Source organism: Taudactylus pleione, unplaced genomic scaffold, assembly GCF_031769625.1.
Source record: "Taudactylus pleione unplaced genomic scaffold, aTauple2 ptg000053l, whole genome shotgun sequence".
Taxonomy (NCBI): Eukaryota; Metazoa; Chordata; class Amphibia; order Anura; family Myobatrachidae; genus Taudactylus; species Taudactylus pleione.
This window is the reverse complement of record NW_028284455.1, coordinates 47,080,621-47,207,522: the sequence shown is the minus strand read 5'-3', so window position 1 is coordinate 47,207,522 and position 126,902 is coordinate 47,080,621. Positions and strand designations below refer to the sequence as shown.

The following is a 126,902-nucleotide window of genomic DNA, read 5'->3' as shown; positions in this document are numbered from 1 at the left end:
CGAACCCTACCATCAGCCTGAAACAACTGGAACAGTGACTCATTGACCCACAAAACACGTGGCACATCCTCCAGTGTCCAATTAATGATGTCACAAGCCCAGGTGAGTAGCTGTGTCCGTTGTCAGTGTTAACAGGGGCACTCTGGTGGGTCTTCTGCTCCCATACCCTATGGAAGCTGAAGAATGTTGCACTGACCTACTGGCACCTCCTGCATTGAATGTGAAAGTGATTTGAGCCAGTGTAGCTGGTCTATTACCACCAACAATTCTGGCCAGAACCTGCTGGTCATGATCATTAAGCACCAGTAGTTGGCCACTGCTCTTTCCATGATGGGTGGTAATGCCTTTCTGTTACACACATGTGACACTTTAGGTTTGAGGAGTGTTGAATGTCCACAAAACTTCAGAAATTAAATGTCCCATACTTTGGGCACCCACTATCATGCCCCATTCAGACTCTGATAATTGCCATGAGCAGCCTAGCCGGTGTTCAAACTGACTCACGAGATGCAGATTATTACAACTGATGCAAGTCTGGGCATTTCCAAGATATCACAGTACGGTGACCAACCTACCATTACACCCGGCTATCCCATGACAAGCAGCTTCCCTAACAACTGAGATAAGCAACAAGAGGCTGGATTATCAGTGATAAAAGAACAGTACACTGATAACAAACCACAATAAATCAGCTCCTTAAAAAAAAAAAAAAAAGTAGGGAAGCCATTAAGCTGTAACCTAGAATCTATTTATTCATCATTGGCAGCAGTCCTAAGAAGGAAAGCCCATGCAGGGTGAACTCCATTAGAGGGAAGGGAATTCTCCGTACATATGGTCTGGGAGAACATTTCTGCAGTAGCAATGTCGTCCACTGGACCCATTCATTCATACAACAGTGTCCAGTATACTCACTATAGGCGATGATGCAGTGTCAGTTTGGCGAGCTTTCTCCTGTATGGTCATGAAGATTATAACCTGTTAAAGCAGGGGTTGGCGCACTGCCTTCTCACTTATTGCTTAACTAAATAAGTGAGTAGACGAGAGCTTGGGTGAAATGTAGTAGCCAGTGATTTGCAGGATCTGTTGTGACAGTCACTGAATTTAAAGCACCAATTAGTTCAAGGGCAAAAACAGGTTGGTTTTGCCTTTAAACTAATTTCATCCTTAAAGCAAATGACTTGCAGTAATTGTGCCAGGTCCCACATATTGCGAGCTATTACAACAATTACTACATTTTACAATTGGCCAAGGGATGGCCATCAATTATTAACAACCATCAATGGCAGAGATCCGATTGTTCACCACCATCGATGGCAGAGAACAGAGCTTTATATATTTTTTCTTTCTTCTCCCCTAGTGCTGGGGTCATGATGCTCAGGCTTTGCCCCCCCCCCCCCCCCAATGCACCCCACCACGTCCAACCATAAATGGTTCTCTGCCATACTTGAATGAGGTGAACAAGCTCTCAGCCGGGTGAAACGCGCATCCTCCACTTACTGCAGATACCTTGGAGAATCAGTCTGTTGCCGGACCGGACTCCAGACCACTGTAACATTGGTATTGTATGAACCTCACAAACTAGCTGATGAACCTCCGTGTCCAATCAGCAATTTAGCCACACGCTTGGTAGGCATCGTGTAAATGCTGTGCATAGGTATCAAAGTCCATGTCTGACTGAAACGCCCTAATTGCATGCAATGTGCTATGACAAACGTGGATACTTAATACTGGTGTCTGTATATACCTTTTTATTGCACTCTAATGAGGAAGTGCTCATTTTTTGTGAAGTTTACAGCAGTGATATTTAAACACTGATGCCTATGTACATCTTTTTCATGGCACTCTAACAAGGAAGTGCTTATTATTTACTTTTTGGTTCGATGTGCTATTTACAACAAGGATAGAATATGACCATATGAGTGGAGGCATAACATTGGATACACTACTTAGTGATTTTTATTTGATGGAACTCTGATACTTTATTTACGTGTTATAAGCATTGATGATATTGGAGCATTGAGATAGGTAAAATTGATATCTTTATTATGATACGCTGATAAGATCAATATTGAGTGATCTATGTGATATCTGGGGTGGTAATACCACCTTATATATTTACACCTATTCTTTCAGTCTGGTTACACAGGCATTATCTATGATGAAATATGAACTAAACTGATTGCATTTATGTGTAACAAATAAAGTATGCTCATGCATAACTTGTTTTGAACATCATGTTTTATTAATAAAATGGACTATGCATTTGTGACCGTCCTACATTTATTTTTGCTCTGACTGTGTGCGCCGGTGTGGAACACCATTTCTCGATTATTTTAAAACCTACAGCCATACATTACTTGATTTGCCCAATCTCGTCCCATCTTGGAAGCTATACAGTAATAGCCCTGGTTAATACCTGGATGGGAGACCACCTGGGAATACCAGGTGCTGTAGGTTAAAAGAGGTTACTTGGGAATAAGAGGCACATGGTTGAACAACTATTGGAGCGACAAGTTTTCTTGTGATGTGTCATTTGCTCTATAAAATTTTAAAATGATAAATTAGTCTTTCAAATGAACAAAAATTATGTACAGGGGATTATAGCTTTAAAAAAATATATATTTCACCATATAAACATATGAATTATACAATTCTCAACATAAGTTTGTTGGCTGCAGGTTAATAATATACTGTACCTATGAGCATTAATGATTATGTCATATATAGGTACCTTTTAATTTTACTGACATATATTACATTTTATCAGTTTTTTGAACTATCATAAAAGAGTGCCCCAGCAACCAGCCCTACTTTCTTTCTTCTCACCAGGGCCGGACTGGGACTAAAATTAGGCCCTGGCATTTAAAGAACACACAGACCCACCTTGGCGTCAGCATCTGGCTCCTGGCATAGACTCCTCCCATTACTATTCCTGACTCCTCCCACATCTTAGACTATGCTCTTACATATATAATTCATATTAGAACAACATACAAATGTACATCATTCTCTGTATTAAAATACACACAACAGAGCTCTTCCTGCAGGGGATTCAAACGTGTCATAGTCAGACATTTGGTATTTGGCTGGTTCTGTTAGCTATATGTGGTACTTCATTGGTGTAGGTCACACACAAAGAAAAGGGAAGGCATTTTTCCAATTGACCAAGCCCTATCTTAGCAGTTGTAGAGGATTAGATAGCGTTCACTGTAGGAATTTTTAGGGCAGTGGTGCTAAACCCTACCTCTGTACACATCAAAGCAGAGCCATAACTACACATTGTGGTGCTGTTTACATAAAGTGCATTGGTGCCCCCTCCACATCCCAAGGTGGGGAAGAGCGTGTTTTAGGCACGCTTCGAAAAAAACAGGGTGTAGTCTCGCTGGCAAAGGGTGTGACCACACAACAGTACCACCAATTCAAATTATGCCACACATTAATGCCCCTTAGTCACATTACAGCGCACAGTAGTGTCCCTTACACATTATGCCACACACCTTAATGGCCCTTACAGATTATGCCATACACCATAATGGCCATTACACACATAGGCAAAACTAGACATTTGGTAATGGGTGGTCCCAGCAGGGCTGCCAAGACTATGGGCAGGCCCAGGTATGGTGGAATTGCATGACCACATGGGAGGACATAGCAACTCCCTCTCATTTACAGCATGATTATAGTGTGAGCTGCTCTGAAGGTGTGAGTTGAGTTGTGTGTGGTTGCTGCATATTGGAGACATTGGTTACACCTCTCCTGTACTCCCATGCACCTAAAGATATTTGGGTACAATAATATTTGGCTCAATAAAATTTGGGGGGCAAATCTATTTTTGATACCCTGAAATAGCATATTTTCCTGCACACCTCAGGGGGAAAACTGGAACACACACACACATATATATATACACACACACACATATATATATATATATATGCACATACATACATACATATCTACTGTATATACACACTTTTATACATACAACTAAGAACTGAAAGGGGGTTACAGCCTCACCACCTACCTGCAAGTTGGTGCTGCTGTGATCATCAGGTGGTGGGTGATCTTGCGATCGCGGGGGTGCTCTTGTGATATGGGAGGGGGGGGTGCACCTGTGATGTGCTGCACCCAGGGGAAGCAAAAGCTCCGCCTCCAGCCAAGGATGGGCTGATTTACAGACACTAGAGCCCATCTGTCCCTCTGGTAATTGCATTGGATTACACTGTGGCGGCGGCCATTTTGGGAAGGATTTTTATCACACAGACGGCTCTGCTTCTCACTTATATTTCCTGCCATCCATGTCAACCACCGATGGTCATGCCTATATAGGGCATTCTTCTTGATTGGCCGCATATCTCCTGATTTGATGGGCACTATAAAAAGCTGCTTGTCAACTGATGAAGTGCTCTGATGAGAGCTCAGTACAAAGGAGAGCAAGATGTATCTTTTGAAGGAAAATTTTTAAGTTTTTTGAATTTGGGCAAAGGCCTTCTGCTCTGCTGCAATATGTCAGTTACAGAAGTAATGTCTCTAGCCCACCACAGAGAGATTTATATCTGGAAATCAACTTGGCTAGTGCTGTCTGAGATACATTGCTAGAAAAGCAACAATTACATCACATATGTAATATCTGAACTTAGTGTAATAAGTAATATGGGCCTCATTCAGAAATGTACACAACCCAATGGTTTGCGTACATCTCTGATTAAGAACGTGTCCTGCGTCATTGCACGCAATGCCCCCAGGGGCCGCAGCCTCATTGACAGACTGCAGTCGCTTGGGGGGGTAGTGTCTGCCTCAGTTCCAGAGAAAGGGGCGATGCCCCAGTTTCCTGGGAGTGCCGAAGCCAGCGTGCGAGTCCTCCAACACAGACTGCCTGGCCTCAGCTGCAGAGCTGCGAGGACCAATCTGAGTAACTTCAGGGTTACTCAGATGGCGATAGTATCGCAGAAGATCCGAAAGCTGCGTCTTAGGATGCAGCACTCGGATCTTCAATGCTGTCAGGAGTTGTCTTTTCTCCTCAGACGCCTCCTGCTGCATTAGCAATTGTTAGTATCTCAGCTGCATCTAAAGCCAATAGCGTCCATCTCTGAATCAGGCCCTACAGTATATCAATTATTGAAATACATATTAAACATACAAAACCCTTCTGAAAACCTAACACTGTAAAGATAATGTAGCAGGCTGAGTCATTGCGCGCAGGAAACTAACTTTATAGGAATCTCAATGTTTTCCAAAACTTGGCGCTCATAGCGATACAGCAGCCAATAATGACACCACTCTCCACTACAGCTTCTGCTGCGCTTAAAGCAGAATTCGCTTATTTTCTATAAAATAAACACTAACAATATACATTTCAGATAATAAAATACGTGTTACCATGTAGTCATTTTAACTAGTTCTTAGAAAACAAAAAACTAAACATAGAACAATTCATAATTGAGAAATACAGAACAGTAAAGCAAAAGAAAACGGATTTCCTGTCACAATTTTAAAAGATATAACATCTATAGCACATCCCGAGTAAAAATATAAATTCAGTGATTTGCATAATATTTTTGAAATATTTTACAAGTTTGGACCATTATTTGGGCCAGGTGAAGTGCGTGGTCCTAGCAAGTTACTCCTGGGAGGAAAACCACTAATTTGTGGTGCTATGCCTGGTTTTACCTTATTGAATGTCAGTGCAATGTATAAATTGTTAACATTTTTCTTGGAGATTACACTATTGTGGCGATTGTATTTCTGATTGCTTTCAAGTACTATATGTCATTAGAATGGCTATGAAACATTCTGGATATGAACATCTCGGTAAATAAGGAGTCCATGCAGTATTGAGTATACACCAGAGAAGGAGGAAAAGAATATAGCCTTTTTACTTGAAAGAGTAAGAATTTATCGGACATTCTGAATGTGGCGATTTGTTTTTTAGACCTATACACATTTAAGAACAAATATATGCAGTTAACAATAGCGCCATCGTGGTGTGATTTATACCTGTATATGCACTTCATTGGGGAGAGCGGTGAAGGCTCCTTGTATTCACAGGCTGCTATTGGGGGTTATTGCGCAAGTATTATAGGTCAATTGTCATTTCTTGTAAAGTCTCAAAAGGGATCAGATTTTAGAGTTTCTACAAGGTCTAATTCTTTCCTGCGTGAAAAATAATCTAGAAATTAAATAGTTAACCAGATGCTAGCCTAATGTACAGAAAAAACAAATTCACACACCTTACCTTTCATGGTAAAAAATCTGTAGAATGGGAGCAAATACTTTAAATTTGCACAAGAGAAAGTAAATAGGGGTAGAAATTTGTTTTCTGGTTTGAAGTACTCATCACATTGCATCTTAGACTCAATGACTGCTGATTCTTCATGTCCTAAAAGACAGACCATTTGGGCTGGGATGTAGAAGATCTGACTAAGATGAACAGGCCAAGACTATTCCAGAAGCTTTTCCTAAAGCCAATGCAAACCATGAGAGGCTAGAACAAAACAGCTTTGGTATGACCTCTACTGCTGCTTTCCTGATTTTCTGTAGAGAGTGTGGGCAACATGATCAAAAACCGGAAAACACATACTAATTAAAAGTTCCATGGAATCAAGAGCATCTACTCCCTTGAACATATGTCCCTGTGATGGGAATAAAATTTAGTTATCTTGGCGCTTGAGGATGTCCAAGGTTCCTTAATATAAAAGTTGAAAATCCCCTTTACAAAGGCCCATTCTCCTGGATGGACTGGATATTGACAGAGGGAATTTGCATTGTATGAAGCAGACAAAGAGTGGGATATCAACATTCTATTAGTGCGGTGACATAATTGTTGACACTTCAATCATCACGGCTCTACTACTTATGCCATTTTGGTACTCATGTACTACTACTGTTCTCCTTTCCAGAATGTATGTGAGCATACATTCCGCTCTAGATGCATGCTTCTTAGCTTCTGGAAGTGTAAGGAAAACAAACATTGGAGCTGGAATCTGTGGTGATTACAATACATTCTGGTTTTCAGAGATACACTCCACGATGTCATCCAGGATCCTGCAACACTTCCTTGTGATATTTTTTAAGATATTTTTTTTTAAGACTGAGTACTTAATTTTATAGAAGCTGAACTGCAATTGCTCTTAATGAAAGCATTCCAGGCAGACAGACGATACCTAAAGCTAGGTATACACTGGGCGATGTGTACCGGGACAATATGTTGGCCCGTCAATACATTAGCGATGTTATGAACGATGGCACGACCACTCGTTCCGTCCTTTATTAACATGAATGGGGCCACTTGTGATATTGTTAGGTTTGAGGTGCAGCACATCAAACCTGACTGTCGCAAGCGACCGTGTGAGCGTGCATATTGTGCATACACTGCACAATATGTCGTTACGATTTGGCCAAATCGTAACAACATCGCTCCAGTGTCTACCTAGCATTACTGGTACCATATTCTTAAACTAAAGTAGATCTGCTAGATGCTGAATTTTGGCTGGGCAACATGCTGCCTGGCAGGAGCTTTACAGAAAGGCACCAGACTAAGACATAGGGAATAAAGCCAAAAGCTTTGAACACCCAACCACAGGAAAGTACAAGTTTTACGATGAAGACACTGGGCCAAATGTAATAGCTTTTGATTTGGCAATAGTGATGATTTTTGTTTGGCTATTTTGTAGCTGTATGTAAAGATAAATCCAGGTAGAAGAGTTAAATACATTAACTACTGTAGTGATGGGTCCACTATAAGTTTTAAAAAGGTGCGATAATGGTTAAGAGGAAGTTCATTTTTCTAACAACATTTTATGTCAAAAATACTATCCATCCTCACACATCACTAATAAACCACAAATCACTAAGAAATCAAATCACTAACATCTTATTACTTAGCCCTCTAGTAGGTTTTCATCTAAATAACTGAAACTCACATAACTCGTGTGACTGGTGCCAACAACACACATTGTGCTATAAAAAATTTCCTGGCCAATGAAGAGAAAATTCAAAGATATGCAACTTACTAAATTAGCTCCATTATAATAGTTCCACTAGATGTAAAACAGAATGTACCAATAGCTCAGGAATTTATATTTAAAGGAAAATATGTTTTCAACTTCTATTATAGACATATGTCTTTAGGTTAATTCTAATAAATTATACATGAAGCCTGGAAAACCTGTCCCCCCTCTAAGTGTCGTGATACTACAAGCTCCAGCATGCTCTGCCAGATTGCCGATAGCTGGCAGGGTGTTTCACAACAATTGGAGACCCACAGTTTGTACAGTCCTGTTATTCACCATCCCTAAAGGTTACCCAAGGTTGGGAATTCACAAGATCTGGCAGGACTTTTTTTGATGGATCCCATTAAAAGAGTGTTGCTGAAAAAATAATGACTTATAAAGATGACTCTGTCGGCAAGTGGCTACCACATTCTCCATCCCACGTTTCTTTATTTATATAGCGCTTACATATTCCACAGTGCTTTCTGGAGAATATTTAGCCATTCACATTAGTCCCTGCCCCAATGAAACTTACAATTTACATTCCTTAAATAATGTACACACACACACACACACACACACACACACACAGAAAACGAAACCATAGACATGCTTGTGTTTAATATACTTGCCAGTCTTTATTGCTTAGTTGAATTTCTCTAGAATGCAATCTCCTTTGTGTTAAGACTATACAACAGTTGAAAGGAGTCCAATGCTTCATATTAACATACATGTACAAACAGAAAGCAAATGTTAAACAAGTACATGTGCACAGCACCTACGGATGTGGCAGACTGAAGACTGCAGTATTCCCCTTAACACACCACAGCTACAAGTATAATCTAATGCAAGCATGAATGCAAATTTTAAAACAACTTTTATAAACATAATTAGACAGCAAATGTAGGGGTTGTACTGACAGGCACTTTCCCTGCACTTGTACCTCATATGTATTCACTACATGTTGAAAGCAGCATAAACTGTACTGCTAGGAATCAGACTCCTATGAGGACACCCACTGTACACACAGAGTACGTAAATGCTAGACTAAAGATACAAAACAAGAAGATGTTCTCTATAGTCTGTATTCATTATGAACTTTTTTATGTGCACTGTTTACAGGATCCTCATAGTGATGAATAACCCTTCAGCCAAGTACACACTGGAGCGACATCAGGCTGATATGCCATTTAGTAATGACATATCGTTTACATCGTTTATTGTGTACCGGTGATTGCGCGCTCCCATGGTCGCCAGATTTGATGTGCTGCACATCAAACCTAGCAATATCACTAGCGGCCAGTGCATTGTTAATGAATGACATAACGGTGATCCTTCCGTCGTTCATTAAAGTTGTCCAGTGTGGACGCGCAACCACTGTTCACTGGCATTTGTTCCGATGTCGCTCCAGTCTGTACCCAGCCTAAGTATAAAAACAGTTTATGCGGATGTCACCATGAAGTAACAGGACAGACATAATGGACACATTGAAGATCATTCTAATGCCTTATGCATACAGATATTTCAAGGAAAAGAAACATTAATAAAAATAAAGCAAAAAAGTATGTAGTATGTAAAAAATAATTGTTGCTTTTACATAACAAAAACATTTACAAAAGATCACCTCAAGAAGCCAATTTTTTGTCTTTTCTTGCCTAAACTTTCTTCTTGGTTTAATACACTTTGTAAGGACACGTGTAAGGACTTTGCAACTCGCTTCCCTGTCTGGAGAGAAACAAAAGATAATTTCAAAATTCCAAGCTACAAAACTCAATGTGTGATACCTGGAAGGAAGAAATGTGTTGAGTACAAATCCTGCACACAAACCATATGTAGAAGTTGGATATAGACATTATGGATTAAACTTGACATGGGGATCAAGCCTATACCATTTCCCCCAATATGTCAAGATGCCGACATAAGCGACAGGGGTTTGTTTCTGAGGGAATTAACGTTATGTCATAATTAGGACTTTCAATTTATGTTTTCATAAAAATACATGAAAACTCAAAAGTCAAAGGGTGCGAGATTAAGTAAACCGTATACTAAAGTGGTCTATAAATATTACAATATCAGGCAGTTAGCTTGAAATTGATCAACTTATGGCGACAAATCAAGTCTGGTGGTAATGTGATGGAAATGGGTATGATGGAATGGGTATTAAATACCGGCGGCCGGTTCAGGACAAGATGCCGACTAGCGCTGGTAAGTACCCTATCCCTAAGTCCCACCCCCCCTCCCTCTTTTAAAGGTGCCTAGCCCTAAGTCCCCCCCCCCATTTAGTCCGCCGGTCTATTAACTACAGCCTGGTATGATTATACAGCATTACCCATAAATAGGCTCTGGCAGAGCTTCGCATCACTGAGCTAGCATATTCTTATTTGGCTGCTAGAAGACAGACTCTTCCTAACCTTAATGACTTCTTTGTATGGGTATACTACAAGGCCTATCCTGAAGAAGCCACATTTTGTACTGGGGATATATTATAAGATGTGATATGCAAGCAGGATATAGAGCTCTGCATGTATCTGTCCTTAAGTGAGGATTACATCCTTAATTTGTAAGGTAATGTTATTTTATACAAATGTTCATACGTTTTACTGTATTTACATTGACTTGCCTTTGGCACCTTTAATGTATATAATAAATCATAATTCTTATTTTGTATTATAAATACATTCCTAAATAAAAATAACAACTGCAAAAGATCAGTTTTGAATATTCACATAAGCACCTATAAATTATAAAGATAAGTTCGAAGTTACTGCAGAATTCACCCAAGTATAAAAACACTTTGCCTGCAGCATTATAGCCATGTATGGAAAAATTTAAACTCCTGAGTTACTTACACAGTGGATAAATTGAACATTTATATAAATCTATTTTACCAATGGTGAAATGTAACATGTAATGCACACACAAAGGAGTAAGAGCATGAACCCATGGCCAGGACAAAAAATTGCATAAACAAATTGACATGCATCCAAAGCATTGTATTTTCAGAGCCACATAACTTATAGCAAAAATCCCATATAGGAATTGTTTATTAAACAGCATGTAAGGATGTTTTAAGCGTGCATCGGACATTCAATTTCTTAGCTATTCCGCTACAAATCAAGATCTCCACTTCAAGTACCTCTCTGGATCTGGAGGGCAACTAAATATGGCAACCACAGTGTCACCGTTCTCAGCATTATGTTATGGCAGAGCAGGGGGAGAATACACAGGAGCAGACACAATACACTCAGGCTCACACCATTTCATGTGATGGCAGAGGAAGGAGAGGAAGTCAATGTGCACAAAGCAGACATTGTCTGGCCACCAAACACAGGCAGTTTGCTACACAATTACAGGCTCACAGCCTGCAGGGAATGTAAAGGGAGTCACAGTGAAAGCACATGCTCACTGACTATGGTAGCCATAATAGTCACATAACAATGAGGCATTATCTATGATTAATAGTAGTATGGTGTAACAAACCAAGGAAAAACAGCAATAACCAAGATTGGTCTGGGATTCTTATGGGGTTTTTGCTTTCATTTGCATCCAGTGTATTAAATAATATGAAATGTACTGCATAGGCTAATTTGAAAAAAATATGGAGCTTATTGTAGAGAGGTCATTAAAACCTGGGACTGTCTGGAAAGAAGGGACAGTTGACAACTATGATACACATGCAAACACATTTACATGGACTGCACACATAATTGTACCTATGCGCTTAAATACATGTACAATAGCAAATTTACACTTGCAACACGCATGTCCAGGCAAATATATTTGTTAACGTTTTTAAATAAACATTTCCACGCTGGAAATGCACTTGAACAAAGGTAAATTATCAACATATTAAGCAGTACCATAATATGCGTACATAAAAGTAGGAAACAAATCAAAAGATAGAACTAAACCATAGGACGGGCACAGGAATTACCTATACTCCTGTCATTTAGATTTCTTAAATATAGAAAGATTTCTAAACTAATGTCAGTCCTACTATGTCTGTACTAAGGACTGTCAATCGTACTACTACATCTCTGCCTATGTTAAGGACTACCAATCATACTGATACTACTACATCTCTGCCTATACTAAGGACTCTCAATCATACTGCTAGTACTACATCTCTGCCTATACTAAGGACTGCCAATCATACTGCTACTACATCTCTGCCTATACTAAGGACTGCCAATCATATTGCTACTACATATCTGCCTATACTAAGGACTACCAATCATATTACTACCATTACATCTCTGCCTATACTAAGGACTGCCAATCATACTACTACTACATCTCTGCCTATACTAAGGACTGCCAATCATACTACTACTGCTACTACATATCTGCCTATACTAAGGACTACCAATCATACTGCTACTACTACATCTCTGCCTATACTAAGGACTGCCAATCATACTACTACTATATCTCTGCCTATACTAAGGAAGTTGGCCTGGTGGCTTACCATGTATTTGCAAACAGACCCGGCGACAGGGAGGGGACTAAGGGTACACCCGTACCGGACCCTGAGGCCCAGACGGGCATAAAGCGGGGCCGCGGCAGCAGAGTGCCACACACTCAGGACGGGCCGGGAAGCAGCAGCTGGCATGCGGTGTATAAGACACTGAGCCGCTGCTCCTCCGTCACTGTCCCACTAACCAGCTCTTCTCTCCACCTATGGGCATCCGCCTGTCCCCGCTTGGAATCGAGGTGTTCTGCCTGCTCGGGCTCTCTGTGCTCTATTATGTGTACTCTGGGTTCCTGAGTTGACAGGTTCCCTCCTTCTTGCTGGGTGAGCAGCACCATGGACTTGCGTGAGCTGCTGGCGGTGTCGGTGCAGGCCGCAGAGCTGGGCATCATAGAGGTGAATACCGTGTGGGAGAGCAACAAGCTGAACGAGAACCTGAAGGGGAAGACCAAAGAGGGAGCGGAAGACAAGATAACTCGAGGGGATCTGCTCTCCAACAAGAAGATAGCCAATCTCCTCAAGAACACCTTCCCTGAGGTCCAAGTGAGTGTACATACATGTAATATGTCCATTCAGTGTGTGTACAAACAATCTGTAGCTGTGCATTGAGTGTGCACATACATGTAATATGTCCATGTTGTGTGCATATTCACTTCATATATATCCCTGCGGTGAGTGTGTACATATACAGCATATAAATCTCTGCTGTGAAAGTGTACATGTGTCACATATATCCCTGCTGTGTGTATACATAGATGCCATATACATCATTGCAGTGAGTACCTACACATCATATTCAGCCCTGCGGTGAGTGTGTACCTACACAGTGGACTGTGGTGGCGGGAGGCTGGGTGCAGAGGAAGGGGCTGAGGAAGATGAAGGATGTGGGGGGCTGAGGAAGGTGATGGGACTAAGGGTTAAGGAAAGTGATCTGAGGAAGGTGATGAGGGGCTGAGGATTAAAGATGGATGGCTACAGACACCATCCCTCCTTACCCCTGAGGCATACACAGCACTGTCATCAAGGAAGACCTTGGAAGAGATGGCAGACAAGAAATATAGACTGCATAATCAGTGTGAGTGTGGTAAGTCAGTGTATTTTTACTTTACTAAAGTCTGGCGTAATTTTCAGTTAACATATCATGCTTCACATATCACACATGCAGGGGGAGGTATGTGTTGGTGCAGGATCGCAGCTGGTGGTGAGAAGGTGGGGCCCCCAGAGACATCAGTGTACCGGGCCCCGAGATTTCTGCTGCCGGCCCTGTTTGCAAATGCATGCAACAAATATCTCTGAATTTCTATTACCATATAGTTTTCAATTATTGTTGCAGGTACAATTTAGAGTGCTGGGGGACACTCCCTTTTCTGTATTTTTGTTTAGCATGACCCCTCCATTTCATGAACCTGAAGAGTATTGCCAATTTGATATGCGCAGCTTCCACTTTGTTATATTTGCTGGGAATGGGTATGAATAGCCACTAGTTCATATCCCAACGCCGTAAGCCCAAAGGGAGAAGATCCCCACAGGGAAGGTAAGTACTCTATCTCTACCCCTCTCCTCCCTTAGTGATGCCTAACCCTAACCTCCCCTCGATGGAGCCTAATCCTAGCCCCCACCCTCTACCGCACCCTAAACCTAACCATCCCAGGGGGGTGCGCCTAATCCTAACCTCCCACCCAAAACCTAATCCCACTATGCTCAATATAGCTAACCCTCCCCCCCCCACGGATAACAATAAGGTCGTCCGGACTTACCTCGTTTGGTCCAGCGTTAGGATTAAGATAGGAGTCGGTATTTCGGTGCCTATCTTAAATCACTTGTCGGGATTCGGATGTCGGTATTGAGACTAAATCCCGTTTGCTGTTTTGAGAGGCATAGATGGAACCAGCATTTGGAGGGCATGTTAACTCCAATAGTGCTAATTGGAGGTCCCAGGGGTGACATCCAGGTAAGCTGGCTCTCAATTTGGATGTATTTCTGTATGTACCTTTACCATGAGGTCTTACAATAGACAATTACATGGCCCAGAGTGGGTACTGTTATCATGCAGTGTAGGGACCACCAGTTATCAGAGAAGCCGTGAAGTTGGCCTAGTGGCTTACCATGTATTTGCAAATGCATGCAACAAATATCTCTGAATTTCTTTTACCATATAGTTTTCAAGTATTGTTGCAGGTACAATTTAGTGTGCTGGGGGAAATCTGGGGGACACTCCCCTTTCTGTTTTTTTTGTATACTAAGTCGAAATTCCGCTGCCAGAATCCCTCCGCCCGGCATAATGCTGACGCTGATAATAGGATGGACTTCAGGATACCGGCGTCGGCATCCCGACCACCGAAGCCCGAAACGTCCGGATGGTGGTAAGTATGCAAGCTTAGCCAGGGATGGGGGGTTAGGATTAGACATCCCCGGGGGGGATTTAGGGTTAGGCACCCCCCTGGGAGGGTTACAGTTAGGCTACAGGGAGGGGGTATAGGGTTATGCACCCCCTGGGAGAGTTAGGTTTAGGGTGCGGGAAGGGGGCGTTAGGGTTAGGCACCAACGGGGGGGGGTTAGGGTTTGGTGGGGGAGAGGGGAGGCTTAGGGCACTTACCAGCAGTAGTCGGGATCTTCAGCCTTCGGGCTTTCACTGTCGATATTTGAACCGTAGTATAGGCAGAGATGTAGTAATAGCAGTATGATTGACAGTCCTTAGTATAGGCAGAGATGTAGTGGTAATATGATTGGCAGTCCTTAGTATAGGCAATTTTGGATAACGGAATATTCCGTATTTTGGAATATTTGCATATCATAATGAAATATCTTGGGAATCGGACCCCAATATACACACAGAAAGCATTTATGTGTTATAAACACCTTATACACACAGCCTGCAGGTAATTTTATACAATATTTTCAATATTTTTGTGGCTCAAGCAAAGTTTGTGTACATACATGAAATTCATTTATGTTTCATATACACCCTATACACACAGCCTGAAGGTAATTTTATACAATATTTTTAATAATTTGTGCCTTATACAAAGTTTATGTACATTGAACCATCAAAAATCAAAGGTTTCAATAACTCAGTCATGGCAAAATTATTCCGTATTTCAGAATATTCTGTATTTCGGAATATTTGGATATGGGAGACTCAACCTGTAGTAGTAGTAGTAGTAGTAGTAGTATGATTGGGAGTCCTTAGCATAGGCAGAGATATAGTAATAGTATGAATGGGAGTCCTTAGTATAGGCAGAGATGTAGTAGTAGTATGATTGGCAGTACTTAGTATAAGCAGAGATGTAATGGTAGTAGTAATATGATTGGCAGTCCATAGTATAGGCAGATATGTAGTACAGTAGTACTGTAGTGTAATAACAAAGTAAAATTGCGCACTGGACTGTAGTTGATGGGCTGGGGGACCTGCACTTACCATCCCTAAATCATTGATTACCCACAGGAGGTTAGACACCCTTCATTGTAAGTGCGCTCAAATGACCCCCTTCTATAATGAATGAATGTTGATTCAGTATCAATTTTGTATTTAGGTAGTTTATTGGCAACATAAATAAAATAATAGTGTCACGGTGCAGAGGACCTGTGAAACCCAGTTCGTAGGATAAAATGGAATGATTATTCAGAATTGTGAGTGTCACAATGAGCACATGGTGATGAATAATAGTCTTATAGATATATTGGGAGTGTGTGACCAGGGTAGGAGGGAGCAATGTATCTCAGTCAATAGGTGAGTAATGATGCTGACTGTGGCGTCCCGCTAGTCAGTATGACAGTGCCTGCTGAAAATAGGTAAAGATGGCGGTGTCCGGGATGAGATGTTCTGAGGGGTGACCGATCGGGTGCCGTAGTAGTAGTATGATTGGCAGTCCTTAGTATAGGCAGAGATATAGTAGTAGTATGATTGGCAGTACTTAGTATAGGCAGAGATGTAGTAGTAATAATACGATTGGCGGGGCGTGGCCTGGCAGCCTTCGAGAACGGACGTGTCTGTCTTTTCTCCTGGCAAATCCCATTGTGGAGAGATCCTGACCCATCTGGACCCTATTGGTGGCCACTCACTGCCTGCCCCTTGTCAGCTGCTAGCGGGGGACGCTGCGGCGGAATCGGGAGACAGCTCCTCTGTCTCTGCGGATTGCGGCATGCTCACCTCCTAGGATTCCCGGACTCCAGTACCGCCACGACCCGGAGAGGAAACGCGCGACGGGCTCTCTCCTGCCGGCCCGGTTTGACTTTGGGAACCCTCCTCGCAGCTCCTGTTCCCGCCCGCTGCTGGATCCCACTCACCTCACCCCTCTCCTGCCGGAAAGTCCCGTCGCGGCCGTGATTTGGATGCGCGACGTGGGCGTCCTCCAGCTCCGGCCTGACAGTGGGAAGACTGCTCCGTTTGCGGCTGCGGTGCGCGCAGTCGCGCGCAGCCCATCTTCCCTCTCTGCCTATCTATTCCCGCTTGCCAGACCTGCCACCCCAGCATAAGTAAAGGGCAACTACCTGGCACATACCCAGTTCCTTCCTCCTGCCTCCATCTTGGGCCTCACAGACGCTGTGCTACAGCATAAACTCCAGCACTGAAGCCCCAGGGGGTAGTGAATCTAATAGCCTGCTCTCTCTTGTACACACGAAGAGGTTCAATCTATTGAGCTCCCTTTGAAGCTAATATTTGAAGTTAATAACCACCATATTCATCTCTAAGTGCATGAATCATATATCTCCCTATTAATGGCAAGAAATCTCCACCTGGTGGCTAGAGCATGTAACTTCCATTCACTACTGGAATTAATTTTGATATATACATAGGGCACGATTCTATTCAGCGCGATGTAAATAGCGCCGGGAGTGAGCTCCCGGAGCTATTCAATACACCGCGCTGCCAAGTCCGACAAATGATTTCTTCTCTCATCCCTCCGGGGATGAGAGAAGAAATCCGACAAAAGTCCCGGCTGTTTTCTGCACTTGGCGCCTGGAAAACAGCCTCGCGCCGGGAAGTTAGGTCGGGGAATGCCCGTTATCGCGCCTAAAAACCCTGTTTAAGGAGCGAGAACGAGTCTTCCCCTACCGAGCATCGCGATGAATTGAATAGCTCCGGGAGCTATCTCCCGGCGCTATTTACATCGCGTAGAATTGAATCGTGCCCATAGTGTTTTTTCACTTTAATTCATATCACCAGTGTGTCTACTTAAAAGCCGCAAGATGACTGACACCCTTCCATTTTAGATGGGACGGTTCTTTCTTTGATGGCTGCCTAACTATAGGCTTCTGGGGGTCTGTGCTCGCATGTGGTTCACTTACATGACACACCTACGCTAATTTACTCTCTTTGCCCAACTCATTTATTGCCTCCATATATCTCACATTCTCTCAAAATGGGCAAAGGCAAGAAAACTACAAACAAAAGAGAAGAATCTCGTCCTAGAAACGAAACACCTCAATCAGACCTGAGACCTTTCCTCCTGCCAACACCTTCCAAGTCCGGCTCCACTCAAAATAATTTAGAATCTTCTTCGGCCCAGTCTAACACTTCAAGGCCCTCCTCAATGAAGACCCTTCTCTTCTATCCTCATCTAAAGTCGTCAATGAGATCAAAGAAATACTGGCTTACATTACAACCTTACCAACTAAACAAGACCTCCAAAATTACCATAAGGCAAGAAATGGCATCGGTCAAACACGATTTATCTCTACTTTCAGACCATCTTACTTCCTTAGAAGAGTGTCAAGAATCAACAGATACTACGCTCTCCAAATTTAAGGATGTTATATCTTCCCAATCAACTGAACTCCAAGCTTTAAAGTCTAAAATAGACGATCTGGACAACAGGGGTAGACGGAATAACATTCGTATTAGGGGCTTATCGGAAGATGTCCAACCCTCCAACCTGATAGATGCCTTGACGAAGATCTTTAACGAAATCCTCGGCAAAGACCCGAATGATAAAATAGTTTTTGACAGGGCCCATCGAGCTTTACGCCCTCGAAGCTCTTCCTCGGACAGACCAAGAGATGCCATCTGCCGACTTCACTATTTTACCCAAAAGGAAGATATCATGCGCAAAGTCAGACAATTGGATGGAGTGGACTTTAACGGTGACACTATACACATCTTCCAAGACTTATCTTGGCACACCCTACAATTACGGAGAGCGCTACGACCTTTGACAGAAGAACTCCACCAACGCCAGCTCAAATACCGCTGGGGTTTCCCATTTCACCTTCAGGTGACGTTCTCCGGCAAAATTCTATCCCTTCACACCCAGTCTGAACTCCCCTCATTCTGTGCTACCCTGGGCCTCCCTACAATCGAGACACCTGAGTGGAAAGACCCTTTGATCCATTTAGACCTGCCACCTCATCCAGAAAAACACACTTCGTGGCAGACAGTTCAACAGTCACAACACAGACCAAAGATCACCTCTGTCCATCATGAAGTGGAAGGCACTTGAAAAATGGATATCCGCCTGGTCTTATTGTTCCAGTTTGCTTCTCTTTATTCTAGGTTTTTGCCCAGACTAAGTGAAGTAAACGTTCAACTTGAAAGGATTTCAGTCCTTCATTACCTGAGAAATTTTGTTTCTATTAGGGATTACAATTTAACGATATTTCTGTATGTCTTGATCCGGTTTACGCTATTATATTCATTGTTGGCTTATGTTGGGATCTCTACACTTTCTCTTATATAGATGTGATGTCAATGTTTTCTTATTATTGTTAATATAGTTAACAGGGCCGTGTTTAGGCATAGACCCCCCTGTGCCCCCTTACCCCACACTCCATGTTTTCACCTACTGAGATCTTGGATAAGGTGCTATATTCCATGATCTCAGTCGCGGGATTCTCATTGTTACTGATAGTATTGTATTGTTTACTATTTGTGTGTGTTCTTTTTTTTCTTTTTACCCCTTCTAATTTATTTTTTTTTTTTTCTCATTGGGATCCTTATTGCTCTTTATATCTAGGTTTTCCTAATGTCTATAGACACTAAACTACATATCTCCTCTATTAATTCCCGGGGCCTAAACATCCTGGAAAAAAGGTCCAAGCTTCTACGATCGCCATTTCCCTACCTCCTTTTTTAACAATAACCCTGAGTTAAAGTCAAAGGGAGTTGCCATCCTTTTTTCTCAGAGGCTTCCCATTACCGATATAACTGTCCATAGACTAATCCCAGGTAGAGTCCTCTTGTTAAATTGTCAACTTTTTAATCAAACCTTCTCATTCATTAACATATGCGCTCCCAATCAAGTCCAACATACTTTCCTCAAATCAGTTCTAGATCAGACAGACCCCCTGATGAAGGGTATAACAATAATTGGAGGTGACCTCAATTGGGACTATGGATCCTACTCTAGATACTTCTAATAGCTCCCCTAGTTTCTCAAATGCTAAATACCGCCATGTTAGGAAAGCATTTCATGACTACCAGTTGGCCGACTCATGGAGAGTCTTACACCCCTCAACCCATGACTATTCTTTTTACTCCCACCCTCATAAAGCATATTCCCGCCTTGACTATCTGTTTTTGAGCCATAGACATCTTCATCTGCTCGCTGATGCCTCTATTGGCTCTATTACATGGTCGGACCATGCTCCAGTCTCGCTGAAGCTGGCTTTACCCCATTTCTAACCCAGACAGTGGACTTAACGACTCAATGAGTCTCTATTACAAGATGCACACTGCAGGGCTGAGATTGCTGCGACTCTAGCTGACTATCTTGTTCATAACGATACTCCGGAAGTCTCCCAGATTACTCTCTGGGAGGCACATAAATGTGAAGCTCATATTTCAGTTATCCCTAAACCAGGCAAGGACCCCTCCCTGTGCCCAAGTTACAGACCCATCACGCTCCTTAATGTTGACATGAAACTATACACCAAACTCATAGCTAACAGGATTCATCCCCTACTCCCTCAATTGGTCCATAGTGATCAGGTTGGTTTCGTTAGAGGCCGGGAAGCACGTGATAATACTACAAAAGTACTCAATCTTATGCATCTAGCATCCCAGAAGAATACTCCTGTAATTCTCTCTGTCAACTGACGTTGAAAAAGCGTTCGACAGGATCAGTTGGACGTTTATGAGGTCTGTGCTTGTCCACGTGAGACTGGGTCCTCTTGCTTTACATAGGATTTTAGCTCTCTACAAGACTCCTTATGCACGAGTCAGAGTTAACGGCACCTAATCAGAGGTCTTTCCCATTACGAATGGCACTAGACAGAGTTGCCCGTTATCTCCGTTAATCTTTATACTATGTATGGAAGCCTTAGCGCGATCCATACGGGCCAATCCTAACATTTCAGGTATATCTGCAGGTGGGACGGAACATAAACTTGCTTTAATTTGCAGATGACCTGCTAGCTACCATATCTCATCCAACTATATTACTACCCCACCTAATGGATGAATTTGCAAAATTTGGAGATTTATCTAATTTTAAAATTAATTTCACCAAATCCAGAGCCCTTAACAGCTCCTCCCCCTCAACAGTGGCTGGCCTACAATCTGCCTTCCCGTTCTCATAGCACCCCAGCCATATCACTTACCTAGGGGTTAAACTCACTAAAGATATGTCACAACTATTCCGTGCCAACTTCTACCCTCTCATCATCATTTCGTTTAGATTATAACCACTGGCATCTAAAGCTGCTTTCTTGGTTGGGGAAGATTAATGTGGTCAAGATGACCACACTCCCCAAATTGCTTTACGTTCTCCAGACTATTCCGATAAAAGTACCGGAGTCTTGGTTCTGTTCTATCAATTGTCTAATCCGTCAGTTTATTTGGTCTCGAAAACGCCCCAGAATTAGACGAGACTTATTATCGCGGTCAAAACAATCAGGTGGCTTTCAACTTCCAGACATTAAGTCTTATTATCATGCCATCCACCTGAACAGAGTACTTGAGTGGACTAAGAACAGAGACATTAAGCAATGGTTGCTCTAGAAGGCTGATTCAAGGTTATGTTTTTTTTTATGAGAAATGTTTGTATTTCTTTATTTTTGTTAAATACTAATAAAAATAGAATACATAAAAAAAATAAAAAAATAATAATAATAGGATTGGCAGTCCTTAGTATAGGCAGATATGTAGTAGCAGTATGATTAGCAGTCATTAGTATAGGCAGAGATGTAGTAGCAGTAGTAGCAGTATGATTGGGAGTCCTTAGTATAGGCAGAGCTGTAGTAGTAGTATGATTGGCAGTATAGGCAGAGATGTAGTAGTAGTAGTAGTAGTAGTAGTAGTAGTATGATGATTGGCAGTCCTTAGTATAGGCAGAGATGTAGTAGTAGTATGATTGGCAGAGATGTAGTAGTAGTATGATTGGCAGTCCTTAGTATAGGCAGAGATGTAGTAGTAGTATGATTGGCAGTCCTTAGTATAAGCAGAGATGTAGTAGTAGTATGATTGGCAGTCCTTAGTATTGGCAGATATGTAGTAGTAGTATGATTGGTAGTCCTTAGTATAGGCAGATATGTAGTAGTAGTATGATGATTGGGAGTCCTTAGTATAGGCAGATATGTAGTAGCAGTAGTAGTAGTATGATTGGCAGTCCTTAGTATAGGCAGAGATGTAGCAGTAGTAGTATGATTGGCAGTCCTTAGTATAGGCAGATATGTAGTAGTAGTATGATTGGCAGTCCTTAGTATAGGCAGATATGTAGTAGTAGTATGATCGGTAGTCCTTAGTATAGGCAAAGATGTAGTAGCATTATGTTTGGCAGTCCTTAGTATAGGCAGAGATGTAGTAGTAGTATGATTGGCAGTCCTTAGTATAGGCAGAGATGTAGTAGCAGTAGTAGCAGTATGATTGGGAGTCCTTAGTATAGGCAGAGCTGTAGTAGTAGTATGATTGGCAGTATAGGCAGAGATGTAGTAGTAGTATGATTGGGAGTCCTTAGTATAGGCAGAGATGTAGTAGTAGTAGTAGTAGTAGTATGATGATTGGCAGTCCTTAGTATAGGCAGAGATGTAGTAGTAGTATGATTGGCAGAGATGTAGTAGTAGTATGATTGGCAGAGATGTAGTAGTAGTATGATTGGTAGTCCTTAGTATAGGCAGAGATGTAGTAGCAGTATGATTGGCAGTCATTAGTATAGGCAGAGATGTAGTAGTAGTAGTAGTATGATGATTGGCAGTCCTTAGTATAGGCAGAGATGTAGTAGTAGTATGTTTGGCAGTCCTTAGGATAGGCAGAGATGTAGTAGTAGTATGATTGGCAGTCCTTAGTATAGGCAGAGATGTAGTAGTAGTATGATTGGCAGTCCTTAGTATAGGCAGAGATGTAGTAGTAGTATGATTGGTAGTCCTTAGTATAGGCAGAGATGTAGTAGTAGTATGATTGGCAATCCTTAGTATAGGCAGAGATGTAGTAGTAGTATGATTGGCAGTCCTTAGTATAGGCAGAGATGTAGTAGTAGCATGATTGGCAGTCCTTAGTATTGGCAGATATGTAGTAGTAGTATGATTGGCAGTCCTTAGTATAGGCAGATATGTAGTAGCAGTATGATTGGGAGTCCTTAGTATAGGCAGATATGTAGTAGTAGTATGATTGGCAGTCCTTAGTATAGGCAGAGATGTAGTAGTAGTATGATTGGGAGTCCTTAGTATAGGCAGATATGTAGTAGCAGTATGATTGGCAGTACTTCGTATAGGCAGATATGTAGTAGCAGTAGTAGTAGTATGATTGGCAGTCCTTCGTATAAGCAGAGATATAGTAGTACAGGTTGAGTCTTCCATATCCAAAATGCTTGGGACCAGGGGTATTTTGGATATCGGAATATTCCGTATTTTGGAAAATTTCGTGGAATCGGTATGAGATGCCGGTGGCTACTACATCTCTGCTTATATACCACCACCACATACTACTACATCTCTGCTCTTATTAGGATTGCTGGTCGTATCAGGGTGCGCAAAATAGGCGCTATAGCGCTTTTTTATGCGCTACAGGAAGTTGGGGACCCAGTTTTTAAAACTCAGCGGGTCCTACAGGACCCGCTGTGTGTGTAGTGTGCAGTGCCACATCAGCCAATCACCACCACCGGCAGCGTCTCCTCAACCAATCGCCGCCGGCAGATTCTCATTAGCCTATTGCTACTGGAAGAGTCTCCTCCCCCGCTGGACACAGACCAGCTGGCTGGAGACGTGAGAACTACAGTTCCCAGAATCCCTGCGTCCGCTGGCGCCTTCTGCAGCTTCCACTCCCTGCTCCCTCGGACTCTCCCTGTGCCTCTTCTTTACTGAACCTCCCACCTCTGCTCCGTGGCTCCCCCTCCTCCCCGCGGGCTTTCACCTCCTGCAGACTGGCATCACATCCTGTAGGTGCAGGTGAGTAATGATGCATAGCATACACACTGATACATTAGTAACACAGTGTTCGCAAATACGCGCTATAGCGCGTATTTTACCCCATATCGGGGACTGGGGACCCACTTTTTTAAAGTCCCCGTTTCCCCGGGGACGCGCTGCGCTGTGGCCAATCCCTGACAGCTGGCTGCAGCACAGTGCGTCCCCCTGCAGTAACAGACACAACGCTGTCTGTTATAGCAGCCAATGAGAGTCAGATAGACTCACTGGCTGCTGCTGTAGAAAGCCGTACTGGGATCAAGGCACAGCGTCCGTGCCCGGCGCTGGGACAGTGTTTGTTCCCAGCGCCGGGTAAGCCACCGCGGCGGGTACCTGGTGGAAGGGACCGCCTGGTACCTTCCACCAGTGGCGGCGGGAGAAGCTCTGCTCCGGGCGCGAGCTGAGCGGTGCCCATGACGGGCCAGCGGCAGAAGACTGAAGCTGAGGACCGAAGAGGACTGCGGGGGAGGAAAGCGAAAGAGCTAACGAAGCTCCCCCCCGCAGCCTCTTCCACCGTACCGGCAGACGGCCTTGGGCCACCGGTCTCCTAGACCACCAGGCTTGTCGGGCACTAGGCCCGTGGGATGAATTCAGGCAATAGGCCTGTGGGTCTCTAGGCGGGCACAAGGCCCGGGCAATATAGGGGGCATTAGGCCCAATTGAAGGTATATGCCCCCCAAATAGGTGTGTGACTTGGGCATTAGGCCCAGGTCACTAGAGGGCCCACGTATTTGCCCTTTAGTGGCTTGAGCCTAATGCCCAGGTCACTCACACCTATTAGGGGGGCAGATACCTTCATTGAACTGCGCACTGCACAGGGGAAGCGCTCCTGGGGGCACTGCACAGGGGGAGCGCTCCTGGGGGCACTGCACAGGGGGAGCGCTCCTGGGGGCACTGCACAGGGGGAGCGCTCCTGGGGGCACTGCACAGGGGGAGCGCTCCTGGGGGCACTGCACAGGGGGAGCGCTCCTGGGGGCACTGCACAGGGGGAGCGCTCCTGGGGGCACTGCACAGGGGGAGCGCTCCTGGGGGCACTGCACAGGGGGAGCGCTCCTGGGGGCACTGCACAGGGGGAGCGCTCCTGGGGGCACTGCACAGGGGGAGCGCTCCTGGGGGCACTGCACAGGGGGAGCGCTCCTGGGGGCACTGCACAGGGGGAAAGTCATTACCCGAAAGATCATGGAGGCATTAAAACATGCATTTAAGAGGCTTGTGGGGATATCTGTGCATTTTAGGGGCATGTGGGGATGTGTGGTGGCATGTGGGGAGCTCTAAAGCATAAATTATGATGGGACCCAGAAATGGTCAGGTAGGACCCCATTTTTTTAAAGTGGTGGGTCCCTGGGACCCACAAATTTTGTCGCTCACCGCGATCACTGGTAACAGTGCTGGTAGTAAAGTGCTGCTGCGCATGTGAGGAGAGCTGGGGGACAGGACACTTACATACTGCGCAGGCACTGATCACAAGAACTGGCAATCTACCTCCCTGTGCCAACTCTTGTGATCAGTGCCTGCGCAGTATGTACGTGTCCTGTGTATGTGCGCAGGAAGTTGCTCTGTACAGTGCGGGGGATCATGCTCTGGTGCCCCCGAGCGTATGGAAGAGGGGTGATGGGGCTCTAGGCAGGGTGGGTAAGATGGAGGGGATGCACCCCGTGTTCTACTCCTCCCCTCCCCCCCCCCCACGTATGTATGTAGGTGACAGCGCTCAGTGATTGCAGAGTGTGCACAGTGCTGACCCCTAGGGGTTCTTTCTCGTTACTGCAGTAGGGGGGCATTAGTCCTGTGCCCTTGGCACTTATTCTGGGCAGAGTATTAAAAATTATATGGGCTATATTTATCGCAGGGTAATAATCCCACCATAGGGCATCTGTATTATTCATATAAAGCATTTTTTTCAGAGCAATAAATATGATGCTAACATTCCTCTGAGACACCTATACGGATGTGTGTAAGGTAAAGTGAGCTACAGTCCTACAGAGCTAGCACTCCATTCTCCGGCTGCCACTGCATTTAGTGTTCTTAGTAAGTGCTCACTACACAGCTGTCCTGGTCCAGAGTGACCATCTAATACTAATCAAAACCCCAGACAATCTTTGAAATCGCCCCACAGGCCATAGGTTACCCCCATACTGTGTTTATTTCCATACTAAATACACATTACTATAGGCTGGGTTACTGGATTTTCCTTTACTGTAAACTACCTTAGTGGTAGTGTGCAGCTGTCAGGGCGGATACTGAAAATTACTTGCCGTTCCACAGCACCAACACCTCACCCCCAGCACTGCCTGTCCCTAACCTCCACTTTGCCTCCAACGCTATCCCAGCTATCTACCCTTGTCCCCTCTCTACCCTTAGTACTGCCTGCCTCTAACCTCTTCTTTGCCCCCAGTACTGCCGCAGCTGCTATCCACCCTTCACCCCTTCCTACCCCCAGCACTATCTGACCCTAGCCCCCTCCTTGCCCCCACCACTGTCGCAACTGCTGGTTGTACTTACCCCTCCCTACCCCCAGCACTGCCTGCCCTAACTCCCCTCTTGTCCCAGCTCTATCCCAACTGCTGCTTGTCCTTAACCCCCTGTACCCCAACTGCTATTTGCCCCCAGCACTGTCCAAACTGCTTCCTGTCCTCAACCCCCATAATGTGTGATGGGACCCAAAAACAGTGGAGTAGGACCCCAATTTTTCCAAGTGAGGGGTCCCTGGGACCCACAATTTTTTTCGCTCAGCGCGATCACTGCATACTATTACTGGAAAATCTGTGTACTGAGGGCCTAATTCACTAAAGAAAGCAACTGCGAATGTAATAGCGATTACGCATGCAGTTCAACTGCGATAGTATGCTAATCCACTGCGATCGCAATGCCACCGCTGCACAACATAAGGACGCCGACTTTACCTTACACACATCCGTAATGATTTGTAAGACTGCAAAACCATCAGTAAAATAGAGTACCATCACAGCCTCACGCACACTTGCACAAGCCCTGACCTTACTCAGAAATTGCTAACTTCCACGTACGCTATCAGGCCTTAGGCTGCGTAGGGCATCGCAGTGGATAATTTATGCACACCACTGCAATGGCGATCAAACGCACTGGCACGCCTGCGTTACGCCGACCAGTCCCGATCGCAATGGCTAGTTCGGCCGATTGCGTGCATATCAGCAACTGCGTTCCTTGCTTAATCAGTCCCTAAGGACAGTCATATTATTACTATATCTCTGTCTGTAACAAGGACAGTCAAATTACGACTATACATTTCTCTGTACACTTATTCATTCTACATCTCCATACTAAAGATATCAGGCATTAAATTAGTGACAGTAAATTTATTATTGGTTTTCATTTGCTCCAAAAGAAAAAATACTCATTAAGTAGGATTTGACTTTTGAGTTTAAATAAAAAAATCATTACCAGATAATTTGTTTAAATATTAATGTAAATTAATCAATAATTCTACAGGTGCAGTCTACAGAAAAACTTCATTTAGATCTAAATAGCCTCATATGTCCACTTAACACTTGTATAGGAAGGAACACATGCTAGTAAGATATGCAGAGTATATGTACAGTAAGAATGCTAACTGGAAGTGCCAGGTACAGAGTTTTAAACCACTTGCTTGGCACAAATGCTTGGGATGAGACTGTGGCCAGGAGTTCTTTACCTGATAAGGTCGCATCCCATGAGACAATGCCACAACTCTGCGTCCCCATCTCCACCTCCTGTTCCAGACCCCTGAGAGTAATGTTGTGACCTCAATCCAATATCGCTCCCCAGAATGCCGTGTGAAAGGAACACTGGAGCGAGTGTGCCAAAACTAGAAGTGCTAGGAGGGGAACAGTTCCCACCAGAGCACAAATACGCTGATCTTGGCAATGAGGATATTTTAAAAGTAAAAAAATTAATATAAAGGGGGCGATTCAATTCAACACGAATTCAGTGCACTGTGCGGTCGAAGAATGCCGGTCATCGCGCCTTAACAAGGGTGTTAAGGCGCGGTAACCGGCATTCTCTGACCAAAGCGCCAGGCGCGCGGCTGTGAGCACCACGCTATGTAGAAAAACAGCCGCGCACCCGGCACTTTGGTCGGATTTGTCTTTGCATCCCCAGTAGGGTGCGAGAAGAAATCCTTAGCGCGCCCAAACAGCGCGGTGTATTGAATAACTTCGGGAGTCCCTCCCGTCGCTATTCAATAGCGCTTTGAATTGAATTCCCCCCATAGTGAGCACTAATACACTGAGGTCTATCACCACTAGCAGGTGAGGGAAGGGGGCTTTTTCTGATGACGATGGGAGGCCTATGCACAATGGGGGGTGTAATACACAAAAAGGGATATTTTTTTTTCAAAACATTTAAATAAATTTTTAAAAATATGGGGGGGAAATGTCAGTGAAGTAATTAAATGGAGCAGAATTGATGTTATTAGATACCACATACCAGTAACAATATTGCCAACACATCTATCAATCACTCCTGGACTCCTTTGCTGTGGAACCTAGCTTGGCACTTTTTGAGCTGGTCACATGCCAGAATCATTTTGTATACAGTACCCATAGAAATTATACCTTATTTTTTTCAGAAGGCTTTAAATTTCCAGAAAATAGCATTCATTTGCTTATTTCTCCTCACATGGCATAGCCAACCTAACCAAATTGGCAAAAAAAAAAAAAAAGTACTTTTGTTTAAATTGAATTTGCAAAAAAGTTAAATAAAAGCAAACACTTTTTTTTTTTGCCTCAGCACCATCAAGGAATATATTATGGTTCTTGCTTCAGCATTAAATCACCTATCCCAAAACTTCAAAAAAATGGGATTCTAGTTATGTATAAATAAATGGTACAAGGGTAATGTATTTTTGATACATAAAAGGAATAATATGGTAGCCCAACAAGCCTGAGTGGGTACCAGTATAGAGGAGACAGAGCACTTTTAATGTTCTCTGCTTTATTTCCCAGCTTATAAAAATGTCTACAGTGCTTTGCCTGAAAGGAGCAGCATTTAGTGATGTTACCGTTTCTCCGACAGGATTACATCATCAAACCCCACACATCTGAGGGACAGCATCTACATGGGGGAGGGATGGACTTTTGTGAGTTCCTCACACCGCATTGAGCCCATGACATGCTTAGAGTCCAACACATCCTCAGTAGTGAAAGGATTAATGTTCTAAGAAGCCGTACAATGTGGAGAACAACAATGATTCATGCGTCATATCTGTACCTCAATCATTTCGAAGATGCTTTCCGGATCAAGGCTTCCTTTGCCTATTTTTCTCATACAAGTTAAGGTACCCTTGCTAGTCACAGAGATGAGGAGACTAGCCAAGGAACACGCTTCTTCTTGCAATGTGGCATCTACCACATGCCGATGACCTATCTGTGAAAGCACAAAACAAGGTTTTACAGTTCCTTCAGTATCTAAAGAAGTCCCTAAAAGAAATAAACTAAGAATATCTCAAGTCTAAGCAAGGAAACAGAACAGCTATCACTATGGAACATCTCACCGTTCCTAATCAATACAATAATTGCAGCCTCAAATAGGAATGTGAAAGTAAAATTAGACAGCATGGCAATTATACTTACTCGGCTTAATGTGACAACACAAGGAACGTCTGCCACATTCAGCCGCATACAGTCGTAAGGATCATCTGAAAGTTCAATGTCTTTTGTTCCCTCGTCATCTTCCAAGACGCGCACTTTAGGTATCCTGATTTATACATTAAGCATGAATCATATTTATCATCAGTATATTTCATATAGAGGTCTAAGTACTATGGAGAGAGAAAGTGGACGGAGATAAAGTACCTACCAATCAGCTCCTAACTGCCATGTTACAGGCTGTGTTTGAAAAATTACAATTAGGAGCTGATTGATTGGTACTTTATCTCCATACACTTTCTCTCTCTTACAGGCCTAGTACATACACCCCCCCTTAAGGGGGAGATGTATCAAGCCTCCTAAACATTGGAGAAGTGGACAAGTCACCATAGCAACCAATCAGCTTCTAGCTAGAATTTTAGTGTTCATCCTAGCACCCTGCACACATCCCATGCAGTTCCTCTTTCCTTCCTGGGGTGTCGCTTTCTGCTCTGGTGCTTCTAGCACACTCAGCTGATGCAACAAACTGCAAAGATACAGCCCAGAGTGTGCTAGAAGCACCAGAGAACAACACCGCAGGAAGGAAAGAGGAACAGCAGGGGTTGTGACAAGTGCAGGGTGCTAGAATGAACACTAGAATTTATCAAGTACATTCTATAAAATTATAGGTAGAAGCTGATTGATTGCTATGTAACATCTCCCCTTTAGATACAAAATTATTTAAATTTTACCATCATTTTTGACCTACACAGGAGTTAAGCTTCCACCTATAGAAAGTAGGGCACTGTAACCTAATGGTAGGAATAAACATTCTGGGTTGAGCTCATAGTCCTGCAAATTAAGCCTATCAATTTTCTGGGAACCACTGATCTCCCTGAGGCTCTTCATGACCAATGCATGCCACATGAAGGCCGTGGTGGTGGAGGACATCATAGTAAAAACATAGAGGAGAAGAGCATACCATAGCCTATCTGCCTGCTACTTCATGTGCCATGTGATATATGATACTGGTAAATCTGAACTGTCAATAATTAATAGTAATGTGAAGATACAAAGGGAATAATTTGCTTCTTATAGCCTGCCACAGTGGTTTATGTGATTGCGGATTTAACAGCAAAACAAAGATATTTTAAAGAGTATAATGCCCTCTAGAGGGCACAGTACTCAACATTATGATATCCTCCTAAAGGCAAATCTTCATTCTTATGGAATATAAAAAGAAACTAATAGAAATTATCTACATGGTATTTCTTAAAACCAAACTGATAATTTACACATACAAGTCCGATTTCACATAGTCTGTCTGAAAGTAAAACAATGCTCCCAGCCTAATGTATTGAATTTAGATCTGAAAACAAGATTTCCCAATTCATCCACAGCTTAGACTTCCTTTCCAACAAATATTACAAATAAATGGTTCTTGAATCCCATTGCTCTCAACTATTTAGCAGAGCACCAGAGGATCATCCCATTTATTCTCTGCATTGTCTGCCTGCAGGCTTGGCTGGTTTAAACCACCTCGGTTTAAGTAATGGTTTAAAAAAAAAAAAAAAAAAAAAACCAAACACTTTTTTTTATAATGCTGTGACTAGAGGCACAACTCTGTGACTGGTATTATTCCACATTCTTGTTGCTTGTGGTTTTTTGTCAGAGTAAGCTGAACCAATGCAGTAAGTCACACACACTACAAAGATATAGGGAGGATGAACCAGATAAGAGGTGCTAAATCTGCCTTGCATAAAGCTAACACTTCTCCCCCATCAATCCCACAGGGCAGGGAAAAAACCCACAGCTAACATACTCAATCTTAAAGAGTAAACACCAACACATAAAACAGGCAATACACAGAGAAACGCCTCATGGTTTAATCTCCATGTTTACCTTTGTATTTCAATTCAAAACCTTCAGTCCTTTTGAGATGAATGCTAGAATGAAAGAGTCTCTGTGGTGTCACAAGTATCATCTTATGAATTGTGGACGAGCAAAAAAAAAAAAAAATGCAATTGAAAAAAGTTAACCCCAATGTATTTCCCATTATTTAACAACTTCTGACTGCACAACCATCTTCAGCTAGTGTAGAAAGAATTTTTTCTTCTTCCAGTTTAGTTCATTTGAAGTTTCGAAACAGACTGGGAACTGAAAAGGTGACATTTCCAGTTCTAATGCTAAACTCCTTTTTTTGTGTTTGTGTGTTTCTCTGAAAAGTGCTATTACGTGTTTTAATTATGCTTAGTCCAAAATATGATTTGACATCTTTCAATAAAACCAATCAAACCCTAATAACTTTGGTTTGTTAATGTTAGAAAGCATTAAAACGTGATCGATCAAGGTTTCTAATACATAGCAAGATTCTTTTTTTTTTTCAATTAAACATTAATGCAAAAACACTGACATAACGCAAGTGAGGTGTTCTACATATACAAACGAGTCACAGCATTGTTATACGTGACAAACTTGCTAAATTATTTTGTATACAATTACTTTTCTTACCACTACTTTCACTACCATATCTACCGAGTAACTTATTTTGTGTTTCCCCTACATTTGTGCTGTCCCATACTGCAAGATCCTTTTTTATTTGGAATCTCATTTACCTTCAACTGTGTATTGAGAACAGAATAGATAAGCAGAAGTTTTAAGTCTGCTTTAATTGAGAGAAACTGGTAAAGGCAGACAAAATGAGCTACGGATGAGTCCTCAACTACAATGGGGAGTTTATTTACTTTGCATCCTAGATGTCTGATAACCTGAAATGGTTCTTTAAAATAAGCATTTTTAAGAATACATTTCTAACCCTTTCATAAGATTTAACATAGTTAGCCAACATATGTTTTCTCTCTAAAGAGACCTAACAAGGGGAACGATTCCTTCTAGATATCCACACCTTTCTCTCTCTCATGTCTCCCCTAGAACAAAGTCAGTAGAACTACATGTGTGTGCTCAAATATTTAAGGAGCTTGTGTGTCTAATCAAAACATATGGAAGCCATTGGAGTCTTGTTTTATTTTTACAGCTTACCAAAATTCACAGAACCTGAAGCTGTAGTAGAGCTCATCATTATACAATCTCTAGCATGCATACAGGAAAATAAGACCCTGTTGGATCATATAGAGACGGACATCAGCAGTCAGCGTGGAACTGCAGCCTCACCAACACCACCTACAGCTGTAACAGGTAGATAGCTTGGATAGATGCGGAAAACGTCAACAATGACCATATTAGTTTATGACTCCCATTAATTAGCTTAAAATGTCTCAGCGGAACAGATATCGTGCACATGTACAGATACTATTCCCCAGCTGGCCGCTGAAACACTGCCAGTAGCAATATGAGCAGGGGACATTGTTACTTATTCATTTTACTCTGCAGCTTACCTTGCATTAAAGAGAGCGGCCTTCACTGCTATGGAGATTGTATCAAACAGGTTTCCACCACACTCCAAAAGCTGCAAGCAGAAATATAGAATATAGTATAATAAATACAGAGAATGATGCAGGACCATATGATATTTACATGGTACTAATACATGACTGAACAAACCCTGATAGGAGCCATGTAGCTATTGCAGATGACACATATTTAGAAAGTTATTTCTGTTGAAGCCAATGGATGCACATATTCACTGGCTGCTTTAATGATCCTATTGGCACCCTGATTTGACATGCTGGATCCTGCATCATACATAAATTACTATGTCCTTTTCTGCAATTACTATATCACCACAGTAACTAAATAAGCAAGTGACTCAAATACACATGAAACACCTATAATACTTTCATTAGCAGTAAATCTAATCCTGGACACTTACAATATTTTTTCATACAGTGCTGTGTGACAAGAACAAAGGCAATCAGCTAATTTTTCATTAGAAGGCGCAGTGATCAAGTTACAGCACTAAAACACTGCAAGTAATTTCACACACAATGAACAATTAGTCAGGTGCTAATTTGTAATGTTAATTGTACTGTAATTACAAATCAAGCCTATTATGTGAGAACAAAGACACAACGGACAAGAACTTTAATAAATGAAGATTAGTTGTATGCTGGGAAATACGCATTGTATTTTACAGGAAGATTAAAATGGGAATGTTGCTTAGATTATTGTTCTATTTTATTTTATACATATGCACACAATAGGCATAAAACAAATCAGACAAGTTCTCTGTAACTATGGAAACTGTAGCTGCAGAACTCATCACAGCGGACATAATCTAGTAACCCAAGGTAATGAGATGAGAATGCTATAAATACTAACTTCGAAAAGTTACAGTGTCGGTAACAAAAAGAGATACTTTATCTCAGGGCCTGATTCAGAGTTGTACACTGACTCAGCTGCTCCTGCGTCTGCCGAGCAAATACATGCACGTCGCAGCTACTGGGTTTTGTATTGAGACGCCCACCAGTGGCTTTGCAAATCCAAGCATCTGTGTACAAAGTGGCAGCATTGGTAGCAGATCATTCAATGGCCATGGGAACTGAGAAGCCAGAGACATTTTCACTGCATATGGGACCACAGGTGCAGGCTGTAACCTGAAAACGGTGGTGACACGTCTCTGTTCTTTGCTGCCACTCCCCATTACCCTTCACAAGTGCTCCCTGTCTGTCAAATACACTACGAGTAAAAAAAAACTGCTGTGAGCGACTATAGTAATGTACCTTGATGCATGCGCAGTTTAATGATAATCGCTCAACTGCAAAATATCGGCATTGCTTACAATTCTGAATCAGGCCCCCAGAACAGTAATTCTATTGCAGTGTTGCAAAGCCTATTTAGCTGGGACCCCAATGTCAGAATACCATTTGTTCTAGGGCAGTGCTTAAAGTGGTCCCCTTGGGGCTTTTTCTATAAAGGGACAGCTCGCTCTGAAAAAAAGGGCATGGTGTCTCAATAGTATTTCCAATTCAAATTATGCCACACAATAGCACAATCTTGATTCACATTACACCACATAGTAGTGTCCCTTTCATGTATGACATACAGCAGTGCCCCTTTTACGCAATGCCCACTGTAGTGGTGTCCCTTAAGCAGTGTCCCTGAAGCAGTGCCCCCAGTAGTGGCAGTTGTGGAATGGGAAATTGCATGTTATGATTCACACCTCATACAAGTGTGCAGGCAAACGTGCATTGCAGGTGTTCCTGTAACTGGGTGATATGTGCTCAGGTGGTACACTGTGGCGATGCCTGGCATTAAACCATCGGCAATTGAATCACCCCGCTAAAAGTCCTTGTGTTGTGTAGCATTCATAGCTGTAGCACTTCTTGTGTGATAGAGCAACTGCTGTGAATCTGTATATGGAAACCACCCTTACACAAAAGCTAAAGCCTTACAGATAGATACAGATTGCACTGAGGGGTGAGATCAGCTACTTACAACTGTTTCTTACTCATAATGATAAAACAGAAACAACTGAGGTTGAGGATCGTTTACAATGGAGATAATCTGTGAGTTAACGTATACTTTTGTCACAACACCAAACAATAGCAGCAGAATGGATTATGCACATGATCTCTGACATAAACAAAATAAAGTAAGGCATTATATAGGCAAGACCTGGTTACACTATTTCTACACCCGGCTATAAATATTTTTCAACGGATATACTGTAATCTCCAAATCAATAGATAGAAAGTTAGATCCATTTCCCCCTAAGGCTGGAGATGTGGCCCACAGCAACTAGCTAAAATGTATTAAGTACATTCTATAAAATGATAGGTACAGATGTGTCCTCATACACCTGGCCTCAACCACCACAAGCCTCCAACAGGTGTAGCGCACCTCTTTCTCTTTCTTCGACTTTAACCTCACTTTAGTTATAACAAAGCAGAAAGTCGCAGATGAAACACAATGGAACTTGGCGTATGAAAAAGCTGCTGCATCGTAGCACTTTGTATACAGCTTCAGTCTCAAACGCACAATGGTGTACAAATGTCACACCATGCAATCTAGCAAAGTAGAACTGTCACTTTCAGTGTTTTATTTGTGCAAAAAATTTTGAGTGAAAAAGACTCTTGGAGCAGACGAGTGGCCAGGGACCTGGCGTGGCTGAAGCCACAGAGTATGAGGACACATCTGTAGAAGCGGATTGGATGCTGTGGGCAACGTCTTTACTCTGTAGGTTTGATACATTTCTCCCATAATCCATTCTGCTATGGCATACCAAGAGTGCTTTTAAGAGTTATCCCAAAGATATGATGGAATAGGAAAGAAAATAAATAATAAATAAATTATATTTCACTCACCAGTACATCAACATAAAGGACCCAGCAGTGCTCACCCGGCAGGATGCAGAGAGACTTAAGGTCAATGCTGCTCTTGTTATCAAATATTTTATAGAACATGTTCGCAATCTCTGTGCCAAGCTCCTCTCCTCCACGGCCTTCAAATTCTGGAGCAGCATTAGCAGAACTGGAAGAAAATGTAAAGTCTGAAATATCTCCTTATGGTGGTAAATAAAGTCACTGCTTCATATTACATTCCTCCTGAAGTAATCAATATGCATTGGGAAACACGATTACTATGTATCAGACACTTTTCAGGGAAACTCTAGTGGTATTTTTCTTAGAAGAGCCTGGTGCATTTTTTGCCTCCTTTAATAAAGTCATGCTTTTATATAGAGAGTAGAGACACACAGTATTGTAGTCAGGGTACACTGGTGGAAGAGTAATATGACTGAGCAAAGGCTAAAGACATTAACACTATATAAAAAGTCTTGTGTGTACTCAGTGGATAGCTGATCTGGTTCATTTGCTGGAGACATGATACGGTGTAAAAGTAATGCTCATACAAGTAATATTCTATATGGTAGTATCCTGCAACATTCAAACTGCATCCAATAACAGTTTGAATGGACCTTTAATAGACTTTAAAGATCTATATGATAACACATAGGCAGACATGGAAAACCTTAACGACTACGACTAACAGTGAATTCTACAAAGAAATCAATCAATGCAGAAATAGTCTATACTAATGTTAACTGTCAAAATTCAAAAAGTGGGAGGATAATGGGTTCATAGTTAAAAATAATTTTAAAGTAAGGTAGTTTATTCCAAAAAGGTGGATATATTACAAGTAGTAACAGGTGATAATAATAGATTTGATGGCTTCATTAGTTTAATTATGAAAATTAAGTTGAATAGAAATTCTTGACATTGTATTGTATAACAAGAAATGGTGGCTTGCTTATGTGATGGACAAGAATGAAGATGAATTAAAAAGTGACCTTCCTTCATCCAGCTGGACCTTCACGGTCATTGTTCTATCCAAGGAAGCCTGATGTACTATGGATACCTCTAATAGATGTCTTATGCAAAGTCGTCCCTACAACTCCAACTGGAAGAATTTAGGTCATGTCTCCTGATGACATTTTAAAAACCACTCAGGCATTGACAAACTATTTTCAGCTAACATTGCTGACTGACTATAAAAATCAAGTTGAATAGAAATACTTGACATTTTATTAATTAACTAATGAAGCCATCAAATCTATTACTACTTTTTTGAATAAACTACCTTGCTTTAAAATTATTTTTAACTATGAACCCATTAGCCTACCACTTTTAAATTTTGACAGTTAACATTAGTATAGACTATTTCTATAATTTTTTTTTAAACTTTTTCTGTCGTCGCACTTTTTGAGAAAATCATGATCAAAAATTTCAGTTTCAATTTGGAAAAAGTTTTTCCTCATAAAGCCTATTGTGTTGTTTATCATAGGAAAGGGCATACAAAACACAGTAAAATGACACCACTCCCACCTCTCTAGCTTAATTAGAAGAGCTGCTATGGCGATTTGAAAATATGCTGGTTGTGCGTTAACAGTTTTTACATTTTGGAAACCGCATGAGTTATTTAAATAAAATTTTGTATTTTTTCTTAGACTACATATATACTCTTCCATATACCACATTTGAACAAAATCTGAGCTGGTGAGGTAAAACTTTAACAAAAAGTGTGTTGCTTTGACAGGGAATGGCCCCACTCCTAGATCCGCATTGCTAGTTAATGGGGCCCATCCATCAGCGATGGATTGCCGCGATCCCGCGATGCTGCAACCCGGCATTGCAGGAATCCAACATGTTGGATTTTCACGATTTGATGATCGCGATCGTCAAATCGGGGACATTTAACAATGAAAATTTCAGCGATCCTGCGACAGATCGCTGAACATCGATGTTGGCCGGCCGGCATTTCCGATTGTGTTGCAGGATCGCAGAAATACCTGTCAGATGTATGGGTACCTTAAGACTTTTTATTTTGTTAATAAATTAGGTATTGTCTCTTTAAAAGCAAAAAATGTACAGTGGAAATGTTTTTCAACAATGGCTACAAGAGTCTGATGCACACCTGAGTGCTGACCTTTACCAGCTAGGTCTCCACTCGGATGATGGCTAGCATCTGAAATCTTTCACAATAGCTGGAAATGATATGGATTCCCTTGCCTCAAGAATCTGTCTTTAGAACTGGAACCAAGGTGTGATTAGGGGTAGGGGTCACTATATAACAATGTACAATGACTGACACCTTATTGGTTTTGTTAATAGTTTATATACCATTTAATATTCAAAGGGAATTCTTCTGTAAACTGAACATTTTGATCATCAACTTGTATTGTTCCATGTCATTATAAGAGTCTCCAGCTTCAACTGAGAAAACATTCAATATTTTGGTATATACAACCTATTTTTCGCAGCTTGTAATCAGCCTTTCCAGATGGAACAGCTAAAGCAAGATGTCGGGAAATCAAAGACAATTCTAACTAGAGACATCACTGCTACGGAAAACATTACATCTTGCTGCAAACACATATTGAATTCATCCTGCGACCCACTTGCATCTGCTACATCAAGTGTATGATGTAGTTCTTTCACTTTCCATGACACCACACAGTAGTTAGGAAGACATGAAGGTGGCAAATTCATCACAGACTTCCCACAGCTTTAGGGTCAATGAGCTCCAGAATCAATTAACTCATTGATGACTTATACAGCATTCTAGACATTCTTGACTACCGTATATTAAAACGTCTTAATTATGGAGAGTGAGCCGATATGGTTCCTTTTTTTGTAGCATAGTAGAATAAATATTTCGTTATTGTATTTAAAAAATAAAATAAAATTACTTATAAATCAGTTTACCAATTATTCTGGCTTTAATATTTGCACAGCTGCAATTTAACCGCAAATATACCATTGCATTTATTCAGACTCCTAAAGAGTCCAGGCATACAGAATAGGGGTTCTGTATGTAGGCCACAATAAAATGTATGCACTAAATGGTTCACTCACTGATAGTAATATGTGCAGGTAGATGGATACCAAAAGAAGTTTGTGAATTTATAAGATAGATAAGTAGATACAAAGGGAATGTTTGTATGTGTGACAAAAGATAGTCACCACATGAAAGTCGGGAACAGCAATGCTGATGGGCCTTTTCCACATAGCATCATCACAAGCAAATAGAGAAATGGGCAGCTCCAATACATATAGCCATCTGCAGTCCCTTGGTCAGAAACATACCAATTAGTAAAGGGCCAACATGATTTAGGCACAGTAACATATGAGCTAGTAAGCTCACAGCCAATAATAGATTACACGCCCCATGCACATTTGCATTTGATCATATATGGGAGCAAGACAGAAATCGACTGCACATAATACCAGTCTGCTCAGCTAAAAAGGATTAGATGCAGTAGAATTGGGCTCCAGAACATACTGCAGGATCCTCTCAGATCACAAAAATCTTCCGTATATACAAACGTACAATAGAATAGAATGTAGCAATTTAAAAACAATTTAAGTACACCCAATGTGAAGTATAGGGGAAAAATTTATATTATAGATTCTTCAGTTGTCCCAAGGAGATATAAGGAAACTTCACTACATCAGATATATTCGCTGAAAGAAGAAAAATTGCCCATCACAGGTTTCTTTAGAATCCACACATTAAAGGAGTTCCGTATAAATACTCTTACTAGCTTTTGAATATGTGAAAGCCCATCAGATTATTTTTAGGATACAAAAGATTGACAATTCCATATGCATCAGGTCATATATAAAGGAGACTAGGAAAGAAAACTTACATAAATACCATCAGACAAGATGGATTATTATATAATGATAAACATTGCACTCACATAAATATAAAACATGTGAGTTCACTAACTTCCTACTGAATCACGGCAGCAAAAAGGCGCATCATACAAAAGTCCCAAAGCGAACCAGAGTCCTGAAGACCATTAGTAGGAAAGTCCTCTTTGAAGATGTAAAACAGGCCAGGAAACCAGATGTCCTCACTCCCGCACATGCCAACTCGTATCAATATTCTACATATGTTTATCAAGGCATGTGGTGAGGTTCAAACCTCTCTACCTTAAATACCCCCTAACACCATTTAGAAAACAACTCCCACATGAGTTTAATCAGAGGATTCCAAAAGTTGTTTCTCAATATAACAAAAGCATTGTTTTAACTGTTTCACAGAAATATCTGCAAAATAGTCTCTTTTTACAGTATTCTAGCTTGAAGATGTGAAGACAGAGGTCAAGTCTAACCCTGTGCCATCATATTTTCTGCAATGCGGAGAGTGAGTGTGAAGTGTCTTCTGACACAATGGGAACTTTTTAGTTATTCTATTGTTCCTCTGCTTATTTTACACTTAGAAACTTGCGACAATTCTAGTATTTTAATCATCATACAAAGAGCAGCTAAAAAAAATTAAAAAAAAGGGCAATAATCCAGGAAGAAAGTATATATATGTGCTATTAAAAAAATATATACAGTCAGGTGCATAAATATTGGGACATTGACAGAATTTTCATATTTTGGCCTCTATTCACCACCACAATGGCTTTGAAATTAAACAAACAAGATGTGCTTTAACTGCAGACATTCAGATTTAATTTGAGGGTAATTACATCCAAATCAGGTGAACGGTGTAGGAATTACAACGGTTTCTATATGTGCCTCCCACTTTTTAAGGGGCCAAAAGTAATGGGACAACGAAACAATCCTAAATCTAACTTTCACTTTTTAATACTTTGTTGCAAATCCTTTGCAGGCAATTACAGCCTGAAGTCTGGAACGCATAGACATCACCAGACGCTGGGTTTCATCCCTGGTGATGCTCTGCCAGGCCTCTACTGCAAATGTCTTCAGTTCCTGCTTGTTCTTGGGGCATTTTCCCTTCAGTTTTGTCTTCATCAAGTGAAATGCATGCTCAATCAGACTCAGGTCAGAGGATTGACTTGGCCATTGCATAACATTCCACTTTTTAGCCTTAAAAAACTCTTTGGTTGCTTTTGCAGTATGCTTGTATATAGTGTTGAGTAAAGGGGCACAGGGCTGGTTTATCAAACATTCAGAATGTTGCACATATCCGGATAACATTCATTACCTTTAAAGCTGCATACACACACACAATGATTTTTTGAACAATATCGTTTAACGATAATAGTTTGAAAAAAATCATTCACTTTCTGAGTCAAACGATGAATGATTATCGTTCATGCGTGTTCACATTTGTAGTTCAGTCAGACTTGTCAACTCAACGATTTTCATTATGGGAATATGCAAAAATCGTTTGCAGTTAAAAAAATCGTTCATAAAATCGTTGGTAACAAAATCGTTGTGTGTGTATGCAGCTTAAGAGTTATTTCTGAGCAAAATACATCACTGCTATGAAAGATCCTGCTTTGCTCCTGTGAGATAGCTATACCTACTTAGTTCTGGTGGCCCAAAGATAAAGTACCAGCTAACATTTTAATCAATCCCCTGTATGTTATGTTTTGGAGTTGTACCTCACTGCCCAGGACAGCTAACCAGCAGTCATAAACTAAAGTGAGCTTTCAGGAGTTTCCAGCCAGAATAAACAGAAACACAAGAGGTGCCACGTTCAGGTGAAGGAGTCTGATGGTGACAGCAAAACCCATATAGATGTAAAGGTACTAAGTCGTCGTGTATCGGAGACTAGCAGCTGGTGAAGAAATATTAATAGGAGTGGTGAGATTCATCAAATTACTGATGTCAGTCGAACTTTATAAATAGGTAACTCCACTAGCACAAGACAGAAAAAGCTTATGTATCATACACCCCATGTCATTGGTCCATGCTGTATACATTTCTATCTATAAGGAGAAGATGAGTGACAAGAGGGCACTGGGAGGTGAGAAGGGAATTGGGTAAATACTGCAAGAACAAAGCAAAAACAAGAGATATGGTAAGAACTTACCTTTGTTATCTCTGTTTCTACGAAGTCCATAGGGTCCACAGGGTGACCTTGGGGTATAGCTGGATCCTGGATCCTCGGGCACCACGGAGTTAAAGCTTTTAGCTGCTCCCAGGATGCACTTGGGTCCAACCTCCCCTATACCCCGCCTCCGAGCCACAGGCACCTCAGTTGTTAAGCAGCCCAGGCCGGAGGAGGAGACGAAACAGAGAGAAGGAGGACTGGAAAACACAAGAACCATACTCACAGAAATGGGAGACGGAAAACCGGTGACCAGTCACAGAGCCCATATGAAGCCAGGTGCGTCAGGGCGGGTGCCCTGTGGACCCTATGGACTTCGTAGAAACAGAGATAACAAAAGGTAAGTTCTTACCATATCTCTTGTTTTCTACTTCAGGGTCCATAGGGGTCCACAGGTTGACCTTGGGGATGTCCCAAAGCAGTCCAACTAAGGGCGGGAACCCTCCTGTGCTGATAGGAGAACCCGGCGCCCAAAGGATGCATCCTGAGAGGCAAAGGTGTCAAACGCATAGAACCTCAAAAAGGTCTGAATGGAAGACCAGGTGGCCGCCTTACAGAGCTGAACAGCAGAGGCGCCATGGCTAGCAGCCCAAGAAGGGCCCACGGACCGAGTGGAATGAGCCTTAACAGAGGCTGGAACAGGTAAACCCTCCTGCATAGAAGCCTCAATAATAACAGAACGAAGCCAACGGGCTAGAGTCTGTTTGTTGGCAGGCCAACCCCTCTTGAGAAAACCAAAGAGGATAAACAAAGAATCCGACTTCCTCACAGAACTAGTCCGGTCCACATAAACCTGGAGTGCCCGGACAACGTCTAAGGAAGTCTCCCCAGCCGAAAGATCAGGTGACTGAAAGGCTGGAACAACAATTTCCTGATTAATGTGGAACCTGGAAACCACCTTAGGCAGGAAATCAGGACGAGTGCGAAGCACCGCTCTGTCCTGATGAAAAATCAGAAAAGGGGGACGACAAGAAAGCGCCCCCAAATCTGAAACCCTCCTGGCAGAAGCAATTGCCAAGAAAAAAACAGTTTTAAAAGTTAGCCACTTGAGCTCCACTCACTCCAAGGGCTCAAAAGGAGGACCCTGTAAGGCCCGAAGAACCCACGGGGCCACAGGTGGCACAAAGGCAGGCTGGATTCTCAAAACACCCTGGAAAAAGGTGTGTACGTCCGGCATAGCAGCGATCCTGCGCTGGAACCACACCGACAGAGCAGACACGTGTACCTTCAGTGAAGAAAGACGTAATCCTAAATCCAAACCCGACTGAAGGAAAGCCAGAATACGCGAAACCCGGGACACCTGGGGATCATAGTTTCTGGCCTCGCACCACTGAAAGTAAGTGTGCCACACTCTGTGATAGATCCTCGCGGAAGCAGGCTTGCGCGCCCTCAGCATGGTGGTAATAACGGAGCTAGAAAAGCCCAGAGACCTCAGGACGGCTGTCTCAAGAGCCACGCCGTCAAAGATAGTCGACCCAGATCCGGGTGAAGACAGGGCCCCTGAGACAACAGGTCCCGCCGTTGAGGTAGGAGGTACGGAGCGTCGATGGACAGGCTCCGCAGATCGGAGTACCACGGCCTTCTGGGCCACGCTGGGGCCACCAGGATCAGTGTGCCTCCGTCCTGTTTGAACTTGCGCAGGACCCGAGGCAGCAGAGATATCGGAGGGAACAAGTAAGCCAGTTGAAACAGCCATTTCACCGACAGCGCGTCTATCAGACCTGCGCCTGCGTCCCTTGTCCTTGACCCGTACACAGGCAGCTTGTGATTGTGACGGGACGCCATCAGGTCCAGCTCTGGCAGCCCCCACTTGTCCACGAGTAGTTGGAATACCTCTGGATGAAGCGACCATTCCCCGGGATGCACGTCGTAACGGCTGAGGAAGTCTGCCTCCCAATTGAGGACTCCTGGGATGAAAACTGCTGAGAGAGCTGGAAGATAGCGCTCCGCCCAAGCCAGGACGCGGGACACCTCCGACATCGCAGCTCGACTGCGAGTCCCTCCCTGGTGATTGATGTACGCCACCGTGGTGGCGTTGTCTGACTGCACCTGAACGGCCCTTCCGTGAAGAGCGGTGCCGGACAACTGCAGGGCTCTGTATACTGCCCGCAGTTCCAGGATGTTGATGGGAAGAATCGCTTCCTCCGCCGACCAACGACCCTGAAGTGACAAGGAGCCTGTCACCGCCCCCCAACCCCGGAGACTGGCATCTGTCGTGAGCAGAACCCATTCCGGGATCCAAAAGGGGCGCCCCTCTAGGAGATGAGCTGTCTGCAGCCACCAGGCTAGGGACAGACGCACCTCCGAGGACAACACCAGCATCTGAGAGCGGATCCTGTGTGGCAATCCGTTCCATTCCGAAAGAATCAGCCCCTGCAGGGGCCTGGAATGGAACTGGGCAAACTCCACCATGTCGAATGCCGACACCATGGACCCCAAAACTCTCATCGCTGAGTACACCGACACTCTGCCACTGCTCAGACAACTGTGAATCTGCAGCTGTAAGGAGGAGACCTTCTCTGGAGTCAGAAAAATCCGTTGCTGACGAGAGTACAGCAGGGCCCCCAAATGAACCATCCGTTGTGATGGGATGAGGGAGGATTTCTTCCAGTTGATCAACCAGCCGTGCGCCTGTAGACAAGCGACCGTCAGGTGGAGATGCTGGATCAGTACCTCCGGGGAGCTTGCCAGCAAGAGGAGGTCGTCTAGATACGGTAGCAACCGTATCCCCTGGCTCCGAAGGTGAGCCGCCATGACCGCCATCACCTTGGTAAATACCCTTGGTGCCGTGGAGAGACCAAAGGGTAGCGCCCTGAATTGGTAGTGGTTGTGGAGAATAGCAAACCGCAGAAACTGTTGGTGCGATGTTGCTATAGGCACATGGAGGTAGGCGTCCTGGATATCCAGGGAGACCATATAATCCCCCGGTTCCATCGCCAGTATGATGGAACGCAAAGTTTCCATCCTGAACTTGGGAACCCTGAGAAACCTGTTCAGGGACTTCAAATTGAGGATGGGGCGATGAGAGCCATTGGGTTTCTGCACCAGAAACAGCGTAGAGTAATACCCCATCCCACGTTGAGACTGTGGTACGGGTATAATGGACCCCCGCCGTCAGCAAGGCCTCTATGGCTTCCTGAACCTGTAAGGCCTTGGTTTTGTCCTGAGAAGGACTTGTGCAAAAAAACTGGCAAGGCAGCCTGTGCCGAAAAGACAGGGCGTACCCCTGGGAGACCACTTCTCGCACCCAGGCATCCGTGGTGGTATTGTGCCAGCACTGGGCGAATTGAAGAAGTCGGCCTCCCACTCTGGGGTCCCCCAGAGGGAGGCCCGTCCCATCACGCAGAAGGCTTATCTTCTGGCTTGGAAGAAGGGCGCCTAGCACTCCAGGCTTGCTTCTTTGGCTTTGAGGCGTTCTTGGGTGCGGACTGCCTCGGGAAGGACTGACCCTTTGCCTTGCCCTGAACCCGAAAGGAACGAAACGCCGAGCTCCGGACCTTAGCAGGTGTAGTAGCTGAAGGGAGGAAGGCTGACTTGGATTTTGCCAGGGTATCTACTATTTTGTCCAGGTCCGGACCAAATAGTAATTCCCCATTAAAAGGTAAGGCCTCCAAGCCTTTCTTTGAATCCGCGTCTGCTCTCCAAGACCGCAGACACTGCTGCCGCCGAAACCCTAGAGGTCAACAGGCTAGCATCCAAAGATGCTTCTCCAATGTAGGAGGCGGCATCTCTCATCTGTCCTAACAACGCCCTCTGGACGTCCGGAGATTCATCCGTAAACGTGTCCTCCAAGGCGTTGGCCCACCCCTCAATGGCCTTGGCCACCCAGGAGATGGCCATGGACGGCCGGGCTACAGCCCCTGAGAGAGAATAAATAGACTTTAGACAAGTCTCCACCTTCCTGTCCGTAGGATCCTTCAGCGAGGATATAGACGGCAATGGCAAAGTAGAACTCCTGATGAGGCGTGTTACATGGGAATCGACTGCAAGCGGAGTTTCCCATTTCTTACAATGTGCTTCCAGGAATGGATAATTGGACGCCAAGCGTTTCTGTGGCAGGAAACGCTTACTGGGCGTCTGCCAGGCCACCGCCATGTGATCAGTCAACTGATCAGACAAGGGGAACGCTGTAGAAGTAACCTTAGCTTTTTTAAAACTAGGATACCTTGCCTTGGGAGCGGGTGCCTCATCCTCAATCAGAAGAATGGCCCGCACCACCTTAACCAGAGCCCGCACATTGATGGAAGACTTAGTGTCTACCTCCTGGACTGAGGCATCTGAGGCTGAGTCATCCTTCACCTCACCATCATCCGAGGACCCCTCAGAATCCGAAAGATGCGCAGCCTGTGCCATGACTGAGCGTTTAGACGCCCTGGAGGGCACGTCACTGCGCAACATCGACTGAAAAGCCGAAGATGCTGCCGCCAAATCTTGGACAGTGTGGGAAAGCGCATCCACCCAGGGTGGAGGAGCTGCCACAGGAGCCTGAAACGGCACCACAGCCGGCTGTGCCACAGGGGTGGACTGAATATACATTGGCAACCCCGCATAGGGACCAACAGGCTGAGACCCCGGGGGAGTCTGCAATAATTGTGGGACACCCGGGGAATGGGGGATGGCAGGCTGGGGCAACGCCCTAGTAGGGGCGGCAGTCGGGACCGACAGACGGTCCGCGATGGACACCAGCACCTGGGGAAACATCGCCCATGGTGGCTCCTGCGACATGGGAGGTTTAGACGTACCAGGGACCGCCTGGCACCGTCCGTCCTGTGACAAATCCTCCCTATCCACTCCTGCAGAAGAACAATGCCGGAGCCCCGGAGTGCTCAATCTCCTCCTCAGACATGACTTAGGAAGAAAACGTGCGCACTCACCAGTGTGCTGAACAACAGCCCACAATATGGCACCGTGTTGCACACAACTGTATGTGACGGACCTCACAAATACGTGATCTATATAAGAGAGGTCAGTAGAAACGCCCTTCCCCCGCACACCTGTAGGGCTTGTAGGAGAAGGAAAGGGATAGGTATAGGCTGACAGTAAGTAGAAATAAGCACAGACAGGCAGCACTAGCAAAAGTCACATACCATGCAGGAAGATATACTCACTGCACCTTTCCTCTACAATCAACCTCCCAGATTCAGTGTCTGGGAGGGCTATAGTGCTGTGTACACTGTCCTTGTCGGGGGAGAGGTACACAGGGGGACCGGTCCGCGTGCTCCCTGAAGATCTGCGCTGCCAGTAAGAAAATGGCCACTGGAGACCTCAGAGGAGGAGTGGCCCGAGTAACTGCAGCTCAGCGACGCCAGACTCCGAGCTGAAAGGCGCGCTGAGCTGAGGGGAGGAGCCGCTGACAGGGAAGGCTTCCTCCCCTGGCTAGCATATTTAACCCCCGGGTTGCCGGCATCCCGCTTGCCGCATAATTTACCCTGGTGGTCTAGTGGTCTGGCGGGGTATGCCTCCGCTGGAGGGGGAGCCCGCCGCCACCGCTAGCGCCCCCGGTCTGTCCCCTAGACCGAGGGCATGGGACTGCATATAAAAGGCATTACCCGCGCACCGCCGCTAATCAGCGGTGCGCAGCTTACCTTAATCTCCCTGGCGTCTTCCGGCAGCAGTCCCGGGGGAAACCAGAGTCCGGCTAGTACAGACTCTGGCTTCCCCCGCCGCGATCCCCAGTTCAGTGCTGGCGTCGCGGCGCCAGCAGGGAGAAGGAGCGGCAGCGTGGGCATCTGTACAGACAGCCCAGCGCTGCCGCTCTGGAGAACAAAACTAATGTAATAATAAATTTAAACTAGTTAAATAAAAAGCTTTAGGGGGCTGCTCCTGCAGCCCCCCCCCGCAGGGTGACCCGACTCCGGACGGGCACCATCTCAAACTGAGGTGCCTGTGGCTCGGGGGCGGGGTATAGGGGAGGTTGGACCCAAGTGCATCCTGGGAGCAGCTAAAAGCTTTAACTCCGTGGTGCCCGAGGATCCAGGATCCAGCTATACCCCAAGGTCACCCTGTGGACCCCTATGGACCCTGAAGTAAAAATGTAAAAATTGTATATTTATGCAGATAAGCAGGGGCTTGTGTCTGTACTGAAAGTTAGATACATAACATGAATACACACTATTTAGAAATTCTAATAAGTTCCCATTGCTTTTTCTTTGCTAAAAATGAAAATGTGTAGTTTATCAATGTCTTGTAGATGCACAATAAAATTATAACACTGTAGTGTATATGGAATAATGAGAACATTTGTAATATATTTTTGGGGTGAAGCTTTATTAGAAGCACTGTAGTCTGATTATATACATACAAAACCAAAGTAGAGAGCTTTATTTACTAACCAGTCCACAAAGAATTCCAGATAACCTTTCCCTGGACGCTGCAACTTCGGCGTTCCCATCTCTGCTTTGACTCCCACTAAGACATCTGTGTGACCCTGAAACAAAAAACACATACATGGATGAGGAACAAACATGCCTTTTCTGGTCATGAACATATCTACATTAATCTACAAATCTCATGCAACAGCTTTATGACAAATGATTATGGCAATGTAGTTATTACTGTACAGTGTAATAATAAAAAAAAAAAAGTTTTGCTCACAACAAATGCCATTATTATTAGATTTCAATTATGAAACAATTCAGATACATTGGCAAAACACCAATTAGCCATTCTATGTACAGAAATATCTAAAAAGGTTAATACTTGAAAAGGCATTCTGTATCACATATACTTAGCAAATGGAAATCTGATGGCATAAATAAACAGATTGTTCCCTCTATTCTGACTACTCCAGTGCCTAGACTTTCATGTAACATGCAGGTATAGGATTGATTATGTGGAACGCTTGCCGCTACCCAGAGTAGTTACATTTATATAATTTTAATATATACCTATAAATTAAACAGATTTAAATGTTAACCCTATTTTGGTTTCACTGCCTAAGGCATTCCTGATCTAATAACCTGTTTAGCAGAGCTGCTCATAGTAACAGCACAGATAAAAAATGGGCTTGTGTGTCAAAAAAAAAAAGAAAAAAAAAAATCACGAAAAAATTCCTCTGCACCCGAGAGCAGAAATCCTGCTGCAGTTATAATCAAGGTAAAATTGCAAAGCTACATAGACAAGAGAAACAAATACTCAACTGCCCTGTTTAACTGAAAAAAATACTATTTTATACACACAAATGGATGAAAATGAAATGTGCAATATTCAATTTAAGCAAGTTGTTTTAATGAATACTAAACATAATAAAAGCTACTTCTTACAAAGATATTAATTGTCTCAGTACAACTTATGAATCCTATTACATAAATATATAGATAATACAACAAAAAATAAAAATGAGTATAAGGTCTCTGTATCAACAGAAAAAATAATAATGTCCCAATAGCAATAGAGCAACGATAAAATGACCTTATCAAGGTAAAAAAAAGTCCTCTAACAGAATCATTAACCAGGTTCCTTTATATGATGATGGTATAGGTAGTCTTTTTACCTGCTCGTTATTTGGAAGCTGCCCAACAATGTAGCGGTCAGTGCAGCGCTGACTATTAAATTGCAGGTAACACAACGCTGAGTCCGGACTTCAGTGCTGTATGTGGGCGGCTAAGAGTGTGCAGTGTCGTACTAGCCTCCGGTTCTCTTGCGGCATTTGAGGGCTGCAGGACCCGCTGGTTAGAAAAGATCACTCAACTCCGATGTTCAGGATGTAAGTGATAGTGGGTATTAAGGTGCGCCGTACCACCTCTCGGTCCTATTACAGCATGTAAGAAGCTGTAGGACCCGCCGGCTGCGTAGAACCGTCCACTCGCATAAAGGTGTTACAAGTGGTGACCGCTTGATCCAGGGAGCAGGTAACCATCAGAGCCTGGGTAAAATCTCAGGAGAAAGGGCAGACAGCGACAAGTTTCATCCACCACTGGACTTTATTCAAGCTGGATTAATTGGTATACAGTTGAAGATAAAGCATAAAGATGCATGGAGAATGTAATTCGTATTGGCCCTGTATTGTGTATATTTTCCTCAGCTTTGCATCTTGACACTGTTTTTTCATTGTGTTTTCTGGTGGGTTTGAACCAGTGTGCTTTTTCTGCAGTCTGCCTTTCTCCAGTGACCGTCTATCGGCACTGCAGCAGGGTGGTCGCCTCCTCTTACCGTTACCAAACGTTATCTTCTGGATGAGACATCTCCTGATGATGCTCAGTTTGAAAGGAAAAGCCTTCAAATAGTTACTCAAATTATTTTGCTGCAAGGAAGATAGATTAGTGTTCATGCTAGGTCCGGTGCCGGGCAGGACGCCACACCTAGAATGGGGCACTCCTGCGTGCGCCGATCATGCACCCGAAAAGGGGGCACAGTCACAAGAAAAGAGGCGTGTCTTTAAGGCACGTCCCCTATTCATCACCCTTGGGGCGTCCCCGGCATCTATTCGCCGACGGTGATCGCTGCACCACTGTTAATCCCACCCGTGGGACACTGCGGCCCGCGGGTGAGGAGGACACTCGCCATGTTGTTTATAGCGGGGCACCGCCTACAGGGCAGGGCGTGGCGCCCCGCTAAAACAGCCTAGCAGGTAAGCTAGAAGATACTCAGTCACCAAAGGGATAGAGGAGTCACGTTAAAACACCTTCCAGAGGGGTTTCTTTTTCTTGTCTCTGCTCAGCAGTCTAGGGGGTAAATTTACTAAAGTTTGGGTTTTTAGAAATGGAGATATTGCCCATAGCAACCAGATTCTAGCTATTACCTCCTAGAAGGCGCTAGATAAATAGTACAATCTGATTTGTTGCTATGGGCAACATCTTCACTTCTAAAAACCCGCACTTAGTAAATATAGGAGCTAACAAGATGTTAACATATAAGTTATGGCCGTCATGGAGTATTTCAAGGAAATAAAATGAACGGTAATAATTCTCCCTTTTATCAGACCAGCTGCGTAACAAAAAAAATCATGTCTCAGGAATTGTTCAAGGTATCACAGCAAAATGCAAGATTCTCAGACATGTTATGTAGGACACATCTTACCTGCATTCATGCACAATAATATAACAAAGATTTAAGATGATTATGGCATTGAACCTATAGCACAGAATACTTCAAGGCTTTAACATACTAATAAATCATAGTTGCCAATATTTGAATATATAGTTTCCAGAGATACTTTGTTGCTGAGTAGGTAAACTTAACCATGTCTTGTGCAACACTGCTTCAACCAAACGTGGACCAAGGCAACCCAAATTATACAGGATTTGGTTAGAACATGCTATTTTACATTGTAAAAACTCCTCTGCCCCTAGACTTTGTTTAAACATTAACTTAAGAAAAAAAAAAAAACACAGTAAGAATGTATGAATAGAAAAATAAAACATTGTGCAGTTTTCTTCCTCCCAAATCAGTCATTGCCTAAACAGTGCAATGCTCTCATTGTAAATTTTCCATGCCTCTATAATGGAAGGTTGGCCACATACACACCAATCCTGCCACTCTGTGCAAGCCCCAGGTGACTATACCAATGTTGACCTAAGCAAGGTCATATTACTTCAGTTGAAATACAAGCATACACATAGGTTAACAGTGCTACGTTGCTGTCATGTGAAAATGGCATGTACCAAGGTGCATTATAGCTCATCAATTTCAGACACGTTTTAGCACAAACTTTGCGGTATTGGGCCAAATGCCAGCTAGAGGCTACAGTATTGGGACAGCATAAAGAGCCTGTGTAAGCTAAAGTTTGAATCAGTGGTATAAAGCGGGCCATACACGGTGCGTTAAAACAGCCGATCCGACGGACTGGTACGATTTGGCTGCAATATCGCAACGTGTATGGGCATGATGTTGGACCGAGCGCACACCCGTGAGGTCATACATCGCACCCCGATCTTACTGCAGGATCAGGGGATACGATGTGAGATCCCATGCAGCGCTATGCATGTGGGGGAAAGGGAAGCCGGCATATCGGGAGGTTGGCCACCCGATCACACGTCGCATCGCACCATGTATGGCTGGCCTAAGTATGGACGTGCACACCGAGAAGAGCCAGTAAAGAAAATCTTGTTCTGAGCATTATTCTATTTTGCTGACAATCTGGGCCTGATTCAATGTTAGGAATAAGAGCAAAAAAGGAGCAATTTGCTCATGGAAAAAAACATGTTGCAAAGCATGGAGCGCAAATGCATTTATTTATTTTTCTGTATGCTGGGAATATGTGGCTTGCTTTTGCATGTAGGAAAAGAAAAACTGGGCAGCTTTGTTTTTCCACTGAAATGTAGAACTACGCTGGGACATGCCCTTCCCAAATATACATCTCTCTGCCCCAGCTGCAGTGTAACATGGTTTTAAAAAGGTGCAAAATGCTCCTTTTTTTGCACTTACTTCTAACTTTTGAATCAGGCCCTCTATTGCTCCAATACAATGAGATTTCAATGATGTAACTCTTAATGTGTTATGTTGCTATATGTTTTTTATAAATGTGCCTGACATTTTCATTTAGACGTAAATGTAATTAAAGATGGGGAGTAATCACAATGTGTTGTTAATTTGGTTGGTCTCTGGCACTCAGCATTGAATATATTTGCTGTCTTAAATCACTTTTTCTTGGTCCCATCATAAATGACATGCTCCTCTAATCTATTCACATGTCCCTTATATGGCCATCAAACCCCATCGCAGGCCCTTGCCACCAAGGCAGGTGTGGGCTGTCCCAGGTGGCATTTGCCTCCCAGGTCAGTGCAGTTTTGAATAGTTTGAGTTGGCAACCAACTGCGCAGGAAGTGCAGCAAGCGTCTAGAGGGGGAGCTGTAAGTATCCAAAGAGACCACTCATAGTGTAGCAAGGAATGGGAGGCTGCAGAGGCAGCATTGTAGGTGCACTTTATAATAGTGTGGAGCAGCATCTGTCCGCACTAGAAGTCCAGCAAGCAGCCACAGTTTGCAGAGACGGCGGTCTAAGCAGCCAAAGACCCCGGAAAAGGTAGTGCAGCAAAAGCAGAGCTGGAAGTGCTGTCTCTGGAAATGCATTGGTGAAACAGAAGTATTTGCTGCATAAAATGATGCACTGTTTCATTAGATTTCCTACTCAGACAGAAACCCTCCACTCCACCTAAAGTGTCTGCATTTAGCTCCCCTTCCCCCAACTGCATAACTATGAGGTCAAACAACCCAGATTGACACCATCTGTAATATACAAGTAGCATTGGAAGGACCCGCAGACTGTCTCTGCAGCCCAGTCATTCATTACATCATCTGCCAGATACGGTGATGGTAGGTTTGTTTTAAACACTATAGATAAGCTGTACAGGTATAATTTATTAAATATTGTTCACGACCTAGAGGTGACACTTTTCACCTCATTTTGCTTTAGGATTTGTGGTTAATGTAGTAACAATAAGGGTCCTTATAGGTTTTTTGTTTATGTTTTTTTACGTTACATGATCCACTTCAGTGCTTTAAAAATAATTTGACATTCATTCAAGAAAAATGCTCAGAAGCAAGATTTTTCCTTACACTATTTATGTAATCTTCCACATGGAGACAGACAGGTAAACTTTTATTTTATATACATATTTCCCATTACTTACAATTTTTACACGGGCAGAACCTGTGGTATTTGACACAACATCAGTCTCCACTTCAATGCCTCTGTAGTCCTCACATCCCCTGCCATCTACCCGTAAATCATCCTACAAAAAAAAAAATGGATATTTCAAAACCATTTTGTGTATAAAGTGTACGTACTGTACAGACGTACATGGTGATAATCCTGCAACAGTAATAGGGATAAGGTAACTATTCTCTGAATGTAACATGTTAAATGTAAAAGTATATACAGTGATGTCAGTGGTTTTTTATGGGACTCATCGGGACAGTTACAAAACTTACTTTGTATAATTTTTAATTCTTATAACTAGTTCTGAAAATAAGAAAAAAACTTCTGTGATATTAGATCTGAAATTAATAAGTATCCGAAGACATGCCCAAAGTGTGGAATCTGAGAGGTCCGTCGGCAACAGTCATCGGGGGCCATGCTGCCGAATGTAGCATGGCCCCCACCGTTGCTTATGACTCGAGGTCAGTACACCCTAGACATCGCATAGTATGTACCGGCCATAACCCTTCCTCTCCCCCCACAGCCACAGCCTAACCCTCCCCCTAGTGTAGGGGTATACAATAAGCGGCCCCCCCAGCTGTTGTAGAACTAGATAACCCAGCATGCCCTGCAACATTTTTGCTATTTGGCCAAGTTAAAACTGTTGCAAGGCACGCTGGAATGTGTAGTTTAACAACAGCTGGAGGGCCGCTTATTGCCCACCCCTGCCCTAGTGCCTAACCCCAATACCGTCGGGATGCTGGCGGTCAAGATGCTGATGCCGTGATTCTGACTGATATCGGGATTCCAGGACCGACAACCCGACTGCCGGAATATGGACTACATCACGTCCAGCTACTCTCATTAATATTAGCAGTACCCTAAGCATGGATTAGTGGGGGTGTTTCACAATTCTGATCCTCAAGCCCAGGTTTTTAAGGTCATCCATCCTTGAGCACTGGGGGAGATGTATCAAACTTTCTAAAGAGAACAAGTGCAGGTGTTAATCAGCTTCTACCTATATTTTTTACATTGTATGGAATGTACTTGGAAAATGATAGCTAGACGCTGATTGGCTGCTATGGGCAACTAAACCACTTATCTCTTTAGAAAGTTTGATAGATCTCCCCCTTAATTAGAGACTGGCAGCATGATTGGGTTCCCTGTGCTCAGGCAGGGATATTCGTAAAACCAGGCGTGTTAAGGTGGTTTGATGACTTAAGTGAGTAAAGACTAGACGTGTGCCATCTGTAGCGGGAGACACAGCGCACTCATAACCCTGCAGATGGGCAGTTGGTCTGTGGCATGGCACCTACTGAAGAACTACACATTTCAGCACAACAGGACCAAAGCTGCACCTGTACTCCGTGCAGGATGTACACCTTCTCCGCCTCGCTCAGCACCACAGACGCCATGCCGCCGTCAGCCCGGGACTACTACTGCCGAAGCTGTTTCCGCCAACACACGTGTCCTACGGCATCAGGACGCGACCATGTGTGACCTGGGTTCTGCCCACACAGCATCTAGCAAGGAACCTGACGTCATCAGCGTGCTGCCAGTCCTTCCTCCCTGGTGGTGCTGTGTGCGGTGCGGTGTGGGTGCGGCGGTGCCCTGTGCTTCATCCCTAGTCCCCACCTCCTCCTCAGTGTGGGCGGAGAGCCCGGGGCCTGTCACCGGCCTTCAGCTCAGGTGAGGAAGGAGAGGAGCAGTACCAACTGTAAGTAGTACTGTGTATTTACAGCGCTCAGATTAGCACAGGGTATGGGCAGCGGATTTATCCCGGGCTAGTGCTGTTAGTGATATGTCTGGCGCTACAAGGCACATGCAGAATGAGCATGGGGAGTTCGTGCATTCATCTCATTATGTAATGTGTTACTACTGTAGCATAACACTGTAACTCTTCATGTGGTGTATAACAAAAGCATGTGTTGTGACATGCATTTAGTCATGCAAGTTTATCCGCAGGGCACACACACATGACCAATATGTATACATAGATAAACAATATATGTATACATATACCCTTTCACTACCTGATCTGTGAGCTGTACACTGCTGCAGGGAACCAATCCTCTATTGGATATATCCAGCTGAGGACATTAAGAAACATCAGGCTGGATAGGTAATTCATCATTTGACCTGAGAACTGAATATATATTGTGATAGGAGCAGCCAGTTCTAAGTGTTTTTAAAGGACGTATTAATTGCCATCCTGATGGAGGATTGAAGTTTAGTCTGGAAGTATAACGAGCTCGACAGCAAGTTATTAACATCTAACCCACAATGGCCACGATATATATGTGTGATGTGTTGATTGTCATTGGGTGTACTCTGGTTGAGGGTCTCATTGTAGAAACTGAAAGTGGATCCCTTCTTCATCTACATCTTCATCCCCTTAAAAGGACATTAAAACAGAAATTGTAAGGGAAAGTTTGAACATGCATAAGTGGAGCTTGGCGCTCTCCAAGATCAGTATTCCGTGTGTATGTATATGTATATATATATATATATATATATATATATATATATATATACACACACACACACGCCCAATGTGTATACATATACACACAATATGTGTATACATATACACTTTCACAACATACACACTTATGTAAGATGCACATATAATATATGACATCAGAATGCAGTGATTATTTATACAATAACTAGTTATATGACCAGACCATATGACTAATTATTGCAGGACTTTTTTCCCTCACCTATACCATTGTCTCCTGCCCACTACCTACAGTGGCACCAAACCTTTGAGTACTGCCGCTCTGCTGCTTATTTGGGTATTTTGACTGCTGATGCAGCAATGTTTATAAACCTTTTCCATGTCCTGCAATGTTTTGTGCTGTTAAGCTGGATACACTACGATATATTGACCAATCTTGCGGTACACTGTAGATCGCAATGCCCATCGTATAGTGTGTACATCCAGTTAATCATTTGATGAATTGTGTGGTCGCATCTGATGTTCTGCACATCAGATGGGTTGATGTGAGGTACGATGCGGTTCATTAACATTTATACTGTAATGATATATTTTATTGTCGTGCAGTGTGTACTTGGTCATAATATATAATTACATCGTATTGGCCCACTACAGGATCGGCAGGTGTGTACCAAGCTTGTCCATTTTTTCTTGTTTGTTCATACTGTTTCTGTTTATGGAGTTTGTAGGGCTCTGCGGTGCCCTTGTGGCGCCATATAAATAAAACAATGATGTGACATATACTTTTCCATGGCTTAATTATAGAACAGTAATACCCCTTTTACACTAGGCAAATAACCCAGGTTATTGCCGTGTAAAAGGCTCCCTGAAAAATAACCCAGGTCCAGTTACCCGGCAATCCAACTCATGTAGCAAGCAGGGTTATGGGGCAGTGTAAACGGGTGATCCGGGTCATCCAACCGGCTCACTGGTGCTTGGAGATGATATCATCTCCAAGCGCTGGCAGAAAACTTCACACTGCACCCATGTGAAGTGTTAAATTCTGACCCGGGAATATCCCGTGTGAGAGCTGCAATGTGAATGGGGTCTGTCCTGGGTTGGAACTGTGGGCCTGATTCTGCTTTGGGAATAAAGTGAGAACTTGGGAACTGTGTACCTGGACAAATCATGTTGCAATGCAAGGGGTGTAAATACATAATTTAGCATGTAGTGTAAATACTGGCTGCTTTTGTATGTAGCCCATAAATACTGCACAGCTTTATTATTACACTGCACTTTAGATGTCAGTTTGGACACACCACTCTCAAATCTAAATCTCTCTGCACATTTTAAATCTCCCCCACCTGCAGTGCAGCATGGTTTCACCAAGATGGTCAGTTAAGTGCTAAATCTCACTATTTCCAAAGCTGAATCAGACCCTGTGTTCAAAATCCAGAGTCAGACCCGGAATTTTGGTGTAAAAGGGGTACAAAGCTGGGTACACACTGCCAGATAAATTGGCCAATCAATTGATCGGCCAATGTATCTGCTGCCCGTCGGCCGGTGCGTACCCGCGATATTCACCATTCACCGACATATCGCATTGGCTGTACTGCTCCATCAGCAGGTGTGTACGGGTGTACACACACAGCAGCAGCCGTGAGGAGAGGGGCGGGACATGCCCCCCGACTGCGGGACCCGAGGGCGCAAGCAGATGATGGCCGTTCAGTGTGTATGAACGACCATCATCTGCAGTTATATCTGTCATATATTTTAATATATATATATATATGTGTATATATATATATATATATATATATATAGAGAGTAAAGCCAACCCTAGCAAGTTATCACTTTACTTTAAGCATAGCTTCTGGGAATACCATAGGCTTTTAAATCTGTCTAGCCGCAGTTGTCTATATTTATTTTCCTGAAATCATTGACACTATTTTATGTTTCAATGTTTTTTCATTATTTGTATTTTTTGTATTGGCATTTAGAGCCTGATTCTGAGTTGAGAATAAAGTAAGATAGAACAAGTAACTGTGTACCTGGATAAACCATGTTGCAATGCAAATAAAGAAATTTTTTTGCATGCGTGGTAAATACTGGCTGCTTTTGCATGTAGCCCACAAATGCTGGACAGCTTTATTTTTACACTACAATTTAGATTTCAGTTTGGACTCACCCCTCCCAAATCTAAATCGCACATTTTAAATCTGTCCCACCTGTAGTGCTGCATGGTTTTACCAAGATGCACAGTTACATGCTTTTTCTTGCTTTATTCCCATCTCATAATCAGGCCCTTAGGCCAGGTACACATCTAGCGATATATTGGACAATATATCATTCCGACGCAGATTGGAGCAATATATCATTTATATCGCTAAGTGTGTACCCTCAATTGCACGTTGACGTACATCGTCAGCAACTTCGTCATACCTGATGTGCTGCATGTTAGATGGGCTGACGTCAGTGACTATCGCATGCAGGTGAATGCAGGATGGAATTGTATATTGCCCGGTTGTACACCAAATCGTGCAGTGTGTACAGCCTCCCAAAATGTGTTTTCATCGGGCATTGGGTCGGCTGGGATACAGCTTATTCTAATGTGTACCTGGCCTTAGTTGGCTTTGTGCTCTGTAAAAGCCTTTCCATAGACCAGTGGTTCCCAAACTTTCTTGAATAACGGCACCCTAGCGTAGCAACATTTTTTTTCACGGCACCCCTAAGCCAAAAGTTTGTTATTGAGAAATTCAGAAAAAAAAAAATTAAGTAAATTGTGACTACCTGTCATCCTTAGGGTCAGTTATGTGGTGGTAGACAGGGTTGCATTTCTGTTTGCCCACATATTTTATGTTTTTGCCTCTTACATTGACCATAAATAGTTTGATTTGGTGCTGAGCCACCCCTGAGCGTGTGCCGGGGGCACCCCAGGGTGCCACGGCACACAGTTTGGGAACCACTGCCATAGACTATTGACTGATATGTGTGTGTGGTTATATTATCACAAGAAGTGAGTTATTATGATTGGAAGATAAATTATTCTACAGAAGAGAACGGCAGGCCTTGTGTGTTGTCATGGCTGGTTTTTCTTCCACCCCAGTTGCCTAGGATGCTTGTTAGGAGGAGACATGGTGAGCAATGTTTCGTGCGCAGTGACTTTGGAGATGCAAAGTAGTGGAAGTAAAAATGTCAGGCATTACCATTCTTTAAAGGCTGTTAGGCATAGATCCAATATTATAAATAAAATACTTGCTTTTATCTCGCAGTATAACAAATGATTTCCAGGAATAAAAAGCAAAGTGGTTTTTATTTTCTTTTACCACTTGCCAAAATGTCTTTATTTTTGATCAACTTGTTCTTTTTTTTCTGCCCATCATTATGCATGTCCCATGGTATTTCTGTCACCACAGAAACTGGACTCTTCATGTCATGAGATAAGAAGGTAGAACATAAGATGAAAGTGGTTTGAAGCACAGTGTTCATTTACAGTCTGCTGTATCCTTGGGAGATGGACACTGGAAAAAGCCTCGTATTGCATTGCTTCAGAGTAATTGTAACTTCCATTGGCCATATTACATCCTACAAGTGTACAATCAATATAATGGTCATAAACAGGGCTCATTTTCCACTAATCTATAACTACCGAAAAATCTAGCAGAGCTGAATAGTAATGTCTACAGGAGTAGGGATTTTTCGAATCCTTTAAGCCATCATTAATTAACTTTTTTGGAAGGTACCAGATCTTTTACTTTTGTTAACATAAAAATGGTTTTTCACTTTTGCTGTCAACCGAGAATAGTTTATACTTGCTATGTAGCTGGGTGCACTGTAAACATATATACGAATAAAGTATATTATTTGTGCTAATCCATAAAACTAACAATTGCACTTAACTTGAATCAATGTAAAAAAAAAATAACTTCTTGTAATAGTAATGTCAGTGTATATAACCACTTACACTGTACTTTTGTTTGGAGAGCCTTTTAGCTTTCAAATAGTATGGTAATGAAATCACTGCCTGGGCGGGAGAGGAGGGCAGGGTTGAGCTGGGTCAGGTGTAATTAAGGAAGTGACTAGCTAACAAGAAGAACTGCACTTTGCTTCCTGGTTGTCGTTCTTGCTACAGGGAACGTCTCTGGATCTAGGTTTGTGTTCTGACTTCAGATTCTCAGGTCTTTAAGGTTCTGCTCCAAGTTCCCTGTGTCAATCTTTGGCTTCTATGGTTTCCCTAGTATTGGTTCTGTTATAGTCACAACTTATACTATGACTTTGTGTGGCTGATGTCGGAAGAATGACTTTATGGTGTATGATTCAGAATATTCATGTTAAGCTGTGAGAAGGCTACAGTATATTAAAGAGCTTAGATTTCTGACTCCTTTCACTCTGCTGTAAGTGTGCTCATTTCCAAGATCTGTTTTTCATTCATTTGAAGTAATGTCTCTACTTCTAGACAAAGCAGTTTCCACAGTAACGTTTAAAGCAATGGATCAGTTAGGTAAGTGCAATAGGTACAGCCAATTGACTTGTTAGCGCTTCACTGATTAAATGTCCATTTATTGGCTTGAGAGGTATTATGCTTAAAATAATTTTTCCATGTGTATTTTATTGCTGCAAATTAAGATATTTCAAAATAAAACACCTCAGAGAATAGTAATGCTAGCAGATCTCTACCTCCGTTGCATTTAACGGTAATGGTGCATACAAATGGTCAGATTTCATGAACGATTTTTACAACGATTTGAACGATTTCATCAACGAACGATTTCTGACAGTATTAAAATTAATGAAATCGTCAAAATCTGACTGCAAACACAGTCGATGTCAGAGATCATTATCTGACATACGGGAACGCACATCATTCGTCGATGCATGCCCTACATGTCAAAGATATGAACGATTGAACAATTTTTACAATCGTTATCGTTCATATCTGATAAGAAATCTGACCGTATGTATGCACCATAAGGATTTTCTTTACACACTACATTTTCCTGGGGGTACACTTTTATCATTAAAGGTTATTTGGTGTTTTATATTCATTATTTTTGTGTGTTTTGTAAAGGCGTTCAGTTATTTATGGCAACAATAATTGAGCTACAGATACGTTGTTACTTCAGTGTTTATACAGATTAGCAACCTATGATTTTCTACCTGCTATTAAACAACTTGACTGAGCAATTGGTGTGCAGTGGGAGTAATAGATGACAACTGAGACTCCATGTTGTATAACCATGCATTCAATTATATATCATTCAGTCTATTCCAGTATTACCAAGGACCATAGACCTGTCAAATGTGTTGTTGTTTTTTTTTTTTTTTTTTTTTTTTTTTTTTTATCAGATAAATTGTTAAAATATGGTCTTATTAGAAATGAGTGAAATCGCCATGAACAGGTCAGGAAAACACAGCCCACATGCGCCCTATACAGTCTGGAACATTTTGACCTGAATGGAACTGGTCCAATAAATCTGGGTGCACATTAGGGGACAATTGTTTAGTCCCCTCACAACTAGACAAGGCTGGTTTTTGCTTTGCCCTTTGGCTAAACCTGCAAGTGCTAAAGCTTGGTAGATCTTTTTGCTCATTACTAATACATATAAGATATTTTATTTCAACTACATTTTTTAGGACCATATACGAGTATATTTCTTTCATGATTTCTACTTTCATCCTAGCAACATTTTATTTTATGTGTTTTTCACCCTCTTTCCTTACTTAGCAGGTGCTTACCTGAGCCTGTGCAAGTCACTGTGCATACATTGCTTTTCAAATCATAAGAAAGGGGAATAGTTTATTCTGTCATGGAAAAATATTCATTTGTCATTTTAAAATCTGGCAAGGCGCGGCACCCTGCTAAAACAGCCTAGCGGGAAGACTATACACAGGTGAGCCAATGTTACACTGCTATCTCAGAGGTTAGATATTCCAGAGATCACAATTAAATTACATATTATATAAAAAAAAGGGTCAATAAAATGAAACCTAAAATGCATTGGGCAGAATTCAATTGTTTTAGCGCGCCCGATTTCCCATCTAAAGTGACGGGTGATCGCGGGGCGCTGTTCAATTGACGCCAATTATCGAGCTGATCGCGCCCTTAGAGCTGTTTGGGTGCCCATATGGGTCACTTTTTGCGAGCTGAAATGGCACGCCACCAGCTAATCACGCCCGTCAGGAGCAACAATTGAATAGCTCCATCGGGCGTGAAGGGGGCAGGAAACAATTGAATTCCACCCATAGGGCCAAATGTAATAGGTAGTCTGTTTTGGTAAATTGCGAGTTTGGTGCTAAACTCGCTTTTTTTCACAACTCTCCAATGTAATAGAGTGTCTGTTCACTAAAACTCGCATTTTTCAGAGTTACTAAAACTCTCCATTCTCAAACTCGCATTCAGATGTTTTCACATTGAAAACAATCAACTCGCCCAATGTAATAGGGTGTCTGTTTCAGACTCGCAAAAAAAAGATTACCAAAAGTCCCCAAATAATAGACCTGCTTCAGGCTAGCGAGTACATCCTGAGCAGGTCAGATTAACACAGAAACATGCACATATCCATGAGATATGTACATGTTTCTGTGTGTACTTATGTAAAATGTGTTTAAATTAAAAAAAAATGACGTGCACCCCCTTCCCAAAAGCATAACCAGCCCCGGGCTTTATAAAGCCTGTTCTGGTTCTAAAAATATAGGGGCCAAAATACGTAGGGGGCCCCTGTATATTAAGAACCAGCACAGGGCTTTGTTGAGCTGGTCCTGGTTCTGGAAAATCAGGGGACAAAACGAGTAGGGGTCCCCTGAAAATTCCAGAACCAGCACCGAACTCTTTCTAGCGGGGGATAATGCCACAGCCAGGGGAAACCTTTCACCTAGGGCGGTGGGTGCCGGGTTGATAGTGTAAAGTGTAAAAATAAGTTTTCCATATTCTCCTTAGTTGTAGAACCACAAGTACCAGCAAGCCTTCCCTGCATGCTGGTATTTGGAGAACCACAAATACCAGCATGCGGGGCATTACGGGCCCGCTGGCACTTGTAGTTCCACAACTAAAGAAGTACGTAAATAAACAAACATACCCCGTGAAAGTAAAATTTTAATAAAACATACATGCACACTCACACTCACACATACTCACCTAGTATCCGAAGTAATCCATAGGGGTGTACCTGAAAAAAAAATCCATACTCGCCTCTCCTATGCGTAGATCACGTCCTCTTCTCCAAGTAGGCAATCCAGGGGATAAACTAAAAAAACCCGATCCATGCCGGACACAGCAAAGGTATGTGTGTACACATGGTGTATGGTGGGAGCTGCTACATCGTAACCGCAAGATTAATTGAGGTTAATCTTGTGGTTACATCAATGATACAATGTTTGCTCAGTCCGTATGAATCGTTTTTTTTTGCGTTTTTTTATTTTAACCCCTGGATTGCCTACTTGGAGAAGAGGACGTGATCTACGCATAGGAGAGGTGAGTATGGATTTTTTTTTCAGGTACACCCCTATGGATTACGTCGGATACTAGGTGAGTATGTGTGAGTGTGCATTTATGTTTTATTAAAATTTTACTTTCACGGGGTATGTTTGTTTATTTATGTATTTCTTTAGTTGTGGAACTACAAGTGCCAGCGGGCCCGTAATGCCCCGCATGCTGGTATTTGTGGTTCTCCAAATACCAGCATGCAGGGAAGGCTTGCTGGTACTTGTGGTTCTACAACTAAAGACAATATTGAAAACTTATTTTTACACTTTACACTATCAACCCGGCACCCACCACCCTAGGGTGCCGGGGATAGCCCCGGGCTATCAGTCTAGGCCTGGGGTGCCCTGGAGAGGGGTGCCCCTTTATTGGGGGGGGTACCCAACTCCCCAGGGATCCCCGGCCTGGACTGACTAGCGGTCAGGGATAATGCTTTGGCCGGGGAAACCGGTGAAAGGTTTTCCCTGGCTGTGGCATTATTCCCCCGCTAGACAGAGTTCGGTGCTGGTTCTGGAATTTTCAGGGGACCCCTACTCGTTTTGTCCCCTGATTTTCCAGAACCAGCTCAACAAAGCCCTGTGCTGGTTCTTAATATACAGGGGCCCCCTACGCATTTTGGCCCCTGTATTTTTAGAACCAGAACAGGCTTTATAAAGCCCGGGGCTGGTTATGCTTTTGGGGAGGGGGTGCACGTTTTTTTTTTTTTTTTTTTTTTTACACACATACAGAAGCCATCACGGATCTCACTGATCTGTGATGGCTTCTCTAAAACTCGCACCTTTTAATGCTACTCGCATTAAAAGGTGTCAGTTTACATTGTCCTAAACTCGCCTGCACTCGCAAATGCAGTAGCCTCGAGCTGAAAAGTTCGCAGGCTATTGAATTTGCGAGTTTCAGTACAAACTCGCACTTTTTAAAACTGCGAGAAAGTGCGAGTTTGTACTGTTACTAAAACTGACACCCTATTACATTTGGCCCATAGACTTCATTTCTCCATTCAAGAACATTTTTCACATTAGTCTACTTTTCATTTTTCTAATTTACTTTCTGAGGGGGAAATTATGCAAAAGTCTTTTATAGTCGCATAATTCAGATGTTTAGTCAAAATTGGGTTATGTGTAACTGCGCTAAAAAGCAGCTTACCGATGTCGGGAGCTGCTTGGGTGGAGGTTACCAACCTCCTTGGTTAATATAAGGCACACGTGGCACAGTATATTGCCAAACCAAGCATTAACCCAGTGTTTTTCAACCAGTTGTCAAGTGTGCCGTCCGAGGTCAGCTCAGTCAGAACCATGGGCGCCTTTGCTTGTACTGTGTGCCTGGGCAGCGCTGGGCTCTTCTGGGTGGCTCAGGCGCAACTGGGCCTTGACCTATGGAGACTCAGCGGCGTGACATTATGAGTCACGCACGCCACGTTGGGAGTGTGGGATGCAGGGCCCCTCGGTGTATAGCATAAAGATGTTTCGCTCAGAGGAGTTGCACCTGCTGACCTAGAAAGTGTACAAGGTGAGGCCGTTGCACTACCTGCATCATGTTACCTGCAGCTTGGGCAGTACTGGGTGAGGGGCACTGTAACCCCGGGGAGCACAACACAGTACTATACTAGCATGTTGTTACTGCTGCTCGTTGACCGGATACTTGTTGTTCTTGGGAGTCTGACATGTATGCGGTTCTCTCTAACCTCCAGCCCTGATCATGTTGTGTGGCTGTGCACAGGGTACTCTGCTGTTGGGCTGTAGGCTGGATACCCTCTTACTGTCACCTACTGCTGCCCAGGGTCGTAGTGCTTATTATGACCCATGCGGATTAGGAACAGGGGGGCACTTTTTCTGTGCTGATTTCATCTCCCGCTTCTCCTCCTCACACATGTTTTTTATGTACGTGATTATTGTTTTTTTTTACTTAAATGTAAACTTTTGCAGCATTATTGTAATTTGCAATTGACTATCTAGTTTTATAATACATAAACAGTGTTGATGCTTTTTTTTCTTGCTTTTTTTTATTCTTATTTTTTTAATCTATTTGCATATTTTTAGATATTTATTTGATTCTAAATTAATTACAAACATGGGTTTACTATCCACGTTAGAACAATAGGAAAACCTCTGTCTAGAATCCTTCTTTATATATCAGATCACCATCAGAACAACATATCGTACATTATCTTATCATTCATAGGTCATTATTATATCATTCATAGGTCACGCACGCCACATCGCCGAATGGTGTGCCTTTGCAATTTTAAAATCTTGTGTGGTGTGCCTCCAGTTGAAAGAGGTTGAACATCACTGCACTAACCTTATATGCTGGTGAATTTGCATCTAACCTTATATGCTGGTGTATTAACTACTGTATGTAATTGCAGATATTTTAAAACAATATAATAATTTTTATTAAGTAAAACACAAATGCTGCTATGCACATTTCAATGACAGTATTTTATATTCCGTTGTATATTGATAATTACTTTGTGCGTGCAACACCAATGAAAACTAATTCCAAGTGTTTTTTCTAGGGTAAAACTATGGACTATAAAACTTATCATGCCGACTCCAAGCCACCGCTGCCGTGACATTGAGAGGAAAGCAGAATACCTCCAGCCAGAGAAGTGTGTCCCACCGCCTGTGGATAACTCCATGGCTAAAGTGTGGTTCATCAAAGATGGCTGCGGCATCGCATGTGCCGTGGTTACCTGGTTTCTGATTTTCTATGCTGAGTTTGTGGTCATTTTTGTTATGCTGTTGCCGTCCAAGAACTTAATTTATAGCACAATCAATGGGATTATTTTTAATTCACTGGCATTTATGGCTTTAGCTTCACATCTACGTGCTATGATCACCGATCCTGTAAGTATGTCAAGGATTTAGTCGTTGTTTAAGGTTTATTTAGCATAATCCATGTCTCTTTTCTGTTATTACATTTGGGTATTTTAATTTTTTCTGACTTTAGAGTCAAAATGATTGATCCCCTAGACTGTCTACTAAGTAGGTCCTCAGGCCCTGATTCAGAGCCGGACGCTCTGAATCAGGGCGTTTGTTTGATTTTTTTGGAGCGGCCTCCTGGCCGCTCGCATAGCTGTGGGTGACCACCCACAGCTATTGCGAGCGGCCAGGATGATGGTCGCGATGGTCAAGACCATCGCGACCATCGGGCTTGCGACGAGACCCTTGTGATAGGGTCTCATGGCCGCAAGCCCCAGAGAGCTTCTGGCTCTAATAGAGCCGGAAGCTCTCCCACTGACATCACCGATGATGTCAGTGGGGCCGCCCACAAACGGCAGACGTTCGCATGGGAACGCCTCCATTTGTGAAGCCACCCCCCCGCCACGCCTACAAAACGGGTGAGCTGTCGATCAACATTGACAGCTGCCCCTTTTGTAGTGAGCCACAGAGCAAGTGCTTTTTGTGCTCACGCCGTGCGTGCGCACTGGGCCACCATCGATCCGCTTGCGGGCGGGTCTTAATCAGACCCACAATGTGGTGAAATTACACAGTTTGAAAAGTTTAAAAAAGTGTGCTAGATGGAGGTTAGAAAAAAGGGTATATTGTGCATTTCCCTTTTATTTGTATGGTGCGAATATTTACCAACATTTTTCATTATGAGATATCATCATAAATAGTAATATCACTATATCACATCAATATTTTTTCTCTTTTTCTTCAAATTAAACTTTACCCTAAATCATCCAACATATCCTCCCACTGACCGCTGTAAGTTCCTGCACCCGAAGCGCTGCACATTGCACACCTTTCCTAATTCTGCATATACCAAAGACATATTAATACAATAGAGGAACAGCTTTAAACAGGTTATGCTTTTATTACTACACAATTTAATTTTAAAACCAAATTAACTTGCCATATTTCTAATGCAATGGTTCCAGAACGTTCTCAGTTCTCTTCACCCTTAGTGTTTGTTTTTATGGCTAAGTGATAGATTCCATTAGCAGCGACGTTCTGTCGGGTAAGGTTTTCCTACCATATAACGTCCATTGTGTGCAGTTGCAAGTTGTGCTTAATTGAATCTCCCCCCTAAAGCTTCTTATTGAGATTCTGTGTAATAATTATGCTGTGCTCCTTCAGTTCAATTATGATAAGTTGGGACAAGGTTGTGTTTCTGTTTGTCCCCGTTTTCTCTTGATCGGCAGCCACCAGCTTTGGTTTACCTATCGCAAGTCCTAAATTGTGGCTGGATCTTGTGATTTTTTGCACCACGCATACGCTGTAGATGGGCATTCACAACTTTCACAACTACGGGAAAGTAATACACATCTCAGCCACTTCTTCACGTGCAGCTCTGTGGGTGTAACTGGGTATCAACTTGGCCTTCACACGTAGCCTAAGGGGCATATTCAATTAGAATAGTACAATCTCCCACTTGCATGGTTTTTTCCTGCAGCCCCAGAGCACGACCAGTTTATCCTAAAATCCATATTTTTAGGAAAAATGGTTGGGAATTGCTCTGGGACCCTTGCGGCACCCCCCTAATGACTAAGCAATTGGAATTTTTCAATTAGCAGACTTAGGCCCTCATTCAGAGCCGCTCGTTAGCGGCAGTACGCTCGTTCCGAGCGATGTTCGCACATCTGCGCATGCGTACGGTTTTTAGTACGCATGCGCGAACCAGTCAGTGCGGCCGAAAATCGTTTGTTCGCTATTTAGCGAGTGCCTGCTAATTTGAGTGACAGAATGAGGCGTATGTGGGTGGTAACAGGGGAAGGTGCTTGAAAAGGGGGAGTGGAGATCAGAACACAGGCGTGCTTAAAGGTCAAAGCGGGCGTTTTATGGGTGTGCATAATTAATACAGCAGCGTCATTCACCACGTCACTGGGTTATTTTATAGTCAGAACTGCTCGCAATATTGTGGTTGAAAAAACCAACCACAAGAATAGCGAGCAGTTCATACGCTGTTCGATGTACTCGATTAATCTAATAAATAGCGGACATGACGTATGATGCGAGCGGCCAGGGGGCGTTTTTATCAAATAAACGAGCGTATGTTTTGCTCGCTCGTTCAGACATGGAGGCGGCAACAGACCGCAAAGAGCGAACGGTTCATTTGAATAGCCACCCCCTTTTTATGAACGAGCGAGCGCTAATTGCGAGCGGCTCTGAATGAGGGCCTTAGTCAGTAATCACCTTCCGAAGCGCTGCCTTCTTCCTCCAGCGTCGTGATCCGGACCTCTGCAGCATTGGTGTGTGTAAGTATGTGGCAGTGTATGTAGTAAGTTTGAGTGTCTGTGTGGCCCCCCCTTGTGTTTGTGTGCCCCTCCGCAGGCAACAACAGGGAGAGCTACATCTACCAGCAGCCCCCTCACCTCCTAGCAGCCCCCTTCCAGTGCAAAGATGGAGAGAAGATGACCGGGAACCACGAAGACCACCGAACATGTAAGTGTATGTATGTATGTATGTATATATGTGTGTATGTATATATGTGTGTATGTATCTATCTATGTGTGTGTGTGTATGTGTATATATATATATATATGTGTGTGTGTGTGTGTGTGTGTATATATATATATATATATATATATATATATATATTTCTCTTTCATCCACTAGGGGACACTGGAGGTGCTTACGTTGGGGTATAGAGGCGTGGATAGCTGGAGCCGGCACTTTAAAATTTAGAAGTGTGGAGCTCCTCCCCCTCTATGCCCCACCAGCCCTCAGTTTAGAAAATGTGCCTAAGGAGCTGGTCACAACCTGCTGTGCTCCAGCAAGTCAATGATTTTCTTTCTTTTATTTAACATATTTATTATTATTTTATAACATCTTTTACATTGTTTTTGAGGTACCCTTCGCCACCTCTCTAAAGGTGGGGTCCGGGTACCTGGCGACCTGTTAACCTCCTGGGTTAATATGGAAGGAGTGTGCAGTGATTAAACTAAAAGCTGACAGCTCCTTAATGCCAGCACACACAGCACAGACTGCCTCCAGGAAGAAGCTGTGAGGAGAGTGCTGTTAATACAGAGGAGCCGTCCAGAGGGGAGCGCAGTGAGTATGATCACATGCACTTTCCCCGACTCCTGCCCCGCTGCCAGCGCTGGTTTCAGAGAGTGCTAGAAGCGCTGCTCAATGATATGCTTCTCCCCTCTCCCCGCTGATGAGCGCGACTAGTGGCTCCTTCTCAGCAGGGCTAGCGCAGGGGGGAGGTGATAGCAGTGTGGTGGCCATTTTACAGTCCCTCGGACTTGAGAAGAAAGGGGACGGTGCCTAATAGCGCTGGCTCCCTGGTCTAATTAACGTGGCAGTGGCTGTTAGAGCAGCTTGGAGCCGCGTTTTAACCTGTTGTTTGCCTGCATCTCTTCACCACAGGTAGTGTGCAGGCACATGCAGAAGGCTGATTCTCCTGTCTACATCCCTGGCAAGAGGCTGTGAGTAACACTGGGGTGTCAGTGCAGGGAATCTAATCTGTGGGAGGGGGTACCTCTTCCTCTGTGTCCTAACCAGCCTTCTGTTTTATTTCTCATCACTGCTGTGTGTCTGGGTGACTGTTGTTTATCCATGTCAAACAAAACAAAAGCGGCTCAAAAGATGTTTGTCTGTTCTAAGTGTAACAACAAACTATCTAAGCCGCATGCCACTGGGTCCACGTTATGTGATGCTTGTATAACAATTGATCCACCGATGGCTATTCCTGACTCAGTTGCTCGCCGTGGGCCGCTGACATGGTAGGAGTTATGTCAGACTTAACGTCAGAGTTAGCTGAGGCACGCAAGTCTCAACCTCCCTGGGTGGCGGGGCTAACTAGGTCTCTAGACACCTTGGTACAGGTTATGGGCACAGCGGCAGCCGCACCCTCCACTTCCTACCAGAGACTGAAGCGTACTCTGACGACTGTTCTCCAGTCAGAGGAGTCGGAGGAAGAATTCCTTACTATGGAGGATACCGAAGAAGGGGAATTGGAGGTTGCGTTACAGGACGACAACCCTCAGGAGTTAGAGTCCACCTCTCCCGGGGTGGAATCTTTAATTTTGGCGGTCAGAAAGACTCTGAATTTACCTGAGGATATAATTCCTCCATCACAGGAGTTTGAATTATTTAACGAACAACCGAAGATCTCTGCAGTTTTTCCGTTCTCGCAGCAACTTCAGCAACAGCTCTCGGTAGCTTGGAAACAGCCGGATAAGAGGTTCCGCGCCGGTTTTCATCTAGTTACCCTTTTCCTTCATCCATGATGGAGAAGTGGGAAAACCCTCCTCCAGTAGATGCGTCTGTCTCCCGTCTCTCAAAGAAAACAGCACTCCCAGTACCGGGAGCTACAGTACTAAAAGATCCGTCGGATCGTAAGTTGGAGACAACGTTAAGATCTATTTATACAGCAGCGGGTGCTCAACTCAGGCCCACACTTGTTACCGCTTGGGTTAACAAGGTGGTGGTTTCCTGGGCCGATCAATTGATTACAGGATTGGACTCCGGTAATTCCAGAGCAGAGTTACGTCTACTAGCAGACCACATCCGTGAATCTGCAGTTTACATGGGAGAAGCTTCAAAGGACATCCAGTCAGATTAGTGCTCGCATATCTGCTTCGGCGATTTCGGCCCGCAGAGCCCTCTGGCTACGCACTTGGCAAGCTGGCGCAGAATCCAAGCGTGCGGTGGAAAGTCTACCATTCACTGGCGACATGCTATTCGGGCCGGAACTAGACAAATGGATATCCCAAGCCACAGGGGGTAAATCTTCTTTCCTCCCGTCAGCTGCATCGGCTCCCAGAAGAAATTACACGGGACCTTCGTTTAATTCCTTTCGGGCGACACATTCCTTTCGTGGTAGGACCAGAGGTGCGCCCACGCAACCAAGAGGTGGCAGAGGTAGAGGTCATCCACACACTGTTGCTCGTAGACCAGAGCCTAAACCAGCTGAGAAACAAGTGGCATGACGGTCTTCCGTCCCACCTGGGACCATCTGCAGAGGGAGGCCGCCTGCAAAGATTTCAACAAGTTTGGAACCAGACTTCCATAGAACCATGGATCCGAAGACTAATTACCCTGGGGTACCGAATAGATTTCAAGACCTCCCCTCCACCTCGCTTCTTCACTACAAGTCTGCCAATACAGGCAGAAAGAGCCAAGGTTCTACAGGAGGCTATCCAGTCTCTAGTAGTATCTTCTGTGATAGTTCCAGTTCCGGAACTGGAACTGAGGTATGGGGTTTTACTCAAACCTGTTTGTAGTACCCAAGCCGGATGGCTCGGTCAGGCCCATCTTAAACCTAAAGTCCTTGAACCGGTATCTGAAGATGTATCGTTTCAAGATGGAGTCTCTAAAGTCAGTAATAGTGAGCTTGGAACCAGGGGAGTTCCTATTATCCCTGGATATCGAGGACGCATATCTCCATGTTCCCATTTGGGAACCACACCAGGCTTTTCTGCGTTTCGCCATTTTGAAGGATCATTATCAATTTCGGGCATTGCCATTCGGGTTATCCTCGGCTCCCCGCATCTTCACCAAACTCATGTCAGTCATGATCGCTCTCCTTCGGTCATCAGGAGTGAACATAATACCTTATTTGGACAATCTGTTACTCAAGGCTTCATCGGTGCCTCTTCTATCAGATTATGCCTTACTGACATATCACATTCTAATCCAACATGGTTGGATAATCAACTTCAAGAAGTCGAATCTCAGTCCGTCCCAGAAACTTTTATTTCTGGGCATGATATTGGATACGAAATCTCAGAGGATTTTTCTTCCAACAGACAAGGCCAAGGATATCCAACTGTTAGTTCAGCTGGTCCTCAAAACAAAGACTGTGTCAATGCTTCTTTGTCTGCGTCTCTTGGGGAAAATGGTAGCTGCTTTCGAGGCACTACAGTTCGGCCGGTTCCACTCCAGGATGTTTCAGCTGGAACTGTTAGCACAGTGGTCAGGGTCTCATCTGTTCCTACATCGACAGATCCGTCTGAGCACGGTTACCAGAGTAGCCCTTCTTTGGTGGACACAATCCAGCAATCTGTTAGCGGGAAAACGGTTCGGCATGTGGGACTGGATCATCATAACCACGGATGCCAGCCTTCAAGGATGGGGCGGAGTAGTCCTCGATTATCACTTTCAGGGTTGATGGTCCCCTCTAGAACAGAAGTGGCCCATAAATGTGTTGGAACTCAGCGATTTACAATGCTCTGTTAGAGGCAACAGAGTTGCTAAAGGCTCGTCCGGTAAGAGTTCAGTCCGACAACGCGACGGCTGTTGCTTACATCAACCGCCAAGGAGGGACTCGGAGTCGCATGGCTATGCGAGAGGTAACTCGGATCCTCCGGTGGGCCGAGAATCAGTCGATTAATCCTGTCAGCGGTATTCATTCCGGGTGTGGACAACTGGGAAGCAGATGTCCATCCCGGGGAATGGAAGCTTCATCCAGACGTGTTCAACGCGCTGATACGTCGATGGGGATGTCCTCAGGTGGATCTCATGGCGTCACGATTGAATCGTCAGCTTCCAGTATATGTGTCAAGAACTCGAGATCCGCAGGCGGAAGCAGTAGACGCTCTGACAAGTCCGTGGACCTACGACTTCGTTTACCTTTTCCCTCCGATTCCACTTCTTCCTCGTCTTCTAAAAAGAATAAAACAGGAGTCAGCCTAGGTAATTCTCGTGGCCCCGAACTGGCCTCGGAGAAGTTGGTTCTCGGACCTTCGGTCCCTATTATCAGACGATCCGTGGCCCCTTCCTCTGCGCCCGGATCTTCTACAGCAGGGCCCTTTCATACACCCCAACTTAGTGCAGTTACGTTTAACGGGGTGGCTCTTGAAACCGATATCCTAAGATGTAGGGGTATCCCAGACGCGGTTATTCCCACCATGCTACGCGCCAGGAAGCCAGTTTCGGCTGCGCATTATCATCGCATCTGGCGCGCTTATATCTCATGGTGTTCCAGTCGGGATCTTCCGTCTAGGACCTTTCGCTTATCCCGGTTTCTGCTTTTCCTTCAGACTGGTCTGGATTCTGGCCTTCGTCTGGGAACCTTAAAGGTGCAGGTTTCTGCCCTTTCCATTTTCTTTCAAAGGAAATTGGCCCTCATTCCTGAGGTGCAGACGTTTCTTCAAGGGGTCTTGCGCGTGCAACCTCCTTTTGTACATCCAATTGATCCTTGGGATCTTAATCTAGTTCTTCTGTTTCTTCAGTCGGCCATGTTTGAACCTTTGGAGGAGGTTAATCTTAAGTACCTATCTTGGAAGATGGTCATCCTCCTGGCTCTCGCTTCGGCTCGTAGGATTTCGGAATTGGGGGCTCTTTCCTATAAACCTCCTTACCTAGTGTTTCATGCGGATAGAGCGGAACTCCGGACGATAGCCGCTTTCCTTCCTAAGGTCGTGTCGGCTTTCCATATCAATCAGCCTATTGTGGTACCATCGTTGGTGGAGGACTCTGGTTCTTCTACCTTGGATGTAGTTAGGGCTCTCCACATCTATGTTGACAGGACTGCTTCCCTTCGTAAGTCTGAGTCGCTTTTTGTCCTGTATGATGCGGTTCGGAGGGTTGGCCAGCGTCTAAGCAGACTTTAGCACTTTGGATCCGGCTGACTATTCATCAAGCTTATGTTAGTGCTAACCGTCAGCCTCCATCGTCAATTTCCGCTCACTCCACACGTTCTGTGGGTGCGTCATGGACGGCCGGCAGAGGAACATCTACGTCACAATTGTGCCGGGCGGCCACTTGGTCTTCAGTTCACACGTTTGTCAAGTTTTACAAATTTGATACGTTTGCCTCTTCGGCGTCCCGTTTTGGCAGCCTTGTTCTACAGGCGCCACAGAGCACTCCCGCCCGTTTGGATAACTTTGGGACGTCCCCAGCGTAAGCACCTCCAGTGTCCCCTAGTGGATGAAAGAGAAAATGGGATTTTGGTACCTACCGGTAAATCCTTTTCTCTGATTCCACAGGGGACACTGGACGCCCACCTCTGCGCTCTATGCCTGCCTGTTCGGTTTTGTTCTGTATGTTGTATGATTCAGTTATTGTGTGTTCTTCTCTCCCTTTCACTCCGCTTGTTCTCCACCTCCTCTCGGTCTTCATTTTCTAAACTGAGGGCTGGTGGGGCATAGAGGGGGAGGAGCTCCACACTTCTAAATTTTAAAGTTCCGGCTCCAGCTATCCACGCCTCTGTACCCCAGCGTAAGCACCTCCAGTGTCCCCTGTGGAGGATTTACCGGTAGGTACCAAAGTCCCATTATTGTGTGTGTGTGTGTGTGTGTGTGTATATATATATATATATATATATATATATATATATATATATATATTTTTTTTTTTTTCTTTTTTTTCTTGCAACGCGGGGCTTTCTAATTGGAAAACCCTGTATGCAATTTTCTTAAATTGGATACTGCGGATGTCGAGAGTGCGCGTACCCGCGGTAATGTAAATTGGGCGCTGTGTACACAAGATTTTTAGCAGTTTATGCTGGCCATACACTAGTATGATGTGATTCATATACGTTTTCCCTTCAACTCCCCGGCAGCTCCCTGGCTGTTCCGGCCGCACGATTTGGTGCTTTTTTTTCACATACGATCTGACATACGATCGCCCCTATACGACTGGTCGTGATACGATCGATCATGTGCCTCACCAAAAACATGCGATTGTAATAGATTTAAAAGACGACGGTCGGACGCATGATGCATCGCATGCGCAAAAGCACAGCATGATCTGCATACGATCACGACTAATAATATGGGCTGCGCATCTGATCATAAGATGATAGGACAGTGGCGGAAGTGCACATTGGATCGTATGCCTACCTAAAACACAATTTTCACAGAATTCATCGTACGACGTGTCTAAAATCGTGTAATCTGCCCGGAATCGCGCTAGTGTATGGCCAGCATTAGACCATGCTCCCACTTGAATGAGTGTTCTGGAGGCATGTAGGCAGAATTGCAGGCTATCCACATGTGAGCGCAGGCAGGGGGCCTGATTCAGAGCCGCTCGCAAAAAGCGTGCACTCGCTCTGTATCAGGGCGTGTGTTTTTTTTGGGTTTTTTTTTGTTGTTGCGGCCTCTTACCACCCACAGCTTATGCGAACGGCCATGATGATGGTCGCGATGGTCAAGACCATCGCAACCATCGGGCTTGCGATGAGACCCTTGCGGTAGGGTCTCGTTGCCGCAAGCCCCAGTGGACTTCCTGCACTATTAGAGCAGAAAGTCCACCTACTGACATCACTAGTGATGTCAGTAGGGCCGCCCACAAATGGCAGGCGTTCCTGCAGGAACGCCTCCGTTTGCTCAGTCACGCCCTTCCCCGCCTTCCAAACGGGGCAGCTGTCAATCAACATCGCTGGAGCGAGTGCTTTTTGCGCTCGCTCCGGGGCTCGCGCACGCCTCGCTTGCGCACTGGGCCACCAAGGACCCGCTTGCGAGCGGGTCTGAATCTGGCCCAGAGATCCATCTGCTTTCACACAAATCTCTTGCATTTAAGGATAGGGCTGGTGTGAATGCACATTGATTACCGCTTCTTTCACATACAAATGGATAGGGTTGGTGCCGGCAACGTGAAATACAAGAGAACATCTGCATTTATTTCTGAGCACGCAATGCAGCCACATCTGATACTGACTTGAATCAGGCCCAGCGTGGCAATAAGCACTTGGGACTAAGGGCTGGATTCAAAGATGGACGGAATTACAGAACCGCACACAAGCAGCTGTGCAATTCCATCCATTTAAAATGCAAATGCAGAAGAAGGTGTCACACATCTCCTTGCTGCATCTGCGTGATCCCAGCGCTGTGACCATCGGCCGCAATTGTTGTCCCTTTGGCCAGGCTGTGGGAGCTAAAGTTTCCCGCAGCCGGGTCCGGGTAGCTTGCGAGGTCAGGAAGTCTGCATGCACCCACACAGACCCTGGCCTCGTCCCTCCCGGAAAACTGAAGCGATACGCCCCCATTTGCGGGAACGCTGCCAGAGAACACCCCTGCTCCGCTTCACAAACGCTGCAGCCTGTCAATTGGGCTGCGGCAGAGAGGCTGCAAGCGAAGTCACAGACGGAGAGCTGCACATGCGCAGTACATCTCCTGCGCATGCGCAGTCCTCCCACCATCGGAGATGTGCGTACATCTCTGAAAGAGGCCCTAAGAACTGTTCATAAGATGCAGCGTATAGCAAAAAGTGTTTTTGGGTTTTTTTTCCTTAATTTTTTTATTTTTAACTGCTTGACTGCATCATTCGGGAACCACCTCAAATTAATCTTCTGCTATTAGGAAAAACTACAAACATTAAAAGCATTATTCCCTCACTGGCACGTAGACATATAGGGTCTCATTCAGACCCGGTCGCAAGCGCTGAGCGCTCGCAGCCGGGTCGATGTTGACACACTGGGCATGCGCACGTCGGAGCCGGCTCCGACGTGCGCATGTGCGAGACCCGGCTAGCGACGGGCGCTCCGTCGCTAAAGGTCTCGCACCAAAGGGGGCGAGCTGTCGATGTTGAATGACAGCTCGCCCCATTTGGGAGGCGGGAAGGGAGGGTGGCCGGCCAAACGGAGGCGTTCCCGACGGAACGTTTGCCGTTTGGGGGCGGCCTCACTGACATCAGCAATGATGTCAGTGGGGAGCTTCCTGCTCGATCAGAGCAGGGAGCTCCCTGGGGCTTGCGCTTGCCGAGACCCAACCTTAGGGTCTTGTCACAAGCCCTGATGGTCGCGATGGTCTTGACCATCGCGACCATCACCCTGGTCGGTCACTAAGCATTGGGTGGTAACCCACAGCTTAGCTAGCGACCAGGAGGCCTCACTTCAAGATGCAAGCGGCCGTCCTCATTCAGAGCGACCACTTGCATCTTAAGACCGACTCTGAATGAGGGCCATATTCTTTGTCACAAATATGTAGATTCAGTTCTCATTACCTGGTGAGGTTTCTGTGCACACAAGCAGTAACCAGACTCTATACAAGAAGCATTTGATCTGCATGGTGAATGTATTGCCATATTCACTGCAAATCATATTTGTTGATTTGTTTTGTTAGTTTAAAGATACTTAAATATACAGTCAGGTGCATAAATATTGGGACATTGACAGAATTTTCATATTTTTGCCTCTATTCACCACCACAATGGCTTTGAAATGAAACAAACAAGATGTGCTTTAACTGCAGACTTTCAGATTTAATTTGCGGGTAATTACATCCAAATCAGGTGAACGGTGTAGGAATTACAACCGTTTCTATATGTGCCTCCCACTTTTTAAGGGGCCAAAAGTAATGGGACTATCAACTCAAAAGCTATTTCATGGACAGGTGTGGGCTATTCCCTCATTATTTCATTATCAATTAAGCAGGTAAAAGGCCTGGAGTTGATTCTAGGTGTGACATTTGTATTTGGAATCAGTTGCTGTCGACTCTCAATATGAGATCCCAAAGAGCTGTCACTATCAGTGAAGCAAGCCATCATTAGGCTGAAAAATCAAAACAAACCCATCAGAGAGATAGCAAAAACATTATATGTGGCCAAATCAACTGTTTGGAACATTCTTAAAAAGAAAGAACGCATCGGAGAGCTCAGCAACACCAAAAGACCCGGAAGACCACGGAAAACAACTGTGGTGGATGACAGAATTATTTCTCTGGTGAAGAAAAACCCCTTCACAACAGTTGGCCAAATCAAGAACACTCTCCAGGAGGTAGGTGGATATGTGTCAAAGTCAACAATCAAGAGAAGTCTTCACAAGAGTGAATATAGAGGGTTCACCACAAGATGTAAACCATTGGTGAGCCTCAAAAACAGGAAGACCAGATTAGAGTTTGCCAAACAACATCTAAAAAAGCCATTACAGTTCTGGAACCACATCCTGTGGACAGATGAGACAAATATCAACTTGTGCCAGAGTGATGGGAAGAGAAGAGTATGGAGAAGGAAAGGAACTGCTCATGATCCAAAACATACCACTTCATCAGTGAAGCATGGTGGTGGTAGTGTCATGGCGTGGGCATGTATGGCTGCCAATGGAACTGGTTCCCTTGTATTTATTGATGATGTGACTGCTGACAAAAGCAGCAGAATGAATTCTGAAGTGTTTCGGGCAATATTATATGCTCATATTCAGTCAAATGCTTCAGAACTCATTGGACGGCGCTTCACAGTGCAGATGGACAATGACCCAAATAATACTGCAAGAGCAACCAAAGCATTTTTTTAAGGCTAAAAAGTGGAATGTTATGCAATGGCCAAGTCAATCCCCTGACCTGAATCCGATTGAGCATGCATTTCACTTGATGAACACAAAACTGAAGGGAAAATGCTCCAAGAACAAGCAGGAACTGAAGACATTTGCAGTAGAGGCCTGGCAGAGCATCACCAGGGTTGAAACCCAGCGTCTGGTGATGTCTATGCGTTCCAGACTTCAGGCTGTAATTGCCTGCAAAGGATTTGCAACAAAGTATTAAAAAGTGAAAGTTAGATTTAGGATTGTTTAGTTTGTCCCATTACTTTTGGCCCCTTAAAAAGTGGGAGGCACATATACAAACCGTTGTAATTCCTACACCGTTCACCTGATTTGGATGTAATTACCCTCAAATTAAATCTGAAAGTCTGCAGTTAAAGCACATCTTGTTTGTTTCATTTCAAAGCCATTGTGGTGGTGAATAGAGGCAAAAATATGAAAATTCTGTCAATGTCCCAATATTTATGCACCTGACTGTATGTCAGCACCCAAAGTGGAACAGCTTAGAATGATTGCTGTCGAAAGCATGTTATCAGGGAATATATTTACTCAAAAAGGTGTGTATATTAACTGCACAGAGTGGAAAATCAAAGCTAAAATAATGCGTTGTTATGTATTTTATAACGACCTTGCTGACTTAATGCTGCAGTACTATTCTCATGAGAATTCTCCAAACATTTGTTAAGAGGAAACAGAAGATTATGCACTCTTGAAATTATTTTTTTCTTATGTTTTGGGGCAAAAAAATTTGTTTACTGAAAACATTAACAAATTCCATCTATTGGCCCTAGAGTTCCCACGAGCCCTTGTTTTACTAGGATTTTCTGTTTTATTATTCACAATGCTTTATTCTTTTCCAGAACCCAACCTTTTAATGAGATCAGTTACCTTTATTGTACTTGGCACCCAGAGTGAAGCATGGGTGGATGTTAAATGCTAAACCTAAAATATGGTTGCCATTGTTTTTGTTTCATATTTATCTGATTCCTGAATTAGGCCACTTTATTAGATAGGACCAGCAATAACATATAGGAGTTTCTTTTGGTCTGGGGGCAGCTGTTATATTGCTAGGCAAAGCAAATTAAGCATTATACAGTATCAAGCAAACAAGTAGTGAGTGCGGAATTTGTGGCTGATGTCACTGGCTGAATTGTCAGTAGTCTAGGTTACAACAATGTGAACATGTGTATAAAGCCTGCAGGGCTGTAGACCACCAAATAAAATACACCACCTCCAGTTAGCCCCCAGTATGTACAGTGGCTTAGTTCGGTTATCCATCTCTTTTAAAGTGCTCTTGATCGAGAAGTCTTATAAGCAATACTCTATGTATTCCTATTTGAGGAAGGGTTCTTAAAGGGTAAAGTTATAATTATTTTAAATTATTTTGTTTCTTATTTTTCTTTTATATCTGCTACCGTGTATTTAATGTGTTGTACGCTAGCACTATAGAAGGCACTACTGTATGTATAAAATTACTGTACACTCACTTCAGACCAGTTATGGTCACATCTGAGAACTTTTTTTATTGACACACAACTGTATCAATGTATTAGGATATCCCATGTGTCTGTACATGTTACATGAGAATTGAGATTGAATAACCCCAGATATAAAAGGTTAACAGATGCAGGGATTCCAAATAATTCATTTTACTTTGGATTTATGTATATCATATCTACCTACCCTGCAAACTAATATTAGGACATAACACAGACACAGGATGAACTTCGCTTTATTTTCACATTATCTATTTTTCTGAGCACATACACTATACTTTAATATGGAGTTGGTCCCCTTTTTGCAGCTATAACAGCTTCCACTCTTCTTCTAAAGCTTTCCACAAGATTTTGGAGTGTGTCTGTGGGAGTTTGTGCCCATTCATTCTGTAGAGCATTTATGAGGTCAGGCACTGATGTTGGATGAGATGGCCTGGCTCGCAGTCTCCATTCCAGTTCATCCTACATGCTTGATGGCATTGAGGTCAGGGCCAGTCAAGTTCTTCCACACCAAACTCATCAATCCATGTCTTTGTAGTCCTTGCTTTGTGCACAGGCTGCACAGTCATTTTGGAATAGAAAAGGGCCTTCCCCACTGTTGCCACAAAGTTGGAAGCATAGCATTGTCCAAAATGTCTTGGTATGCTGAAGCATTAAGATTGCCCTTCACTGGAGATAAGATCGGCCTAGCCCATACCCTGAAAAGCAGCCCCATACCATTACCCCTCCTCCACCAAACTTCACAGTTGGCACAATGCAGTCAGGCAGGTAACGTTCTCCTGGCATCCGCCAAACCCAGACTCGCCCATCTGACTGCCAAACAGAGAAGCGTGATTCGTCACTCCACAGAACACTACTCAACAGTCCAGTGCCGGTGTGCTTTATACCACTGAATTCGACGCTTGGCATTGGACTTGGTGATGTGAGGCTTACAAGCAGCTGCTCGGCCATGGAAACCCATTCCATTAAGCTCCCGCCACACGGTTTTTGTGCTTACACTAATGCCAGTGGAAGTTTGGAACTCTTCAGCTATGGAATCAGCAGAACATTGACGACTTTTATGCGTCATGCGCCTTAGCAGTCGTTGACCCCGCTCTGTGATTTTACGTGGTCTTTCACTTCATGGCTGAGAAGTTGTTCCTAAATGCTTTCACTTTCTAATAATATCACTTACAGTTGACCATGGAATATCCAGCATGGATGAAATTTCACGAACTGTCTTATTGCAGAGCTGGGATCCTATCACTGAACTCTTCACAATGAAACATTTTGTATCAAAAATGTTTGCAAATGGAGACTGCATGGCCAGGTGCTTGATTTTATACACCTGTGGCAACGAGTCTGATTTGAAACACCTAAATTCAATAATTGACAGGTGTGGCCAAATACTTTTTTCCATATAGTATATATCTACATTGATATGAAATAATTTTGCTGATGACATCTATTAGAAATATTTTAACTTGTATTCATTAAAAGTCATACAGGAACGTTTGCAAACGTCAGCTAGGAAACTGTCCCTTGGATCTATCGTCCTTATGTTACCTTTTAATATCCCTTTAATTTCTAAGTATTTCTCTGGTTCTAAAGTAAATCACCTTTTATTAAATATTGAACTATGTTAATATCCCTGGTATATTTAAATGTTTGCATATGTTCTCTTCACTGAACTACTTGTTTAGCTGTTAATTCTTTAGTGATGAGTATTGTTTTGCAGCCCAAGTGCCATTTTAGTAGACTGAATTAGTTGTAGTTTACTACTTTATAATGTCCCACAATGTTTAAAATGAGTTCTCTAGAGTGATGTACAAATGACAATATAATCTCTATATTGCTCTTATTTGTTTGCATCAGACAATGTTTTGACAGTCTCTTGTCCCAAAATTGAAAGCACTTCCACTTGCTTGATAACTGTTACATATCACCCTCTTACCCTAGCTGGCGTCCCAGTTTCTCCAGTTCTGTCATAATAGAACCAATAAATCAATTCTGTTTGCCAATATAGAATGGAGTGGTATAACTGGCAGCAGAAGGACCAATCACAAGGTGCTGTTTTTAATTGAAGCTTGTGATTGGTCCTCTCTCTCACACCCCCTTCACAGGTTTGTTCAGGGCTGTGAAAAGATGCCCTAAGTTTATTTGGTTCAATTAATGTTTTTTTTCTTCTTCTTTTTACCTAGGGTGCTGTTGCTAAAGGAAATGCCACAAAGGAATTTATTGAAAGTTTGCAACTGAAACCAGGACAGGTGGTTTACAAATGTCCGAAATGTTGCAGTATAAAACCTGATAGGGCTCATCACTGCAGGTACTGTCTAACTATTCAATTCCCATAACTATGGATTCATTTGGGTGGAAATTTTATTTTTTTTGGTTAACATGATGCAATTAATAGTGGTTCAGGAAGGATTATTAGGGCAGAGCTTCCAGTCTTACCACTTAAAACATTTACATAATCAAGCCTTGGAGCTATTTTCCTGGATAAAATCTATGCAGTCATCAGACACACCCCAGTGGTTTTTAGAAAATTGCCAATTATTTAAGGAAAGGAGCAGTAAATAATTTCGGCAGCATTATCAGATTTGTCAGTGACCCCTCCACACTAAATGTGTTACATTTCAGCATGTGTTAGCATTTCCCATTGTTATACGGAACTGAGCCCGACTTCCTCCCATGTGTACAATTCGCCTGTGAACTGATAGTCACAATGACTTTACAAAGGAGCTGTAACGTATTCCTGAACAGGATGTTATATATTTCTATGATTCTATTTATGGGGGAGGAGCTCCATATATGACAACTGCTTTTGTTCATATAATGGTGTTAAGCCAAATTGATTTAAATTGCAAATAAAGATAGTTTCTACTTCAGGGTCCATAGGGTATCCACAGGATACCTTGGGGTATAGGTGTGACGTCAGTCGCAGGGCACCAAAGAGTTAAGCTTTCAGCCTCCCAGGATGCACTAGGTCCCCCTCCTATACCCCGCCCCCGGGCCAAGGCACCTCAGTTTAGTTTGGTGCCCGGCCGGCGTCGGGTGCACCTGTCGGAGTGGGGGCTAGAAGAGCCCCTGAAGCTTTCTTCAGTGCAGCTGTGGCTGCACATCTGGATGTACAGCATGGACAGTCAGTCCTGACGTCCATGCTGTCTTCCCTACACCCCCGCCGGTACCAGAACGCCGGTACCGATCCGGGGATGCTGGTGAGCATCTGGGGTCACAGCTAGCGGTGACCCCAGATGTTCCGGACCATGGCCGGATCCAAGGGGGACAAAGGTAAGCAGCGGGGTCCCGCGGTGGGTCCCCGCTGGTCACATGGTCCTAAGTCCCCAGGCAGGGGGCTCCCTGGGGACTGGCTGCAACGTGGAGCCAGGTACTGAACCTGCGCTTTCCACTACCCCCTGGGACAGCGGACCGCAGCAGAGCGGTAGCGCTGCGGCGTCCCAGGGGTTAAATGCATGCCAGGGGAGCGCGCCTTCCCTGTCTCACAGCCGGCGCCTCCCCCGCTGCACACAGCCTTCTCTGCACTGTGCTGACTGGTCCTGTGTCAGTGCTCCTCCCCCAGTTCAGCTTCTCTCTGCTCCTCGGCGGCCATCTTCTCTGCAACGCATGGTGAACGCTGCTGGAAGTCTGGAAGGAAGCATCGTGGTCTGGGTCCCCCCGCATACCTCTCCTCCGCTGTGGCTCAGGTCTGTGTATGCAGCGCTGTGTCCTACCAGGCCCTGTGTCTGTGTAGTTGAGTGATCAGCGCTGTTAGTGCAGGAATTGTTATTTCTCTGCATTGTATGTGACTGTGCTAGCGCTGCCTGTAACTTTTCTTCTCTAAACTGTCAGCTTTATTACTGTCCCTGTTCTTTCTGCTAAAGCCCTTGCGGTGCGGTGCGGTGCTGCAGGGTGGTCTCTCGCCTATTTAATACTTAATTGGTGAGAGAGGTCACATACGGGGTGCCATCATGTCTGAAAGTGATTTTCCCCTCCGGCTACAGTGTACCACGTGTAAAGTACCGTTAGCGGAGGGGGAGGGTAGCGCGGAGGGCCTTTGCCGGCAGTGTTTGTCCATGGCGCGGCCTATTACGGTTACAGCACCGGTACAGGAGCCGCCCTGGGCTTGTTTCGCTCAGGCGTTAACAGCTTTAGTGGGCCAGTTAGCTCCGCAGCCCGCGTTTACTCCGATGGGTTGGTCCCAGCAGTCTGTGGTGTCGTCACCCATGCAGGGGTTCCCACGACAATTGGTGGTACCCCACAGTCTCCCTATTTCCCCGCTTCCGGGTTCTCAGGAGCCAGCGTGGGTTAACTCCCTGACTAGTTCTGTACAGCACTTGTCGGATGTGTTGCAAGGGGAGTCTGTGATGCGGCCTCATAAAAGGCCGGTGGCGTCTCTGTCCGCTCCTTATGAGGATGACGAAGGGACGTCTGATGATGGAGAGATTCTGGATCCTTACGATCAGGAACCTCTCCATACTAAGGACGCTGATGCTAAGTCCAAAGTATATATTCCTGGACTTATTCGGGCAGTCCGCACAGCCTTGGTGATTGGTGACGAAGTTCCCCCAGCGACTAAATCTAAGTATGCCTTTTTCAAAAAGATACCAGCCGCAGGGACGCCTGGCGGTGACTTATCCGTTCGCGGATAATTATTTTGCTAAGTGGGAATCCCCTCCACAGGTGGATTCTCACGTGACCCGTCTTGTCCGTAGTGCCACATTGCCGATGCCATCCATGTCCTCCCTTAAGGATGCTACGGACCGCAAGGTAGAAATCTGCCTGAAGTCCGCTTATTCCCTTGCAGGGGGGGCAGCACGGCCGGCTATGGTCATTTGCTGGGTTGCCAGAGCGATGGAGCGCTGGGCGGATTCATTAGAGGCTTCTTTTGAATCCGACTGTCCGGCCGAACAGGCGGAGTTGATTGGCAATCTCCGTGATTCGGCCACCTACATCAACGAGGCGGCTCTAGACATTAGTACTCTTGTGCCTAGAATTTCTTCAGCAGCGGTAGCTGCTCGTCGCACCTTGTGGCTGCGATCCTGGAAGGCGGACGCAGATTCCAAGAAAGGTCTGGAAGCGTTGCCGTTTACCGGAGAAGTTCTCTTCGGTCCGGATCTGGATAAGATAGTGGCCACGCTGGCGGCAGCCAAATCTGCTTGTCTCCCGTCGGCCGCTGCTCCTTCTGGTTCTGGACCATCGTCCTTTCGGTCATCTAGGGCCCAGGGCAGGCCCAAACCACAGTCGTTTCCTCGACAGGCTGGCCCTAAGAAATCGGTCAAGCCCCGGAAACAGGCATGGAGTACCAGACGTCCGGCCCCCAAGCCAGGTGACAAGCCTGCGGCCTGACGGTCCGGGTCTCCCCTTGGGGGATCCCAGGGTGGGAGGACGCCTGCTGCAGTTCTCCCGGTGTTGGTCGTTCACTACGACAGACACTTGGGTTCTGGAGGTGGTCTCTCACGGGTACGCCCTCTCCTTCCGGCACAGACCCCCGGCTCGATTCTTCACCACAGGTCTACCATCAGACCGGAACAAGGCTACGGAGCTGCGGAAGGTATTGCACACTATGCTCCAGGCTGGAGTTATAGTGCCTGTTCCATTCTCCCAGAGGGGCCAGGGTTTCTATTCAAATCTATTTTTGGTACAGAAACCCAATGGGTCATATCGTCCGATTCTCAACCTCAAAGCACTCAACAAGTCTTTGCGGGTCCCGAAGTTTCGGATGGAGACCCTACGGTCCATCATTCTGGCGCTGGAACCTGGGGACTACATGGTGTCATTGGACATAAGGACGCTTACCTGCATGTCCCTATTCTTTTGCGCCATCAAGAGTTCCTTCGGTTTGCAATCCGCAGCGACCACTTCCAGTTTCGGGCGTTACCTTTTGGCCTGGCGACAGCACCACGTGTTTTCACCAAGGTGATGGCGGTCATGGCGGCTTCTCTGCGGCTGCAAGGAGTCCGCATGTTGCCGTACTTGGAAGACCTGTTATTGGTGGCAGGATCTCCAGAGCTCCTGTTACACCACTTGGACCTGACCATTGCACTGCTGCAACGGCACGGCTGGCTAATCAACTGGCAGAAGTCCACTCTAATCCCGTCTTGGAGGATTCTGCATCTTGGAGCCTTATTGGACTCGGGACAGCAAAGGATCTTCGTGACGGAGGACAAGATCTCTGCTTTACAGTCAAGGGTGCGCAGTTGTCTGCACAGCCGCCGGGTGTCCTTACACTCGGCGATGAGGTTACTGGGCTCCATGGTGTCGGTGTTCGACATGGTGGAATACGCCCAGTTTCACTCCAGACCTCTGCAGCACCTGATCCTGTCCAAGTGGAACGGGCTGCCTCAGTCTCTGAAGTCCCAGACGATTGTGTTCACCCCGGAGGTTCGCCTGTCTCTTGCGTGGTGGTTAAAGACGACCCACCTCAACAAGGGACGTCCGTTCTGGGTTCCAAATTGGGTCCTGTTGACAGCGGACGCCAGTCTTCGGGGCTGGGGAGCAGTTTCAGGTCCACACTTGTTCCAGGGCAGGTGGACGCCGACAGAAGCGGAGCTTCCAATAAATATCTTGGAACTCCGTGCGGTCTTCAATGCTCTCCTGCAGGCACAGTGGTTTCTCCAGGGTCACCCGGTGCAGGTCCAGTCGGACAATGCTACCACCGTGGCCTACATAAACAGGCAAGGAGGAACTCGCAGTCGGGCGGCTCTCGTAGAGGTCTCTCGGATCCTGGTTTGGGCGGAGCGCAATCTTCCGGCCATATCAGCGGTCTTCATCCCGGGAGTGCTAACTTGGGAGGCGGACTTTCTAAGTCGCCAGGACGTTCATCCAGGGGAATGGTCCCTGCACCCGGACGTTTTTCAACTACTGGTGGACAGGTGGGGTCTTCCAGAAATCGACCTCATGGCGTCACGGCACAACAACAAGTTGCCGGTGTACGGGTCTCGCACGAGAGACGAAGGGGCGTCTCTGGTGGATGCTCTGTCCGTCCGGTGGACGTTCCGGTTCGCATACCTGTTCCCTCCGGTCTCCCTTCTTCCACGGGTAATCCGGAAATTCAAACAGGAAGGAGGGACGCTCCTGTTGATAGCTCCCGCGTGGCCCAGACGGCACTGGTTCTCAGACCTTCAGGGTCTGTCCGTGGACAGTCCTCTGCGGTTGCCGCTACGACCGGACCTTCTGTCTCAGGGTCCTTGTCTTCACCCGGACCTGACTCGGCTGTCTTTGACGGCGTGGCTGTTGAGACGGCCATGCTGAGGTCCCGGGGGTTTTCCAGCTCTGTGGTGCGTACCATGTTACGAGCTCGGAATCCGACTTCCGCGAGGATATACCATCGCGTGTGGCATACGTTCTTCCAGTGGTGTCGACCGAGAGGTTATGCACCGCGGGAGTTTCGTCTGTCTCGGATTCTCGCCTTCCTGCAAGCGGGACTAGATCATGGGCTTCGCCTTGCTTCTTTGAAGGTACAGGTTTCGGCCCTATCTGTCTAGTTTCACCGTAGGATTGCTACAATCCCGGATGTGCGCACCTTTATGCAAGGTGTTCTCTGTATTCAGCCGCCCTTTGTTCCACCTGTGGCGCCTTGGGATTTGGCTGTGGTCCTGAGGGCTCTCCAAGGACCGCCGTTTGAACCACTGGGCTCAGTGGATATTAAATGGCTAACAGCTAAGACTGTTTTCCTTCTGGCCATTGCTTCGGCCAGACGTGTTTCTGAGTTAGGGGCTCTTTCTTGTAGACCCCCTTTCTTGGTTTTTCATGGGAACAGGGCAGTGCTCCGCACTCGGCCCGAGTTTCTTCCCAAAGTTGTTTCCCAGTTTCATGTTAACGAGGAAATAGTTGTTCCGGCCTTTAACTCACCGGGTCTTTCCGTGGGTGAGGCCTCTTTGGATGTTGTGCGGGCCTTAAGGACTTATGTTGACCGCACTTCTTCGTTTAGGAAGTCGGACGCTTTGTTTGTCCTCTATGGCTTCTGTAAAAAGGGTTGGCCTGCTTCAAAGCAAACTTTGGCAGCCTGGATCCGTATGGCTATTTCTGAAGTTTGTCTTCATGAAGGCCTACCGGTCCCTCCTTCTCTGAAGGCTCATTCCACTAGGTCTGTGGGTCCTTCGTGGGCAGCTCGACGTGGTGCCTCGGCAGTTCAGATCTGCAAGGCTGCTACGTGGTCTTCTGTCCATACCTTCGTGAGGTATTACAGGTTTGACACCTTCGCCTCTCAGGATGCTTCCTTCGGGCGGCGGATTCTCCTTTCTGCACAGGAGCGTCCCCACCCTTAAAGGATACTGCTTTGGGACATCCCCAAGGTATCCTGTGGATACCCTATGGACCCTGAAGTAGAAAATATGAGATATGGTAAGAACTTACCCTTGTTATCTCTATTTCTACGAAGTCCATAGGGTTCCACAGGACTCCCGCCCTGTCGCACCTGTGCTGCAGATGGGCTTTGCTCTGGTCACCGGTTTTCCGTCTCCCTCTGGTGAGAATGTGATTCTTGTATGTGTCCAGATCTTTGTTCTCTCTCTTCCTTCTCCTCCTCCGGCCTATGGCTTGGTAACTAACTGAGGTGCCTTGGCCCGGGGGCGGGGTATAGGAGGGGGACCTAGTGCATCCTGGGAGGCTGAAAGCTTAACTCTTTGGTGCCCTGCGACTGACGTCACACCAATACCCCAAGGTATCCTGTGGAACCCTATGGACTTCGTAGAAATAGAGATAACAAGGGTAAGTTCTTACCATATCTCATATTATTTGACACTCAGTTATATAAATTATAATTACTGAGTTGAATAGTATACAGGAAATAATTGCAGCATTTCTATTCACCTAAATATGTCCATCTTTCACTCCCCTGCAGCAGGCGGCCATGTTGGGAAGGAGGGGCTTCAATTACATGGAGATAGTGACTGACAGGTAGTCAAGCTTGCTTTGCAGAAATGCACAATGTGTGTTGCTTGATTCATGCACAGGGTCAGGGCGGTGATGTAACTGTGACATCATATACCTGAATTCTCTTATTATTATGTGTGTGGGGAGCAAAGCTGTAATTCATTTATTCTCTTCTAAGAGAATACTGTTATATTTGATGGATCTACGGCTGCTACTCTCACTGCCATGACAGGCTGTCCTCATCAAAAAGCAGACGTAATGCTACTGTATATAATCATGAATGTCATCCACAATTTACAAATTAAACAACAAGAAACACAAAACAATAACAGGTGAATTGATGATTCAGGTTTTACTCTTTTGGATCAGATGCTTTTGCTGTTTGTGGAATGATTAAAAAAAACAAGAGAGACTACAAAAAAATGTGTTTGCTTAATTGTCAGCAGTCTCTACTAGTACCACTAGCTTCAGCATGCCCCGTCTTCCATGGCCAGCTGGGACCTGTAGTCCACATATGATAAAAAAAGACACATTAGATGACAAAACTTTATTAAAATAACACCTCCGCCCCCCACAACGCCAACGCCACATGGTATCTTTTACCAATTTATTGCCCAAACAACAATTCAATTCCACCCTGTATGAGGTGAGAGCCAAAACGGGGATTTGTATCCCAGCCCGCATGCAGACTGAGATATGCACGCACAGTAGGAAAACGGGGACTTGTATCCCAGCCCGCATGCAGACTGAGACATGCACACGCACAGTAGGAAAACGGGGACTTGTATCCCAGCCCGCATGCAGACTCAGACATGCACACGCACAGTAGGAAAACGGGGATTTGTATCCCAGCCTGCATGCAGACTCAGACATGTACACGCACAGTAGGAAAACGGGGATTTGTATCCCAGCCCGCATGCAGACTGAGACATGCACACGCACAGTAGGAAAACGGGGACTTGTATCCCAGCCCGCATGCAGACTGAGACATGCACACGCACAGTAGGAAAACGGGGACTTGTATCCCAGCCCGCATGCAGACTGAGACATGCACACGCACAGTAGGAAAACGGGGACTTGTATCCCAGCCCGCATGCAGACTGAGACATGCACACGCACAGTAGGAAAACAGGGATCTGTATCCCAGCCCCCATGCAGACTGAGACGTGCACACGCACAGTAGGAAAACGGGGATCTGTATCCCAGCCCGCATGCAGACTGAGACATGCACACGCACAGTAGGAAAACGGGGATCTGTATCCCAGCCCGCATGCAGACTCAGACATGCACACGCGCAGTAGGAAAACGGGGATCTGTATCCCAGCCCGCATGCAGACTGAGACATGCACACGCACAGTAGGAAAACGGGGATCTGTATCCCAGCCCGCATGCAGACTGAGACATGCACACGCACAGTAGGAAAAAAATGCATTTTGAAAACAAAAGTAACCTTTGCGTGGTAAGAAAATACTAGCAAAATGTGTTTACATTCAGGCCCATTATATATAACATTATGGGGGAATTCAATTAGCCACGATAATTTGAGAATTTTTTGGGCGAATAAAACGGGACTTAATTCATTTTTTTGCCTTAGGGCAATTCAGTTGGATCCCGTTTTATTCACCTGAAACATTATCCGTTTTCGAGCGAATACGCATAGGATCCGTGTTGAGGACACGGACCTATGTGTTTTCACGTCCATGAACGCGAAATTGGTGCTGACTGCTTTGGGGCTTCAAATATCCCTTGGGGATCAATTATTCGCTGAAAATTACTGCAGATAATTAATTTTTCTCCTATATGTAAATGAAACCACAGTCTAAGTAAACTAAAGTGAGAGCTGTCTTAAAGAGAGAAGTGCGTTGTCAACTGATTAGTGAGATATATTTATAATGTAACTAATTGGGAGCAAACTCTACGACCACTTAATAATTGAGCTATTGTTTCATGGTCTTTCTGTTTAATTATATGCAATCTTCAGTAATCGATTAGGAAATTACAACACGTGTCTTTAGGTATGCATTAGATAATCACATACTGCACATAGACAAAGCAGATAGCAGTAATATGGTACTGTACATAAATATACTGTGCAGAATCCAACTCCAGTTTATTGTGGTGGTTGCAGATTAGTAAACAGTTAAAAATGCAATAAGCAGTGCAATACCTAATTGTCTTTGTGCAGTATAGTCCTATAAGTGACATGCACTTGTATACAAACTCTTATAAATTATACCTTTTAAGTTTGAGTTTGTCATCATCATGGTTTACTTATAAGCCGCCACAGGTTCCGTAGTTTCTCTCAGTCCTCTAAAGGCGGGTATCCACTATCTGATTAAACGACATCGTTATCGTTCAATCGCTCGTTAATCAGGCACAAATCGGGCATGCAAATGTCGGAAACGACCAGCAATGCGCACTCCCGCTGGTCGTTTCCGACATCAATCATCGCCCGAACATGCTGGTCAATATGCCGATAACGACAGATTGACCATGTTCGGGGATGATGGAGGGTGCCTACACTGAACGACTGATTGTTCAGTGTAGGCACTGCAGGGGATGGGGAACGACGGTACGATTACGATTTTGTAATCGTACTGTCTTCCCTGGGTCGGTAGTTGATGTGCGGCATTATAAACATGACATACTATCTAATTCTAGATATAGTCGACCTTTTAACTGTCTATCTTTTATACCACACCCGGCTGCTCATGAGAGTTACATTCTCAAGATACATGATTCGTTGAGTAATTCTATAAGCATACTTAGGGGCTGCTCCTGAGTTGGAAACAAAAAAGCAAAAACAAAAAGCAAGTAACTTTTTACCTGGAACAAACCATGTTGCAATGCAGAGGTGGCAACCTGTGGCACTCCAGCTGCTGTAGAACTACACATCCCAGCATGCCCTGTTAGAGTTTTGCTGTCAGGGCATGCTGAAACTGTGGCAGAGCAGGCTGGGATGTATAGTTATACAGCAGCCGGAGGGCCACAGGTTGCCTACCCCTGCTGCAATGCAAACGGTGAAAATCAATTTTATTTTTAGCCTGCAGGGTAATTACTGATTTTGCATGTAACCCACAAATGCTGGACAGCTTTATTTTTACACTGTAATTTTAGATTCGAATTTGGACACAACCCTCCGAAATCTAAATCTCTCTGCACATTATAAATCTCCCTCACCTGCTGTGCAACATGTTTTACAAAGGTGTAAAGATACTTGTTTTTTGTTTTTGCTCCCAACTCAGAATAAGCCCCATAATCTACATAATTGCATTGTTCAGAGGGCTGCCTCTATCTATATTTGTGCGTTATATATAAGTATATAGGCTGTGCTGCAGGGCCGATTCTATATGTCTGAACTATGTCGTTCAGACATATCAGTGTACACACCCACCGATGTACTATGCAATATGTTGTTCGTCGCTAATTGAACAAAAGTGATATTTCTTTTTTAACCACTTGACGACCTAATATATTTTCCAAAATGTCCCCAAAATTGTCATGTTTTTCTATTATTATCAAAAGACCTAAATATTAGCTAGTTAACCTGATTCAGTAAAAATAAAAATGTAACAAATATGCAGTTGTATAAAGTCATTTGATAAGTTTCATAAAATCAACAATTTTGGGGACATATTTGGAAAAAAATGGTTTCTAACAGATGACATTGCAGCAGCTGCCAGTGGGCGTTTCTGACGCAGGCGCATGAGATGCAGCTGTGTCCATTACAGCCAACTTAGCACGACCACGCCAGGCAAGGAGTTAGTGGTTTAGCGTCACAGATTGATGTGAATTGATGGTAATTGGGCCATCCAAATGTATTAGTGGCATATTTTTATGTGTCTGTACCAAGAGGTTCATCTCCATATACAGTACTCATTACAGAATGTGTTTTCTCTCTCCAGTGTATGTAAGAGATGCATTAGAAAAATGGATCACCATTGCCCATGGGTCAACAACTGTGTGGGAGAGAATAACCAGAAATTCTTTGTTTTGTTTACTGTGAGTATTTTTAAATATATTTCAGAATGCAGAAAAGCCTGGTAAATGCCCAAAATGGCATATGTTTTTGTAAAATGACTCTTACTACTAATGCTGGGCATACACGGCAAGATAAAATGTCTGTCAGACCGACAGACATTTTATCTGGCCGGCTGCCAGCCGCAGATGTCCGCGGCATACACTGTGAGAGAAATCTCACAGTGTATAGCCCGACATCCGAGCTCCGCCCCCGGGGAAGGAGACATTTCCCTGTTCCTTCCGTAGGAAGGAACACAGGAAATGTCTGTCTGTCGGCCGCGCTGGGCATACACTGCCCGATGCGGCCGACAGTTAACGGGTAAATATCGCATCGGACGGGCATGCTGGACAATCCAGCATGCCCGACCGAGCAATATTTAACCCTCGGTCACCCCCCCACGCTACAATTATCGCGGCGATCTGCCGATATCGGGCGGTTCGTCCCGATAATTGCAGCGTGTATGGCCAGCATAAGTAATAGTCTATTGTGTAAAACGAAGAGCTGCACTAAAACCTAAAACCTGTAATGCACAATGCAAAAATCTCTGTAGTGCAGATAATTGGCACCCAAGTGGATTGGATCATGTAAATTGTGAAGTAGAAGCAAATAGTTTTTTTTTTTTTTTTTAATGATACCAACTTGGGCATAAAGCACTTTCTATATATGTAAAATGAGCATGCACCGCAGTATAAACAAACTATTTTTTTTTTAAAATACTTGCATCAGTTTTAGGATTTTTGCATAATAGGTGTGTTTTCAGGGCCTGATTCAGACCCGGTCGCAAGCGCTGAGCGCTCGCAACCGGGTCGATGGTGGCCCAGAGCGCATGCATTCCGTCGCTCCGAGTCTCGCAACAAAGGGGGCGAGCTGTCGATGTTGAGTGACAGCTCGCCCCCTTTGGTGGGCGGGCCGGGGGGATGGCTGCCCAAACGGAGGCGTTCTCATGAGAACGCCTGTTGTTTGGGGGCGGCCCCACTGACATCACAAGTCATGTCAGTGGAGAGCTTCCGGCTCTGTTAGAGCCGAAAGCTATGTGGGGCTTGCGGCCACGAGACCCTATCACAAGGGTCTCGTCGCAAGCCCGATGGTCGTGATGGTTTTGACCATCGCGACCATCATCATGGTCGCTCGCTATAGCTGTGGGTGGCAACCCACAGCTATGAGAGCGGCCAGGAGGCCACTCCATAAAAAAACAAGACACCCTGATTCAGAGAGAGCGCTCTTTCAGAGCGTCCGGCTCAGAATCAGGGCCTCAGTGTGCAAGCAATTGTTCACAGTCACCATCAATGTTACACTTACACTAGGGTCAGTGCACAGACAACTCGGACCCCTCCAGGTGGCTCTGGCCCCCTTAGTCGTCCCCGCAGTCGCCACAAAAAGATGCATTTGCAAGAACTTGCACATGCACATAGAAAAACGGCAGCTCGTGGCCTAATATTGCTGTAAATCGCATTTCTCTCTGAAAATGGACCAATGTGTGTAGGTAAAACTAATTTCCCTATGCTACATACAGTGAAGAGTAGGGGGTAAATTTACTAAAGTGAGAGTTTTTTAGAAGTGAGTTTTAAAAGTGATGTTGCCCATAGCAACCAATCAGATTCTACTTAACATTTAACTAGCACCTTCTAGAAGATAATAGCTAGAATCTGATTGGTTGCTATGGGCAACATCACTTTTAAAACTCACTTCTAAAAACTCTCACTTTAGTCAATTTACCCCTAGGAGTTGAGATGCTCCATAAGTTGTGTTGTAAAGTTGAAGCTAGAAGTCCTCCTTTCTGATAAAGATACTGTTAGATACATTCTGCTCTAGAGTGTATCTATTCAACGGCAACAGAAAGAAAGGAACTTGTATATACAAAATACGAGTAGATTGTAGAATTTTCATACTATTTACTGGGCCACAATAACTAATATTTATAGGCTGTAATGAATTAGGGCCCCAGTAATAACATGAACCTGAAAATGGTACAGTACATCCTTCACTTTAAAGACTTTTTCATGCTAAAGAGGAGTTATCACTTCTGGGAAGAAGTCAGTGTTTCCATAGTGCGGATTGGAAGTTGGGCTACATATTCCTCTATCCCTCCTCACTCCTGGGTGACTGTCTTCCTTCAGGAGCTGTGGTGAGAAAAGGGAGGATAGCAATATATGAGGGGACTTTTATGGCACCTTCCATGGATTTTCTGTGCTATGTCCTGATTAGAGGAGCTAAGAAAAACATAGCATAGTGCACCTGGTAAACATACGTATTTGCTCAAAAGAAGACTAATCCTCTTAACAGAATGCTTCATTATTGTGATGGGGTAGCTTTGCCTTGTTCTAACTAGAAAACGAAGGGATGATGTTATGAGATTTTTCTCATAGATTTAGAAATAAAAGATGACACCTATTTGTTGTATTTGCATTCTAATTCTCCAGTATTTGGATGCTGTAATCCTGCTGGTTACTACACTGCTCTATTCCTGGCCAGCAGTACATTTACATGCCGTGTTACTCACAGACACTGTCATTTTGTAACTACGCCCACAGTCTTTTGAACATTTTAGGCCACTTTGACAATGCCTTACTTTTCAGTTACACAGGGCCAGATTAACAACAGGGCAACTGGGTCGGTCACGCAGGATACACATACTGGAGGGAGGGGGCAAACACAGCTACATCACCAGCATGGGGGGCACTGTGGCATATGTGAACTGGGGTTTCTGTGTGGCATAATGTGAGCTGGGGACACTGCAGTGTTTTGAACTCATTTGTTTTGCTGGGAGTATTTACATATTTATACTTTTTAATAACATCATAATCATATCATATTGGCAGTTTTATTAGGAGGGGACCCCACAAGTCAGTTGCCCTGCGGCCCTCACAAACCTTAAACCAGCCCTGCAGTCACATCTTTGGCAGTAATTTGGACAATTGGCTGCTTTGCAGGAGACTTCGTTGTTAATGCAAGAAAAGCTAAAATTCAGGCACAATTCTCTCTTATTTGGAGACTGCATTGGGTAATAGTGGTGTATAGCAAAGATTAATGCTGTATATGATGTGACTACTTATTGGCAAGCTTTATAGAATGTGGTTTTCAGGCTTGTGTTTTACTGGCTGGCGGGATTTATGTAAACCCTCCAGTCACATACATTGCATACTCTTGTGGTGCTTGCCGTATGCACCTGGAGAGTGGGCAATGTATGTGACTGAGGTGTTTGCCTGTAACTGGTCAGGTGATGGTACAGTATAGCTTTTCAATTCTGCAGTAATTGAAGTTTTTAAAACCATGCAATTAATCATCTTTCATGTTTCCTGTGAAGATTTTGGTGTATCTACTACAGCTTAGGTACTGACATTATGTTTACCTTTCAGATGTACATAGCTCTGATTTCCTTACATGCCCTCATCATGGTAGGCTTTCATTTCCTGTACTGCTTTGAAGAAGACTGGACAAGTGAGTAATAGAAATGCTAATTTTATGCAGGAAATTTAGACATGTAAGGCTTATGGATGCTGGCACTAGACCAGGGGTAGCTACGTCCACCAATCATGCAATATGACATTCTAGTGGTCACCCATGACCTATCCATTAAAATGTCATCATGCATATCTGACTTTCAGTGTTTAAACAAGTGCTTACTTGTTCTCTTAATGCAGGGTTCCTAATATATAGTGGTATTTAGTATATGCTGAGTAGTACATTTGTAGTTATTTTTTTCTTTAAATAATAAGTTAAGTACCTTGTATAAGGCATGAGCATCTTGCTCATTCCCTCTATTTATCTGTTTTAGATTTTTCAGATAAATGTGGTATATATACACTTTTTCTACTTTAACTTTATTTCATAGAAAAAAGTATATGCTTCACTAAATTACTTGCACATAATTCTTCTTTGCATAATTACATCTATTCATATAAATATTATGTATAAATTACCCTTTATAAGACAAGAGGGCTTAGTTAATTTACAGATGGTAGAATACTTGCTTTGCACTTCCTTTGCTATTTCGCCATTCCAATCCTGTGCCATTTTTCCAGATTTCCATGGAAGTTGTAGTCAGTGCCATGCAATACCTTGTTTTATTTAGAGAGAAGAGAGAACTTACACGGTGCACAAAATATGTTTTAGGAGGGTTTTGTATATTTTGTTTTTGGACCTTATTGTAAAATTGGTTTGATTATCATACATTTGTAATCGCAGTGTTGCTAGCATGTGATCTATACATTGGTCATGGCTCACGTGTAATCCTTAAAGGCCTGTAAAAAGTATTTTTAAGGCCCAGCATCCAGGAATCTTTTAGGGCTGTGATTATCATTACAGCAGTCATGAATAGGAAAACATAAACAAGAGGCAGGAAATGTTCTAGTATTGGCAATCCGTTTTTAAGACCAATCACCAAGTGATATCATAACCTGTGTGTGAAATTCACGTTTACAGACTGTATGTGGTGAGCATTAACTGTACACATTTCCCCAGCATTGGGACATTTTCCCTAATTACACTGAGGTATAACATTTCCCCCACACTGGGCAGTTGACTCATCCCACTTAATGGATGTTATATGGGCCTGATTTATAGATATTATTATTATTATTATTATTATTATTATTATTATATGTTGTTGGTTGGATTGTCATTATCACCAATCGCCAACCATTCCAATTGGAGCAAAGTTTTACTGTCTTCTAACAGGCCATATTGGCCATGACATCCCAAGACTTAAGCAGCGTATCCAGTTGCCGATTAAAATGAGCGATTGAACGCTAACTTTCTACTTCAGGGTCCATAGGGTATCCACAGGATACCTTGGGGTATAGGTGTGACGTCAGTCGCAGGGCACCAAAGAGTTAAGCTTTCAGCCTCCCAGGATGCACTAGGTCCCCCTCCTATACCCCGCCCCCGGGCCAAGGCACCTCAGTTTAGTTTGGTGCCCGGCCGGCGTCGGGTGCACCTGTCGGAGTGGGGGCTAGAAGAGCCCCTGAAGCTTTCTTCAGTGCAGCTGTGGCTGCACATCTGGATGTACAGCATGGACAGTCAGTCCTGACGTCCATGCTGTCTTCCCTACACCCCCGCCGGTACCAGAACGCCGGTACCGATCCGGGGATGCTGGTGAGCATCTGGGGTCACAGCTAGCGGTGACCCCAGATGTTCCGGACCATGGCCGGATCCAAGGGGGACAAAGGTAAGCAGCGGGGTCCCGCGGTGGGTCTCCGCTGGTCACATGGTCCTAAGTCCCCAGGCAGGGGGCTCCCTGGGGACTGGCCAGGTACTGAACCTGCGCTTTCCACTACCCCCTGGGACAGCGGACCGCAGCAGAGCGGTAGCGCTGCGGCGTCCCAGGGGTTAAATGCATGCCAGGGGAGCGCGCCTTCCCTGTCTCACAGCCGGCGCCTCCCCCGCTGCACACAGCCCTCTCTGCACTGTGCTGACTGGTCCTGTGTCAGCGCTCCTCCCCCAGGCCAGCTTCTCTCTGCTCCTCGGCGGCCATCTTCTCTGCAACTCATGGTGAACGCTGCTGGAAGCCTGGAAGCAAGCATCGTGGTCTGGGTCCCCCCGCATACCTCTCCTCCGCTGTGGCTCAGGTCTGTGTATGCAGCGCTGTGTCCTACCAGGCCCTGTGTCTGTGTAGTTGAGTGATCAGCGCTGTTAGTGCAGGAATTGTTATTTCTCTGCATTGTATGTGACTGTGCTAGCGCTGCTGCCTGTAACTTTATCTTCTCAAAACTGTCAGCTTTATTACTGTCCCTGTTCTTTCTGCTAAAGCCCTTGCAGTGCGGTGCTGCAGGGTGGTCTCTCGCCTATTTAATACTTAATTGGTGAGAGAGGTCACATACGTGGTGCCATCATGTCTGAAAGTGATTTTCCCCTCCGGCTACAGTGTACCACGTGCAAAGTACCGTTAGCGAAGGGGGAGGGTAGCGCGGAGGGCCTTTGCCGGCAGTGTTTGTCCATGGCGCGGCCTATTACGGTTACAGCACCGGTACAGGAGCTGCCCTGGGCTTGTTTCGCTCAGGCGTTAACAGCTTTAGTGGGCCAGTTAGCTCCGCAGCCCGCGTTTACTCCGATGGGTTTGTCCCAGCAGTCTGTGGTGTCGTCACCCATGCAGGGGTTCCCACGACAATTGCTGGTACCCCACAGTCTCCCTATTTCCCCGCTCCCGGGTTCTCAGGAGCCAGCGTGGGTTAACTCCCTGACGAGTTCTGTACAGCACTTGTCGGATGTGTTGCAAGGGGAGTCTGTGATGCGGCCTCATAAAAGGCCGGTGGCGTCTCTGTCCGCTCCTTATGAGGATGACGAAGGGACGTCTGATGATGGGAGATTCTGGATCCTTATGATCAGGAACCTCTCCATACTAAGGACGCTGATGCTAAGTCCAAAGTATATATTCCTGGACTTATTCGGGCGGTCCGCACAGCCTTGGTGATTGAGGACGAAGTTCCCCCAGCGGCTTATTCTAAGTATGCCTTTTTCAAAGATGTGAAGGGCGATGCCACAGTCTTTCCTCTTTCGGGTCAGTTGGTGGACCATTTAGAGGAGGCGTGGAAACAACCTGGCAAAAGATACCAGCCGCAGAGACGCCTGGCGGTGGCTTATCCGTTCGCGGATAATTATTTTGCTAAGTGGGAATCCCCTCCACAGGTGGATTCTCACGTGACCCGTCTTGTCCGTAGTGCCACATTGCCGATGCCATCCATGTCCTCCCTTAAGGATGCTACGGACCACAAGGTAGAAATCTGCCTGAAGTCCGCTTATTACTTTGCAGGGGGGCAGCACGGCCGGCTATGGCCATTTGCTGGGTTGCCAGAGCGATGGAGCGCTGGGCGGATTCATTAGAGGCTTCTTTTGAATCCGACTGCCCGGCCGAACAGGCGGAGTTGATTGGCAATCTCCGTGATTCGGCCACCTACATCAACGAGGCGGCTCTAGATATTAGTACTCTGGTGTCTAGAATTTCTTCAGCAGCGGTAGCTGCTCGTCGCACCTTGTGGCTGCGATCCTGGAAGGCGGACGCAGATTCCAAGAATGGTCTGGAAGCGTTGCCGTTTACCGGAGAAGCTCTCTTCGGTCCGGATCTGGATAAGATTGTGGCCACGCTGGCGGCAGCCAAATCGGCTTGTCTCCCGTCGGCCGCTGCTCCTTCTGGTTCTGGACCATCGTCCTTTCGGTCATCTAGGGCCCAGGGCAGGCCCAAACCACAGTCGTTTCCTCGACAGGCTGGCCCTAAGAAATCGGTCAAGCCCCGGAAACAGGCATGGAGTACCAGACGTCCGGCCCCCAAGCCAGATGACAAGCCTGCGGCCTGACGGTCCGGGCCTCCCTTTGGGGGATCCCAGGGTGGGAGGCCACCTGCTGCAGTTCTCCCGGTGTTGGTCGTTCACTACGACAGACACTTGGGTTCTGGAGGTGGTCTCCCACGGGTACGCCCTCTCCTTCCGGCACAGACCCCCGGCTCGATTCTTCACCACGGGTCTACCATCAGACCGGAACAAGGCTACGGAGCTGCGGAAGGTATTGCACACTATGCTCCAGGCTGGAGTTATAGTGCCTGTTCCATTCTCCCAGAGGGGCCAGGGTTTCAATTCAAATCTAATTTTGGTACAGAAACCCAATGGGTCATATCGTCCGATTCTCAACCTCAAAGCACTCAACAAGTCTTTGCGGGTCCCGAAGTTTCGGATGGAGAACCTACGGTCCATCATGCTGGCGCTGGAACCTGGGGACTACATGGTGTCATTGGACATACAGGACGCTTACCTGCATGTCCCTATTCTTTTGCGCCATCAAGAGTTCCTTCGGTTTGCAATCAGCAGCGACCATTTCCAGTTTCGGGCGTTACCTTTTGGCCTGGCGACAGCACCACGTGTTTTCACCAAGGTGATGGCGGTCGTGGCGGCTTCTCTGCGGCTGCAAGGAGTCCGCATGTTGCCGTACTTGGAAGACCTGTTATTGGTGGCAGGATCTCCAGAGCTCCTGTTACACCACTTGGACCTGACCATTGCACTGCTGCAACGGCACGGCTGGCTAATCAACTGGCAGAAGTCCACTCTAATCCCGTCTCGGAGGATTCTGCATCTTGGAGCCTTATTGGACTCGGGACAGCAAAGGATCTTCGTGACGGAGGACAAGATCTCTGCTTTACAGTCAAGGGTGCGCAGTTGTCTGCACAGCCGCCGGGTGTCCTTACACTCGGCGATGAGGTTACTGGGCTCCATGGTGTCGGTGTTCGACATGGTGGAATATGCCCAGTTTCACTCCAGACCTCTGCAGCACCTGATCCTGTCCAAGTGGAACGGGCTGCCTCAGTCTCTGAAGTTCCAGACGATTGTGCTCACCCCGGAGGTTCGCCTGTCCCTTGCGTGGTGGTTAAAGACGACCCACCTCAACAAGGGACGTCTGTTCTGGGTTCCAAATTGGGTCCTGTTGACAACGGACGCCAGTCTTCGGGGCTGGGGAGCAGTTTCGGGTCCACACTTGTTCCAGGGCAGGTGGACGCCGACAGAAGCGGAGCTTCCAATAAATATCTTGGAACTCCGTGCAGTCTTCAATGCTCTCCTGCAGGCACAGCGGTTTCTCCAGGGTCACCCGGTGCAGGTCCAGTTGGACAACGCTACCACCGTGGCCTACATAAACAGGCAAGGAGGAACTCGCAGTCGGGCGGCTCTCGTAGAGGTCTCTCGGATCCTGGTTTGGGCGGAGCGCAATCTTCCGGCCATATCAGCGGTCTTCATCCCGGGAGTGCTAAATTGGGAGGTGGACTTTCTAAGTCGCCAGGACGTTCATCCAGGGGAATGGTCCCTGCACCCGGACGTTTTTCAACTACTGGTGGACAGGTGGGGTCTTCCAGAAATCGACCTCATGGCGTCCCGGCACAACAACAAGTTGCCGGTGTACGGGTCTCGCACAAGAAGGGGCGTCTCTGGTGGATGCTCTGTCCGTCCGGTGGACGTTCCGGTTCGCATACCTGTTCCCTCCGGTCTCCCTTCTTCCACGGGTAATCCGGAAATTCAAACAGGAAGGAGGGACGCTCCTGTTGATAGCTCCCGCGTGGCCCAGACGGCACTGGTTCTCAGACCTTCAGGGTCTGTCCGTGGACAGTCCTCTGCGGTTGCCGCTACGACCGGACCTTCTGTCTGAGTCCTTGCCTTCACCCGGACCTGACTCGGCTGTCTTTGACGGCGTGGCTGTTGAGACGGCCATGCTGAGGTCCCGGGGGTTTTCCATCTCTGTGGTGCGTACCATGTTACGAGCTCGGAAACCGTCTTCCGCGAGGATATACCATCGCGTGTGGCATACGTTCTTCCAGTGGTGTCGACCGAGAGGTTATGCACCGCGGGAGTTTCGTCTGTCTCGGATTCTCGCCTTCCTGCAAGCGGGACTAGATCATGGGCTTCGCCTTGCTTCTTTGAAGGTACAGGTTTCGGCCCTATCTGTCTGGTTTCACCGTAGGATTGCTACAATCCCGGATGTGCGCACCTTTATGCAAGGTGTTCTCCGTATTCAGCCGCCCTTTGTTCCACCTGTGGCGCCTTGGGATTTGGCTGTGGTCCTGAGGGCTCTCCAAGGACCGCCGTTTGAACCACTGGGCTCAGTGGATATTAAATGGCTAACAGCTAAGACTGTTTTCCTTCTGGCCATTGCTTCAGCCAGACGTGTTTCTGAGTTAGGGGCTCTTTCTTGTAGACCCCCTTTCTTGGTTTTTCATGGGAACAGGGCAGTGCTCCGCACTCGGCCCGAGTTTCTTCCCAAAGTTGTTTCCCAGTTTCATGTTAACGAGGAAATAGTTGTTCCGGCCTTTATCTCACCGGGTCTTTCCGTGGGTGAGGCCTCTTTGGATGTTGTGCGGGCCTTAAGGACTTATGTTGACCGCACTTCTTCGTTTAGGAAGTCGGACGCTTTGTTTGTCCTCTATGGCTTCCGTAAAAAGGGTTGGCCTGCTTCAAAGCAAACTTTGGCAGCCTGGATTCCTTTGGCTATTTCTGAAGCTTATCTTCATGAAGGCCTACCGGTCCCTCCTTCTCTGAAGGCTCATTCCACTAGGTCTGTGGGTCCTTCGTGGGCAGCTCGATGTGATGCCTCGGCAGTTCAGATCTGCAAGGCTGCTACGTGGTCTTCTGTCCATACCTTCGTGAGGTATTACAGGTTTGACACCTTCGCCTCTCAGGATGCTTCCTTCGGGCGGCGGATTCTCCTTTCTGCACAGGAGCATCCCCACCCTTAAAGGATACTGCTTTGGGACATCCCCAAGGTATCCTGTGGATATCCTATGGACCCTGAAGTAGAAAATATGAGATATGGTAAGAACTTACCCTTGTTATCTCTATTTCTACGAAGTCCACAGGGTTCCACAGGACTCCCGCCCTGTCGCACCTGTGCTGCAGATGGGCTTTGCTCTGGTCACCGGTTTTCCGTCTCCCTCTGGTGAGAATGTGATTCTTGTATGTGTCCAGATCTTTGTTCTCTCTCTTCCTTCTCCTCCTCCGGCCTATGGCTTGGTAACTAACTGAGGTGCCTTGGCCCGGGGGCGGGGTATAGGAGGGGGACCTAGTGCATCCTGGGAGGCTGAAAGCTTAACTCTTTGGTGCCCTGCGACTGACGTCACACCTATACCCCAAGGTATCCTGTGGAACCCTATGGACTTCGTAGAAATAGAGATAACAAGGGTAAGTTCTTACCATATCTCATATTATATCGTTATCGTTCAATCGCTCATTAATCAGGCATGAATCGGGTATGAAAATGTCAAAAACGACGAGTGATGCGTGCTCCCGCTGATCGTTTTCGACATCCGTCATCGCCTGAACATGCTGGTCAGTCTGCCGATAACGACAGATTGACCATGTTCAGGGATGTGGGAGGGTGCCTGCAGTGAACGACAATGCGTTCAGCGTAGACACTGCAGGGTAAGAGGAACGACTGTACGATTACAATGTTTTAATCGTACTGTTGTTTCACTATCTGCTAGTGGTTACGCACCTTAAAGCTGGGTACACACTTATACAAACAGGTCTGCAGAAGGATTGTATAAACAGTCTGATCTGGGGTCTGATCACTTAAGGATTGGACAAGTGTGTACCCAGCTTTAGGCCGGCTACGCACTTGCACAATATTGGACTCGATTTGGACAAATCTCAACGACAAATCTGGCATATCGTGCAGTGTATATGCCCAATTTGCGCGCTTCCGCGGTCGCATGCGATATCGTGTGATTGGCTGTGCTGCATGGCCAATCACACACTATCGCATGTGAGGCTGTACATATTAATGAATGACGGAACAGAGTTCATTCTGTCATTCATTAAATCTTTTAAGTGTGTACCGGGAATCATGTGGTGATGTCCAGGGTGAAGGCCAATCGCCCTGAACATTGGCACGATTGCCAGTCGTTTAGGTGTGTACAAAGGATACTGAATTTGAACCTCTATATGCTCCTACCTATACCTTCTAAAACCTGCCTATAAACCTCTAAAATTGACGCTATTTGCCTACGCAGTCATACAGTAAAATAAAGACTTTAGACCTTGAACATGTGTTTCCAAAGCACAAAGTATTATTCAAGTAAAGTACAGTCAGTTACACGCTGTGATCGAAGTACAATTTAGCGCAAAGAATTATACAGACCCAAGATACAGTTATATATACGCACGCGCTATGGACCAGATACCGGCATCAGCAAGAAACCTCCTGACTGGGGTCACAACACACATTTATACCCTTACAGAAACAGACAACACAATAGAGAGGTTTGTTGCTGATCCCATTGGTTCCCCATCACGGTGCGTTTGTTACAGGACATTTAACAGGTTGATTCAAATGGACACAGAAGTTAGTTAGTTAGTTTAAACAGCGTTCGCATGCAGGATATTGTGCATTCGCTAATGTGCGTCATGTTAACAGCGCAACTGTGCGCAATGTGCGGTGTTTATGCATGTGATTCTATTTATGATAGATTTAATATATATATATATATTATATATATGCATATATATATATATATATATATATATATATATATAATTTCTTACTAACATTTTTTTAAACTGCAATGCAAATGTGTTATGGGCAGTGAGCTTCACCCTCAAACAGGGTGGAGACCCCCAGCCGTGTGCTGGTGCCAGCCTGTCAGACAGTGAGTTTAAGAGAGCAGATTTCTTACCATTGTTCATTCAGTCAAATTCAAGTGTCTGGGCCATATTACAATTGCCACAGCTACACCTGTCCACATGTGGGGTCTCTCCCTTTACATGCATCAACACCCACAGTTCCTGGTGTACTGTTTTTTTCTAATTCCTTTTCTCAGGAAGCTGTTTTTCTAGTTGCTAACTGATACTGTGTTTGTTTTGATATATATTTCTATGCAAGGTTGTCCCCAGAATGGGCCTGTCATGGCTTCTAAAGGGATTACCAAAAACATTGCCATCTGTACTTAGCTCATGAGTTGTAACTTAAAATGGCGTCGTGCAGATTCTTATTTTTAAGATGGAGTCTGGTTTCCATTCGCAAGATGGTGTTGCTCCAAGCTAATTTTACACTGATTCTGTCTCAGCCACTAAACCAGCTTCGACAGTACCCACCCTTAGGTATGCAGCTGTAACTGGGAAAAGCTAACACACAATTTACTGAATGGGCCTTAAATTGGAAACTAAGGAGTGGCGTAGGATAACCAGACCAAGAGCAGGGTCTCTCCCAAACATTTGTATTTAAAAACAATACAATTCATCTTCACATTTTTGTTTTTGGTCAATTTTAATATAAAAAAAATTGTACAGGATATTCCTTAAGTGAGGTTTGCAGGTGTAATAAAATTGCATTGAGGTTGATATTAAAGGGCTCATAAGATTCATAAACATATGTAAATTGTCACTATGATGCTATAACATCATTTAAGCTGTGAAGCATGACTTTTAGTTCCTTGGCAACACTCACAGGACGGAGCGTATGTCTTCTACTGATCCCCACTTCTTGGTTTGTTCCTACAGAGTGCAGCTCCTTTTCCCCACCAACCACAGTCATCCTGCTTATTCTGCTTTGTTTTGAGGGATTGCTTTTCCTTATCTTCACCGCTGTGATGTTTGGGACACAAGTACACTCAATCTGCACTGATGAGACGGTGAGTTTTTACTTCTGTAAACTATAATGAGACCCATCTCTGAGATACCATCCACTTTTCTCAATCACATTTTTTCTGGTTGTTACAATCTCTTCTATATTGTATTGATCTTGTGATACATTTATCATCATTGTGTGTGCATTGAATAAGACTTGGAACAATTCCCTCAAACTTCCTCCTATCTGTGGACTATTCTGATTGGAAGAAAAAGTGGACTAGAAATGGTAACCCATAAAGAGAAAGTTATTACACAGTTCTTTGTACCTGGTCAGTGGGAAGGTTCCCTCCAGCGCAGAGGGTGCATAGGCAAACTCACATTTTCTTTCTTTTGTTCCACAAGTAATTGGCTCTCCCCCAAAACGTGCAAATCCTTAAATGTTAATATTGGAAATTGTGGCATTATTTGCAACATTGTGTTATAAGCTTAAATATATAGTTCACTTTCCGATAACTGTATAGGCTTGTACATGTCCTACCACAACTTACAAGAAATACATCACTTACGGCGTTATCCAAGTAGCACCAAACATTTTTTGGGCGCTAATGGATTCTCCAGGGCTCCCAATTAGCCCCGAAGTCTGCCCGTCGCCGCCACTTATCGTGGATTATTTATCAGGACACATCGGGAAAAAAAGCCCCGATAAGTGCCGTTTTTTTCATAGCTTCAATGGCGAAAACACATAGGTCCGTGAGCATTTCACAGATCCTATGTGTTTTCGGGTAAAATATCCTATTCTTTCATCCAAAGTAATAGGATAGGGGAGAAAAAAATCATCGGCACAAAATGGGGATAATTGGCAAAAAATTTCTTATTTTTTAGCTGATTGCGGATAATTGGATACCCTTAGTCTTGTATCCTTTTATACTTTGTAGCCTTTTTATATGATCACAATTCTTTATTTTATTGTGATGGTTAACACCACATCTATGTTATCCAGAAACTGGAAATAACATAAATAATAATGGATTTAATAAATATTGCAGAGGGCTTGTATAAACCAATAAACAATGTAATCTAAGGGTGAAACCCCTATTTAGGTAAAACTATACCTTACAGATGTGTTCTCCTACACCTAGCATCTAAACCCCATACAGCGTGAGACGCTGGGTGCGACTGAGCCGCTCCGAGAGATGTAACATACCATCTTTTACCTTACATTTCGTGTCTTAGTCACATCACAGATGCAGCGAAAAGCCGCTCACAGTGTAACAGATGCTGGGCTGTGACTTTCACCATGGGAAAATAGTTTTACACACGTACAAAGTCGCAGATCACGCACAATAGAATTTGGCGTGAGAAAAAGCCACGGCTGCTGCATTGTAGCATTTCAAATACAGATTCTGACTCATTCGTGCACAGATGTACAAATGTCACACATCAAATTGATCAGTACAGTCTAGCAGAGTGCTTTTGTCACTTCCAGTAGTTTTATAAATGCCAGTAAGATGCACATTTTGAGCGAAAAAGATGCTTGGTGTGGAAAAGTCGCACAAGTCCTGGCGCTGAGAGGGACTGTATACTGTGACTAAAGCCATGGCGTATGAGGACACATCTGCATTTGGTTGTACTTTTGTTTCCTGACCTTAGGTCTATGCATACTTTTACTGTTAAATGCTTTGCTGCTTTTTATTTTTTTATTTTTAGCAAGCCACAAAACTTCAGCAGATTTCTCAACATCCTTTTAACGCTTTTATGTGACTGAGCTCTAAGTAGGTTTGCTTAAGTGTTTCCCAGTATTGTGTTCTCAAATATCCTTGGCATACAGTGGTTTTGAAAAACAAAAAAAATATAATCATTTCATAATCGCAAAAGCTCTATTTTACTATTGTTCTAACTTGAGTATTGGGAAAGTGTATTCCACATAATTTACAAAGAGCAGCATTATTACTTTGGCACACATTTATCACTACTTTGTAGAAATGATTGTGAATGTTATCCAGTAGATGACATACAATTTTATGCTTACTCTTAACTTGCTACTTCTAGTAAATCCTGCATGATGGTGATTTTGTAGAGATTATGGGGTATATTTAATAAGTTGCGGGTTTTTAGAATTGGAGATGTTGGCCTTAACAACCAATCAGATTCTAGTTATCATTTATCTAGCACCTTTAGGGAAGATAATTGCTGGAATCTGGTTGCTATGGGCAACAACTCCACTTCTGAAAACCAGCACTCTAGTAAATATAGGTATGTATGTCAATGTTGTTCTTAGCATAGCTTGATAAAATGTTGCTATTTTTTTAATTAAGAATAATAAGATAGGTATGTATTATGCGTGAGTTTGGTGAAGCAGTTATTCACTGATTTTATGTATGAGTAGTTATTTTAACATGTTAAATGATTGTATTTATTAGCAGCATCAATGTATTTTGTTATATAAGATGCATTGTAACATTATGGGGCATATGTATCAAAGCTTGATGTGAGATAAAATTGTGAGATATATATCACCAACCAAGCAGCTTCTAACTTACATTTTGGTGTTTAAGAAATGATAGTTTGGAGCTGATTGGTTGGTGATATATATTTCACAATTTATCTCACATTAAGCTTTGATACATATGCCCCTTAGTGTAAAAGAATAGAAGATAGGTATGTTATATCAGTAGCATGTGCTAGTTTGGCAAGAAGCATAAAGATCTATGATAAGAGGGGGCTAAATGTATATGCATTATGGAAGGAGCACATGCTATTGACATGTTCTGTACGGGTTTACATTATAGGAGCAAAGCATTCTATGGACATACTGTTTCATCGGTGTATGACATTTTGTTATAGGGGACTGGTGATCCAGTGGTGCATCAGATTCATGATCACAAGCCTTAAGCTGGCCACACACTAGACCAACTTACATCCAACCAGCCAACTAGTTGAGTGGTTGGAATGAAAATCTGGTAAGGGATGAAAGCAAATGATAATCAGCAATTTGCTCCCAAATGCCGGAAAATGGACTAAAAACTGTTGTTTGAACAAATTGTTTTGATCAAACATTTAACAAACTTGTCTGACGACCATTTTCATCTGTTTTCTGGCATTTAGGAGCAAATTGCTGATCATCATTTACTCCCAGACATTACCAGATTTTCATTCCAACCAATCAACTAGTTGGCTGGTTGGATGAAAGTTGGTCTAGTGTGTGGCCAGCTTTAGTCCCTACACATGGGTTATTCAAGGTAGATCGTGATTAAAATAACTGAGTGACAGATGATATTAATCTCTATCTGATTTGCTAAAGTAATGGCAATTTAGAAAAATAAATAGTGACCTGTATGAGAAATAAAACTCAACAAATTGAAATACACTGTTTTTGTTTTACTGTAACAGTATTACTACTTACTCACAGGGTTTCCTAACTGCTGCTGTTTAATGGTTCATAACTGACTTTATTATCGTCCCTCTGTGCTTCCCAGCTTTCTCATGGGGCAAAGCAAATACATTATTACATACTTCACAAGCTATAGAATGAAGCATCAGTGTTATATTATAGTATCTTGCTGTTGTAAATTAGTTATTCATTATCCAATAACGTTGAGGGAAGAATAGCAGCAACATCTATAATGCAGTTACCAAGAATGTATTAAGATATCACAAAATTAAAGTTTTCCTGCATAAAAGGTATTAATAAGAACCACAAACCTGATGTGCTATGTTTCCTATACTTTCACAGAAGTGGTTGCCGTTTGTAGATAGCCAGTACTGAATACAGTCTGTAGACAATTTGCAGTGCATAGGAAAATAATATTCCCAAGCAATCAAAGCTTTCTCAGACATTTTCAATTTTAAGCTCCTTAAACATTTAAATACAGAATTGTGAATATTATTAGCAGCTGTTTTACATAGAGGATCCTACAGTTTTGGTTTAGTTGTCATTATAGAAGATGAATATTAAATGTGACTTATTCGTTCCATCGCCTCAGCGGAGTCTCAGGAACTGCACATCAAAGCCGTTTTTCACGGGCGACCGTTTCTATGTACTAGGTTATGTGACTGGTTTAGAGTCCCTTCAAAGTCTTTCTGCTTGAGGCTTTGTATTTGGTCTGCGCAAGTTACACCACCATAGGCTGCGTACACAAAATGTGATCTCTGCTAATGGGGGAAAGAGCAACTCAGCTGAATGTTTAACTAGGAGAGACTCTCTTAATTATTTCAATCAGAATAAAACAGAAATGTTATATTTTCGCTGTATTTTGGATTCTGTAGTACATATTTGGCTTTATGATACTGTAGAGCAGGGGTGTCAAACTTCTGGCTATCCAGCTGCTGTAGGACTACATATCCCAGCATGCCAACATACAGCAGGTTCTGTTTCTTTTCTGGAACTATTTGGTTTCTGTTTATCTCTAATTTCTCTGCCTTCTGCCACAGTTTTAGCATGACCTAAGAGCAAAATTTTGGCAGTGCATGCTGGTATATGTAGTTCCACTGCAGCTGGATGGCCCGAGTTTGACACCACTGCGTAGAAAAGGCGGATAAATTTAGGAAAACTGAAGCCTCCTTTGGCTGACTCTTGGATGGCAATTCTATAGTGATGTCCAGGCATGGGATCCATTATCTGGAAACCCATGTTTTATAAAGTTTGGGAAAGCAGAAAGACATAATAGCTACTGTTTAGTAATGATCTATATACTGAGGGGGTGTATCTATCCTAGCATTTGCAATGTAAGGGGCCTTGCTGGCCAATATAACAAGGAGGGAAATGCCAGGGACTAGTGCAGCGAACACTGTAAATAATTCTGAATTGTTAAAACATAATATTTTTTAGTGCTCCAAATTAAAAATAATGCTGATTCCCATCCTTCTGGACAATGGATCTTATACCAGTATACTGCTACTAAAGTGAAACATATCCAGGTGCTTTTCAGCTGGGATTGTGGAAATGAAATACATAATTTGAGGATCTCCACGTGGTGCTGTCATTATTGTATAGTGATATTTATATGTAGAAGGACTTGACTGATTATATACAGTTTTTTTCATTTTCCCTCACCAATTGCCTTCTGTAACCTTTCTAATGTCTTATCTAAAACTCTAATCCTTTTCAATGTATGTGTTTTGTTAACTGATCTGCGCTGTTGGTGGCCTAGTTAGTATTCGCTATCCCAGTTTCTAGTAATTAGATCCATTTCACCGATTTCCTTTATTACTAAGGAGCAAATATGACATACACACACCTTCCTACAGGACAAATATGAACTCATTTATAACCATTATATTGTCCTGTGAAGTAAAACCATTAGCAGCCAACCAACTTTACTCAGTGTTTGATCTTTCTGTTTTCAGGGAATAGAACAGTTGAAAAAGGAAGAGAGAAGATGGGCTAAAAAAACAAAATGGATGAACCTGAAAGCAGTATTTGGCCATCCGTTCTCTATAGCATGGCTTAGCCCTATCGCCACACCAGACCAGGGAAAAGCAGACCCGTACCAATATGTGGTCTGAAGATATCTGTGCCTGCTTTGCCACACAGAGAAATGCCACATTACAACCATTTACCAGCCTCACATTGAATGTTTCATAAAAATAAAACTCACTTTATTTTAATATGGTTGAGCATTACTGCTGAGAAGAAGCCGCCAACATACAGCAGGTTCTGTTTCTTTTCTGGAGCTATGTGGTTTCTGTTTATCTCTAATTTCTCTGCCTTCTTCACAATAACAAAATGATTCTTTCCTTGGCTCACTATTGCTTACAGCTCTGCTATCTACGTCCTCCATCATTTGCCATAACTGACTGTGCCAACTAACCACTGACGACTTATTGGGCCTAATCATTAGAACATCTTTTCAGAGGAAAACTTGAATGTGGTAGTGGTTGCAACATCTGGAAATCCTGTATTGGTGGAGATAAATCTGTATCACTGACTTCATATCGTTTTTGCTTGTAGTAGTATTGGATGGGGTTTGGAGGTTCAAAGAAGGTATTTTTTATAGCCTTGTGGTATTTCTAATGCATTTACATATTCTGGTGAGAAGACCATAACCTGCAGGACAACAGAAAAGCAATTAAATTTGAATACATGCCACCTTACATTACTTGCAATAGTTGTGTAAGAGAGGTAACGGCTTCTTATGGCAATTTTTATTCTTTCAAATCCCAATACATGAGGTGTTTATTGAATATTGACATCCACTGTATGTTTAATCGCAAAAATGTTCAACCTTCGACACCCCAGCTTGTCTTGAACCCTGATTATGCTGATCAGCCTGGCACTGGAATGAGACTAATATTTATCTCTATTGTATACAAACATAAATGGTCAAGGATGCTGGCGTTACAAAACAAAACTCCTACAGCCAATCCACTTTGATACAGAATGATGTGGAAAAAAATATTACTGATCATCTGACCTTCAGAACAACTGGTGACTAGATGTAGTCTAGAATCTCACCAGACAAATTGGCTTGTAAAACTGTATTTCAGATATGCTAAATTTCACTAGAACATTATAAGTGTCAGTATGCCTCTTTTTATCTCTGGCGTGTTGCACACATTGCTATACTTCAAATATATCAGTTTGGTAAAAAATTAATCTTTAGGCAATATGTCCATAAATAGGGTGTTTAGGATGTGGGGCATTAGTTGTGTAAGAATTTGAATGTTTGCTACTTTGTAAGATGACAACACAACTGATGGACTTGGTATATCTGTTTAACTAAAGGGCGTACACACTAGACGATGTGCTCACGATGCGATATCGTAAAAGATTTCCCTTGAACTCTCCCCGGCAGCTCACCTGCACTCCAGGACACGATATGGTGCTAAAAAGTCTCCAATCTGACCAACGATCTATCGTGCGTCCTTAACAATTTCCAGTGCGTTGTGTACGAGATTGACGGATCTTGCCTGCTGTAGGCAAGATCTGAAGATACGACGGACGACCCGCGGGTATGCGCATCAGCATCGTTACCGTCAGTGGACGGACACTCACGATTTGCACATATTTTGCACGATTTGTCTTTCCTTTGTGTCGAAATCATGCAAAATATCGTTTAGATCACATCTGCTCTTTAAACTTATTTCACCCGCATCAGAAGTTATCGATACATTTCAAGTATCATATGTACAACAAACACTAACAGTTAAATGTAAAAGAACACCTACTGCATGCCTTATTACATCTAGTAAGTACAATATCAGTACTGTATCTTGTGGATTATGTATGTCTGCCTTGTACAGGTATGGAGTCTCTTATCAGTAAATCTTTATACAGAAAGTTCGGAAATAAGGACAGGCTAAAACGTAATTATTACACACTTTATTTTGTCTAAACACAGAGACATGACCACTACGTATTTCCTACTGTAGTTAGTATGAAAATAGTATTCCAAATGCATCCCTCTAGCTTTTGTGGAACTACAAATCCCAGCATGCCCTGAACAAGTTTTGCTATTAGGGCATGCTGAAGGCCCATATGTTGACTATCCCTGTGGTATGAGGAGCTCATACCAAGTCATCATTTTTTTTAATTGTTCTTTAGTTTATTTAACCATAATACTCCAAATTAAGGTGAAATCCCTTTTACAGAAAATACCAAATCCCATGAATTCATTATGCCATACCTGTTCCTATTTCCTAAACTAGGTATAGTGTTCACTATAGGATTTTCAGACAGATTACTACAGAGGGTACATTTTAATTTTGAATGGAAAAAAGTTTGACACGAGAGGTCATGAAGTTGAAATTTACAATTATTGTTAAAACTAATATAATCAATGTGTTACATTATATGTATTATTCAAACTCTTTTTATACAACAAACCACTTAAGAGAGGAATTCAATTAAACCTGTAAATGTAACAGATGTGAAAAAGGGTGGTAGCCTTGGACTTTAACGTCTGCGGCTATTCAATTGGAGCCCCTTTTTCACTAAATTAACCTAACGGGTGTTAACAGAGAAATCGTGAAAAGTTCAGACCTATGCGCTAACAGGGTCTTTTCGCCCATTAACAGCCTATTTTCAGGTCTGATCAGCCCCGAAAAAAATCCCCTGTTAAGTGCAGCCTTCACGGCTACTTGAATATCCCCGGGGGATCAATTAGCACGCAGTAAATTACTGCGGCTAATTGAATTATCCCCTAAGTGCCCATAAGCCAATTTCTATGAGGTTAACACCGAGGTCACTGTGGATATATAAATTGCTAGGTTCTTGAAGTAATGGCTCTATTTACATAAGTGCAACCAATTCCGGGAGACCGGAGACCAGGCCAGTTCACATTACTTCCATCCTGCTCAGCATGCATTAAACCACCCTTCTCCAAAACAAGGTGCTGCTGATCTCCTGAATAGGGGGTCAACTTTACCTTCGTCTCTAGATTACTTCCGTGATGGGCAAAACGTGATGTGAATGTGCCAATAGGCATATCTATGAAATAAGTGGGCGCGCTGCTGCCATGGTGCTTCACTTTTACAAAACAGACAGGACACTTGCTAAATCAGCCTAGCTAGACTAAACCAGATTACTACTCTGTCTTCACACTGGGAAGTATTTCTGTATTTCCCAGCTAATACATTGCAATGTGATACGACAAATTGAAATAAAACAAAGAAAATAGCCCCTCCTTTCATTTTGTTCACAGTGAGCCATACGCAGTTGTCACTTCACTTGCTTGCGAAGTAAAAGTCACTAAGGGGTATATTTCCTAAAGTGTGGATTTTTAGAAGTGGAGATGTTGCATATTGCAACCAATAACATTTTACTTAACGTTTATCTAGCACCTTCTAGAAGATAATAGCTAGAACCTGATTGGTTGCTAAGGGCAACATTTCCACTTTTAAAAACCTGCACTTTAGTAAATACATCCCTAAAAAATATATATATAATAAATATATATATATATATAATGTGTGTGTTTGATTAATACTCAAACTGTTATATTATACATGGATCGCAAATTATAATAGGCAGTATTGGGGCACAGCTAGAACAGGTTTGGAAGTGGAAAGCATTAAAAAGACCCATTAGCTCTACATTGGATAAGGAGGGATCTATCACACAACTAATTTTCTATATGAGCCATGTGATGCCATTATTTATCTAGTATGGTTGATGAGGACTCATTTTAGTTCTGCACCACGTATCCCTATCAAAACTTTCCTGTCAAAAGTGCTTTTTATTGTACTAAAATGAAAATATATTTGATCTGAGAATACAGCTTCCTTAACCAAAAGCCTTTCTTTCCTTTTTTTATTTATATATACAGTATATATTCACCTAACCTGTTACATACATTACAGCAAATACTGTATAGAATATTAGAACTGCAAAACCAAGATACAATAAGGTAGATACCAACAAAGGGCCATATCCTATTAGCCGCGATACTGATAAGCCGGTGTATATTTATCACACTGATCGCCCAAATATGTCACATCGCATGTATGCGCACTCCCGTTTATCGGCAATCCTATTGCAAAACTGTCATTAACGCATTCGCAAGATAAATCTTGCAGGGGTGACAGGCGTTGAGTACAGGTGAAAATGGGGAAATCAGCCTGTACCCCAAAAAGGTAAATTAATATTGGGTAACATTATAGAAATGTTAGTGATCATAATCAAAGGTTTTGGGGTTCTTAAATTGCGTCAAATGGCTGTTTATATGAATTTTTCTCTAACAGTGAAAAAATTCTAGAAAGCAATATTTTTTTGGCCAAAATAAATGCTGTGGTTAAATTAGGGGTACATTAAAATGGGTATAGGTATAGTTTTGTGTCATTATAGGGCATTTTTTTTTTAAACAATGTTAACAATACACCTGTCATGTGCTCCTGCAATCCTAAAAACATCTGTCCCATCCGTACAGCACCCCCATATACCTGCCCCACTACCTTAAACCCATTTTCCAACACTTTTTTTTTTTTTTTTTTTTTACTTTTTCAGCCCAAAAATGACATGTCATTATTGGACAAATGAAGGTTATTAAAAATAATTTTCACCTAATTAATCATTAAGGAAAGTGTCTCAGTGGTTCTACACCAATTCCTGAAATTGTTAGCCGCAAATAGGGGTTTTGCACAACTTATCACCTGCTCCAGGGTCTCGAATACAGAAGCGCAATGACTCTAATGCACATTTCGCACCCACGAAGTTGGGTTGCCCGATAACCATTTTTGCCAAAAAGTTTTCACAATTGAAAACTTATTGGGGAAAAACGGGTTATTGCGGCTGATAGGATATGGCACAAAGTGCAAATGTGAATTCCCAGTAAGCAGACATTGGCTTCCATTGTATACAGTAACTAGCACAATTTATTGAGTAAAGTGACCTTGTCACCCATCATCAATAAAGAGAAACTTATGCAGACTGAGTGTGATGTAAATTATAGAGGTAATAATTGGCACTGTTCACTATTGTATTATTTCCTTTAGTTTCATATATTTGCATTTAAATATCTCTCATGGTACAGCTGAAAATAGTGCATGATGAGAAACGTAGTTCAGCAACACCTAGAGGCATACTGTATTTACTAAAGTGTGTGTTTTTAGAAGTGGAGTTGTTGCCCATAGCAACCAATCAGATTCGTCTTATTATCTTCTAAAACGGGTGGGCAATAAGCGGCCCTCCAGCTGTTGTTGAACTACACATCCCAGATTGCCCTGCAAATATTTTAGCATGGCCATTTAGCAAAACTGACAGGGCATGCTGGGATGTGTAGTTCTACAACAGCAGGGGGGGGGGCTCTTATTGCCCACCCCTGTTCTAGAAGGTGCTAGATAAATAAGTAGAATCTGATTGGTTGCTATGGACAATAACTCCACTTCTAAAAACTCTCTTTACTAAATCTACCCCCTTGAGTCCCCCTAGTTTACATTATTTTACAGCCTGAAACTGCATTATTAGATCCACTACATATGGAACCAGTGTGCAGAAGGCAGTACTTGCTTCGTATTACAGGAATATACACTTTAGGTTTATTTTTCATATGCTATGTATAGATATAAATATATACATGTATATTGAGAACACATTCCATTCATGCTGCAGAATATCTTTTTTTTATTCTATTTTGCAATAAATTGTAACATATGTATTTTTTGTTATATAATTAATTTTAGTTGTTAGAGATTATAAAGGATTTACTGTCTCGAAAGATGTGGAAGACATAGAGGCTTACATAATTGGGCTTCCCCTGTTTTATAAAACAATGAAATAGATTATCATTTAAAAGAAAATGTTTCCTGTTTTGTTAAAATGTGAACAGAACACTGCATCTCATTCAGCCCTGTACATTATTTGCCTCCATACTGAAAATAAAAACGATATTGCAATAAAAGTTTTTCAAGAAAAGATCTAAATGATTTGTCAATTCTCTGTTTTGATTTGTATCTTAAAGCACTGCTAGAGTGTTCCTTTCTATTACCTAATATCTACATCATTATTGTAAACTTTTTTTAAAATTTGTATTCATATTAAAGTGAAGTTGAACGCGGGTACAAATCTGTCTTTGGCAAGCCCCCTGTACCGTTGCTGTCCACTGTCATCAATCACTGTATAACCCAGCAGCTCCCAAATTTTCTTGAATCACGGCTCCCTATAGTATCAGCATTATTTTCACAGCACCTCTAGGCCAAAAGTTTCTTATTGAGAAATGCAGAAAAAAATAATAATATAAAAAAATTGTGCTCACATGTCATCCTTCGGTTCAGTTTTGTGATGGTGGGGACAGGGTTGTGCTTCTGTTTGTCCACATTTTATGATTGGCAAAACCAGTGATAGCGGCTGCCAATCACATGGACCATGATTTGATTTGATCCTGGTCCTCCAACCCGTGGAACCCCTGCAAGTGCCCTGCGGCGCCCAGTTTGGGAACTACTGGCATAACGGGAAGCCGACGGACGTAATCCCGACTGTCTAATCCCAGCAAGGCACTAAAGACAGGCATCGAAATCCTGACACCTGTCATCAGACCTACGCCGGGAGCCCGACACCCGGCTTAGTGGTCGAAGGTAAGCCGTGCCTGGACAGCCACGGGGGGGAAGGTTAGGTTAGGTGCTCGCAGGGGGGACTTAGGGTTAGACACCCCCCACCGGGAGGTTAGGTTTAGACTACGGGAAAGGGGGGGGGGTTAGGGTTAGGCACCCCTAAAGGAGGGTTAGGGAGTAGAATTAGCTTAGTGAATACTTACCTTTTGACGATCAGGATTTTCACTCCTGCCCGGCTGCCCCTGTCTGGATTTGAACCGCCGGCGGTAAATCATACTGATTCTGGCATAACCTGTTCTGTGTGGGAAGCTTTGTCCCCTCTCCACTGATGGCAAATATAATACCTTCATTTAAAAACTTGATTTGTTCTAGAGATTGGGATTGCCATTTAGCAGCGGCTGTTGGATTAGGCAGCATGACTGACGTTAACTGCTGGAGGCAGTGAAAGTGAAAGATATTTATCCATATGCACAGACTTTGGTTACGTTGGCGTGTGATCCCCCCCACAGATCACATTGTTTCTAAATTTGCTAATTATAATCCAGACCTAGAAATATATTTTTTTTTAATTATACTGATCTGTAACTAATGGAATGTAGAGTAAATAAAGGCACCATTGTCACTAAAGAGAGTGCTCTTGGTGACATATCTTAACGTTCCTCTAAATAAAAATTGTAATGTTATAATTCAAGGATTGTAAATTTGGAAAGTGGTGAAATATTAAACTGTGAATATAATACAAAATGCTGAGCAATGTTTCCCTTTGACTCATTAGGCGCAGTGGTCTGAGGCCGTTTCTGGTCCCTTGCTGCGCCTAGAGAGGGAATGACAGAGAATATAGTGATATTATCATTCAATCATTTCTCCATTGGAAACAGACATAGCAAAAGATGAAGAGTGGGAGCTGTTGCTAGGTCGCAACCCTAATCCCCAGAACAAAGTAAGGCAACAGATCATAGATGTCTAAATCCTTGTGTTTGTCACCTAGCAACAGCTGGAAAGCAGACTTTCACATACCTGAAGGTTGCTCAGAGAAATGAGATCTTTTATAGATTGGTTGGTCTCCAGTAAAGCATAGTATGCAGTTAAGCTGGAGACCAACTAACAGCATCCATAATTGCTTGTAAAAGTATTCTTTTATTTGCTACATTTGTAGTGGCTACACAACACATTGAGTGGGCCTGTCCTGCATCCTTTATGTCTCCAACAATTCATCCCCTAGTATTAGAGGCCCTGGCAGACCAGAAGGTTTATCTACAGGTCGAAAACAACTGATAGATATTCCTTAGAGAAGGTGCCCGGTAGGCGGACAAACAACATACAGCAGAGTTTAGGCTCTGAACATTCTTGGACAATGTCAAATTCAATTATGAATGAGTGAAAGGGGATGTTTTAGCAGGTTGGGATGCCGGTGGTTAGCATCCAGATGCCGGCATCCCGACAGGGTTAGGATACCGACACCTGCTGGTGTGTATCCAAACTCTACACCTAAACCTAACACCCCACCCGCAGCCTTTTTCTGTGGTCTTTTGTTTTAAACTACATATAAACAAAAGCAGAGGACAGAACAGAGGGTGATGGGGGAAATGGGAGAACGGAGGCGATGATAAGAAGGGAGAGAGTAGGAAAAGAGAAATCTGCACAATTGCTAGCGAGCTGCCAAATGATTGGTCCAAAATACTAGTTTCCCTATAATGGTTTACAGCTCACTATGAACATCTGCCAGGTTTTGCCTCTTTGCCCCCACCTGATGGCCTCATATGCATACCCCATTTTTTTTGTTTCTACAGCAGGCAAGAAGGACATCTTCAAATGTTTAATGATTTGGGCCCCAATACAGAAACTTCTTGGGTCCTCTCAATGAGTACCCATTCCCCCATACCCCAAATTAAAGTTCGTTACTTGATTTTGAGGAGGTTGTGAGTTCTGCAAACATGCACAATGACTTACACCTCTGCTTCTTTACCTGGTAACACACGTGATACATGATCACTACCACACTTCTCTCTATGCTCTCGTCCACTGGTCCAGCCTGCCCTTGTGTTTCCCACATATAACTGGGGCTGGCAATGTGCTTCTGGTCATAATTTTCATATTGATAATGTTCAGATTTATGCCCGTAGTGTAATATAGAAATATGATTGGCAATAGTAGATGCTAACTTCACCAATATTTTTATTGTGGAAGGCATGACTCCAGCAATTTATCGGAATCCCAGTTATTATTTAAAAAACAATTTTAAAATATTAAAAATGGTATCCGGTCTTCTAGTCAACAGGTTCTAAATGTCGACATGTTCATTAGGTTGACAGCCAGTATGTCGACATACAATTATGTCAACATAGTTAAAATGTTGACACTTTCAAAATGGTGACATGGTTTCTTGTTGATTGGGTTAGGTTAAAATAAGCAAAAAAACACGTCAACATTCTGGTGTCGACTGGTTAAATGTCCACATTCAGACCGTGTCAACATTGTAACCATGTCAACCTAATTTGTATGTAGACATATTGGCTGTCGACCTAATGATCATGTCGATATTCAGAACCTGACGACATTCTGAATGTTGACTAGTCATACCACACCCATTAAAAGTACCTTTTTAATTTTTGACCACAATAGCAAGTTTACTATTCAGTGCTATCCAAATCTGCTCACAGAGTTAAGAAGTGAATGTATGTAATGTTATTGAAATTGTTTTAAAATAATTTAACTTCCACGTATTGTTCCCTAAAAGGCTACTTTAACACATTCTAAAAATAAAATGAATGGAACACAAACCCAGTTTTGCCAAAAGAAGTAGGAGTATATTTACTAAAGTGCAGGTTTTTAGAAGAGAAGATGTTGCCCATAGCAACCAATCAGATTCTAACTATTAACTTCTAATGTTAAGTAGAAGCTGATTGGTTGCTATGGGCAACATCTCCACTTTTAAAAACCTACATTTTAGTAAATATACCCCTTAGTCTCCCAACTGCATTTTAAAAGGAAATAAACAGTCTGCAAAGCCATAATTACACTGGTTGTTTACTTGGAGTCTGTTCAGAAACAAAAATGTAAAATTTAAAAGTGTCCAAACAATCTGTGTTTTTCACTAATGACTACTTGGGTTTTAATTCAAATAAGGCTTATGGTACAGTAAGTTTGTGTAAATACAGGTAAATGTAATTCAATAAAGTGCTAAACATGCAGAGCTTTCAGGCCACACAAATACACCTTTTGGGAACTGTCTCATGAAAGTTTAGTTGTACCTACTTTATTGTTTTAATCTTTACTGTGCTCCTAAATTATTGCTTAGCTTCATATATGTTTTAGCAAAGTCAGATATTTTGCACTGATATAAATAACTCTCTCTCTCTCTTCAACAACCTTTCCCAGAATTTATTTCTGACGTAAGTGAAAATTTGTGTCTGTGTGTACAGCCATGGCCAAAAGTTTTGAGAAAGACACAAGTATTGGTTTTCACAAAGTTTGCTGCGTCAGTGTTTTTAGACCTTTTTGTCAGCTGTTACTATGGTATACTGAAGTGAAATCATAAGCATTTCATAAGTGTCATTACATTAAGTTTATGCAGAGTCAATATTTGCAGTGTGGACCCTTCTTTTTCAAGACCTCTGCAATTAGCCCAGGCATGCTGTCAATCAACTTCTGGGCCACATACTGACCGATGGCCACCCATTCTTGCCCAATCAATGCTTGGAGTTTGTCAGAATTTGTGGGTTTTTGTTTGTCCACCTGCCTCTTGAAAATTGACCACAAGTTCTCAATGGGATTAAGGTCTGGGAATTTCCTGGACATGGACCCAAAATTTCGATGTTTTGTTCCCCAAGCCACTTAGTTATCACTTTTGCCAATGGCAAGGTGCTCCATCATGCTGGAAAAGGCATTGTTCATCACCAAACTGTTCTTTATGGTTGGGAGAAGTTGAAGGATGTTTTGGTATCATTCTTCATGGCTGTGTTCTTAAGCAAAATTGTGAGTGAGCCCACTCCCTTGGCTGAGAAGCAACCCCACACATGAATGGTCTCAGGATGCTTTACTGTTGGCAGGACTGATGGTAGCGCTCACCTTTCCTTTTCCAGTCACAAGTGTTTTTCCAGATGCCCCAAACAATCTGAAAGAGGATTCATCAGAGAAAATAACTTTACTCCAGTCCTCAGCAGTCTAATCCCTGTACCTTTTGCAGAACATCAGTCTGTCCCTGATGTTTTTCCTGGAGAGAAGTGGCTTCTTTGCTGCCCATCTTGACACCAGGCCATACTCCAAAAGTCTTCGCCTCACACTTTGTGTGAAGATGCACTCACACCTGCCTGCTGCCATTTCTGAGCAAGCTCTGCACTGGTGGTGCCCCAATCCCGCAGCTTAATCAACTTTAGGAGACGGTCCTGGCGCTTGCTGGAAGTTCTTGGGCGCCCTGAAACCTTCTTCACAGCTATTGAACCTCTCTCCTTGAAGTTGTTGATGATACGATAAATGGTTGATTTAGGTGCAATCTTACTAGCAGCAATATCCTTGCAGGAGAAGCCTTTTTTGTGCAAAGCAATGATGACTGCACATGTATCCTTGCAGGTAACCATGGTTAACAGAGGATGAACAATGATTTCAAGCTCCACCCTCCTTTTAAAGCTTCCAGCCTGTTATTCTAGCTCAATCAGCATGACAGAGTGATCTACAGCCTTGTACTCGTCAACACTCTCACCTGTTATAACAAGAGAATCACTGACATGATGTCAGATGGTCCTTTTGTGACAGGGCTGAAATGCAGTGGGAATGTTTTGGGGATTAAGGGCCTGATTCAGAGCCGGACGCTATTTGCGCTCGCTCGTTCAGAAAAAGGGGCCGGCTATTTAAATTGAGCGCTCGCTCTTTGCGGTCTGTTGACGCCTCTATGTCTGAGCGACCGAACGAAACATGCGCTCGATATTTTGTAAAGACGCCCCCTGGCCGCTCGCATCATACGTCATCTCCGCTATTTATTGGATTAATCGAGTACATCGAAAGGCGTCTGAAATTCTCGCAGTGCTTGTGGTTGGATTATCCTACCGCAATCATGCGAATAGTTCAGGCTAAGAAACAACCAAGTGACGTGGCCGATGACGCTGCTTTGATAATTATGCACACCCTTAAAACGCCCGTTTTGACCATTTGGCACGCCTGCGTTCGGATCTCCACTCCCCGTTTTCAAGCACCTTTCCCTGTTACCACCCACAAACGCCTCATTCTGTCACTCAAATTAGCAGGCACTCGCAATTTTGCGAACAAACTATTTCTGACCGCACTGACTGGTTGGCGCATGCGTATTACGACCCATACGCATGCGCAGATGTGCGAACATCGCTCGGAGCGGGCGCTTACGAGCGGCTCTGAATCAGGCCCTAAGTTTATTGTCATGGCAAAGAAGGACTTTGCAATTCATCTGATCACTCTTCATGACATTCTGGAGTATATGCAAATTGCCATCATAAAAACTGAAGCAGCAGACTTTGTGAAAACCAATACTTGTGTCATTCTCAAAACCTTTGGCCATGGCTGTACAGTACATAAAAAAAAAATATATTTTGTTTCAAGCTAGATATTTCTGAATACTTAGTTATGAACTGCTGTCAAAGATGAGATCTTTTGTGTGTTACGCCTGTCTTCTCATCTTCAGGGAATTGAACGACTGAAGAAGGAAAATCCGACTTGGGAAAAGACCAGCAGCTGGGATGGGTTGAAACAAGCGTTTGGTGGTGGTTTCTCTCCTTCATGGTTCAGCCCTTTTGCAGGAACTCTTTACCAAAAGGTGCCATCAGATATTGAGACTGGTACACTGGGGAAGGACGCTGAAATAGTCATTGGAAAGTTGGTCGGAAATGTGGAAGTCATTGAGGTGGGAAGTGGAGTGGGATTAAATCAAGGGTGCACCAGTACATAAAAATGAAAAGAAGCCAAGACAGAATTGTGGCTTTTTCGTGTCTAAAATGACCAATTAAAAATGATCAGTAACTATACTGTGCATATATAAAGATTGGAGTTTTGAGATGGTAAAAAAGTAAAATTGTCTACATTAACATCACCTTCCGTTTACTTTACTGTACTGGTTTTTATTGTATTTAGCTCATAGTATAGTATTTTACTAAATGCATTGTTTCATCTTTCTGGCTTTCATCAGTGCTTTTCACCAAGGCTATTATATCACCCAGGTAATGTGTGCAACACGTATTGCCACTGACTGTGATATAAGCATTAATAAGTAAATAAATGTGTCAGGATGATGTAAATGCTTTGGTGGTAACAACTGTATGAGGAGGGGGTACTAGGATGGACGATTTATTTTAATGGCCTGGAACTTTATACTTATAATATTACAGAACCTTAGTTTACATCTTGATATTTAGTAACAAATTGATCCTGTTTTAAATAAATAAATCATGTAATACCATTTACAGTGCCTTGCTTGATAACTGTTGATAAATTTATATATGTATGTAAAAGGCCTCAGTACCATGTGTAACCATTTAATCCTATGCCTTCCACAAGCATATAGAATCCAGGATAGGAAACTAATTGGATGTCAGTGACAATCTCTACATGGAATAAGCACTAATCATATTTTAATTGGGGGTTTCTGTGTGAATAGCTCATAACTAGAATTGAACTGCAATATAACAGCTACATTGATGTTTCATAATGTTATTTATTAATACATTTATGTTTACAACTAAAGCCTAAGACATATAGGATGGCATTGGCGTGAAAGTTATAAGTTAGTGATAAGAACTGTTAGAGCAGGAAGCTCTCTGAGGCTTGCGGTGGATGAGACCCTTCCACAAGGGTCTCGTCGCAAGCCCGATAATCGCGACCATCAGCAAGCCGCCCACACAAGCTGTGGGTGGTCACCCACAGCTATGCGTCCGGCATGGAGGCAGATTTTTATTAATAGCGAGCGCCTCTGAATCAGGACCTTAGTGCCTAACCCCTAATCTTAACTCTCCCCCTAATCCCGCTACTTACCTTCGGGACTCCGGCGGTTGGGAATCTGGCTCCGGGATTATGACAGGTGTCGGGATTCCGGCGCTGGCGTTCTGACTGCCAGAATCTCCTCCGTCAGAATTTTAACTGCATCCCATTTCTCTATTGTTTTGAGTATAGGCTACATTGAGTAACTTAGTATGTCAGATGGGTGTAGTAGGTATTACCGCCGGCGGTTCAAAGCCCGGAAAGGGTGAAGATCCCGATCAACCCTAAGGTAAGTATCGCTAACCTAATTCTACCCCCTAACCCTCCCTTAGGGGTGCCTAATCCTAACCTCCCCCCAAGTTCCTAACCCTAATCCCCTCTCTAAGTGCCTAAACCTAACCCCAAGTTCTCCGCCGCCTAAACCTAAGTCCCTCGGGGGGTGCCTAACCCTAACCTCCCCCCAGTGGTGCCTAACCCTAACCCCCCCTTCCCCTAGCCTAAACCTAACCCTCCTGGAGGGGTGCCTAATCCTAAATCCCCCGGGAACCCTAAACCTTACCTGCGTTCGGTATGCCGGGCGTCGGTCTTCCGGTATATAGTTAATGACAGGTGTCGAGTTTTTGACGCCTGTCATTAGTACCACGCCGGGATTACAGATTCTGGAAGCCGGTGGTCGGCATTTAGACCGTCGGCTTCCAGACTACATCCCTGTCAGGCTTATGTGCATGACATGTTTGTTTGAAACATCCCTGAACTTTGTACATTATAAAACAAAATATACTTTGTTTATTGGTTATTCTCATAAGACAATACCCACACCTATTTTATTTAATTGGTTAATATAATGTAAAGGGAGAATCTTCAATTAGAATCTGCGTTCCTGTTTATTCGGAATCGGTATGTAATGCCAGCGGCTGTTTAGCCGCCAGATCAAATACCGACAGCAGGTCGAAGTCCCGACAGGGAAAGGTAAGCAAGCTAACCCTCCCCTCTTCCCCCCCCCCCCTCCAACCCTCACCCTCCTTTAGGGGTGCCTAACCCTAACCTCTCCCCTTAGTGCCTAACCCTAAACTCCCCCGGGGGTGCCTGACCTAACACCCCCCTCTCCGCACCCTAAACCTAACCCAGGGGGGTGCCTAACCCTAACCCCCCCCCCCTAGTGCCTAAACCTAACCCCCCCTTCCCCTAGCCTATCCCTAACCTTCCCCAGGGGGGTGTCTAACCCCAAGTCCCCCCGTGGGTCCCTAAACCTAACCCACCCCATCCCCAGCATTTCAGCGCCTATCTTAAGTCCCGTGTCGGGCAGGGCGATTTGGGATTTAGACGGGTGGCATCGCGTCCGCCGGTCCATTAACTACATCCCGTTTATTCATATTCTGCAAGTACAAATCTAACAGTGGCTGTTTTCAGTTGTTTTATTTTCTTGTATTGTAATGAATTTGTTTTTGCCTAACTGCCACTGTTATTAGTACACAACTTCTACATTTCTGCATTCTAGTTATTACATTCTAACTGCACAAAAGCACAAAAAAATCTGCTATTGTATCTCATGGGTTAATTTACTTTAACAACTATCTGCCCTTGACTTGTGCCCATTGAGGACCTTAAAGGCAGATGAACCACATATTATTTTACATTTCCCTTCTATCCATCAAATAAGATACATGTATAGCAATGTTACTATTGCAGGATTTCTATAAATGATATAAATTGTTCATAAATCTGATGGCAGAGTTTACAATTCAGTATATTGCTGTTCTCTATGTCTCTTACCTATAATCCCTATATATCTTCCAAAAATCTCCACAATATCTCCTGTATGATACAATTATTTGAAGGTTTAGCAGAGGATGAGCATTGTATACATGTATCTTGGGCAATAAATATCCAGAAACTCCAGAACTATGCAAGAACAGGCACATGGGTGACAGTAGCAGCCACAACCCTATGATTTCACATATAGTCTGCGCAAATAGATGACTATATATTAGGGATGTGCAGGCTCGGATTAGTTCGGATTTTTCCCGCCAAAAATCGGGTCTCAGAAAGAGGCAAAATGTCATCTTTCACAGACTTTTGTCCAGGAATGATGATGTTTGTCCATGAAAGATGACGTTTTGCCTCTTTGACACCCGATTTTTTTGGGAAAATCTGAACTAATCCGAGCCTGTTCATCCCTAATATACAGTATAGTCATCTATTTGCGCAGGCTATATGTGAAATCATGGGGTCGTAAGGACGCCCCCTGTCTTAGCGAGCTACGGCACAGTGCGCTCGCCAGT

The 126,902-nt window shown here is 43.9% G+C and overlaps 2 protein-coding genes across 10 annotated transcripts; one reads left to right on the top strand and one right to left on the bottom strand.

Annotated features, from left to right (window-relative positions):
* Positions 1-8,614: 8,614 nt before the first annotated feature.
* Positions 8,615-54,824, bottom strand: EXOSC7 (exosome component 7). Its single transcript, XM_088462975.1, has 8 exons — positions 54,584-54,824; positions 53,218-53,319; positions 47,981-48,075; positions 35,642-35,807; positions 32,774-32,844; positions 29,385-29,508; positions 29,023-29,178; positions 8,615-9,716 (listed from the first exon to the last, which is right to left on the bottom strand). Exons 1-8 carry the CDS (start codon positions 54,638-54,640, stop codon positions 9,612-9,614), a joined length of 876 nt encoding a protein of 291 aa, XP_088319101.1. The 5' UTR covers positions 54,641-54,824; the 3' UTR covers positions 8,615-9,611.
* ZDHHC3 (zDHHC palmitoyltransferase 3) lies at positions 54,580-126,600 on the top strand. Of its 9 annotated transcripts, none has more exons than XM_088462934.1 (9): positions 54,823-54,942; positions 60,122-60,166; positions 61,394-61,556; positions 65,661-65,991; positions 81,972-82,096; positions 92,550-92,646; positions 96,022-96,103; positions 105,628-105,758; positions 123,332-126,600. In XM_088462934.1, exons 4-9 carry the CDS (start codon positions 65,689-65,691, stop codon positions 123,593-123,595), a joined length of 1,002 nt encoding a protein of 333 aa, XP_088319060.1. In that variant the 5' UTR covers positions 54,823-54,942; positions 60,122-60,166; positions 61,394-61,556; positions 65,661-65,688; the 3' UTR covers positions 123,596-126,600. The 9 variants fall into 9 exon arrangements, with proteins under 9 accessions (XP_088319037.1, XP_088319047.1, XP_088319060.1 ...); XM_088462960.1 differs by having other exon boundaries at positions 54,830-54,914; XM_088462932.1 differs by lacking the exon at positions 61,394-61,556.
* The last annotated feature ends 302 nt before the right edge of the window (positions 126,601-126,902 follow it).

Coding starts and splice junctions, on each gene's coding strand:
- ZDHHC3 (XM_088462911.1), top strand. CDS start 54,718: ATGTGTGACCTGGGTTCTGCCCACACAGCATCTAGCAAGGAACCTGAC. Junction 65,992..81,971: donor GTGCTATGATCACCGATCCT/GTAAGTATGTCA, acceptor CTTTTTACCTAG/GGTGCTGTTGCTAAAGGAAA. Junction 82,097..92,549: donor GATAGGGCTCATCACTGCAG/GTACTGTCTAAC, acceptor TTCTCTCTCCAG/TGTATGTAAGAGATGCATTA.
- EXOSC7 (XM_088462975.1), bottom strand. CDS start 54,640: ATGGCGTCTGTGGTGCTGAGCGAGGCGGAGAAGGTGTACATCCTGCAC. Junction 35,808..47,980: donor CTGGAATTCTTTGTGGACTG/GTTAGTAAATAA, acceptor ATTTTCTTCCAG/TTCTGCTAATGCTGCTCCAG. Junction 32,845..35,641: donor TCCTTTATGTTGATGTACTG/GTGAGTGAAATA, acceptor TTCTGCTTGCAG/CTTTTGGAGTGTGGTGGAAA.